This window comes from Lampetra planeri, chromosome 24 (genome assembly GCF_965212315.1).
Source record: "Lampetra planeri chromosome 24, kcLamPlan1.2.h2, whole genome shotgun sequence".
Classification (NCBI taxonomy): Eukaryota; Metazoa; Chordata; class Hyperoartia; order Petromyzontiformes; family Petromyzontidae; genus Lampetra; species Lampetra planeri.
Genome location: NC_136130.1, coordinates 12,298,431 through 12,441,047, shown reverse-complemented (window position 1 = coordinate 12,441,047; position 142,617 = coordinate 12,298,431). Strand labels below are relative to the sequence as shown.

Sequence of the window (142,617 nt, the reverse complement as noted above, 5' to 3'; positions counted from 1 at the left end):
CCCCCTGTTCCGTGCGCCAGCCTCCCGCACGGGACGAGGTCGGGACGAGGAAGCGAGGGAGGGGGGCACGGCGAGACTCACTGCCGCCGAGCTCGGCTCACAGACGCGTGCTGGGCACAGCGAGCCGTGCCAACATGCAGCTGCGAGTGGCGATTTCCCACCGAGCGTACCTTGCTGCGTGGATCCTCTCGGCTGTCGCGGGGTCCCTGGCTCCCTCTCACTCCGCACAGCGGCAGCCCTCCCGGTGCAGCGAGCGGCGTGGAGCTGCTGGAGGCGGCGTGGAGCGAGGCGCTCGCGGGCAGCGCGGGGTGCGAGGGGTGTGCGGGGTGCGACTGCGGCTCCGTGCCTCGCCTGCTGCTGCGGGAGCGAGCGAGCGAGCGGGAGCGCGCTGCCGTGGAGTGGGTGGGTGATGCCGTGGAGCGGGTGGGGTTGTCGAGATTTGTGTTTTTTTCCTCCAGGGGGAGGGGAGTGATGGAGGGGATGGGCTGGTTCGCTGGGTGGGTGTGGGTGGGTGGGAGGGGGGCGATGTTGGAATAGAGTCAAGTGGCTGATAGTGGTGTGGGTGGGAGCTGTGGGGGATGGATGGGGGGGAGGGGTGTTTCGCAATGGCTTGATTAGCTCTACTCAAGTCCAGAACACTTCCCGCTACAACAACAATGTGGGTTCCATTACCTCACTGGCTGCCCCACTGTAAGGGCGGCCCTTGCCGCCTCACGCTCGCCCCGCTGCGGCTGCCGCCCCCTGAAGCCGCTCGCGAGACATCGTCCATCACCCATCGTCCATGTGCAGGCCTCGTCACCGCGCCGCGCGTCAGCCCCGGGCGCTCGCAGCACGCAAATGTGCAAGTGGTTTTGAGAATGAAATGCCTCAACAGCAGTGTCGTGCATATCGCACCGTAGCCTAAACGTACCAACATACACAGCCACCGCATGAGAAGCGTGTTCAGAGCAATCCGACCGATACGTTTGTCGGTTGAACTTGTTTCGCACCGTCCGTAACCAACCGTTCTCATCGTCGGTGCGAGATTTCATCTACGGATTCCCATTACTACAATGCACGCACTGCCCACATTATAGATCCTTGGCTCTCCTGGGCTGTTTACACACCAGTGCAATCAATCTTCATTGGACGTGCCAATATCGGCCTCAATAAAGCAGGCACCAGTGCACATTAACCATCATCAGCAGCAGCAGCCGCCATGATCAACACACTGCTGGGTGAAGTCTTCCCCGAGTCGCCGCCACCACCACCACCACGATCCCGCGATGCAACAATCCACCCAGCACCCTGACCTGGTATGATCGCTCCATCTCCTGGGTGGGCTGCCCTCGGTCAAGTTCTATCCCTTGGCTGCCACTCCGTTATTAGTCTTGACCGTCGTAGTAGTGCAATATATACATTAATATCTTTGATGATTCTGTAACGTTATTTTATTACACATTTTTTAAGTAGTTTATTCGAGCCAACTTTTGTGACAGAATATGTATTTCATGGAATACTGTTGTGTGTGTGCTCTGTTTTCGATGTGATCTGCAAAGCGGACGTGGTATCTGGCCTGCTTCGCTTCAACGCTGCGCTTCTCTGTACGTGATGGATTTTGTCATCTTGGTGACTGGGGTCGGTCACGAGCGATGACGCCATCGCTGCCTCTGGAGTTCTCCACCTGGCTGCACCAACTCGACACCTGAGCTCGCGCGCGCCGTGCACTCAGTCCCACGCGCCGTGCGCTCAGTCCACGCGCCGTGCACTCAGTCCACGCGCCGTGCGCTCAGTCCCACGCGCCGTGCGCTCAGTCCACGCGCCGTGCACTCAGTCCACGCGCCGTGCACTCAGTCCACGCGCCGTGCACTCAGTCCACGCGCCGTGCACTCAGTCCCACGCGCGCCGCCCGACTCGACCGGCGGGCCTGCCTTCCCCAGCGAGGCCACGCGCGTGGAGGAGGCAGCGTCAGCGGAGATCTTCCCCCGGGAGCACAACAAGCACGGCCTTGGGCCGCGGCGTTGCAACCGCTCCGAGTGGAGTTCCCTCTGGGTTCGTGGAGAATGCACTGTTGAGATCTCACACGCGCCTGTAACTGAGTCCAGTGGAGGATTCGGGAGGGCGTGGGGGGGGGGTGATGTCCCCCTGGAGACCCCACAAAAATGTTTTTATTCATACTTTCCAGAGAGAATATGTTGAATGTTTTTTTTTTATGTAAGACCATACTTTCCAGATAAAATATGTTTAATGTGTGTTTTTTTTATGTAGGACCATACTTTAAAAACCCACAATCCCCCTGGGAAGATTCTAGATCCGTCTCTGACCCAGTCAGACAAAAACATCTGCTTCTTCCAACTGGTCTCTCTTCATACTACACATGATGTGTTTCTGGGGTTTTACTGGCATCTACGCCTACATCTTAGCGAGTGATGTTTTTTTCTTTGTCTAATTATGCTCGACATATTTCCGACAGCACATTCTGTGTGATGTCTTCTCATTTGCTGGAGTTTAGCTGCTGATCATGTAAAAGCACCAGCACTTTCTCCACTGTGGATCGAACCCAGCAAGATGTCTCAGTGAGCCCAGGTCTACAAGAAATGTGCGTTATACTCTAATAAAATTTACCACAATGCTAGTACCAGATCTCAGTCAGTACAACACAATTACTGCCACTCGAACACAGATACCAATTCTCAGACTGTCCAGGCCAAACCTGTACTGATGGCAATCCGAGTAGAGCCACTCAGTAGGATTGCAACGATGGATCAACGAATATTGATTATTTTGCTCCCGATACATCAATTGATGTGTGGAAGAGACGATATGTTTCGATTCGTATATGGTGTACGTAAAGGTTTCACGTGATCCCTGCAACCACTGGTGGCTACTACATTCTCTCCAGTGATACACAAATCATAATTCCTGAATTGAATCGTTAGGGGACGGAGGGATGGGGGTTGTGTGGCCACACTTGCAGCCATGCAGCAGGTGGCTTCACTTTGCTAGTGTGAGGCAACTCAACTCCAGGTCAAGCCTGCTCGCGGTTTCCTTATCAAGGGAACCCCACTCAGTCTCACGATTATTTAGCAGAGGGACCTGCATTGCGATGTTTGGTAAATTCCATGAATTACTTTTTGGCATCGAGTGAGTGTAAACCACGGTACCTTGAGATAACCCATGCATCCGAAGGGCATACCACAACAAACTTCTGCACAGATGACTTAAATCCGTTGCTATTCTGCCACGTCGTGGCCACCTCGCAGGCTGGTGGCCCAGTCTTTCCCAAGACAGCACGAGGAGTGACTTTACTGTGTTGCGTCTGTGCCTCACGGCGCGCATGTTGTGCAGGGGACATCACGCACAGTGCTTTGCCTTCGCTTTGATCGTTTGCGTGAAACTATAGGCGTGAATGTCTGAGAGTATTCGCATCGACTGTCAAAAAATGTGGACTCACGAGGTGCATCGCTTTGAGGAAGTTGCTCCTGAGTGATATTTTCATGCCCTCTAAACAGCATGAACTCGCCAATTAGCACTCCCCTTCTCTCCACCGGCGAGTGAACCAACACCACGTGTCAATGTGTGCGTGGTATGAAGTGCAAGTGAATCAGCCTCATCAAGCGCGCACTCTCCCTTACACGCATCATGTTTGTGCACGTGACATGATGAACCCTTTGACCTTTGCCAGTGTTCCTGCCACACGTGTTTGTTCTCGTATCCACCTCTCTAGCGCCTCGACTCCCCTCCCCCTCCTCCCCCAATTCCTCCTCTGCCACTTCATTCATCACCCGCTCATTCTTTGCATATTCCACATTGGTGGCCATTTTCTCAGTGCTGAAGATGGCTCCCCGCTTGGTGATGTAATCCACCCTGCAGCATTCCTGTTGACCGTGTGCCGCTCACTGTAACTCAACCAGATACGTTCGTGAGCTTTACTCTTTTCTCGTTTACTTTCTTCATTTACTCCCTGACTTTTATTTATATCGGAGAGAACATCACTTTCATCATGGTCGGATTTGACACAACATTTAAGTATTAAGGGTGCATTGATGTAATTGATTAATCAATCTTGATTTAAATCAATAGCAATATATTATAAACGCACGTGATGAATTTGTGCGTGACAATTATTTTTTATTTCATGCAATGAGGTCTCGCGACCCAGATGACCACCACAATGCCCCGCACTGCGAACAGGGATCGTGACATTTCACTGAATCGCAAATGGGGCAAATTGTTACGTGCCTAGTCATTTTAAAGATACGCTTCTGTATCTGTCAACAGTGTTGGGGAGAAACGAATTTCAATTGGTGGTACGGTACTGGAATCTGACTACCACATCTCATATTACTTTGTGTTTAGGCAGATAGTGTATTAGTGTTTGTAATAGTGTATTACATATGTATTACTTAAATTATTAAATGCAGATTTTTTTTTTATAAGTCATTAGTTAATGTGGGGACAGGAATATCTGTCTTGAGTCATAGCGAGTACGGGGCTGTTATTCTGAAGGTAAAATTAAATGAATATACACAAATTAATCACATTACAGTACTGTACAATGAAACTACCCATGACAGTATTGTGTTATGTTCCAGTACTAATAGAGCCTTGAGTAATTACCCAACAGGGGATGGGCTACTTTTGAGCAGGACGCGCGCGTGACTAGCGGTACACGCGGCACAGTCGCAGCAGCACGCCGCGCTGACCTTAGAGCGAGCGGGTGTCCTCTGACACCTTGGAGCGAGCGCGTGTCCTCTGACACGTCTTGCGGCCACGTCACGACGCGTGCCACGCGCGGGTCAGGCTCGGCAGCGCGCGCGCGCGCGCCACTCTCTCGACTCGCAAGCGCACCCGGGACCCCTCCTCCTCTCCGCGTCTCCACAGCAGATGGCACTCATGGCCAGCCACTCGCAGGGGATGGATCCCTCCGTCGGTCTTTGAGGCCGAGTAAATCATTGTATGAATACCGTCAGATTTTATTAATACCGTCAGATTTGTATTAAATACCGTCAGATTTTATTTTGAGGGCCCTTCTGAAATGTTCAACCATCCACCCCTCGGTCTGAATCCGGTCTAAATGCTCAATCGTGTATGTACTGTACGTATGTTGAACTTCTTTCGCACTGTACGCAACCAACCGTGCCAATCGGAGGTGTCGGGGAAGCACAACAAACTAAACTCAGAAAGCAAGCGGCTGAAACCGCCTTTATCCACCACTACATGCCAAAAACTGGCTTGACGGCTCAGCCGGGGAGATGGGAATCTCAGCCTCAGTCTGCGGTTTAAGCTTCGAATGTCCACAGTGTCCCGGCTGCCGAGTATTCACATTGGCATTCGAGGTATTTGTTTCTGTAATTTCAGAGTTTCCACTGAAAATTCGAGCGAAACTGGCATTTCTGGAATGTATAAAATTTGTATAAAACAACAGTTGAAGCCAAAGTATTTTAAACGCTGTTGGTTGTGTGCTTAGGTCAAGCGCTCGACTTCACATCGACTCGCGCTGAGTCGCGCTGGCGTATGCGAATTTTGTAGAAAGGCGCATTGAGTCCAACAATGCCCTCTTATTGAGGAGTGAAGGTCGCGCGGAGCAGTGTGGGGCGCTGGTCGGGTTCTGTCACATGCTCGCAACAAGCACGCACGCTGTGAAGCGACTGGTGGGGTCTTCTCGCAGGAACGTTGGGTGGCATGCGGGGAGTGCCCTTCTGTGCTCTTGTGTGAGGGATTCCTGTCGGAAGTGTAAGGAAGATGATTGAGAATGCATTCTCGTTCTGGGTAGAGTTTTCTTAAGTTTGTCAAATTCAAAGTGTGGTGCGTCAGCGCTCGCCCCACACTCCCCCGCGTCCGCGACCGGCTCGTCAGGCGTGAGTGGGGCAGCCCTCATCGACAACAGTGGGACTGGGCCAGCGGTGGGAATTCCACATTCCCCATCGAGGGGCCCAGACTTTCCAGAAGGCAACCCCATTAACAAATCAGTACAGTATATGTATGAGTGTATTTCGACCCTCTGGATATCTTTACGATTTAAAGAAATAACTTTAATGGCCACGAATTAAGGTGCGTTTGTTATGCTATGAATGTCACCATTGTCGGTTAAAATTGTTCTCTTCGCAGCTGCAAAAACACTGCGCACGTGCTCGCTACAGAGGCACCACTGCTGCATTACGAACATGAAGGGAAACACTGTTAACAACAACATATAGCGCCTAAATGCAGCAGCCTCTCAAGACTCTTTACAGGAGGGCCTGAGGTCGAGAGACAAATGAAACGAGGAGAGTGCGAGAGAGACGATAACGCCGAGGCACGGGCCAAGAAGCCCGAGTCCATGGGAGTCATTGAAGCCACTGGGTCCCGGGCCCCCAAAGCCTCCAGGGCTTCCAGGGCAGCCCACGAGGGCTAGAAGGTGGTGGGTGTGGACAATATAAGTAACAAACAATCAGACAATCAGCCTCCGCACGCTTCAGACTCTCCACACATTTTGTTTACCCAACCTATCAGCCGCACGATATTCCGGGAGTGCATAATTTCATCAGTGTTTGTTTAATATAAGCACACTCTGGACCGGTTTCGACATTCAGCGACCCGCCAAGTAAAAAAGAACCCAGCCGAAAACGCGTGCCTGTGAACGTGAACCAGACCCCACGTCTTCACCCCAGCTGGGTGCCGCACTCGTGTCAGCGATCGGCCCGGACCACCTGGCCACAGAGCGCCGCCCCGCGTGTTACGAGCCCAAGGCTGGGGACACGGAGGAGCCCTCGGCGTGCTGTTGTAAGGGCTCAGCAGCCCTCGTCTCCTGCGGGCGCGGAGCTCCTGCGGCGCGAGGTGACGGCGCTGCTGCCAGAGCAGCTGTTGCTTCTCGCTCCCCGCGTGCCCGTGCGCACTGGGGCCCCTGCAGCCTCCTCCTCCTCCCGCACGACCCCCCTGCGCCGCTCGCTCGCTCGCTCGCCGCTCACTCCCCGCCGTGTAACGACCCGGCCCGGCGGCTCGGCGGAAGAGCGAGCGGCTCCAATCAGAAGGTTGCGAGTTCACATCCTGGTTGGGGGTTGACTTCGCCCATCATCCCTCCCGGGGTCGATTAAACAGTATCCAATGATTGGGGAAGTAAATAGCGGTCGTCGTATGGGAAATACTCGCCCCTCGAATAGGAATGAGGGATTGTCACCACTGTCTCAGGGATGAGGTAAATAGGAGATGATCACTGCGTCAACGCCCAATTGGGCAGGACATCACCTTGAACGATTCTCTGCACCCATCAGGTGCAGAGATCAGAGGCGTGGGGGGGGGTCACGGGGATGACGTCGCTCTGCTGCTCTATTTAAGACCGGAAGCAGGTGGATCGCTTCACTATTCTGGCAAATCGCCCGATGCTGCTGGTTGATGCAATCACCGGCGACACGTCACGGCGCTCACATTGTCAATGTTGTGGATTTACTCTCCAACACGCCGGTGGGCTGAAGTCGTCGCTAGTTGGCGCGTTGTGTACGTGACTAACCTTACTGGCTGTGTCGGGTGGTGGAGGGTTACGACGCATTTATACTTACGCGTTCTAACCCAAAAACCTTTAATTTTAATAATATTGATCGCGAAAGCCTACGTGTTAAACGAACAGATTTAGAAAATAGGAACACTTTCCATAAGTTAACCCACCACTCTCAACTGCTCATTATTCACAGGCCATATAAACCCATCCATAGGGCCTATACACTTTTTTTAGTTGGAAATTACTCGTAATGTCATTCAGAAAAATGTGCTTGTTTTTACTTTCGTTTAGCAAACAGTGAATGGCAACCGCTCGGTGTTGCCAAGCAACAGCGCCGCTGCGTGTGTGTGAGTGTTGTGAACTCTGCCGTGGCCCAGCTGCTGGTCCCCACGCCGCACTGCGCTGCGTTAAATGCAAGCGCATTGTTTCCCTTTGCATCAGAGCACCGCCATCACCTCCCATTACCCACAACTCAGTTGCTGCTACTTTTAGATGCATTCCATTGATCCGGCGCGAAAGTGCTCCTCACCATCATCTTGGGCAGCCTTCTTCGGCTCGTAAGCTTTGACAAGAGTCACGTGCCAGCAGCCTCGCCTCCGACTCGCACGTGTGCCGAGTGCCTGAGAGGTTGCGTTATTGAAGATGCCATGTCTTATTTAGCTTGAGCCCCCATCAACACCTTAATTCACAAACTTATGTAGGCACGGGTTAAAAAAGCTCACAACTTTGACCCCGAAACCAATTGGGATTAAGTTGGAACATTTTTCCAATTTCAGCTTCGAAGCCCTATGCGCCTATTGTGTGGTCGTATTATAAGGGGGGTGTGGGTGTAAGTTTCGTGGGCCCAAACATTCCAATGACGACACCAGGCCCTGCCCATCACCTCCCGCCCGGTGCCACACGTGGGAAGAGAGGTGAGACGCTTTCCCCCCAAATATTGTCGAGTTTGATTGCTGGAATAATGAATCAGACAGCCACAATTTAAAGTGCTTTGTGGGTTTCATCGCAGATCGCAGGGATCTGCCTGAGAATGAATGATTTGTGTTTACCACACGTGTCCTTTTTGAGCGACGCTGCTGCTACCAGAGGAGGGCTGTGTCAGCAGCACATGCACCAACAGAGGCTAATTTTAAATTGCAGAATGCCAGGGGTGGCAAATGCCAACCATCTGGGTTATCAGGGAGTGCCACTCGGAGGAGATAGCCCAAGATCAGTTTTTAAATGCCGCCCAGCTTAAGTGGGAATTTGAACCTTTTGACTCAACAGTCGCCTCCTTATCATTGTTCTATCGCTGCTACCGTGGTTACTGCTCCCGCGAATTTCACTCGTTGATTCCTCCACCCATGTTGAGGACTGAGACCACCAGACGCTCTCTAACTTAATTTGGAGCTTTCGTGACTGCAGGAATTATTCTTTGGTTCTTTCGGCAAAGTCACGTATAAAGATAAAAAACATACGATGTTTCGATTGCAACACAAGCAATCATCATCAGGTATAAATTAAATTAAATAGAAACACAAATCTAGTATATTTAGCAATGTAATGTATTACAACAGACAGTCGGATAACATAACAGTCAACACCCTACCTGGTTGATTACGTTCTTCCTGAGAATGCTAAATTTGAGAGAGAGATGAAACACAGAACCAGAGACGCTCTCTGTTTCGTCCAATCCACCACGCTGTGTTCACCACACTGCAGGTCACAACACTTCTCTCTCTCACTTCACTTTGTAATTCCTTCCCATCGTTTCTCTCCCCCCACACGCTCTTACAGTCATAACCTGGCTCAATCACGTTCACTGTTGTTGCTGGACGCTTCATGCGTTGGGCCTGTGCTCAGCAATTGCATGAAAACAAAAACCAAGAGCTTCCAACTCAAGCCGTCAGCCGATGCTGGCCGCGTTAACGGTGAATTCGTTGGATATTCGCGTAGAGGCACATTTTGTTTGAAAGAGTTTCAAGGCACTGGTGGAAAAAGTTGGCGGCACGTGTTTGTTGGGAGTTTCTCCCTTGCTCCCGGTCACGCTGACCAAAGCAGTGGCTCACTTACGATTTCACACGTATCAGTGGCATAGGTATGACGGGTCGCATACAGTTCAGCAATTTGAAAAATAAAACTAAGAATGCAAGTGGGCTGAGGGTCTGGTTACGTGCTCGTGTGTGCCATGCGACTAGGTGGGACGCTGCACGAGTTATGTACTAACGCGTGGACTTCACACCCCATACTCGATGCGGTATAAATGGGTGGCACAAACATCTCGGCAACACGATCCTCACATCCTAATTCGAGGCACATTAAATAACCCAATCGTTATGTACTGACCATATACACCGCATATAAGTCTGGCTTGAAAGCTGATCGGTGATTTGGTGGCATGTCCGATTGTATCGTATTACTGCGCGTTCGCTGTTTGTGCAGAGGCTCCTGGTTCGAATCTAGCTTAACGGTGCAATGCGAATTAGCCCATTAAACACTCCGCGCCGTCTGCTTCACTCACTGTGGACGTTAAAGATCCCGTAACGTCACTGGAAACGAGTAGGACAAAGTATGCCGGCGTCATGATCCAAATTTGCCAAATAAAAAGTATGCACACCGTTCTCTTTTGGGATCTCACACAGCAGCAGCAGCAGCAGCAGCAATCATCGCCCCCTGCTGGTACACTCATGCCCACTCGCAGGTCACGTGCTGAGTCACTTTGTGACGCACAGGGACAGCCGCCACTAGCGGTGCCCTTTCATATGTGTTGATGCAAGTCGCTTATCGCGTGTAAAGCTTTATCTGACACGCCCTGGCGTAAAGGAGGGCTGCTCTGTCAAGAACACATGAGTATCATTGATAGTTATTAATGCAGGGCCTGCATAGAGACACGTCTGTGACTCAGCGCTTTGGAGGCACAGAGGGGCTGGAGGAACGCACCGATGCCACCTGCGCGTGCGTGCAGCTCGGGGTCACCCGCAGACGACAACTGAGCCCCGCCCGGCTCGTGGGGGGTCTGTAAAGAGCTGTTGCTGATTCCGGCCACGTGGCTGCGGAGTGGTCGAGCCAGACCCCTATTGGTGGAGAGTTGGTGCCGTGTGGACCCCTATTGGTGGAGAGTTGGTGCCGTGTGGACCCCTATTGGTGGAGAGTTGGTGCCGTGTAGCCCCCTATTGGTGGAGAGTTGGTGCTGTCTAGACCCCTATTGGTGGAGAGTTGGTGCCGTGTGGACCCCTATTGGTGGAAAGTTGGTGCCGTGTAGCCCCCTATTGGTGGAGAGTTGGTCCTGTCTAGACCCCTATTGGTGGAGAGTTGGTCCCGTGTAGACTCCTATTGGTGGAGAGTTGGTCCCGTGTAGACCCCTATTGGTGGAGAGTTGGTGCCGTGTGGACCCCTATTGGTGGAGAGTTGGTGCCGTGTAGCCCCCTATTGGTGGAGAGTTGGTGCTGTCTAGACCCCTATTGGTGGAGAGTTGGTCCCGTGTAGACTCCTATTGGTGGAGAGTTGGTGCTGTCTAGACCCCTATTGGTGGAGAGTTGGTGCTGTCTAGACCCCTATTGGTGGAGAGTTGGTCCCGTGTAGACCCCTATTGGTGGAGAGTTGGTGCCGTGTGGACCCCTATTGGTGGAGAGTTGGTGCTGTCTAGACCCCTATTGGTGGAGAGTTGGTGCCGTGTAGACCCCTTTTGGTGGAGAGTTGGTGCTGTCTAGCCCCCTATTGGTGGAGAGTTGGTGCCGTGTAGACTCCTATTGGTGGAGAGTTGGTCCCGTGTAGACCCCTATTGGTGGAGAGTTGGTGCTGTCTAGCCCCCTATTGGTGGAGAGTTGGTGCCGTGTAGACTCCTATTGGTGGAGAGTTGGTCCCGTGTAGACCCCTTTTGGTGGAGAGTTGGTGCTGTCTAGATCCCTATTGGTGGAGAGTTGGTGCCGTGTGGACCCCTATTGGTGGAGAGTTGGTGCCATGTAGACTCCTATTGGTGGAGAGTTGGTCCTGTCTAGACCCCTATTAGTGGAGAGTTGGTCCCGTGTAGCCCCCTATTGGTGGAGAGTTGGTGCCGTGTAGACCCCTATTGGTGGAGAGTTGGTGCCGTGTGGACCCCTATTGGTGGAGAGTTGGTGCCGTGTGGACCCCTATTGGTGGAGAGTTGGTGCCGTGTAGACCCCTTTTGGTGGAAAGTTGGTCCTGTCTAGACCCCTATTGGTGGAGAGTTGGTTCTGTCTAGACCCCTATTGGTGGAGAATTGGTTCTGTCTAGACCCCTATTGGTGGAGAGTTGGTTCTGTCTAGACCCCTATTGGTGGAGAGTTGGTTCTGTCTAGACCCCTATTGGTGGAGAGTTGGTCCTGTCTAGACCCCTATTGGTGGAGAGTTGGTTCTGTCTAGACCCCTATTGGTGGAGAGTTGGTTCTGTCTAGACCCCTATTGGTGGAGAGTTGGTTCTGTCTAGATCCCTATTGGTGGAGAGTTGGTGCCGTGTAGCCCCCTATTGGTGATTGCTCGGTACTGCAGCTGTGGGGCGGCTCCACGGGAGCCCTGAAGTGCGCGCCACCACAAGCCAACAATCGCGCTGTGGCCCACCGCTTGATCTCTAGGAAGGGAACAAGACAGTATTGCCAAGAAGCGGGTTCACATGACACTGGGTGATGTCTCGTGTGTTATCTCGAGGACACGTCGTGACATAGCTATGGGATCTTTTTGCCGGTATAAAACTGATTAAATATAATAATAGGTTTTACCCCTTCTGGCAATAAAACAGGTGTTAAGATGTTCAAGCAGCAAATAGATAAATTTTGCTTAGGCATCAAGTCTGCTTTAACCACACATAATTATGTCAAAATATGCAAACAAACATGCTCTGATAATATTTGCATTGTCTTTGAAACTGCTTGATCAAAGCTATAAGCGGTCTGATACTGACATTGTCTTTGTACTGTTCGTCTTTTGGTGTTCTCTGGTCTAACACCGGTGGTGAGACAAGGCCATAAACAAGGCTGTCTCTGGTGTAGGCCAATCCGTTTCAAAGACAATCCATACATTATCACAGAATGTTTCTTTGCATGTTTTGCAACACGTGTGGTTAATGCAGACTTCATGCCCAGCAAAAGGTATCTATTTAGTGTTTGAACATCTTAACACCCGTTTTATTGTCGGCTAGGGTAAAACCTTTTATTATTTCACGTAGTGACATGACGACACCATGAGAATAATGTTATCTGAAAATGTAACAATGGGACCTCTGTAATTGTCCATGAAATCCAAAATGTTCTAATCCGGACAGGCGTTACTCGTACGTGCACGGCACGTGTACGCCGCACGTGCACGCTGCCCATCTCTCCATGGCTCAGAGAAGCTTTGTTTTCCTGTTACCTTGTTGTGGATATCGATTGTGAAGTTATTGGGAAAACAGGGCGATGCTGCGGGATATTGTGTCATGGCGATCGTTGGTGTTGATTTGCGGTCGCGTTGAGCTGTCGCCGTGGTTTTGGATCGTTGTGCTGTTGACTTGTGGGCTTGTCGTGGGAATCTTGCATCCTGGAGGTTTGCATGGTTGAGACCGAGTCAAAGTACTGGGTCTATCACAGGGGTTGATTCCATCATCCATTTGGAGGTCGATAAAATAGGTAATACGCGCAGAAGGTCGGAAAAAACAATTGTGGCCTAATTTGTCAAATTTATTTTTGGATGCAACTTTTAGTTATCACCGACAAAACATTTATAATCGTTTTATTCAAATGTCATCGTGACAGCAAAATACAATTGTAAAAACAACACCGCAGCAATTTACACGAAGATTCCACTAAGGTTTGAAAATGGCTGCATATCTCAAGACGGACAGTTACACAATACACTGTATACGCAAAACGGCAACATGCGGCAAAGATAACCATGGCGATCAACGTGACGGCTAAAAGTTATTTTTCATACGTCAAGAAATTTCACAAAGATTTAATTCACAGTTAATAGTTACTAATATGCAGACCAAGATATGCAAAAGCGTATCCCTACAACATTATACAAACAGTACCATTACCTGAAAGGACACACACACACGGCTAGTCCAACAATAATTTATATAAAACAAATAGAACTGCTTTAAAATAAAACATTGTGCTATCATTCAGGGAACCAACGGCTGCCGTCCCATTCTAACCGACCATCGATAATAAAAGCGACGTTAGGAGCCGAGTGGCCGGGAACCCCACCAAGCCGAGCACAGCCATCATCACCGCACGTGTCAAGAGGACACCCAATGCAGATGAAATTAAAAATAGCTCCGGTATAAAATGATTATCGACCGTCACCACCGCGTTGTGCACTTCACACAGTCCTTAGTTCATCAAACTCTCCTGTCGTTACGATGCACCTCCCCGTGAAGCTGATTTCCATAACTTAGAACTTGTTTACAATAAAGTCGTCACAATGGTGTTACAGGAGAACTCTCATGTGTTCTACCCTTATTATCCGCGACTCCTATTATCCGCTAGATACATTGGGCCGGTGAATGTCCGCTAAATTGTCCCACGGCAAAGTGGAGTCAATTTGTGGATAACCCCACGGGATAAGTTCCGTGATTTCGGCCCGCATCATTATTGCAGATAAGAGCAACGCTCCTGGAGTTGCTAGAACACGTGCCACTTGAGTTTTCAAGGCTTTGTCAAAAATCCCACTATTGTCTTGTATTTCTTGATGACTTTACCAAAGCGAGAGGACTTCTTTACATGACAAAAATGTGATGTTAAAGATCTTATTATCTTCCAGGAGTCACATTTTAAAGTAACCCAGAACTTGCCGAACACAAATGTCAGCAATTTGTTTAAATTGTATAAATCACTCAAGTTTGAAATGCAAGTAGTATAGCTTCTTATGAGTAGCCAATGAGAATGTTACTAAATAACCCAGTCAATATAAACTCAATATCACTGCGAAAATAACCACTCTGGCATCAACATTTACAAATGTAACATTAATCCATACAGAATAAGTTACGGGCAGTATTCAACACAAGATACCGAGAGCTTGCATGTGAACTCCACACTGAGCGGCCTGGTCCCTCTACACCAGCCTCTGGCTTAGTTAAGGCGAAGTCACTGCCATAACAACAACACAGAGTGAGTCCAGACACCAGGCCCCCCTCTCCAGGGCCCCCCCTCACCAGGGCCACCCCTCACCAGGGCCCCCCTCACCAGGGCCCCCCTCACCAGGGCCCCCCCTCACCAGGGCCCCCGCTCACCAGGGCCCCCCTCACCAGGGCCCCCGCTCACCAGGGCCCCCCTCACCAGGGCCCCCGCTCACCAGGGCCCCCGCTCACCAGGGCCCCCCTCACCAGGGCCCCCCTCACCAGGGCCCCCCTCACCAGGGCCCCCCTCACCAGGGCCCCCCTCACCAGGGCCCCCCTCACCATGGATGTTCTCTGGTAGAAACGGCCGCTACTTTCAGAACCGTTTCTGCCGTCCACTGAAAACCCCGTTGGGAAACCACAATGTGCAGCATGGTGGCATCCGAGGGGTGGAATGGCTGTGAACTTTTCGTGACAAAGTCTCGTCACGTACAATCATTCTCATGTACAAGAGGCAGATCTAAATTAAGATATTTTAAAGAGACGATTGTGGTGTTTTCGGAGATTACGTAGTTAGTCGCAGACAGTGCAGATTAGATGAGACGTGAACAAGGGGAGGTAATCGGAGGAGATGGCTAAAGGGAAGGATTTGTAGCGGCGAGGAAAGAGGCTGCAGAAGAGGCGGCTGTGGAGCGGAGAGCGTGGCGAGCAGAGAGAATGGTGAGCGGAGAGGATCCAGCGGAGATGATGACTTCAGGGACCTGCAAATGGTAAAAACCACGCAGGATCGTGACCATGCTCAGGACAGTTTGTGAGAGGGGTTGAAGTTGAATTCGAGCGGCTTAAGGATGGTGAAGGCATGCGTGGTATGGCTCTCTGTTGGGTTCAAGCGAGAAGCTTAGAAGCAACATTATCGACGTCTGAACTTGAATGTGAGGATTCATGAGGCCATAACTAATGCAAATGTCGAGGTTATGAATGCGTCCGGTAATGAGTTGAGGTAGCGACGAATGCACGTGGAGGGAGACCGTTCAGCGTCGCGTGATTCCCGTGATCCAGGATCGTAGCACGGCCTGTGGGTTTGAATCGCGGAGGGCAAAGCGAGAGCCTCTCTCCCTCCCTCACTCCAATGGGGACTCTCCAGCAGGACTGTCGGGCGAGTCAAAGGTCACGGCGGCTCCCCACGGGGTGGTGTCGCACTGCTGCTGCCACCTGTCGGGGTTTGATTGGCATCTGTGTTCGGGTGGCAGGGACTGATTTGTACTAAGATCTCTCCCGGCATTGTGTTCAATTGAACTTCAGTAGACTGAGAAATGTCCCGGTTTGGCCTCGTGAGAGAGGTGAAAACCCTGAACTGGGCTGAGTCAACCCAGAAGGGGGACGCGAACTCCCCTGGGCGCTGTGACTGCAAGCCAGGCCACACTCCACTCAGCGTTACACTCTGCTTACTCCCTACACTGGCATGGCGCCACCATGCCATCTGCGGTTATTCACACGTTTCACACTCCACCACTGCTGGGCTACTTCCTCTAATCTGTGGGCAAGTGTGGAAAATCATTCACGCGTCTCGCGGCAAGATCAGCGACTCGATTTGTGGGCGCAAGGAAGAGCGGATAATGTGAGGGCAGATCGGAGGAGTTTGCCGCGTTTGAGGATGTCGGCACAGCCCCGCGAAGGAAGCCACGGCTCTGAGACGAGAGCTGAGAGCTTAGAGACCGAGAGGAAGGGTAGAGGCGGCAGAGATGCGGACTGGCATGCGAGGAATGACCATGGATGTTGAAGCCACAGGTGAATGTTCCGCATGGTGAAATTGCAAAATATCATCGTGATCCGGGCGTCTTTGAAGCAACCTGCACGATAGGCGTCGGATTGCATTGTCGTGCCCAGGGCATCGCAAGATGTGAAACGCGACTCATCCCTACGATTGCATAAAATAAGAATTGTCCGCAAAGTGCCAACACGTCAGCTGTCAACACAACAAACCGTGACCCCGTGGGTGAAGTGTAAAATGTCAGTCGACTTTGTACATGCGGTATTAATCACAGAGCTAAACCAGTGCCTACCAATCACGTCTCACCAACCTCCCTTTTAGTAGAATGTTGACAATATTAGATTTCATATCTATATGGCTGATGTACTTTTGAACTGGAGGAATTACGGCTTTATATACAGTACGTTTATGCGCGTGGTAAAAAAATACGTTTAAAAGCAGATAAATGCCTATTTATACGCGAATGAGGTGTTATCTTAAATAATATATTAATGCCTGCATAATCTTGAAATCTGTGAAATTATAAGTGCCATAGAGTGTAAGTAAGAAGACAGATGATAGATACTGCACATACACTGCACAAACGTCATTCCTGGAAAAATGTGCAATTGCAAGTAAACAAATGTGAAGTAAATATACATTTACTTTGAGTTTTTGTAATCGGTTAACTGCAGAGGCAAAGATTCATGATAAGCCACGTGTACAGTACACTAAATAAGCATGCGCGCCGCTGTGGAGCATGTAACACAATTGAATTTCTGCAGGACGCAGATTTGCGTCGAACACGAGGCTCCATCGGGGCCCCTTGCTGACGACGATCGGGCAGCTCACCAAAGTTGGTGAAGCCTCATTGCCGATGAGCCACTGGGCGTCGAAACCAATCCAGAGTTGTCTTGCGTGGAAGCTGTGCACCTGCAGAAGGTCGTGATGGGATGTGTGAAGCATGCCGACATTGATGACATGGAGGGACAGATGTGCGAGGCAGGCAAATCGCCTGCCTCTTCATGCGAGCACAGCACAGCCCCGAGAAGTCAAGTAATGTGGGGAAGAGCGCAATGTTCACGTTGCTAGGAACACTAAAGATAATTTAACCTCATGGCGGGACCCGGGGTCCCATAAGCCCCCGGCTCTCGCATCAACATGATATTAGAATGTAAACAAAAACTAACAGATCAGAAGTGGATCCGAGTGATGCACGTGGTTGAGACAGATCAGAAGTGGATCTGAGTGATGCACGAGGAGGCTGAGACAGATCAGAAGTGGATCCAAGTGATGCACGAGGTTGAGACAGATCAGAAGTGGATCCCAGTGATGCACGTGGCTGAGACAGATCAGAAGTGGATCCCAGTGATGCACGTGGTTGAGACAGATCAGAAGTGGATCCGAGTGATGCACGTGGTTGAGACAGATCAGAAGTGGATCCGAGTGATGCACGTGGTTGAGGCGGATCTCGACGCGTGTCTATAATCTAGCAGCACAGACGTCATTCTCGACAGGAGTCCATCCCAGACGACGGGAGAGAATTAGGAGTTGTGGATTCTGTGAAGAGTCTTGCTTATGGCTTTTACATTTGTGCTGTTGAGGTCTTGCAACTCGCCCTGCACATTTAACTGTTAATTGTTCAGAAACAATCATCAGCGGGTGATGATGACAAATCACTCGTTTCGTGTAAAGCGAACGCGAGTGCGCTGTGCTTGTGTGGGACACGAGGCACCCCCCTCAACAGCCTCACGACATGAAACATCATCCTCCCGGATTGGAGGCATGGTTTAAACACGAGGCCTTTTCATCTGCAAGGGGGCATCGCTTTCTGTTAACGTGTATTCCTTAATAACTGCCAACGTCTTGAAAATGTAGTTGCCGTTTAGAAGTTATATATAGGTTCACATCTTGAAGATACAATCATAAAAAATATATAGATAGGATGCAGCGCACTTGTGCATTAAGTACCGCGTGTGTAATCACGTAATAAAATACCCCCATCGATTACCGCCGCCTGGCTTGCTCTGTCACGCGTGAGTGCACACAGCCCAATACAGATCATCTTCACTGAAACTTAGCTCAACCACTCACTGTTAAATGGCCTGACGATAACAACTTCCTTTCTGATGAGTATGACACAGGGCCCCTGGGAGTTCTCACCTCTGCTCCGACTCTTCCCCACGACCACGCTGCCTCTCAACGCCAGCTCATCATCAGTCTCACCCACCCTCCCTTCACCACCACTCCCACCCACCCTCCCTTCACCACCACTCCCACCCACCCTCCCTTCACCACCACTCTCACCCACCCTCCCTTCACCACCAATCCCACCCACCCTCCCTTCACCACCACTCCCACCCACCCTCCCTTCACCACCACTCCCACCCACCCTCCCTTCACCACCACTCTCACCCACCCTCCCTTCACCACCACTCCCACCCACCCTCCCTTCACCACCACTCCCACCCACCCTCCCTTCACCACCACTCTCACCCACCCTCCCTTCACCACCAATCCCACCCACCCTCCCTTCACCACCACTCCCACCCACCCTCCCTTCACCACCACTCTCACCCACCCTCCCTTCACCACCACTCCCACCCACCCTCCGTTCACCACCACTTTCACCCACCCTCCCTTCACCACCACTCCCACCCACCCTCCCTTCACCACCACTCCCACCCACCCTCCATTCACCACCACTCTCACCCACCCTCCCTTCACCACCACTCTCACCCACCATGCGCCCTGCCCGGACCCACTCACCTGCTGGCTATTACAATGATTGTTGTTTTATCCTCTCAGTCACCACTGTGTGTGTGCGTGCAGTCTAAGAGCTAACGGCGAGTGGAGCGCCTGCCCGTCCACGGCTGGGCATGCTGTGGGTGAGAGAAGATTTGCAGAAGCGATGGAGCTGAGATTTTAAGTTCAAATATGGGCAGCCGCCTCTGATTAAACTGGGACGTCAAATGTCATGCATTAATGTCCCTAGTCACCAATCACTGCAGAAACAAAAGGCTCACATTAAAGTTGCTTCTACACTTAATTTGGCTAAATTGCATCTCGAAGAATGATAAATATTGGGTTGGTGGTGATGCATTGTGGATGTAAGAGCAGCGGGGCAGGGTGACGGCCGATTGGGCCTGGCGTTGTAAGACTGAGCTGGCTGCCACAACTGTCCACCTCATCTCACATTGCCAACAGACCTTGCCTTTTGAAATGGTTATGTGGAGTTTAAACTAAACAGTACGTCTTATACACGCCATATTACAAATATCACACATTCCACTTGGTTAAAAACCAAAGTACCAATACTGCATATCGTATACTGCGAGGCAGTGTTTATATCACGGTGCCAAATGGTAACTTTAAATCTGTGAAGTCGATTTAATAATAATTTCTGGGCCATGCGTTACACATTTAAGTGGCTTCGAGTGACATATTTTGTTGAGAATCTGCTGCTACTTGCAATATCCCACAAGTAGCCGCCGTGTTCGAGACAAACACGCGTCCACCGAACAGGTCCACAGACCGCGTTGCTTGTGCCGCACAAGCACAAAAAACACTCGCAACAATCATCGTTAACACTGTGCTATCGCAGCCTGACGTTTCAGACAATGGCCCTTCTTCAGTGGGAGAGGGCGGGGAGAGTGTGACTGTCCGATCGTTGGAGATTACGAGTTATACTCTGGGGGCCTGAGAATATATGAAATGATAACTGGTGAGCAGTGTTGACGAGGAGTGAAGCCTCTTGAAGACAGACTCCAGGAAGACAGAGAGGCTGCCAGACAAAACCATCGCGAAAATGACCTCAACAAGTTCGATGTGGCAATTAATCTGTGTGGAGCTCGTTCCCAGACGATTTAGGGACTCTCAGTGGCTTGATTCTTTAGGCCCCATCTTAAAACAGATTTGTTTTCACCTGCATAGCCCCTGCGTAGGTGGAGTATCTTTTTGCACTTTTATCCTTTTCAGTTCTATTCCGCTACACCTGTTCAGGGTTGTTAAGGGTTGAGCTGTGTATGTGGAGCGCTGCGGGGCCCCGGGTGTGAATGGCCTCGTGAGTAATCGAGTTGTTAGTTTAGTTAGCAATCTACAAAACTGCAAAGCATGAGACAGCAGAGAGAGAGGGAGAGCCATGGGGCTACTCCGAGTTTCTTTAAGAGAGTAACTCGTCGTTTGTTCTGTCGCGTACTGCATACAGATCCCTGGTGCTCCGTATTCACAGCTGATATGGCTGTAGGTGCCATGTACAAGTGGACAATGCTATTGGCTCTTGTGCAACTACATACATTGACATTGGCACACTGGTGCCAATGACTCGACAGCAAATTTTATAAACGGAAACTAACTTTAACTGTTTTAAGAGGGGGAGTTTGTGGATACTTTATGTCGATGTTTGCAAAAGGTGTTATGCATTTCCACTGTGACGATACAGTAACTGGCCCCCAATGGCCAATTAGACAGGACGCGGTGCTTTAGAGGGCCCTGTGTTTTTCGCATTTGTTGTAGAGTGCAGAAGAAAGTGTTTAAATTTGATCGTGCCACTGCACCATCATTTACAAGCGGACTACATTAACAAAACAATGGTAGGTTAAAAAGAGAGCCTCTTTTAACCGCAATGAGCGGATGTGACTGAGTCCGTTTAACCACAACGTGCTGACCCAGTTCTAACGCCACGTGTGATTTCGGGGACGGTGGAGGGCGATGACCGGCTGGGAGACAGCGGCTCCAACTCGCAACAGCCAACAAGTTCGTGGCCAGTCCCAGGAAACTTATCCCGTCACTTTTTGTCGATCTCATTCCCCGGCGGGATGTGAGTTTGGCTGCACGCTTACCGACGGACAGAACGGCTCACAGCGGTCGGCGACCACACAACACGACGAGGCCATCGAGAGGCAAGCGGGTCGGTGACGAGTTCACCCAGTCGTACAGTCGCATCAGCATTCTCTTCTCACATTACCTTCAGATTCAACAATTATCTTCACAAATAACAAATCACGTCCAGACTGTCCACCCCCTGCTGGATGAAGGCTTCCCCGCACCTTTCTGCTCATGGTTCTTGTTGACTTCACCAGCGCTTCCGCACCTCGTAGCAGCGATGCGAAGCGGAACACTCGCGTTGACCATTCCTTAACAACCCCCCGCGGAGTGTGCTTTGTAGTGAAACACGTTTACTGTATATATAAAACATATAAATGGCAAGGTTAAAAAATATCCCGTTCAGCCTCATGAGTGCCCGAACCTGTGCTTCTCATTAGAGTTGTGCTGTACAAATCTCACGGGACCATCCACAGTGCAGCTGTAAAGCCATCACCACATCTGAGGATGATTCTATTTTATAGTTAGTAGGGAGAGTGAGTTGAAGTTAAAAATGGTTTCACAAATGTGACTAATGGAAGGCCTGTACTAGGATTACCAACACACCACGTGCTCACGAGTTCCTGGTGAATGCCTCCTCTCTCGTCTCAAGAGACTACTCGAGCGGGCCCGGCCTTCTACATTTCTCAGGCTCCACACTGCATCTCTGACCATCAACACTGCATTTATGTCTAAGGGCGGTTAAATGCTATTTTTCAACCACACGTTGATGTGATGGAATGGAGCTTCGTCACAAGCAATGTTAGGGTTGGTGTGATGACTGGCACACGCCTTCTGTTCGACTTACGCTGCTCCTGATAACCACTGTGGGCTCCAAATGTCGATCAGTCTTTGTAGCCCCTGGAAGAAGACGTTCCTTTGTAGAATACATTCCGCGTGTTCTCCAGGTTGTTGGATCGCTCTGGCACGAGGATGGTCGAAGGCTTCCTGCGCAGAGTAGAGTCACGGCTGGAGGGAAGGGACAGAGGCTCCGGCGGCGCCAGTTCACTCAGCTCGCCGAGGGCCACCTTGGTTCCCAGCGCCGGGACCGCATTCACACCGGAGGGGCTGCTGTAGGGCACCTCGTCCAGGTCCGAGTTGCTGTGCGAATGCGGAGTGGGCATTCGTTCCTCGTCGCCGGGCTCCATGTGACGACCGAGATCATTCAGCTCGTACGATTCAGGGTCCTGCGGGGAAGGCTTCCATTTCCAGGAGCTTGTGACGCCGTCATTCGCAGAAACGTGAACGAGCGACCGGGCCCGGTCCCCCCCATCACCGACGGCAGACGTGGACGCCAAAGGCGCCGCCACCGCTCCGATAGGAAGCTGCTCGGGCAGATTCTTGTAGCGCACGGGCCCCCCCGCGCAGCCCACGGGAGCGGGGTCCGCTGCCTGCTTGGCCTTGGCCTGCAGGAGGCCCTGCTGCTTGGACATGTTGATGACTTGGATGAGACGAGGTTGGCCGCTTTGCGTGCCGCGCTTTGCGCCGCCCTTCTCTGCCATCATCAGCCACTTGGCCCGGGCCGAGCTGCCCTTGGGGGAGGTGTGTGGGCTCACCGGCGTCTCTTCGGGGATGTGTACCAGCTGCTGCTGCTGCTGCTGGGCCAAAGCGGCCGCCGCCGCGGGACCCCCGCCGCTGGCCTGCACGTTGAGGTACACGCCGGTCTTGGGCGCCACGTCCGCGACCCCCATCGTCAGGCACGGGTGCTCAGAGGAAGTCCGCACGTCGAACGCCCTCTGCGCCTCCGCCGCGCAGTCCTCCTGCTGCTGCTGCCTCGTCGGCACTTTGGAACCCTCCGCCTTGGGCCTCCAGGGGTCGACCTTCTGCTTGGCCCGGCCGGGGTCGGTGGCGGCGTGCACCACGACGTGACGCCGCGCGACGTCCTCGACGCCGGCCGCCGCGGGCGGCTGGGCGCTGGCCCTGGGCAGCGTGTTGCTGAAGGTCACCATGCTCTCCTTGCCCATGGGGTGGCGCGTGGGCAGGATCTCCATGTCCTCGCTGCTGCCGCTCGCGCGGTGGTTGAGCGCCCGCACGGAGGCGTTCTCGCTGTGGCTGCGGCTCAGCGTGACGTCCGGCTGGCGACGGGCCGCCTCCGAGTCACTGCCCAAGCCATTCATGCCCGAATCCTGGCGATGCAGGCTCATCTTGCGGCCTAGCTTTGACGAGACGTTGCGGTTTTGTGCTTCCTTCAGCCGCGCCTGGTAATGCAGTTTCCTCTCCTTCATTTCAAAGTTATCCACCGCGTGATATCCCTGGAAAAAGCAACGCAATACAAGCAAATATAACACCGAACTTTGTTATAACGCTGTTCTTAAGTGATTCAATTATTACAATGAGTGATAAAGTCCAGGCAGGTGGCTCAGTAGTAGAGTGAGTGGCTCATAATCAGAAGGTTTCGAGTTCAAATCCTGTTGGAGTCGATAAAATATCCACCACTTCGTGGGAGACATCATCATTGGTTGTGCCAGGGACAAGCTCTCCTGCTCTAGGAATGTGGAGGACGGAGGAGGAGGAGGGAGCGTGGGCGACGCACCAGGTACCAGGCGATGGCGGTGCCCAGCAGGAAGCCGGCGTAGACGTCCCCGGGGTGGCTCTTGTGCTGCACGACGCGCGTGAGGCCGCACACGCCGGCGCTCAGCTCGAATGCGAACACGAGCAGCGGCTTGAGCAGCTTGCTGGAGTTGCTCACCACCGAGTTGAAGTAGATCTGCCGTGGAGCACGTAGCGGACACCGCGACACGTTCGCACCAAACGTTTACGCTCGCGTCACGCATACCCAACGGCGGGGGAGCACGCAAACTCCGAGAGACAAAGATCCCCCGTGTAGCCTTAAGAGACTGTTGGGGCAAGCGCAGTCAGCGAGCACCTGTGAAGCCGGCATGGCACACGGGGGGGGGGGGTTGGGTCGCCAGCACCACACCCGGCCGCCTTCGTCTCCCCAATTCTGATGTGTACACACTGCACCAGGTACTCGTTCAAGGCGTAGTCAACCTAGGGAAGGCCCTGGTTTACATATTAGTTGTCACTGTTATTGGTCATGAGCGGGAATTGAACCTCAGGTGGCTGGGCACACTAAACCGTTATGCTACACGAGAAACGCCACACAGTGCAGAATAAGGGGAGAACATACAAACTCATAACAGAAAGGCACCCACGTCAGGAATCGAACCCTGCTCCTGGGATTAATTCCCTAACCCAGCTAGCTGATGCACTGGCTACCAAACGTACAGATTGCCACATGAAAGGAATTGCATTGTAGACAATATCAGCGTGAAAATAACTCAGCAATATGGATTGGTGAAGAAGAAGGTGGAATATTAAACTGGAAATTAAATCGCAAGAATATTGTTCTTGATATAATAATTACAACAGATTACATTTTGTGGCCATTTAAAGATGTTTCCTGTGTTTTCCTACCTCCATTTTCATAACAAAAAAAATATATCAAAATTTCCGCGGGTAATCTTAAAATGTATAAAAAATTCCAGGAGCGAGGTGAGAAAAGGAACTTACAGAAATGTAGATGGCGGCAAAGGCAGCGATGGTCGCGTGCTCCGATGGGAACGTCTTCCTGTGAACGACACATTCCGGGTTGGCCGTTAACAACGCGGGGTTAGGCAATCCCTCCTGGAAACATCACGAACGATCGCCTGGCATTGAACACTCGTCACCCTCCGGTGTGCGGATATCGCCCCATCACTCACCAACGAAAACTCACACCCAGAATCTGTCTTCGTGTGGCTGATGCTGATGTAGAGCAACAACTGAAATTTTACTCTGAGGTGGTTGAGCGGTGTAAATGGGTACCCGACAGTCCATCCACAGGTGGTGTGCGGTGGGGTAAAGTGTGGGTACTCCCACTTCTTCCAAGGCGTCTGCTCAGTGTGCAAGAGTCAAACAAGATACCCTGTCTAGAGCTCCCTCTCGAGGTGGCCCTTCTGCTAGTGGTGGCATTAATCGAGCCATTTCAGCGCTGCACTTTACTTATCCGCAGCGTAAGCGGCGCTCCGTTTACGGTTGATCTCCCCAGGGTTCCGCACGATCCCCAAGACGCGAGGATCAGTTTCATAGAAGTCGTGAAGCGGTCGTACGGACAGCTGGACGGGTTAAACACTGCACAGCTGCCCGATGTTTGTTCGGGTCGTTTGACACGATCTCGATGACGTTTCTCCCTTTTGGCTGCCAACGCGTGGAGCGCAACACCTTCCGCTGAAAAAGCTCCCAGCACACGTTGGTGAAATGCCGGACGACGCGCGGCAAGATCTGCAGACGCAAGGGAGGGTCACTCGCTCGCGCGTCGTGGGGCGTCGTGGGGCATCGTGGTGCGGCGTGGTGCGGCGTGGTGCGGTGTGGTGCGGCGTGGTGCAGCGTGGTGCGGCGTGGTGCGGCGTGGTGCGGCGTGGTGTGTCGTGGGGCGTCGTGGTGCGTTGTGGTGCGGCGTGGTGCGGCGTGGTGCGGCGTGGTGCGGCGTGGTGCGTCGTGGTGCGGCGTGGTGCGGTGTGGTGCGGCGTGGTGCAGCGTGGTGCGGCGTGGTGCAGCGTGGTGCAGCGTGGTGCGGCGTGGTGCAGCGTGGTGCGGCGTTGTGCAGCGTGGTGCGGCGTGGTGCGGCACGCGGGGGCGTGGACGTCACCTGCCGGCGCTGATGGCGTTGGCGTCCTGGCCCGTGCAGATGTCCTGCATGACGTAGGGGCTCTCGTCGCAGCTCGTGTTGAGCAGCGTGTAGTTGGGCTTGCACACCGTGAGGAAGTACGGCGCGTGGAACCCCGTGGACAGCTGCAGGATGTCGGCCACGAGCAGCGCCGCGCACAGCCCGAACACGTGAACTCCTGCCCGCCGGGGCCACACACAGCATCGTCGCACGGGAGCAGGGCGAGGAGTCATCGCTCATTCTTGGGTTAGGCCACGTGGAACGATCCGGCCAAATTATTGTCGGGTAACCCTCCACCATCCGACAAGAGCCACACAAATTCAATCGTCACGCACGCATTTAACAAAGCGCATATTATTACTGTCTCAGCTCGCTGCTAAGTTGAAGAATAATTATCAAAAAAAAATGTTGCGATAGATAAGATGTTTCACTTTAAACATCATAAAGCATCTTTAGGTCATACAATCAGCAGGGTGAGATGGAGCTACTGTATTGATGAATGAAATAGGCCTAATGCAACAGTAATGGCTGTCAGCCAAGAATATCTGAATGTAGTGAGCAATTCAAGAGGCTTCAAATTAACTTTTTTCCAACAGGTGTTTTCTTTACCGTTATGAATAACTCGAATACACCACAGATAACAGGTAGAGGGAGATGTGGCTCTTTGTTCGTGTTGGCATTAGGGTCTCGTTAGGTCTTCTGTTTTATATTGGCAAAGGTGCAGCCCTGCAACATTTTGCTGGTTCATAGTGAGGTCCACACTTAAACAACGCCGCACGGGTACTTCGTGCCACTGTCGTACCCACGAAGCGGACGGCACGACGCAGGTACGAGCTGAAGTTGCAGCCGATGACGGCTCCACTGGCGTCGACCGACGAACCTTGCCGCCTGCACAGGCAGCAGAAGACAATCCCCTCTCCAATCATGATCTGTAAACCACAGGGAAAGCAGAGGATCGTTTCCACAGCTGCTCTGGAGTCGGCAGGCCCCATTTACTGAGAACCAGAGCCGTGTTTCGTGGGTGCACTGTCCAAATTCTGCCTATTCTCATCAGGATAAGTACCGCCGCACGGAACCTGCCCATCGACCGACCGCGGATCGAACCCATTTATACTGCACGGTGGACGAAGGGTGGCAGATTTAATAAATGTGGCCATAGATTCAACCGCCGCGCCAGGAGATGGAGCCAGTGACCTCTGGATTGCGAGTCCGGTGTGCTGACCGTCATGCCGCCACTGCGGTGGCAGCGTCTCGCTACAACCACAAACAAATCTTCACGATTTCCCACAGAGAGAAGGAAACGCTGCCTCTTGCGAGCAGACGCGGCAGAAAATAATGAAAACTGTGCTGACGCGGTTTTTCCAATGGGCAGTTCCACGTGGGTGCAGCTGGGTGCAAGCGACGCGCATTTGCATTTTAGCCCAGGCACCTCATTTGCATTGGCACATGCGCTGGCATGCCTACCGTGTTCATTAGCCCACGCCGAAACTGCATAGTGCACATCTGTACTGCAAGCTTGTGCAGGCCAAGTGCAGACAGATTGCAACCAAGCGCTAAACGTCGTCCAACCAGGAATGGTTGCTGTATATTTTTTGCAATACTTGAAACGTACTAAGAACCATTCGTCCACCTCTGCATCGGCCCAGCGATTTGATGAGTTGTCTCAACCTGGGGGTTGCGCTGCAAGGCTCAGATCCTTTAGTCTCGACTTCATGGTCACATCGATTCCGTTTCCCATTTTTGTATAATTTGTACAGTTATATCCACCCCATTAACTTCAATACCCTCATTAGCATCCAATCTGCATTTACTATTCATCACGATCTGTTCACGATGTGACGGTGATGATTAAGGAAATATTACTATTTTACTAATTACTATTTTTTATTCACTAGGAAATAAGGACCACTGAGCTATATAGCCCAGAAGATGAACACAACATTTAGCAGTCTTTTGAAATACGTGGTTAACCAGGTTAGTGTCTAACTGTGCTGTTGGCCGAATGGTTTGCATCGCATTATATTTCTAAGGTTTGCTGAGTTCGCGTCTCCCATCGTCTTGCTGTATTTGCCTCCGTGCAGTTTGCTGTTCTCTGTGTGCTCTGTGTGTGATGTCCCTCTGTGTGTTCCCTCGCTGTGTGTTTTACCCCATTTACACCTGATGATGAGCCCTTGTGTTGCGTTCGAAACGTCGTGATCTATTAAAATTGTATTTTATTTGTGATTTATTAAAATTTTATTTTATTTCTACATACGTGACTTTACCGAAAGAACCAATGAGTATAGTAATTTCTGCAGCCATGAAAGCTTAAATTCTAGATCATATAGCTCTTGTTTAGAAGCGACCTGGCAACAAATGATAGTGGATTATCGTGTAGATATTTATATCAGATAAATACTCTAAACGCATGCTTATAAATGTGGAGGGAAAACCCGGAGAAACATCCACGTGACCACGGGGAGAGAGAGACACGCAAACTCCAAATACTCGAGTCAGGGTTGGGATCAAACCCACAACCTCCTGTATACCAGTCGAGGAAGTAAACATCTCGCTACCGTGGCGCCCCTAATAAACGTGTGCAATGCTGCTATTGTAGCAAAGGCGCGGGGGGCGCGCTCACGGCGGCGGAGGGCACGGCGAAGGCGAGGCTGAAGAGCATGAGCAGCGGCACCGTCTCCCGCGCCGGCTCCACGTAGGGCAGGCTGAGGCCGCGCTCGTGGCACTGGAACCCGACGTGTGCAGGCACGAACACGTTGGTCAGCTCCAGGAAGTAGAGCGACACCACGGCCGCGGCGATGATCGGCACCTTTGGGAGACAACGGTAAACGTTGAGGCTGTTCGGGGTAGTAATAACCATGGGAAAGGGCACCCATGGCACGAGGTGACTCAGCATGTGGCCTGCAAGCGGGGATTGTGAGCGAGGATTGTGAGCGGTGGTTCCTGCTGCTGTGTGTGTAATCCCAGTTGAGTAAATTGCAGCGACATTTGTCGACTTTGGCAAATTTGGACAAAGACGCGAACACATAATGACCGACTAGTTGTGAAGCAGGCGAATACACCCACAGCAGTATTAACCAGGGCAGCCTGCCGGATTCGAACCACGAACCTCTGCAACGAGCGGCGAACGCGCTCCCGCTGGTCCACCGCGTCACTGCCCCAGTGAGACACTTGGTCAGAGAGATGGACCTCCTTATAATCGTTTGGCACAGAGTGAATGCATCGAACCGAATGTTACGAGGTGGTCATTCCTCACCACCGTTCGTCGACTGTGTTTTTATGACCGCGAGTAAGGCATCTCAGGGTGACTTCATGTGTTAATGCTCTACTATACCCACCACCAAACCCGGACACGTTTCTCAGCCAGCCCAGGTTGATTAAAACCATGCAGTCCTCTGCGGTAAAATTCGAAAGCAATAAAACCACCAGCTCACGGGAGAAATCAATTCCTGCCACTCCAGCACAGATGCCAATTCCTGGACAGTCCGAAATAAAGATGGACAGGGGCAACCCTACGCTGTACGAAGTGAAAACAGACTGTGTTTGTAAAAGCAAAATAACCGAATGAAATTGTCACAATTAATTAAAACATCTGCAGGATACCACACGTGGGCTCGGCAAAGCGAACCAAGGCTGTTAAACACGTGGTTACTCGTCTGGGTTTCAAAATGAAATGGCTGTCTTTACAAAATCAATAACTGGGTGAGGATGTGGCTTTACTTGGTGGTTTAAAATTGAATTGGTGTAGATGTTAACCTCTGTTGGTGTGTGTACAATGCTCGGCTGATGTACAGTGCGTGCCCGTGGCTGTAATTTCGCACTCCGAAACGAGACAACGACGGTCATCACGACTCGGCCGCATGGCACAGCGTGAACGGAGCCCACCAGTTAGAGCGCAGTATAACATTATTATTATAGTTAACTCAATTGGCGCTACCTTCTCTGGCGCATGCTTAAGACACAAAGTCATTGACAAACAAATACATGGAACATGACCTGAAAAGTTTGGAAAGAAGCACGAAAGAGAGACGCATGCCGGAAACGGGAAGAGTGACGAGTGAATCGGAGAATGTGCGCAGGTCCGTAGCGGCGGCATCGTTCAATTGTTGCGAACAGTAAAAGTCCGCGTGGCCCTTCAAGCGTGGGGAAGAGAACAGCCGTGCCGGGCCGTACCAAGAGCGATCCTGGCACGGCCCTGCTCTGATTTCTAATGGTCGCGACAATGCAGCAATTCAGGGGGATGCATTGGGGATGCTTTGCAGGCCCCGTGTTGAATTATGCGGGAATCCAATGTCCCGAGAAAGAGCCATGCACACAAGGAAATCACTGACAACCTCAACAGTCACTACATATTACAGGCACCTCATGGCTCCGCTGGTGGTGATAGTCATCGTCGACGATGGCGATCTCAATGTGATCCACTAACCCCACGTCCAAGTCACTGAGTTACAGGCGCGCACATCAAACCCAGCTCATACTTCATAGAGGCCATGAATGCTCAGTGTGGCAGGAAGCCATTGGCAGAGGCACGATGTGGGACGTGTTTATTGCTGTGGGAAGGTCCAGGGCCATAAATTCGGTTCGCTGGATTTTTTTAACGCTTTGTTCTCTGTAACCCCATTTTCATTGCATCAACAGACATTATGTTAAAGTCCCATTTTTGAGAAACTCATTAAGTCATCGGCCGAGTAGAGCAGTAGAGCAGAGCAGAGCTCTGCTCTACATCACATCCTTTATAGCGCCCTGCTCGGCAATGTGGATATTCTGCGTTCATGTGTTCATGTCTCAAAACAGCACGCACTAAGCAAAACTATTTTAAATCCGATTCACCCCATGCCCCCAACACCGACTCCATGAGCTGTCATAAATTGGGGACGCGATTCCAGTCAAGAATCAACGTCTTTGTCTCGTTGAGTTCCATCTCATTTGTACAATTTAGTTTGCTCTATTGGCCTCAACATAGAAATGAGCGTTCAAATTACATAAACAAAAACGTGTTCTTACGGACACGGGTCAACGTTTTCTATTGTGGGCATTGAGTATCGAAGGTGAGCCATGAACCGATGCAATTCTCTGGTTTCCTGCTGGCTTTGCCTGTAAATGCATCAATAGCCAATCGCATTGCTGTTGTACAAATGGGTCCGCTGCCTTGCTGGTATTTTAGAAACACAGTGAGAGTAAACCCCGACGTGAGTTGAACTGTGTGCGCAATGCTAACGACGGTGGGAATCTAGCGCAGCAGTGCTGCACAAACACTGCGAGCGGTGGCGCTGCAGTTGAATACAATTTATAAGGAGGTGACATCAATCAATGTTCACAACTGCTCTTGACAGCCGATACAAACCCTGCCGCGCGCTTTCAAAGGCAATGACATCCAAGGAGTACGGACGGCATTGACGTGGCCGCCATGCGTGCCAGCTCCGTCACGCGGCGGCACCGCCCCGAGAAGTGACTGCAGAGGGGGGGGGGGGGCCCACGGCGGCGAAGAGCTCGCGAGGGCACGGAGCCGCACCGTCGCTGGGGTCGTGGGGTCAAATCTGGGCAGCCGCCCGTGACGAGTCCTCGTTCTCAAGGGCAATTAGTTGATGCAAAGGCGGAAAATCATAGGCTGCCTCTCTCCAGCGTGCGACCACGGATATGAACTCCAGACCATAGATCACGTCACCTCGTACTGATCGAAACGTACACGTGAAGGCCGTGGGTGGGTGGATGGGTGGCATAGGTGGGTGGGTTGTTCCATGGAAGCCGTACGCAAGGAAAGTGAATTGTCACCAAGGAATGTACAAAAACAACTACAATAACATTAAACGTGTAACTAAATGTTACATCTGTTCTTTAAGGTAAGAGTTGTTGCAGCAATAGTGCAATGGACACAGCATGACACAATCGTTGGTAACAGTGTTTGGTTTGAGTGTCATGCGACGGACGCTCGTCAGGGCATATGCCCTCGAGGGTGCACCCCCTGGTGGGGGTCGGAGGTCACAGAAGCGACTGCTGCTATCCTCGAGGCCTGTGGGGGTCCCCTCCTTTCTGGCCGCCTCAAGAGATGTCAGGGCATGCACCAAAAACATATTTTTCAAAATTCAAACAGCTCTGGAAGCACCGTAAACTGTCGCTGTGCAAGCCGTGGGCAGCGATAGTCTCCTTCCCGCTGCCTGGTGAACTTTAATCAATCGCTAAGTAGCGGCTCATTTCCAACTGCCTGGAAACTGGCAACGGCGATTCCCAGCCTACGTAAATGGAGACAAATTGTCAACTTCAAACTATCGACCGCTTCTGGTGCTGTCTGTCGTCTTGCAGAGTTGTGTAAATGTAAATGGCCAACAACTGGAATGACACACTCAGCGTCTACAAGGCTCTCAAGCTTCCTTGCCACATCGATGCAGCCCCATTGAGAGGAAGGGTGTGGGGCGAGCTCAGGTACACCAGAGGAGTCCTAATACCACGTGACATGATGCAATGCCTGACCTTCCTGTGGATGACATAATCAGTAAACGATCTCACAGGTTGTAAATGAAGATTACCATCTTATTATTGTAATTATTATCGTAGATATGGTTAGACAGTTAAACTCAATGTCGAGATCAACTGCACCAAAACGGGCAAAGGCCTCATTGAATGAAAATATTCCATCAAGTCTGGCATCCTGCATATTATGGCAATAGTTGTCACATCTGGGAATAATTGTGGCAGTAAGAATACAAGCGAACAATTATAGAGCTTGACTTCTTCAAGCGGTGTTAGATTACAAATCTAAAGTCAAGTCATGTTAAACTGACATTTGCAATGTTGCATTGTGGGAAGGATCACACGCGCCTGAAATTGTAATGTGTGGCGTGAATTATCCGCTTCACCGGCTTTATTTAATGAGCACAGATAATCTGTTTTTCCAAATGCGGGCAAAACAACGGTAATGATAGGGAGGTCACCGAACCCAGCGGTGGCTGTGGCGCTGCGCCAGACTCACAGCCACGATGCCTTCAGTTGACATTCAGATTGAGGGTTCCCTCTGGCTATCATCATAATTGGTTGAACCAAGTCTAGCTGCTTATGAGACACTGAAATGTCAAAACTGGTCCACAGTTTGATTGTATTCCTGATCAAATAATGCACACACAGAATTCCGTGTGGCTGATGGGAGGCACAGTTGTGAAGGCGGTGTACTGTCTGCTTGTTTATGTTATGAAGTTGCAAGGGATTGCCTGTGGGTTTAGCTCACTGCGGTGGTGAGCCGTTGGCTTGGAGTTCACCTTGTAAGCATTTACACCCAGCCAGTGCCATTATTACTGATGAGGGGAGAGGCACTGAACAGACTATGAAAGTTCACAGTAATGGACAGAGTAAAGATGATCAAGAATCAATGGAAACCCAAGTCTAAAGTGTTTAAAGTTGTAATTGGGGAAGATTAGTATTGTGCATCGCAGTAGTGATTGGCATAAAGTGGAGGCGAGGAGATGGTTAACGGGAGTCAAAGTAAAACAGACTTCGAGCTACTTACTGTGGCTTAAACAAATCAGTGGTTTCTTACTCAAATGAACATTGAGGCAGTTTTCATCTCCTGTTGCATGCCTGAGCCAGTGGTGGAAATCCTTCATTCTTATGACAGGGGTGAGTCTATCCATAGTACAACCATTGTTGACTTACCACAAAGTGATTCTTATTTTAATACTCCAGAGGGATGATGGGTTGAGTCAACACTTAGCCAGGATTTAAACTCGCAAAATTATGATTGTGAGATGCTCACTCTACTGCTGAGCCATCTGGCTGAATTTCCTGTGGCTTTATGGCTATATCAATTTAAAAAAACGCAACACATTCATTATTAATACCGCCACGTGACGGGAGCAATTAGAATCGACTGATGTTAAAGACACTCGCCTTTTGTCAGAGCAGAAGGCAACACTGGTACTCTGAGAACAGTGTGAAGATTTTAATAAACAAATAGCCACTTTTAATTGACATATTAACCGATTTCTGTCAGACATTGTGTAGCTAGATTAAATCTTATAACATCAAAATTGTAAACTCTTCTAACCTAAATTATCCATCATATATTATTCAAATGAGAAGTAACTCCTTTCAAAATGCTAAATATCAAGGCCACATGAACATATCATGTTTAATTGAGGACAACAAGTTCACAGCAGTGATATATGCCGCGACAGACATGGGTTCTGTCTTGAAGCAGGGCAAGCAGCGCCGCCGCTCGAGAGAGAAGATTAAACATCGGAGTCTATCCCCCCTGGGAGATGCAACGGTCAGCACACTGGACGCGCGACGCATAGGCCACCGATTCCATATCCTGCCGTGGCAGTTGAACCCGTGACGCGAGGTGACGCGAGGTGGCGAATCTCTCACCTCCACGAAGTAGAAGCAGGGCAGCGAGAGGTCGTTCTCCCTGCCCGGGCGGCCCCTGCCCTTGTCCTTTGCGGCCATCGCTGCCGCGCTCTTTGGCAGCTGGTGCGGGAGCCGACGGGATCTCCGGGAGTCTCCTACCCTCGGCGTGCGCTCCTCCGCATAGGCTCTTTCTCGCAAATGTTCACGCGATCGACACCCCGGCCAGACCGCGTGCACCCGTGCCGTTTGTCGAATTCAGGACGCCATTGACAAGTTCAGATCACCTGCAAGGCAAGAACGGAGCGATGGTAATGTGCATGCAAAGCACGTTCCGTGCACATCGCCAGAACACACGCGACCGGGAGTATTTTAATGGTGTGCTTCAGGTGGAAAGGAATCATGTTTCAAAGTGTATTTTTATTCTAGTTTCTCTGCATGGATTCACAATAACTGTGAAGAATGGTAACACCTGAAAGGCACGCATCTATATATTTTAATCAGTAAAAAATATCTTCCATTGTTATCGCGATCATGCAATCAGCATCGCGCCAGGAAACAAATAATGAATTCACGTGTCTCCTACAGCATTGCGACCCTTCACGTTAGAAAACGAACCACGGAAGCGGATATCCCAGAGCTACCTCTGAGATCCCTTCAAGTCACCTCTGGTCCACACACCGAAGGGGCAGTATTGTTCCCAACTGCTGCGCCCCTGAGAGGCATTTTCGTCACACGCCAGGCACACAGATATTTGACATTCTCAGAGCTGTAATGTAGCCAATTAGGGTTAGGGTTTGCCAATTAAGCGCAGAACCAAATTTAACGTGGTAGTTTTAATGGACCCATCGCAGTGATTGGTGACCAGGCTGAGACCATCGACTAAGTCACACAATGTTGCCCATCTTAAACCCTGGATGGCAGCGGTGCCAACTCAGCGTTCTGACCTCTCAGCCAACCAGCCACCTCCAAAGCAGCCCCATCCTAGAGACGTCAAAGTGGGCGACGCTCCCCGTCATCGCCCGTGGGCAGGCGTCGTCACTCGGCGTTGCGGTTTCATCACCTCGTGTTTCTCGTGCATCTCCACACAGAACACAAGGTGGCCACTGAAATGTGTGCTCTGCATAATCACAGAGCTAAGGGTTAACTGCAGCTCCTGAAGCCCTCAGGCGTTATGTTTACGGACAGATATCGCCCGTGATAAACATATGTCTCTCAGGCATCGGTGGGTATCGTGTCTCATCTCCACAGAGTCACAGCGCTAAACATAGAGTCGCGATTATAAACCAGAGCCAAGCTGGGCCATTCCAGCAACATCTGGCACGACCCTGGCTGAGAAGTGAATTCACGACCACTGAGAGGAGCAGCCCAGCACGGCTCACGTCTCGTCCCATCACTTCAAGGGCCGTGCAGCTTCCCCAGCCTCAGTCCCTGTCCTCCCCAGCTGAAGGAGAGGAGACGCGGGGAGCAAGCTCCGATGCCCACGTGTATTTCTAAACCATCGCGATTGAAAGCGATTCAAGTTAAATGTGTCGGGGCCCTCACGGTGGGTGCAAGCGGACGCAGCCTGCGGGCCCCACAGCGAGGCGAGGGTGGCTCTGCTTCTTCACCTTGCATGCCCCCAGGGCTTCAGGCCTCACGAGATCTTCTCTGGAACGCTGCCAGGCCGACTTGGAGTTGTAGACAGGGATGATGGGCATCAGGCACGACGACCAAAGTGCAAGATACTGCATAATGCGCCCATAATGGATAGTGGCCAAATTAATACGCAAACACTTTGCCTTCCCAAATCTCTCTCAGCAGAAGATCAATAATCATCGCGCATCCCATCAGCCGCACAGACATCCAGGAGCGCGTCATTTCAGCCGCATTGGTTCAACACAAGCAGAGGCACGAGCCGTCACGACATCCACTCCCTCGTCAGCGATGGGAGGCGGTGACGGCTCTGATGGACCCATTCCCTAACTCCATCACGACGAGGAGGAGTGCAGCTGTTTATTTACCACCCTCACCAGTATCCAGCCACACACACAGTCGCCGTGGCGGGTCACGCTTTCCTGAAAGCTCTCCTCGTGAACACGATGGACACCGGACCTCTGACCTGGCTGTTAAAACTCTGGTATTGTACAAGATTTACAATTCAAACACAGCCCCTAAATTCCAACCTCAGTGGCATAACTACAGACGTCTAAATAGTTGCATTCAGGTACTTTTCCAAACAGGATAAGAACACTTGGTACAGTATTAGCAACTGCACTGTCGTTTACAAGCAACTCTAGGGAGCAAATGGGATTTGGCGGTATCACATTACGAGCCATCGTCTAACCCTCGATCATTACAACAGCCACATCTCACATTACACGACCAACGTTCTCAATTCATACCGTCTGCTGTGGCACATGCATCGTCGGAAACTTGGACACCGACAAAGAAAAGTGGAACAAAAGCCGAGCAATGTGCAAAGAAGCATGCAGAGACGCGTGCTTGGAATTAAGCGGAGACGGAAAGCGGCACGTGTGGATGAGAGGGCACTCGAGTTACAGACGCCCTGATGAAAGTTTTAAACCCAAAGTGGTCGTGGGCAGGAGACGTCGCGAGGAAGGATGGTGGGGGCCACGGGACGAGCGGGGAGACGGAGTGGCAGCCGAAGGAGCGCGCAGCCTGCAGGACGACCCCGTGGAGATGGAGCAACGAGATCGACTCTCGGGCGGGAGAACGACGGATTGTTGCATCGCGCGACCATGAGGAGGGAGTGGCGATGATTTGCACTTTTAGATCGAGATTTACAACTCAATTATTGCGAGCTGCTTTTTGTGTTGAGTTCGTTGTCCTTCCCCCGCACCTCGGATTAGCACCGTTGGCTCCGTATGATGCGATATTATTTCAACATACAGTACATCTATAGGTTTCAACCTTGCACATGATCACAATGGGAATCCTACACAAATCTGCTGACAATAGAATCCCACGACCTCACCAGGCATGTGCTTCCGAGTTCATCACCCCTTCAGGGTCGATATAATTGAGTATAGTACCACTATGGATAGACTTGCTTCCGGCATAGTCATGTGGAATTACCATCACCGACTTAGGGTTGTAAAGAGTGAAAGAGCACATGTATCGACTCCTCGATTAACATCAATCCGCAAATCTCAGGGCACATGCATCAACGTTTTAATGTTTTCTTTCAACTTAAATGCAAATGACGCGCCGCTGCATTGAGGCCGATGGGAGGGGAACCAAATGGCGACGAGATGGAAGACTGAGAGACGGTGCCATGGCCCTGAATGTTAAATATTTACCGAATCATCGGGGTTGGGATTGCCACGGCTCCAGTGAATAACGAGACGACCACTCTAGCTGCTGCTGCTGCTGCGTTGTGCTTGAAGCAGAGCTATGAATATCTCCGTGGTCGACATCATCATCATCCTCCTCCTGCTCAAGAACACCGTTACCATGGGAACCCGACATTGACCCTGCACCGAGGCAAGCATCTTGCTGCTGCCGGCGTAAGCAGCCGGCAGACCCCCACGACTGCCCTGCAGGATTGCCTTCAACATATTTATTCACGTTTACCTAACATTGCAGAACGTCTTTGTTAAAATCATGACCACGACCATGCTAATCGTCACTGCTTGACACACGCGCATTTTGTGTGAAATAAAAACACATCGAGACGGAGACTTCGTCACGCGTCTTGTTTGCAATATCGGCGCGATCTGTCGCTGTACATTAAGAAAACATCCTGACGAATCCTGTTTTAAACCAGCCATCCTCGACGCTTCACGGCGCCGATCTAAACGAGTTAATTTTACCACGAAATGAAATAACCGCCACCTCAGCAGCAGCAGCGGCAGTGGCTGCTGCCTGGCTGCTGGGTGGCTGCTGGGTGGTGGGTGCGGCGTTGCGGGCTGTACAGCTGGGCGCGCGTGCCCTGGGGGGGGGGGGGGGGGCGACGGGGGGGGGGGCGACGGGGGGATGGGTCGAAACGACGGCGATGTCTGAACATTGTCAATTCACTGCCGTGGGTCGTTGGCCATACTTCATCGTGCTGGGCAACACTGGTCGCGGATTGTGGGCAATCTGGATGCGTGGGTGCATGGAAGTGCAGTGCAACAACGGATGTTGCGGCAGCGCTATGGGCAACCTGTGTGTATGTGCGGTGGTCACCCATCCAAGCACAATCCAGGCGCAGTCCTGCTTAGCTTCCCAGAGCAGACGGGATCAGGCACATTCCGGGCGGTTTGGTCACAGGCTCTTCACGTAAATATTGTATCATTAACGTCATGTTATTAATACTGCGCCGTATAAAACTGAAAATTTAACATTTCTGACATGCGCAACATGCAACGTGAGCGAAAAGTTATCTTCAGCACGAAGTTACAAAACAAGAAGAATCTTGTTACGCCTCGAAAGTCGAGATGAGACATCTCCCCTCCCCTTGCTATCTCACTGACTTGAGCCCCCACGGTGAACCCGGTCCGAACCCATTCGCCCGTGCGCGTCGCGAGCCCTGGGAGGGGTTGCGAGGAGCAGTGCGGAACGCGGCGGCCGCTGGGAGCCCTCTCAGGGTGCAGGCAGGGCCGCTGCCTTACTGGGACTGCACCCGAGTACTGTAACACTCAAATTGGCTGGAGATATCTGATTGGTCGGATCAGTAGTATCACGAGATCATGAGAAGTTGATCAAATCATGCGCTATCAAGCAATTTCACCGCATGGATTAAGAAAAGTAAATGTCAATATTTAGTATTTACGTGATTGTCTGACCGTTTGCACATAATATGCGTAAAGTGTGAATAATTCGTCATGAAGTGTGAATAATTCGTCTGCGAAGAGCACAATTCGTGGCGTGCGCGAGAAGAATCAATTTGAATCGATGACTCGACGCATCGTCACGTGACTAACGAGCAGACGCCGGTCACTTGAGGGCTCGGGCCCCTTGGGGCTCCGGCAACAATCACTGCCACCACCTCGCTCCCTCCTCACCCCCTCCCCCACGTGGAGCCCAATTACTGGACTGTACTACCAACTGCACCGCGCCCCAGGCCCTCAATGCATTTTGCTGCGTTTCCACGACCACTGGAAGCCAGACCCGGGCCGTGCTTGGCCACTGCATGAAGAGTCCAGCACGGCTCATGCCTGGTCCCAATGCCTTGAGAGCCACGCGGCTCCGTGGACTAAACGTCTCGTAAAGACGATGTATTGCAACAAGATGCAACACGTGCTTAAACAAGCTGATCGTTGGCAGCGGTGCGCAACAAAACAATAACTCAGCACATTCGTTAATAACACTCTGGCCTGAAATTGAAAACTAAATAATCGGTCACGTTTCAGGAAATGGCACTTCTTCATAGCACATAAAAACGAACTCATCAAAGGCACAAACGTAAACAGTGGTCACTTGTCACAATATCACCAGGAAAGCAAACCGGACAGTGAATCATAATAGAAGAAGTTGTGTTCAATAACTGATTAACACCGTTGCAAATCAATGTACTTTATTTCACCGTGCAGGAATCCATGATTCCAGTTGATTCTTGTCAGGGAGATCTCGGTAGCCAGAGTACAAGTCAGGGGTTGCCACCCGGCCGCTCTGGGCACGCAGACGTCACAGCTCCCCGCGCGAGACTCACGCTGCTCAGCAGGGTACCAGGCGAGGTCCTCGTTGGGATGCGCCACGTCAGCGGAGGAGAATCAATGTCTCCGACGTCTCTTTTTACGGCGGTAGCGCCCAGTGACTATTGCCAAGAATGTAGGGGAGTTAAATAATGAATACGACGATCATGAATCAGCGTTTTATGATGCCTAAGACGGGTATTATAATTCAACGTCTCTCGCGCGAGGGTTTAGGCACCGGGCATCTGACAAGAGACAAGAATAATGCGAACCCGGCCAAGACTCCGAGGAGTCGGGGCATGGCCTTGCCGCAAGAACCCTCGTGAGAAGACTCGCTACACTAATGCCACTCTCCTTGGGCTATGGAAAAGCGATAGCTATTCAAATAAGTACGAAATGTTTCCCTGTAATGTAAAACACCACTCAATAAATATTTTAAGCACATAAACCAGGGAGGCTCGTAAATTTCCAGCAGAGCTCCTTATATTTATGGCGTCGAGTTTTAACGCTCGGCGGCCGCTGATAGCGCGGTCGCCGTGAGCGAAGCGCGGGGAAGAGTCGGCGGCACTCCTCAGTGCCCGCCAACTCTGTGCGCTCAGCCCCCCCATTCGGGGTTGTGACGCCGGCCACTGGGAACTCGGCTTCAACCAGACATGTCAGCACTTACCGACAAGTTGTGATACGAAAGTAGAAAGTAATGGCGTCACTTTTATCAGCGGCACTGGCGACACGATACAATTGCATTGGACACATTTGTAAACAACAAATGTAACTCGGCCACTTTCAGAGATCGACCCAGCTGGGAACTCCATCGAGGGAGTGTCGACTGCTCCACGCGCTGCGCACACACGCACGGACAGCGAGGCCGCGAGCCGCTGTTGTCGCGAGCCCTTTTGTCCGTGAAGGGAATTTTGTTGATATTTAGACAGAACCTGACGTGGTCATTTTAATGAATCATGGAAAACAAATCACGGGGAATAAATGCTGATTTCTCCTAACTTCTCCATCACCATGCCAACCGAGCTACCACGACTGTCTACGGTCTCATAATCCCTCACCGCCAGTCTCAAGATGATCCACAGCGCCACTGTGGGACTCTTCACCCACACACAGCAATGAGACCTCATTTCCACAATACTCCGATCCATCCGCCGGCTCCATATCTCAGTCCAGGTCAACGAGAAGACTTCCATTGTTGTCTTCAAGATCCTCCATGGAAAAGCCTCTCCTACCTCTCCCCTCTCATCTCACTCTCTTGCCCGTGCTCACCCCTCAAACAATCTGACTTCTTCCAATAGATGCTCCAAGTCAACATTCACTGAGTGTGATGACTTCATAGTCTGAAACTTCCTTCCCCCAGCGCTCCGTGCCGTTGACTTCCTGCCGCTGTTTAAGTCCAGGCTCGAGACATGATCTCTTCTCTGTCTATCACTTCTCTTTTAGATAATACACACAACGTGAAGACCGTGCAGTAGATACACAACGTGTAGACCGTTTGCAGCAGCGTCTTTGCAGCGAGGTCACAATCAGGGGTGCACGTGTCTCCGTCCGGCACAGGCGAGAGAGAGAAGCACCCTCTCGCCTGTGCCGAACGAGAGAGTGGCCGGTGCGATACTAATGTGTGGTGGAGGACATCCACTGTCGGAGTGTCCGAGTCCCCTCGGTACCCATGCGTGTGTACCCACTCAGCTCGCCATGGCAACGGGCGGCCAGGGCATCAGACACACACATCACGCACACACATCACGCACATCACGCACACACACATCACACACACACATCACACACACACATCACACACACACACATCACACACACATCACGCACATCAAACACGCACGGCACATCGTACAGGCGGACAGTAATTACAACCACCACCACTACACGCGCGACGGCAGCTGCCCAGAAAAAATAAAAACATTAACAAACCTCCAATTTGCATCCCGCCAATTAGTGTAACGAGCCTAATGCAGAGAGAGCACGCCTATACACCACGGTGGGAGCTGCGGTGGATGCCGTGGATGTGGTGGTGGTTGTGGTGATGTGGTGGTGGTGTTCGTGATGGATGCAGTGGTTGTGATTGTTGGTGGTGGTGGTTGTGGTGATATGGTGGTGGTGGTTGTGATGGATGCAGTGGTTGTGATTGTTGGTGGTGGTGGTGGTGCTACGGGCATACGAAGGAGGAGCGATGCCCTCACGCGCAGCCACCGCTGCACGAGGCTCGTCTCGTTTCTCCGCCTCGCTCTGGAGCTTCCTTCGCTCGCTCCACTCGTCTGCTCGTAACGACGTCGCATCAGCATCACATTTGCATAAAATGTCCATGAATAGACGAAAACTTCCATTGCACACACGAATAAGATGCATGTGTCACAAGTCTTATGGATGAACGGGAAACGATGAATCGGCACATCGCATGCCCTCTTCACGTGCCTGGAGGGTGCCGATGGCAGCACTGGCTGCAGTCCGCACGTGGACTGTAGCCGCACGTGGACTGTAGCCAGAGGCATAGCCGCGATCATCGCGACATGCGGATGTTAAGGCCACGCAACAATGCAATGCGTGCAGAATGGATGAGCGATGCCACGAATTAATGAATTAATTAAGTAATGTATTAATGAAGAGAATAGCAGCGGTTCCTGTCCAATACCAGGGAAACTGGTGGACCCTGCAAGGGATGCATGGCTGGATGAATGGGGATGACGGGGTGTGTGAGATGGAGAGGGTGTCTAGGTGAAGGAATGGCTGGCTGAATGAATGAGGGATTTGTTTGGATGAACAGGGTGGCTGGGTGAAGGAATGTATGGAGAATGAATGAATGATGGTGGACGGAGAGGGTGGCGAAACGAATGAATAAATTATAGGTTGTGGAGGATGGAGATGGTGTCGAGATCAAGGAATACATTTATTGTTTGAAGGGATATTTGGCTGTGTGAAGGCATGACAGGATGTGTGGGAGGTAGAGGAGGGTGCCTGGATGAAGGAATACTGAATGACGGGATGTGTGTCTGTGTGGAGAGGCAAGCTGACGAAGGAATGAATAATGGGGTGTGTGGGACGGAGCGAGTCTGGGCGAAGGAATGGCTGACGACGTCGCTGTCGTGACGACTCCGCGGCCTCTGCAACACGCACGCGGGAGGGGGGGGGGGCGCTCACCTCCTCGGAGACGCTGGATGGAGGAGGCTGCCGGGCGCAGTGGCGGAAGAAGCCGCAATGGCCGCAGAGGAACGAGACTCGCCACGCGGCCAAGGGGGTGTCTCCTCCTCGCCGCTCCACACGGGACACGCCGCTCGGGTGGAGGACGCGAGTTGAGCCGACAGAGCGGGGGGGGGGGTCGCGGGGGAGGTCGGACGGACGGCGCGGGGAGTGCTGCTCCTCCTCGCGAGTCGCAGCCGCGCGGAGCTGCGCGCCCCTCGTTTATTATTCACGAGCTGTCGCGACGGGGGCGGTGCTCACGGCCAGCTACTACACCGCCACCACCACCCCCACCCAACGCCAATCACAATACCACCACCAGCAACAACACAACCACAACCAGTCACAACAATACCACCACCAGCAACAACACAACCACAACCAGTCACAACAATACCACCACCAGAACCAACAATAGCACCACCAGCAACAATAGCACCAACAACACCACGGCCAATAATACCACCACCACCACCAATAACAAAGACAAACACACGTGTACACACCACGGATATCACAGCATACCACGTGTACAAACACACCACAAATTACAAACACAGGCAATCGCCCGCGCTGACTGCAATGGGTTGTGGGCAGGATGGGGCATTGCCGCACAGTCCACTGTTGCGCTGCACTTCTTTGCTGCTCTCAGTCAAAATCTACCCGCACTTACCAGCGTGGTGAAGTATGGTCATACATTCCCACGGTCTGCAAGGCGTGCGGAGGTCCGCACGCGCCCCTGACCATGTACCATCCATGTACCATTGGCAAATAGCACCACGAACACCAGGGCCTCCCCTGAGCTTGCCACCTGTTCGGGGTTTGCCCGGACGGTCCGGGAATTGAGATCTGATTCAAGAAGGCAGGAATTGATTTGTACCGAGATGTGGTGATGTTATTGCGTTAAACTGGAAGAGGTAGCAACAATAACCACTCACCAAAGATCCCCCGTGCAGCCTTAACAGACCGTTGGGGCAAGTGCTGTAAGCGAGCACCTATGATGGCCGGCACGGCACACGAGGGCGTGGGTGGCCAGCACCACGCCCGGCCGCCTTTGTCTCTCTCGTGGCGGTAATTACACATCGTACCAGATACTCATTCTAAGCCTGGGACGAGGAAGCCCAAGACCGGGTCAAACATTCGCCAGTTATTGGTCGTGAGCAGGAATTGAACTCGGATTGCCGGCTTCGTGACGCAGCGCGCCAATCACTGCGCCACCGCTCCCCCGTCAACCAGCAGCCACAAAGGCGATGCTGACTGCTGGTGTGCGTGCGCCCCCGCCTGGCTCTCCCAGCGAGCCGGCCATGCTGGGCCCGTCACTTCCTCCACCTCGAGTCTCCTCTGCGCACTCACCACCACCACCATCAACCACCTCGCTCCGTCGCCACAGACAGCCGAGGGCACCCACCCAGTCGGGCAGCAGGCGCGCGCGGTGGGCGAGAGGCGATGTCGCGACCGCTGCTGCCATTGCCCAGGCAGAGCCGATAGCTGCTTTCGCGATGCAACTGCGTGTCTTCCACTCTCTCAGCGTTCATATTCTGTACGTACGATTGGCTATTGTCGGCTCAAATAGGAACGTTTAAACGAACGTCACTATTGTTGGTTCAAATAAGACAAGTGCTGGCCAAACAACATCAACTCAATCAATAACAGATATGGTTATATTTGGTACTCAAATTTTACCGAAAATTATATACATATAGTAACTTCAGCAATTGCAATTGTAAACATCACAAGTAGACTGGACGTGATTGAGCTCTGGCTCGGTTGCTATGACATGGCTTCATTCTCAGTCCGGATTAGTCCCAGGCTCATCACGTTGGTAATAAACACATGCTCACCATCCACACAGTGACCCTGACAACTGCGATTCTTCAAGATCAGGCTGGTGTTTAAAAACGTACAAAGGCCCCCCTTTATGCATGGCCAGGTTTATTGTGGGCCAGAGCCATAGCGCCCTGGAGACACAACGGAAACATTCCAGGTGACAAAGGCCAGCCTCTTGCATAGCCGTGATGTTATAGGTCACCACAAATTAAGCCTCTTTCACAAACACGTCTTTACAATCACTCTCAACTAATTTTATACTCTTTAAAAAACATGGTGTTTTCTCCCAATATTATCTCTATTGTGCTGTTGTATCATGTCACGAAACCAAATATCCATTGGGAAATCGTGCAGAAGAGTGGAACCCTTCGTGTTAACGAACATGGAAGGATAAATTAGAGCTACCTCGTGTCCACTGAAGTGACTAAGTCAACTGTGTAGAAGGCTGCACTCTCCCACAAGCTCTGGCAAGTGAGAGTAATATTGGCCGTATGCCAGTCAAATCAATATTTAAATGATCAGAGTTGGAATGTAGTAAACTCATGTGCAAAACTAAACCTTACGTGATAATGTTAATGGTATCAGCCCGACAGTCATTGGTGACCAGGCTGTGTGAACACATCAATTGCATGTATGTTTACAATTATTGCATACAAATACAAACACATTTCACGTCTTCTCATTCAGTCTGAAATAATGTTGTTTATCATGAACTGATGATTTTTAAATACAAACCCAGGTGAGGCGTAGTGGCCCCGGGCCAGGCCTGCCTCTTCACGCCTCCCGGAGCAAGGGGACCAGGGCCAGGATCTGGTCGGCCCAGGTCACTCTCCACCACCATCACCAGCCACGAGCTATCCAATCTGGATGAGGACCAGCACCTTGTCCCTGTTTGTCTTTGTTGCGCCATCAATGTCTCCCTCTTTCTGCATCTGTCTGTGTGATTTTGTCATCAACGTCTCTCTCTTTCTGCATCTGTCTGTGTGATTTTGTCATCAACGTCTCTCTCTTTCTGCATCTGTCTGTGTGATTTTGTCATCAACGTCTCTCTCTTTCTGCATCTGTCTGTGTGATTTTGTCATCAACGTCTCTCTCTTTCTGCATCTGTCTGTGTGATTTTGTCATCAACGTCTCTCTCTTTCTGCATCTGTCTGTGTGATTTTGTCATCAACGTCTCTCTCTTTCTGCATCTGTCTGTGTGATTTTGTCATCAACGTCTCTCTCTTTCTGCATCTGTCTGTGTGATTTTGTCATCAACGTCTCTCTCTTTCTGCATCTGTCTGTGTGATTTTGTCATCAACGTCTCTCTCTTTCTGCATCTGTCTGTGTGATTTTGTCATCAACGTCTCTCTCTTTCTGCATCTGTCTGTGTGATTTTGTCATCAACGTCTCTCTCTTTCTGCATCTGTCTGTGTGATTTTGTCATCAACGTCTCTCTCTTTCTGCATCTGTCTGTGTGATTTTGTCATCAACGTCTCTCTCTTTCTGCATCTGTCTGTGTGATTTTGTCATCAACGTCTCTCTCTTTCTGCATCTGTCTGTGTGATTTTGTCATCAACGTCTCTCTCTTTCTGCATCTGTCTGTGTGATTTTGTCATCAACGTCTCTCTCTTTCCACTGCTGCACGTCGATGAACATACTTAATTGACTTGTCCCTATTTCTGTCTCGCGATGGTCGTTGTTTAATCTGGTTGAAATTCCACATTAATCTGGTCGTGGCCATTAGATCCATATGACAACCACTGCTGAGTTATCTACGAAGTGGTACTCGTTTGATCGACCCAGGAGGGATGACATGCTGAGTCAACTCGCCAACCAATATTTGAGCTCGCAGCCTTGCGATCGCGAGTCTCTCGCTCTGCGGCCGAGTCGCGTGACCGGGTCTGGTAGCCTCTATCAAGCTGCGTCTTTCACAATCGCTGTACTGAGCACGCAAGCTCTGCTTAAACGATGCTCCATCATTTTCCTGGGCAGCGAGCGCATTCATCAAACTCCGCCCATCTCCCCAGCGACCCCATCTACACCCCATTTAGAATGATCTGAATGCACGAGACAGGGAGGCTGCCCCTCGCGGGATACACCGAGCCCCTCTGTCCACGCAGATCCCGGGCAACCGCGAGCCCCGCGTGGTGCCCGCACAGAACCCCGGGGCTCATGTCAACGGAGTGCTGCTGGCCACAGTACAACACTCCAATTCATGGTCAATTCTCGCGCAGTTGGACAACTGATGAAACAAAACCCAGTGGCCACCGGAGGTTCACAAGATGCGTGTGATCCACCAACCCTGGGTAGCCTCCACAGCGCTCACGGGCGCGCGCCACTCGGCTTCAATAGATAACATCGACTCCCGGTCGCGATTCACGAACGGATTCATGTTGTGACGTGATCCCATCACATATGGAATATATCAATGAATAAGCATTGATTCTGACACATTAGATGTGATGAACGCATTATGAGTCTATGACAGAATCACTGTGCACCGTCTCATCAGATCTCGAAGGTAACGCAGGGTTGAGGCTGGATTGAGCTTGGATGGACGATCACCAAGCGTCAATATAACGTGTTGAAGGCTGCCGAGAGGCTACGCAGTGGGCAGCAGAGGTAAGTGTTGTTGTATTGTACTATGATCTCACGCCTATGGTCCCCGATTTCACTCCCGCATTTACCGCCGTGCTGTGTGAAATGTGGTCAAATAACACCCGTGAGCCGCACTGCGTGGAAGGTCCTCGTTCAGCAGTGGATTGGCAAACGGGCCGTACATGTTCACTGTGAGCTTAACAATGGATATTAATTCATTATCTGATGCAATGTTTCACCTCCACAGCCCAAAGGCTGGCAGGCAGAACAGCAGCAGCAGCAGCCAGTCAATACAACACTTGCAGAAGCAGTTGTAGATAAATGATCAGCAATGGCAGATACACCACCACTATCACCAGCTGCCATAGCAGTCAACAGCAGAAGTATGCAACCACCCAAGACAAACACCACTGGGTACTCGATGAAGTGAAGTGTATTTATTGTGTTTAACTCACAGTCTCACTTGCAAGGTGACCCGGGCAGTGAGCAGTAAAAAAAAATATGGGTGTGCAGGTAATATGACAGCAGACTGTTACATTTGGATACAAACTAGCTTTTAAATGCGCACACCTTGGTTTGCACTCAAAAGTTGAAAATAAATAAAGGAAATTAAACATATCGATAGGAAACCACCCTCTTTTATTCAGCACATCAAATTTGATTAATTCTGGGGTCAAAATAATGTATTTTATTTTTTTGAGTGAAAATAAAAGTGTGTGCATTTAAGAACTAGTTTTTAATTTATAAAAAAAAAACTTTTAGTCTTAATATTTGCTTTCAATACTTTAACGATTTCTACCTCCCAAAATGTTTTAATTAAATACATGAAATAGGCTAAATGTGTAAAGTATGTATTAGTTGTGAAAACATATTTATGACTTTTCTGTAAATTTGAGGTTTTCTTATCCAGATCGAGCAATAGTATCAAAACAGTTTCAAAGCATTTTGAAAGGATTACTATCCTTCACGAAAGTTGAGAAATTATCTTAGTCGATCAATCTCATCCAGTGCCCTTTTTCGCATATCGATTATAAAGACGATGTAAAAACACGAAGATGCGCTGGATCGGCGGGACCTTAACCGTCTTTTAAATGAAATCTTGAATTGTCACGCGAAACGAGTCTGTGCCGAAAATGTCAGCTCGTACGGCTTCGTAGATCGGAAGCTATTAAGCGTCAAAGATTTAAAATAATATACACAGACAACAAAGCAAGTTAAAGAATTTGTCAACTTTAGACCTCACGACTCCTATACCCACGGCTCATGTGGGCACCCGCTCCGTGCTGCGCGTGGAGCCACAGCATCACGGGTCCGTGCGCTAGAGACGTGAGAGGCGCCTGTCCTCTGGAATCGACTGGACGCAGGTGCCTCCATTCGGGCTGGGTGATGGTTCAATAATAGCAAAGTTCACTTGATTGGTGGCAGCGGCAGTTGTCACCCAGGATGTGCGCTGGGTAATTGGCTCAGCTGCTGCCACATAAAGGGACCGTAGGAGCCAACGAGGAGAGGGGATGGCAGTTGGGAATCCGCGTGTATCCGCAGTTAGAAACGACAGGAAGACAGCGAAGGAACCCTGGTTGGGAATTCACGTGGCGGTGAAAATAAGAAACATTTTCAATTGATCATCTCTGTCAGGAAACTCTCTGTGGATGCATGGTTGTGTGATTATAATTCGCTCCAGAGAGTGATACAAATTACGAGCTTTTAACAGTCTTAACTCGATGACATTGGTGATTGGCGGCTGTTTTATCCGCAGATAATCAGATGATTCACGGCTCAAATGGCTCAACGACAGTCCAATTTGTGGGCAATCCAGCAGCAAAAAATTAAGAGCCTTAGCCACAGAGAAGCCAATTAAATCACAGACCACACTGTCGCAAGGATAATGTGATCTGGACGTAACTCAAAATAGCTTTCAGATGCATCAGCTTTTAATGATATACTACAGACTCCACGTGAATATTGTATCCATAGCTTTCATCTTGTCCCCCACATCTCCAATACCGACCGTATCCACCACCTCATTAACCTCACATTTCGCCTTGACCAATATAACTCTCTCTATCCTACCATCTTCCCTATCCCTCTCAAAATATTTCAAATGAGCCACAATGATGACACAATATTTCATCCTCACATCCGTTAATGAGAACCACATTAGCCCATCAATCTGAATTGATGGCATAATCATCACGATCTTCTATGGAATCGTCGCTGCATGCATTCTGCACCAGTGACTTGAGGCCTTCTCTTGACGCCGAGTCGCCCTATTCTGAGCTTTAAAATGAGTGCGGAATTGATGTAGGGTTTTTATTTTAGAAATTGCAAATGTTAAATGAGCATTGTCTCACCCTGGCAGGAGAGAATCTAATCATTGTAGGCGTCGTCACGACCGCGCACGGCGCCTGCAGTGACTGGGGCAGCTGAACTCCACGCGTCAGCAGCAGGAGCCTCCTCCTCCTCCTACCCCGGTTATTTTTTATTCGAGAATAGATCACGGATCCATGCAGAGAGCGCGCCGGGCAGCTCGCGAGCCGAGACGGGGCCAACCAGAGGCTTCGAGACGAGGAGACAAAGAGCCGGGAGAGAGGGAGCAGGATACGAGGAAGGGGACAATCTAGAAAACATTAATTGACGCGTTCGTCGGCGAGATCGGTGAGGGGCGCCCACAGATCAGCAGGGAGGAGGGGAGGCTGAGCAGAGGGGGCCATGGAAGGTTCATACGGAGAGGCGACACGACACGGGGCGGGGAGTGCATCGCTGCGATAAGGAGGACGAGAGGACAAAGCGAACTGGCAGCGCACACGGCATCACCATCACTACTCCCCCACCACCACCATCACCCCCGTCACCAGATTCACCATCACCACCATCACTACCCTCATACCCGGCGCGTCGGCGTGCGCGCTTGAGGCTGCTGTTTCAGCCGGGCAGGCTGCAGCTGCGGCTGCTGCTGTATTCGGCAGGGGGGTTGTAGGAGTAGGGCGGGCTAGAGCAGGCGTGGTGGGTGCATGAGCCTGCAGTCTCGGCTGGCGGAGTGAGCCAAGCGAGCGGCGAGGCAGCATGCTGTACGTGCAGCTGGTGCTGGGCGCCGGCACGGTGCTGCTCGCCTACCACCTCGAGTGCTCCGACACGTTCCCCGTGACGCAGCGCGGCTTCTTCTGCTGGGAGCGCGCCCTGGCGGCCCCGGACCCGGGTCCCGAGGCTCGGGGGGCCGCGCCCCCCGCCATCCTCTACCCCATCCTCGCCGCGCTGCCCTGTGCCACGGTGAGCCGGGGGGGGGGGCTGTGACGGCCTTCATCGGTGGCGCTCGCCAACAACACTCGCCCCCAGGGCGATACGGAGGATGAGTGTCGTCTTCGTGGGTATTGGGGAGCGGGAGTGCAGTGGTTAGCGCACTCGGCTACGAACCCGGCAGCCAATATTTAGTGACCAATATCTGAACCGATTCTGGGCCTCCCCTATGTCGACTGAGCATTAACAATGACTACCTGGTACGATGTGTTAATATCGGAACTGGGAAGACAAAGGCGGTCTTGTGTGGTGCAGGTCACCCCCTCGTGTGCCGTATCGGCCTCAATAGATGATCGCTAACAGCACTTGCCCCGACTGTCTGTTAAAGGATATACGGGGGTATATCGTGTGCACGGGGAGGGCAGTGTACACTGTGTGTGTGTGGGCACGTGTGTGTGTGTACACTGTGTGTGTGTGGGCACGTGTGTGTGTGAGGAGGCTCGTGAAGGACGCTACTGGGCAGTTGGAGGCAGTCGCCCTCCAACTGCACGGGGAGGGCAGTGTACACTGTGTGTGTGTGGGCACGTGTGTGTGTGTACACTGTGTGTGTGTGGGCACGTGTGTGTGTGAGGAGGCTCGTGAAGGACGCTACTGGGCAGTTGGAGGCAGTCGCCCTCCAACAACAACGGAGGGCGGAGGAGCGACGCTCACAACAACGAGCGGAGCGCCGGGTGGCTAAAGCACAGCAAGTTGGCACAGTAGGGGGCACAGGTGGTGCATCAGCCAGTCATCTCGGTCATCTCGGTCAGTCGACCCGTGGCACCTGGGTCTGCCACGTGACCTCCGGCCAGCGGGCGTTCCACACTTCACGTTGCCTCAAGGTGCACATGGCCTGGCACAAGCGTCGTGGTGACGTCACCGCCACTTAGTGGCGAATGGCGGTTGTTGTTGTTGTTGTGTGTACACGTGTGTGTGTAGACACGCGTGTGTGTGTGTAGACACGCGTGTGTGTGTGGACACGTGTGTGTAGTGTATCAGGCATTTAAACATTCACTCTCGTTTGTACGCGTCATATTTGTGTACTCCTATTAACATAAATTCCCCATTAGCGTGTCACGTCATTTGGGTACAAACCCACGCGGGCCTCATCTGACGGGCGCAGGAACGAAACTCGGCCATGAGGGTGACGTGGGGTGAGGTGAGGTGAGGTGGGGTGAGGTGAGGTGAGGTGGGGTGAGGTGAGGTGAGGTGAGGTGGGGTGAGGTGGGGTGGGGTGAGGTGAGGTGGGGTGGGGTGAGGTGAGGTGAGGTGACGTGAGGTGAGGTGAGGTGGGGTGAGGTGAGGTGAGGTGGGGTGAGGTGAGGTGAGGTGGGGTGGGGTGAGGTGGGGTGAGGTGAGGTGAGGTGGGGTGAGGTGAGGTGAGGTGGGGTGGGGTGGGGTGAGGTGGGGTGAGGTGAGGTGGGGTGAGGTGGGGTGAGGTGAGGTGGGGTGAGGTGAGGTGAGGTGGGGTGAGGTGAGGTGGGGTGAGGTGAGGTGGGGTGAGGTGAGGTGAGGTGGGGTGAGGTGGGGTGAGGTGGGGTGAGGTGAGGTGAGGTGAGGTGGGGTGAGGTGAGGTGGGGTGAGGTGAGGTGGGGTGAGGTGGGGTGGGGTGAGGTGAGGTGAGGTGAGGTGGGGTGAGGTGGGGTGGGGTGAGGTGAGGTGGGGTGGGGTGAGGTGAGGTGAGGTGACGTGAGGTGAGGTGAGGTGGGGTGAGGTGAGGTGAGGTGGGGTGAGGTGAGGTGAGGTGGGGTGGGGTGAGGTGAGGTGGGGTGAGGTGAGGTGAGGTGGGGTGAGGTGAGGTGAGGTGAGGTGGGGTGGGGTGGGGTGAGGTGGGGTGAGGTGAGGTGGGGTGAGGTGGGGTGAGGTGAGGTGGGGTGAGGTGAGGTGAGGTGGGGTGAGGTGAGGTGGGGTGAGGTGAGGTGAGGTGAGGTGGGGTGAGGTGGGGTGAGGTGGGGTGAGGTGAGGTGAGGTGGGGTGAGGTGGGGTGAGGTGAGGTGGGGTGAGGTGGGGTGGGGTGAGGTGGGGTGGGGTGGGGTGAGGTGAGGTGAGGTGGCGTCGCGGGCCCGGCGTGTAAACACCGCGCACGTGCCCACAGGTACCGTGCGGTCAGCAGCGAGGCAGGGCGCGTGAGGCACACGTGCGGAGGAGAAGGTGGCGGCAGCAGCAGCAGAGGAGTGTTGTGGACGGGATTTGGGAAAGTTGCGCGCGTGTGGGGACGACGAGGAGGGCCGGGAGCGGTCTCCACGGGCCCAACGACCAACGCGACGCGAGGGCCTCGGGCCGTGGCCGTGGAGACCGCAGGGCGGATCATGGAGGGCGCTGCTCTGCAGCAGCTGCAGGAGGCGAGGCAGTCTAGAAAGCGGTGGCGGTGCCGTGGTGGCATCGCGGCTTTGGCCAAGACCACATCCCGAGCACAAATCCTGTTACGAGGGCAGATGACGCGGTGTGTGACCTGTATGTACGTTGGACTTCTTTCGCACAGTACATAGCCAACCGCGCTTATCGACGGTGCACGCGGCGTGCCCCCCACCCCGAGCGGCGGGGTTCTCGCAACCCTGGGCCTCGCACCCCGAGCGGCGCGCTCAATCATCAGGCGCAAGCGTCGAGGTTTATGCGTCGACGTTCACGCGTCGATGTTCACGTGCGTTGTCTAACAAACCTAAGACTACCAATTTGCACGGCACACTTGTTTTCTTTTCAAGTCCGTAATTTTTCTCTTTAAATGAAAAACGATGTCTCAACATGTTTTGGCTTCAATCAAATTTGGATACCGCTCGGTGCACAATGCTCGCTGGGTGTGCAGAATAGCTCTGCGCTGTCAGCCTCGTGTCAACCCCGGGTCTCTTCAGCCACCTGTCACGCGGAGCAGGTGGGGCGGTTTGATGATCGGTGCAATGTGTTCACGCGTAGGAAATTGTGAAAGGGGACGGATTCACATCTTGCACCAATGATTTCAGCCCGGTATTAAAGCCAGCCAGGCTCGGATTGCCAACTGCCCGGGATTGGGCCAGACAGTCCGGCAATTGGCATCTGTTCTAGGGTGGCAGGAATTGATTTTTACTGAGTTCTGGTGCCGATATTGTGCAGAATTTTACGATAGGATACGGCACAGTGTGGATGCACCTAGGATGACTGAGAAATATCCGGGTTTGGTCTGTGGTGGAAAGGGTGGCGAATCTTAGTTTCTGCTTGTAAGAAAAGTACAACAATCTAAATATCATGGGAAAATATAAAAATGCGAACTGAAGATTCAACAATAAACTCTTTATTTCTCACGTGACATACTGCAGCAGAGTCAAAATCAGTCAACACAACACGAGACGATTCGACGATTTCTATCGGTTAAAAGCCCTCTGAGACCTAGAGATTTATTTATTTATTTAAATGGAGGCCTGGGAGAGAATGTAGGCTTCATAACAGCACACAGGTTTACCCACGACCAGATCCGACAGCTGCTGCACGAGGTCTGTCCTCAGTGTCCCCCAATCTGCTCTCAGCTCTTCTCTTCCCCTTGGTCGCCGGACTCATGCAGACCACTGCAATGGGTGTCTCGGCCATCCGCCCTCCCCTATCCTGCACACACTCACCTGTGTATTAATGTTGAACTTCTTTAGCACCGTACGTAGCCAACCGTGCTCATTGGCCCACACCGCACAGCCGTTTTTGCCCAATCGCATCTACAACTCTCACCTGCCACGGTCTCTTTGTGAGCAGCTTAGTCGGGCCCGGTTCTCTGATCCATTCGGCGGCACAGACAGCGGTGCGGCTTGGACATACCCTCGCCTTTCTGCTCTTCTCTTTCAAAGTGGTTTGCAAAGCCCATCACATTCCTGCTCTCCCAAACTCAGAGTGCAACATCGTCGAAGCAAACGGGTTCCAGTGCAACAAATTCAAACTCCGAGTTGAACGTCCAAACATCAAACCTCACGGGGGGCTCCGCTCTGGAAAGGACGCTGTATGAATCCGACATAGAAGAGAGTCGGGTCGGTTGGAACGGCTCAGGATGATTGCGTCGGATTCGCTGGGACTGGGGGCACGAGATGGCTCCAGACCGACTCCGTACAAGTGGACGTGGCGACTTGGCGAGTTTAAAGCGATTTTCAAAACGCCCAATCAGCAGAGCGGTGGGGGGGGGGGGCACCGCTCGGGTTGAGGCCATGCTTCCCTTGCAGAAGCTTTTAATCCCCGGCTCTATCCATGTTTAATGTGACAGACACGGCCTGTCAGAACAACTTCACCACCGCTCAGCGCTTAAGTGTTAGATACAGAAAAATGGCCATGCATAGTAAATGAAAGATATTTTGGGAAATATTGAAACATGTTGAAGAGTCGTCTGCTGCACGTTATTCTTATAAACTCGCCTCTTGCCCGTCCAAATCTGAAACTTGCAAGCGAAAATCAGACCGCGACGAGATATTCATTGCATCAATTCGTGTGCAATTTGTAAGCGCGCGGTGACACAGACCTATTTCATGTAAAGGTTATAATCCCTTGTTCATCATGACGTCCTCTTAACTTCGATGTCTCAACAGCGTTACGGAGATCGCGTGACGTCAGGGTTCTGCCTTTGTAGTGAGGGCTGTAAGTTGGCGCTGAGGAGGGGGGAGGAGGCGCCTCGGCCCCCCATGTGGAGTGACGTCACCCGCTAATTGTTATGAATGGGGTGGGGGGGTGTTCATTTGGAGGACGTCACCTTATAATGATTAAATCTTGACTTAAAGTTTTCGTGACTGCAGGAATTCATATTCTTTGGGTGTTTGGGTAAAGTCACGTAGATGGTTCAAAAGAAATGACGTCACGAGCGTTGCACACAGACATTCTTGGCTCATTCTAGTCGGTAATAATAATGGGGGGGGGGTCCATTTGGAGGACGTCACCTGCTCATGATTATTAATGAGGGGGGCTGGTCGATGTGGAGTGACGTCACGAGGTGATTATAGTAGGTATAAAATAAGTAAAGGGGCCGTCCATAAATGACGTCACGCACCTAGGGGGGGGAGGGGGTCAGACATTTGTGAATATGTGTGACGAGGGGGGGGGGGTTGAGAAATGTGATGTCACATTAAAATGCGCAACTCTAAATAAATATAGACAACACGTTCCACTTTATTAAATATGATTTTTAATAATAAAAATAATGATCCTACAACATCAGAGTGCAGCGCCACATTAAATACGCACTACAATGACAATAGTTTAAAGCGATTTGAAGCATGTTTTATTTGGGGGGGGGGCAGATTTTTGACCCCCCCCCCCCCGTCGTGACACGACGAGGGGGGGGGTCAAAAATCGTCCAAAATCGCGTGACGTCATTTATGGACAGCCCCAAAGTTGTAAAGCTGCTCTAGCAGTGGTGCACAATCGCAAATACCAACGCAGCGTGTTCGTCGATGACGACATTCCCAAAAATGCAGAAGGACATTCGCAGCAGAGAAGTCTCACGGCCCAAAGCCGCAACTGTTATCCACGTTATTGCTGCATCGCATATTACAGACACACTCCACTTCAGGGCAGTGTTATTGACCAATGTGGCTTTGTATGGATATCACAGCTCAGAGTTTAAGATGTTGACGTGACTTTGTTCAGGTTTACTGCGTAGCGATGTTCGGGCATCGCGCCACGAGGTGGCGACGATCCGCGTTTGGAACTTGGAGCGAGCAGTGGACCACACTGTGTCGTCACCTCGTGAGATGACGTCGCAGAACGGCTGACGTCACTTCGATAGCTCCCCTATCCGCACGAGCTGGCGTCCATTCGCAGGCCCTGAAATGTTTGAAATAAAAGAGGCAAAGTCCTGGACCGCCGCATTTGCGACTGTGGAGGTCGAGCCGGAGACCCTCAACGCTCTGAGCCAGTGGCCGACTGGAGTTGAGCCCAGAATCTCAGCAGCACCGGCTCCACCCTCTGGTGTTGAGTTCATTAAAGGATGTCCTCGGGAGAGATGTAATTCAATTGCGTTTAATACATTATGCAATGTACTTCAAAGACTTTTGCCAAACTTAGTAATTTTACTTTTGGGACATTTTACATAAAATATTGAATATAATCACTTTCAATCAACTCACTCGTCGACTGAACACGCAGCTGGGAAATCCCAGCGTGTGGTCGTGAAGTCTGCAAGACTTTCTTACTCAAGCCGATGGCTCGGGGGAGGCCTGACATCACACGTCCACGAGCCAGAAGAGGAATTACCCACGGAGGTGGCAAAGCTTCAGCGGCACAAATCCAAACATTCCCGCCGCAATTGATGTACCGCTGCGAAGTCTTCGTGCGTCGCTCTGCCCGCGATTCAAGAGCCAGGGCGGGGATGAGCAATGCCCAGAACATCGGGGCAGAGACCAGAACATCGGGGCAGAGACCAGAACATCGGGGCAGAGACCAGAACATCGGGGCAGAGACCAGAACATCGGGGCAGAGACCAGAACATCGGGGCAGAGACCAGAACATCGGGGCAGAGACCAGAACATCGGGGCAGAGACCAGAACATCGGGGCAGAGACCAGAACATCGGGGCAGAGACCAGAACATCGGGGCAGAGACCAGAACATCGGGGCAGAGACCCAATTCTCATTTACGACGAGCCACGTTCCGAGTCGAGTGCGAGATGGATGCGACATTTTTTAAAATCACCATCATAAAGCAACTATTGATTAATACACTGCTGGATGAAGGCCTCTCCGCGTTGCATCTATGTTGTATGTATGTTGTATGTATGTTGTATGTTTGTTGCATGTATGTTGTATGTATGTTGAACTTCTTTCGCACCTGTAGGTACAAGCCATCCGCGCTAATCGGAGGTGTGGGGGAAGGACATCAAACTAGTCAGCACTTACCTCAACGGTCTCTTAGAGGCTACATGGTGCTCTTTGTATGTCTGTGTGTGTACGGTATACTATACACGTGTGTGTGTGTGTACGGTATACTATACACGTGTGTGTGTGTGTGTACGGTATACTATACACGTGTGTGTGTGTGTGTACGGTATACTATAGACGTGTGTGTGTGTGTACGGTATACTATACACGTGTGTGTGTGTGTGTACGGTATACTATAGACGTGTGTGTGTGTGTACGGTATACTATACACGTGTGTGTGTGTGTGTGTACGGTATACTATACACGTGTGTGTGTGTGTGTACGGTATACTATACACGTGTGTGTGTGTGTGTACGGTATACTATACACGTGTGTGTGTGTGTGTACGGTATACTATACACTGTGTGTGTGTGTGTACGGTATACTATACACGTGTGTGTGTGTGTGTGCGGTATACTATACACGTGTGTGTGTGTGTGTGCGGTATACTATACACGTGTGTGTGTGTGTACGGTATACTATACACGTGTGTGTGTGTGTACGGTATACTATACACGTGTGTGTGTGTGTACGGTATACTATACACGTGTGTGTGTGTGTGTGCGGTATACTATACACGTGTGTGTGTGTGTGTACGGTATACTATACACGTGTGTGTGTGTGTGTGCGGTATACTATACACGTGTGTGTGTGTGTACGGTATACTATACACGTGTGTGTGTGTGTGTGCGGTATACTATACACGTGTGTGTGTGTGTACGGTATACTATACACGTGTGTGTGTGTGTACGGTATACTATACACGTGTGTGTGTGTGTGTACGGTATACTATACACGTGTGTGTGTGTGTGTGCGGTATACTATACACGTGTGTGTGTGTGTACGGTATACTATACACGTGTGTGTGTGTGTACGGTATACTATACACGTGTGTGTGTGTGTACGGTATACTATACACCTGTGTGTGTGTGTGTGCGGTATACTATACACGTGTGTGTGTGTGTACGGTATACTATACACGTGTGTGTGTGTGTGCGGTATACTATACACGTGTGTGTGTGTGTGTGTACGGTATACTATACACGTGTGTGTGTGTGTACGGTATACTATACACGTGTGTGTGTGTGTGTACGGTATACTATACACGTGTGTGTGTGTGTGTGTACGGTATACTATACACGTGTGTGTGTGTGTACGGTATACTATACACGTGTGTGTGTGTGTACGGTATACTATACACGTGTGTGTGTGTGTGCGGTATACTATACACGTGTGTGTGTGTGTGCGGTATACTATACACGTGTGTGTGTGTGTGTGTGCGGTATACTATACACGTGTGTGTGTGTGTGTGTACGGTATACTATACACGTGTGTGTGTGTGTACGGTATACTATACACGTGTGTGTGTGTGTGTGTACGGTATACTATACACGTGTGTGTGTGTGTACGGTATACTATACACCTGTGTGTGTGTGTGTGTGCGGTATACTATACACGTGTGTGTGTGTGTGCGGTATACTATACACCTGTGTGTGTGTGTGTGTGCGGTATACTATACACGTGTGTGTGTGTGTGTGTACGGTATACTATACACGTGTGTGTGTGTGTACGGTATACTATACACCTGTGTGTGTGTGTGTGTGCGGTATACTATACACGTGTGTGTGTGTGTGTACGGTATACTATACACGTGTGTGTGTGTGTACGGTATACTATACACGTGTGTGTGTGTGTGTGTGCGGTATACTATACACGTGTGTGTGTGTGTGTACGGTATACTATACACGTGTGTGTGTGTGTACGGTATACTATACACGTGTGTGTGTGTGTGTGGTATACTATACACGTGTGTGTGTGTGTGTGTGCGGTATACTATACACGTGTGTGTGTGTGTGTACGGTATACTATACACGTGTGTGTGTGTGTACGGTATACTATACACGTGTGTGTGTGTGTGCGGTATACTATACACGTGTGTGTGTGTGTGTGTGCGGTATACTATACACGTGTGTGTGTGTGTGTGTACGGTATACTATACACGTGTGTGTGTGTGTACGGTATACTATACACGTGTGTGTGTGTGTGTGTACGGTATACTATACACGTGTGTGTGTGTGTGCGGTATACTATACACGTGTGTGTGTGTGTACGGTATACTATACACCTGTGTGTGTGTGTGTGTGCGGTATACTATACACGTGTGTGTGTGTGTACGGTATACTATACACGTGTGTGTGTGTGTGTACGGTATACTATACACGTGTGTGTGTGTACGGTATACTATACACGTGTGTGTGTGTGTGTACGGTATACTATACACGTGTGTGTGTGTACGGTATACTATACACGTGTGTGTGTGCTCGTGTAAAGCGCACAGGGGAGCAGTGGTTAGTTTGCTGTGCTATAAATCTGGCGACCCGAGATCAATTCCCGCTAATGGCCAACACCACGGCTGATTATCTGATCCGGTCCTGGGCCTCCACTAGGTCGACTCGGCCTCAATTGAATACATGTTACGGAATGTAAAAACATCAGGACTGGGGAGACAAAGGCGGCCGCGCGTGATATTGGCCACCACTACCACGCGGCCACCCATCTCCTCGAGTGCTACGCCAGCCTCCGTAGGTGCTCGCTAACAGCGCTTGCCCCAAGAGAGTGTTCAAGGCCAATGTGGCGGGGGGGGGGTGCTTTGTCTTTTGTGTGGGTGCGTTTGCGTAATTGTCCACGAAGCGGCGAGTGGGGAGGCCGTGTCGCACGCGCGAATCGCGTCCCTGATGCGAGGAGTTTGCGAGGCAGGAAAGGGGAGCGCCTGTGATCACGGAGTCCTTCCCAGAGCAGAGTGAGCGTGCCGGCTTCAGCACCGCGGGAAGGAAACATCGTGGGCGTGATGATACAATGTTGTTCTCAACAAGATATGGGGCGATAAAAAACCCCCTCCAGATTAAAATAGATTTAGCCATATTCTCTGTCCCTTGTGAGCTCCGCAGCGTCACGTAAACTTCGAGTTCTAATTCCCCCCCTCTTATTTTAGCCGGCCTCCACGAGGAACGCTGTAAAGTGGAATTGCGTTTCGCAGTTATTTGTGGAGCGTAGGGGAAGGGTATAAAGGGACCGACTCATACGGGCAGTCCGAGCCGAGGCGTGCAGTCGTGAAATGGGATCTCTCATCGCCACCCACACACAAGTCTTGGAGTCCATGTTCTCAGCATAATGACGAAGCTGCCGAGTGTAGGAGAAGTCTGCGAACTCTTCTCAATATCCCGAGTGAGATAATGACCTCTTAGCATGTTGTGCTGTACGCCGTGCGTGTGTGTGTGGGTAATTGAGCATGTCCCAAATGTGAATCGTGATTTAGTGATTTCATTAAAAAAAATCACATGGCGATACATTTAACATCGGTGTGCTATTTGTTGGCATAAAGTTCTAATGATTGCAATGAACATCAAAGGGTTAACACCGCCACTCCAGTGAATCTCTGCGTCGTTACTACGAGGAGCGGAGGCCCTCGTATCTTTAAGACAGTGCGGGGGTTTTCACAGCCAGAATTGTGATTCATAACTCACTTTGAGGTTCGGCCACGTAATTATCGGCCCCAAATTTGTCATGCCACCTTCCACCATCCGACAGAGTCAAGCAAATTCACTTTGTGCGGGGGAGTGTTTAATGCTTCCATTGTTATTATTGTTGTTTCAGCTCACGGGTAAGCAGAAGAACAATTTTCACGGCAACATGTTGCTACTAATTGCTAGATACCTTCTCACACAATCAAGCAATTAGATCATCTAATTGCTCAATTTGACTAACATTTTTTCTTCAACTTTCTGGTGAGCTGACACACCAACTTAGTGGTGAGCTACAACAACAACTTACTGGTGAACTACAACAACAACTTACTAGTGAACTACAACAACTTACTGGTGAGCTACAACAACTTACTGGTGAGCTGACACAACAACTGGCACGTGGGATGCTTGTTCATGTGGCATTTGTTTTGGCTATATCCAGAAGTGGAGGTTTTCATGGCATAAATGTGGGCAGACCATTACGTGGCCTAATCAAAAAGTCAATCATTAATCTTGGTAACGACGCTCATTAGAACTCCGCTGCTTCCCGTAGAAATCCAGTCGGTCAAAGCCGCATCTCACTTTCCTCTCGGTCACACGAGAATAAAACCTCGATGATTTCACATTAACCTTTATTTCTGTGCAGCTCATGGCGGATGATGAATTAAACCCACTGTGAACGCTCGTTGCATCTAAATCATGGCAGATGTGAAACCGTGCTCATAGTGCTACAGTCGTGGTGCTATTTTCTGGCGGAATTTCTACCCTCCACATTCGCCAGCAGCACATTACGTTTCTGTTCACGTAGCGACTGCTTTCACACTGCGCGTAACGTGCTCAGAAATAGATTCCCATAGCAACCCCAGGGCCACACTGGCTCTCTCAATATAGAATGCTGCATTTGAGTTAAAGGGGAATTAATTGTTCGTGCTGCTATATCAGTGTAATTAGTTTAGATTAAATGGTTTTAACGCCTTGTGCTTTTTGACGCTTTATAAAAAATATAATCGTTGTTGTAGGGTTGCTGTTACGTAACGGTGCGGATGTGGCGCTGGGAGAGACGCACGCAGCGCTGGCGTTGCGTCGGAGGTGGTGGGCGACGGGGAAGAAGCTCCCCCCCCCCCCTCTCAGAATCATGCAGAGCGACAACTCCTCCTGTCGGCAGCGACGTGGGGGCCACTCCGTACTGGGCGGTAGCCGAGAGCAGCGTGGCCCAGTGAAGAGAGTTCCCATCAGAGCGCCCGACCCACTGCGCCGCGCCGTTCAGAGACACGCTCATTGACAAACGAAATTGAACAAAGAACCAACAGAGATGAAAAGGGCACAAAAAACATGGAAATATTCACGTTTGGAAGTTCATTGAGAGTCAGAAGGAGGGACGCGCAGGCTCACGGCATCTGTTAGGAAAAGGATGCGGACTTGTACATATGGCCGATGGTCGAGTGTAAAGGTGGAATGGCAGCCAAGTGATGGAACGGGTGAGAGGACAGCCACCGTGGGAGATGGATCGATTAAATTAGGTCGTGCGTAGATACTGGGTGGATTTTTACTTCGCAGAAACGTGAGAGGTGGTGGTCACTTAGGGAGGTCTTCATCCAGCAGTGGATTGATCATGGCTGATGCTGGTGATGGGGGCACTTGGGCAGTTTCTATAATACGTGTTCATCCACACAATTCACTCGTCTTATCCACGCACAGGGAAGTGCAAATAAGAGAAATGGGGAGGTGTGGATACTCGGAACGTCCACCGATGGAATAGGGTAAGAGAAGGTGGACAGGATCTTGTAGTAATTTTGAGAAATTAACATTTACAGCAATCCCTGCATTCGTATTGCTGAACAGTTTCCATGCAAAGTAATCCAGCACCGTCGGAGTAATCCAACATCGCCTCTCCATTGGTTGCCCCCGCGTGCGACCAACAGCGAGGGGAGGGCGGTGGGGGTGGGGGCCGGATCAGCCACTGAACGGCACGGAGGAGCAGAGTCCCTCCCAGCAAACAGCGAGGTTCTCTCTTCTCCGATAATTCCGCAAATACCGCGACCTCAGCTCACCTGAGACTCAGCCCCAGCACACATGAGCCTCAGCACACCTGAGACTCAGCTCACCTGAGTCTCTGCACACCTGAGACTCTGCACACCTGAGACTCAGCTCACCTGAGACTCAGCACACCTGAGACAGCCCCAGCACACCTGAGACTCTGCCTCAGCACACCTGAGACTCAGCCCCAGCTCACCTGAGACTCAGCCTCAGCACACCTGAGACTCAGCACACCTGAGACTCAGCCCCAGCTCACCTGAGACTCAGCCTCAGCACACCTGAGCCTCAGCTCACCTGAGACTCTGCACACCTGAGACTCAGCTCACCTGAGCCTCAGCACATCTGAGACTCAGCTCACCTGAGACTCTGCACACCTGAGACTCAGCCCCAGCTCACCTGAGACTCAGCCTCAGCACACATGAGCCTCAGCTCACCTGATACTCTGCACACCTGAGACTCAGCTCACCTGAGCCTCAGCACACCTGAGACTCAGCTCACCTGAGACTCTGCACACCTGAGACTCAGCTCACCTGAGACTCTACACACCTGAGACTCAGCTCACTTGAGACTCAGCTCACCTGAGACTCTGCACACCTGAGACTCAGCTCACTTGAGACTCAGCTCACCTGAGACTCTGCACACCTGAGACTCAGCTCACCTGAGACTCAGCACACCTGAGACTCAGCTCACCTGAGACTCAGCTCACCTGAGACTGATTCAGGGGACTGCTGGGGTATGGGTGGTCGTGCATGCGTTGTGTTATTTCACAATGTTGCTCCTGGTCGTCTGCAACTGACCAGAGGGGTTCCCCTAAAACTCTTGAGAGGTTTCCCCGATTAAAAATTTGCAGCAATCTGGCTTCCATACACAAGTAAGTTATAATGTTAACATTAGGAAATATCCAAAGTTTACAAATGATGATTTGTGTTAATTTCAAGCAAAATAACCTAAAAACAAATAGTCTAGATATGTTTCTAAACCTTTTAAATCACAACTAGAGTTATGTAAACGTAGATTTGGTATGTTTAATTGATGTTGAAAGTGTATGTAATACAGCCTGCCCCAATCTATCAGCACATGCAATTTCTCGATTTAAAGCGTTCGTGACTGCAGGGATTCATCTTCTTGGTTCTTTCGGTAAAGTCACGTAGAAGGGAAGTAATAAAATAAAAAAAAATATTTTATTATGTTTTTTTATTATGTTTTATTTTTATTATGTATTACTTCCCTTCTAAGCACCAGCAATGTGAGAGAGCAGAGACCTCCCGTGACATCAGCACTCCGCAGGCCAATCTGTGCGGTGCTGCTGATGTTCCCAATCCTCCTCGCGGGCCCCCGGCGCTGCTCCGCGCGGCTTTGTTCTGCCAGGAGAAGCGTGAAGTGTGAAGAGTGAAGTGTGAAGAGTGAAGTGTGAAGTGTGGCGGCTCCTCCATCAACAGCTGTGGCCCAGCGACCCGCTCGCTGCTGCTGCTGCTGCGCCTCTCACATGCGGGGGGCGTTAAAGATGACGACAACAGCCACCCACACCACACGCGGAGCACACACAGACCGCACACGGAGTACACACGAACTAAATTTCGATTTAAAGCTTTCGTGACTGCAGGGATTCATCTTCCTGGTTCTTTCGGTAAAGTCACGTAGAATGGAAATGATAAAATAATAAAAATAAAACATAATAAAATAACTACACACGAAGCAGCACATCGTGGTAAACAACCCCACCACCATTCTACTTTGCCCGCTCTCCGCTGGACCGAGCAGTATTGGTCGCGCTACTACCAAAGCCAATATCACGTGGCCCACAAACTTGAACCTGGCCGTATAATTGACACGGAACCTACCCTCGGTGGCAACCCACAGCCACCCTACATTCAAGTCCACCTTGAGTCACTGTAATTTACGGTGCAATTCATACCCTGAATAGCACACTCGCTGCACCACCAAGCATCGTTACCACTCGCTCGTACAATTACAAAGGCTTGGAGGTTCTTGAAATTGAGAATATTATGAACTTTGCAAGCATGCACATTACAGCTCTGGCAGTGTTGTGAACCATGCCTATTCGGTACATCCCACTGTAGGTCAAGCACGGAAGCGTCGTATAATGAAGTCCATTAATCTGTTGCCTAACAACCTTCCAATTGAGCTTCGATTGAGCAACTCATCAGTTTCTCCAATCTAATGACACAAATAACAAATGGCTCGTCAAAAACACAATGTGTCGCTGTGTTAATGGCCCGTTGTGTGATATCATATATTATACGTTATACTGCATTTAATGATTTGCCCTCCCGGCACTTTTCAGACTCGTAAATATTTCCTCCAACGTGCAAGATTGGACAGATGTCCCACGAGCGTAAACATCTCCGGTGGTGCTTTCGGATCGGAGCGCAAATTGTTTGGCCGGACGTCCGACGTTTCGCTCCGCGTTCTCTGAGCCTCTTCGTGTCGAACAACCACGAACACCTGCGTGGCGGTAGTGGTCGTGTCGGAAAATATTTGGATCGCTCGTGAAATATGAAAGTTCATCCTGCGTCGTCGCGTGCTCGAGAGACGCGCTCCGTCTGCGTGAGTCCCTCTCAGATTCTCGTCGTGGAGCTCGCCCAGTACGTGCTGGAGACCTCGGCCAAGCACGTCGTGTACGAGCCTCCGCCCGAGGCGCCGGGGGACCACTGCCACGTGAACGCGCTGCTGCGCCGCATCGGCAAGCTCGCCGGTGAGAGGGCCGCTCGCCGCGTTCCGCCCGTCCGCTCGCGACCGCTCGGCACTCGCCACGTGGTGTGAATTCGCTCGCCACGCGGTGTGAATTTGCTCGCCACGCGGTGTGAATTCGCTCGCCACGCGGTGTGAATTCGCTCGCCACGCGGTGTGAATTCGTTCGCCACGCGGTGTGAATTCGCTCGCCACGCGGTGTGAATTCGTTCGCCACGCGGTGTGAATTCGCTCGCCACGCGGTGTGAATTCGTTCGCCACGCGGTGTGAATTCGCTCGCCACGCGGTGTGAATTCGCTCGCCACGCGGTGTGAATTCGTTCGCCACGCGGTGTGAATTCGCTCGCCACGCGGTGTGAATTCGCTCGCCACGCGGTGTGAATTCGCCCCTTGTCGACCGCTGTCGCCCTCGCAGGACTCTTTCTCTACGGCTTGCTCGCCACGGACATTTTTGCCAACGTCGGGCAGGTGGTTAGCGGAGGGCTGACGCCCCACTTCCTGAGCGTGTGCAAGCCCAACTACACGGCGCTGCCCTGCCACGCCGCCGCCGCCGCCTCGGTGGGGGTCGGCGGCGGCGGCGGCGTCTTCATCACGGACCCGGCGGCGTGCACCGGCAGCCCCGAGCTGGTGGCGCGCGCGCGCCTCTCCTTCCCCTGCAAGGAGGCGGCCTTCAGCCTCTACTCGGCCGTCTACACCGTGGTGCGTTCCACTGTCGCCCCTCCAGCAGTTATCAGTTCAATAACAACGCTACATCTCCACTTGAAACCGCGTTTAGTTGACCTTACACCCCACTCACCATTACCCCCGATTGATGTCAAAACTTGACAGATTTTGTCTCGCCACAGGATACTTGTATACATTATAATAACAGTGTCGACGGCGTCCACTCATTATGATGACATAATCCACATCTACTCTCCAATCTAAGAAGACAACCACTCTTCTCGTTTCCATTTAGAAACATTCTGACAATTCCGCGTGTGGCTTGTGATAGTCCCAGTGCGATGAACCTCTGCCAGTGAGACTGCGCGAACGTGGTTTGTAATATGCTCACCACATGTGAGTGGGTACAGTTTTATCATTTTCGTTGAAATTACAACTCATCACACCAACGTGAATAGTATTACAAGATGCTGCACGACCACATGGTTTTATTATGCCAATGCTGACATTTGGTATGGTTTAGAATATTTCAAAGTGGCTAGAATTGTCACTGACTAGATGTTGTAGTGATGGATGTGGTCATGAACTGGAAAGTTGAGCTGATTGCTTCACATATCTCATAAGATTAGGCCAGCACTGCCTTAGGTGCTGTATTAGCTACCAGTTACAATGCTCAATATAATCCGGACCGATGGAAATTTAGCACTTGGAGGCCTAACCTTGACATATTCCTCATTCAGCGTAAATTTAAAGAAACTGGGCAGTATTCTGCTATAAAGTTCGACACAATTCCACCATACCTTGGTACAAATAAATGTCTGCCACTTGAACACAGACGCCAATTCCAAGACTGTTTGGATCAAGCCCACTTGTAGACCGCAGCCGAGCCACCTCGTGCCACACAGGCTACCGGAGGTGCCCCGTTTGAGGTGCGGCGTCAAATCCGGACCGATGGCAACCCGAACCTCAGTCCCCTGCGAGGCGGATACGCAAGATCGTACCGCACAGAATTAGTGTCCATTTGAATCGACGCGTCATTCTGCCCCCGCTGCGTTTGTCACCAACATCTGGGTGCGTGCGTTGCATGCGCGTGCCCGCTCCCTCAGCTGTACGTGACCAGCACGAGCAAGCGCTGGGGGATCCGGCTCGTGAAGCCGACCTGCTGCCTGGGCCTCATGGGCCTGGGCCTCATCGTGGGCCTTGTGCGGATCGGCGAGCACCGCAACCACTGGGCCGACGTCATCACCGGCTACACCATCGGCGCCGGCATCGCCACCTTCCTGGTGACTCCTGCCCCTCACGTCAGCAACGACTTGGGTTTGATTCCCAACTCGGGCACTTTTCTGTGTGGAGTTTGAATTCTCCCCCCCTGTTCTGCATGGGTTTCCACCGGGTTCTCTGATTTCCTACCATAGCCAAACAAAACGTTCAATGCAACTGATGTTGAGCAAACATCCCAATGCTGAAACAATTACCTGTCAATTACTCATTTGGGATTACACACAGCAGCAACGCTGTCCCCCGACGGCAAATACTTGGCAGGACCATCCTGCACAACAGCCTTCAGGCTCGGTGAGGCCCTCGAGAGTACACAAGCTGAGTAATTAGCGACAATAATTCCGATATCTACCCCTCCAATTGGAATTCACCCTGCGAGCTCACCCTGCACCATGCTTACCCACCTCTTACCCACCTCTTCCATCCGCCCTTGATCACTTCGATATTCTCGTGTCCACCCCAAACATCCTCCTTCCTCCCTTCCTTCCGAACTGTCCCTAAAATTTGTATTCTAAAGCCTCCACGGTGTTCGTCATTCGTTGCACTCGAGGGCACTGATCTGAACATGTACGTGCGTTGAACTTCTTTCGCACCGTACGTAGCCAACCGTGCTAATCGGAGGTGCGGGGGATGGGTGTGCGCTCCTGCTTGTGCAGTGCTGCTGTGTGGTGGGGAACTTCAAGCGGAAGCGCTACACCAAGCCGTGGAAGAGCAAGCCGGCTGGCTTCCACGGCGCCAAGGTGTCCAGCCGGGGGAGCCACCACGTGCACATCACACACTCGTTCCAGGTGGGCCGTGCGCTTCTCCCTCGCCACGTCACGCGGAACGATGTCAATCGTGTCGCACGCAGTCATTTATAATTATTAATGGAACCGGAGCAACTTGGAGATGGTGCAAAGTAAAGTAATAAATAGCCAGGCAACGAGTCTGTTTCTGGTGAACAATGGGATTTTGTTGAATTTTACTGAAAAGAGCAGTTCAGAAGTTCCCAGTTTCATCGCACAGTACACAAGCCACTGTACTCATGCTCATTCTGACGAATCTTAGGTGATGGTCAAACATTCTTAGCCCAACTTGGAGCGTGTATGGTGAAACCTTTACTTTTGTAGATAGCGAGAACTAAAACTAGCAAATCGGTTGCTATTCTTCTATTGCTACTTCTGTGGCGACTGTTCCCATTAACTTCGCTCGTTGATTGCTGCTCCCACGATGAGGACTCTTTAATCCACCACACTGCAGGTTGCAACAACACTCACCCACCAACTCACTCACCCACCAACCCACTCACCCATCAACTCACTCACCCACCAACCCACTCACCCACCAACTCACTCACCCACCAACTCACTCACCCACCAACTCACCCACACACCCGCTCACCCACACACCCGCTCACCCACACACCTAATCACCACACTCCAGGTCACGACACTGCTTCTTTCAGCTTCTTCACTTCGCAATGCCCTCCCCCCATCATCTCCTCTCTTTCTCCCACAAGCTCTGATTATAATCTCGCGCATTTCAAGAACTTGCGCCGCTTGCTCGTGCTGTTTGTTTCTGGCCGCGCTCCGCCACTCTGTGAAAACAAACGTTGTGTGGCTGCTCGAGGTCTGCTCATGTGTCTGTGGTTGCGCGGCCTTCTCGCTGACAGAACCACCCGGCAGGCGGCTTCCTGTCAGAAGTGCTGGAGCCGTGACCAGGGTCCTGACGGCAGCAGCGGCGGCGGCGGCGGCTCTCAAACTCTCACCATCGCACCTCCCTCCTTCATCCAGTTGTTATTTACACATTTGCTTCGAGGATACACAGGCCTCATTGTTACCTAGTCAACACCAAAATAGAACAGACTGTGTGTGTGAGGGCAAGATGTTGGGAGGTGTGAGGACTGGGAGTTGAGAGCTGTGGTGCAGCAGCATGAGATGATGCCGATGCACACAATGGTGATTTGGCTTCAATGCTCGGTGATCATCTCTTGCTGCACAGACGGCCGTGCCACCCCCCCCTGCCCCTCCGGCAGGATTATGGCCGAGCACAGGAAGAGGCACTGAAGACAACAGCAGCACTTAGCCATGAGCCGAACCCGGCACGTCTGCCTCCACGCAATCCCACCACGAGACGCCGCACCACCGGGGCTGCGTGTCAAGAGGAGAGACCACAATTGGAGTTGTTGGAGAGCCCTGGCATTGTGAACGGACACCGCTGGCGATGATCTGCAGGGGCTCTGCATGCGTTTCTACATTTCTCATCTTCACCGCATGGCGCAAGACAACAAAGAGGGGAATTTGACAAATGTCGGGCCCAGATTGTGCCATGTGCACTGAATTGGCGTGGCATTCAAAACACATCCCAGGCAAACGCGCTCGCGCTTTTCAAACGAGTCTGTTTACTTGCACATGTGCGCGTGTTATTGCGCTGCAGTGATGGTGCCATTACGAAACAATGCCCGTGTGCCAATTGACGCCACTCAAGTAAATGGGCAGTGAGCAGTGCTCTGACAGCAGCAGTGGGATACACGACTCGTTGGAAGGGGGCTGCTCCTTCACCGTGAGTCGGATCGGGTTTGGTGTGGAGGCTCTCAGCAATCCAGTCCGTCACGGCGCTCCACCACCCCACGCTCTCACGGCACGTGATGCGTTCACCCCACGTGATGCATTCACCCCGCGTGATGCCCGCCGACTTCACGTCTGTGCTGGGGTTCACCAATGTCGAGTGTGCAGGACGATTAGCCACGACGGCGGCGTCAGGCGAGAAACCCCACGTAGTCTTCTTCACTTTTCACACATTTTACGGCGATTTTTATTCCTGCAGAGACGTTGTGGGTTTCACTAACCCCGCATGCAATGTCTGATCCGTTGTTGGTAAACGACGTTTGGTTCGCAGCCAATACTCGCGACACTCGCGACTCGGCGTGATTTCAGATAGGACGCAGTCGGTGCCATCCCTGTGCGACCGTGTAAATGAATGATTCGATGGCTTCCCCGACATCTCCATGTGTTCACTGACACGGAAAGTCTCGACTGTAAGGGGAAACAAAGCACAGGGTATTGACAACGCAAGAATGTGCGGTGGCTCGGCGGGAGAGCACGGAGCCAGCACGGAGCCAGCACGGAGCCAGCAGGGAGCCAGCACGGAGCCAGCAGCACCGCGGAGACGTTAGTTCGATTCCAGGCGGTGTTAGTCCGTGATCTGTGCGGAGCGAGTCCGCGCCATGCCTGAACCGGGATGTGACCGCTCTGCGCAACGCGAAGTGGCGTCTGGCACGGGAGCGCGCCCTGCCCACGGCCCACCAGGATGGCGGTGGTGTGTGGTGCACGTGAGCTCGAGGGTTGCTCCAAGAGTCCGGAGAAATAAAAGCGCAGTTGGCGAAACTCTCGCGCGTTTGGGGTTCCTCCCGTCCGCGTTTTCGAGAGAAAGTCTCGACTTTGAGGTCGGCATCAAGGCAGCATGAACATCTCCACGTGACCCAGCTCGTGCCGAACTCGACGTTTTGAGGCAGGGTTCATTTCACAGATGCTGCTAATTCCCGGTCCCTCTGGGTTTGACCCGAGACTGATCGGGAATTGGCACCACCGGCGTTCGGGTGACAGGAATCTGTACCCAGATCTGGTACCGGTGTTGTGTGTTGAACTGTGTCGCAGTGAACTCGGGTTGTGATAGACCAAGGTTGGCTGAGGGATACGCCCCAGTTTGGTCTAAAGTGGACAGTTGGCACCCCCTCTAACTTCTATGCTCTCAAGCTCCGTGGTCCAGCAACCAATTTCATTTGCCCATTCACGTATCACTGTGCTTACAGTGTGGCCACATTCGTCAACATTTGGTCATTCTTGGTGGATCAGAAGCTGCCACACACACGCGTCTTGTATAAAAGTGCAAGCGCACACTTTATATAAGCTTGGCTGTCATGCGAGGCGTGGCCTGGACATTTATATTATTTGAACTTCTTCTCTTGGAGCTGACATTTCCTGCTATAAGTTTTTCTGATTATTTCAGTATTCCTTTGTATTTAATTTATTGTATTTATTTTTTGTGTTTAATTTATTTCAGGAGCGAGTAGGCGGTGCAGCATTAGCGACGTCTCCACGTTGACGGCATCACCTACCCCGGTCAAGGTCACGATACACTGGGGCCATAATGCCCGGCACTCACCACGCTCCCTCTCGTGGGTGGCTTGTTGGGAAATTCCAATCGGATCTTGGAGGCCGCATGACGTTCTGTGCCCAGTGGACCGATCATTGCTCCATCAATCACCTTTCAGCCCACTCTCTTGTCATTGGCTGGATACGGCTCCGGCATCGCTGCTCACAGTATACGCGCTGTCACGGACAACCACCGTTGACAATTGCCCCCAAAATACCCCCAATATATCATTGTCTATCTACTGACGTGGCACAGCCTGCACTGGCACTGAGACGTCTGCAGCTTCAGGAATGCTTGTGGGCACTGGGTCGATGGAGATCCACAGCAGAGCAAGCGGCTCAGAGGCGTCATCCCGTTGCCATTGACTCTCTACCCGGTGCGGCAACCAATCCTCTCCTCGGCGAATTAACCTGTTACCCTCACCAATGTCTTGACCCTTCGCATTCCAGCCTACGGTACGCGCGTGTGTACGTTGAAGCGTACGTAGCCAACCCCTTACCCTCCACGCCCTCTGATTGCCCTCCACCCCACACTCACCCTGCTCCCGCGACCCTGACCCCCACTCGGAGCCCCGCGTTCACCCTTCACCGCCCCCTCTGAGCCCCTACCCTGAGCGTGCCAGGGTACCGAGGCCCGGGACGCCGCTCTGCATCCAATTCCATTCTTGTCGCTGCCGCTGCCGCACAGGGAGTACAGAAGGAGTAGGAACAGAGTCGCCGTAATTAGTTCAGAGTCTTTACGAGATCTGAATTAGTTTTTATTCTTTAGCTGTTGAGTCGTACTTGAATGGTCAAAGTACACCCATGCATGTATGTGATGAGTACATCACTGAGATAAACTGAATGCAGCTCGCAGCGCGGCTGTCGCCCTGGGAGGCTGCGATCCACTGCGGCAATTTGAGGGCAAAACAACTCGCGCAGCATTTCCCGTGGTCAACAAGAACAACGCGTTCTGAATAAACCCGTGTGGGTAGTGGTGGTGTGATGGCGTGGTGGTGTGAAGGGCCACACTGGGCCATGATGGGCCTCTGGTCCATTGAACAAGATTCACATCAACCACGAATGGTTTGACGGCCTGTACAATGTAATCCCTGCATTGCTAAGCACACGCGCGTACAGGCGGCAGTTATTGACTTTGAAGAGGACTCTGTCACTCCGTTCTGTTGCCTGCCAAATTGCCGCAGTCGCTCACGGGCAACGTGTTGCCGGCAACGGTTGCCCGTGAATGTGCCCGAGGGGATGACGGCCGCGTTGGCGACGTGCCCAGGGGGAGGCGTGCGATGTTGGGCGGTCAGACTCCCCGTGTCGGCCCCCCCTCCAGCAATGACCCAGGCCCCTGCCCGCTCCGGGGGTTGTGGTGAGAGGTCGCGACTGAGTTGAAGCGTCTCTCTTCCTATTGCCGCTGATATGCGGCCTCGCTACAATTGGTTCACGTTTTTCTCTCGCGATTCGCATCAACGGTGAATAATCTGTTCTCTGTAACGCGCGGCGGATATTCGACGATGTTTCTGCTGTCGCAGACACCGTGAGTCAAGGAACATAATCGTTAAATCCATCTGTGTGGCGCGATTCCGCCGAGGCCACGCCGTGGGTGCCCGTGGGGCTCGTGGGGGCCGCGGCCGCCCCCGCTGGGACGAGCCGGCGATTTGGACTCGAAGTCTTTTTTTTTATGAACAAGGTTTTGTAAATTACATACACGAGTGTATTCGCGAATGTCTTTTAATGGCAATCAATAGCAATGTGGGGGGGGGGGGTCTTTGTGATTGAACCCGTGAGTGGAGGTGCCCCCACAAAAGCAATACAGCGCTACCGCGTGCCCCCCCCTCGAGGTTCGCGGCCGCGCCACAGAGCTGACCTCTCCCGGCTTCTTACAATCAACAGGAAGAGGGACACGTCACAGGATTGACTTGTAAAGTGGACTTTATACTCAATGTGGACGCAAATACACGATAGTTTTCATTGTCACTTATTGTCATGTGTTTACTATATTGTTTTGAAAATAAAAATGCGAAATGCCAAGTGTCGATTTGTTCACGAGCGCGAGCTCCTCGTGCCGCTGCGTCGGGGATGACCGCGACGCCCTCTGGCTGTGAGTCGCAGCGGCCGTGTCGAGGCTGCGCCTTGCTCGTGTGTGCAGCTTGCCAGAGAACACGAATATGTCAATGCACGAACAACCAAAACAAGCTTTTAAATGTACCTTTCCTCAATTACACTTGCCGACAACGCCATGTAATTTTATCACTGCGTTTAATATCAATTGGAATCGAGGCATTAAATTAAACAAATCCTTGCAGACCTATTGCATTCAAGAGACCGCGCTGCTTCGGGGACATTCCCTGAACTCCGTCTGGTGTCACGAACCCGCCTCTTCCCAGGGGTTGCAGCGAGCCTCCCAGCGCAGGATGCTCGGACTGTCACTTGCACGTTCTGCTGCTTCCTCCTCCTCCACAAGCTGGAACTCGGCAGCTGCTGGTGACTCCCTGGCCCTGTCCCCCAGTGCGGGCTGGAGACCAAACTCCTCCTCGGATCTCGACTCAATAAGCTCGCCCGCTGGGTCTGTCGGGGTCGCGAGATGATGCCGCCTTTCAGCGCTGTACTTGGATCCACGTGCGGTGTGGCTGTGTGCGGTGTGGTTGTGTGTGGTGTGGTTGTGTGTGCGGTGTGCTTGTGTGTGTGGTGTGGTTGTGTGTGCGGTGTGGCTGTGTGCGGTGTGGTTGTGTGTGGTGTGGTTGTGTGCGGTGTGGTTGTGTGCGGTGTGGTTGTGTGCGGTGTGGTTGTGTGTGGTGTGGTTGTGTGTGCGGTGTGGCTGTGTGCGGTGTGGTTGTGTGTGCGGTGTGCTTGTGTGTGTGGTGTGGTTGTGTGTGTGGTGTGGTTGTGTGTGCGGTGTGGTTGTGTGTGGTGTGGTTGTGTGTGGTGTGGTTGTGTGCGGTGTGGTTGTGTGCGGTGTGGTTGTGTGTGGTGTGGTTGTGTGTGCGGTGTGGCTGTGTGCGGTGTGGTTGTGTGTGCGGTGTGCTTGTGTGTGTGGTGTGGTTGTGTGTGCGGTGTGGTTGTGTGTGCGGTGTGGTTGTGTGTGGTGTGGTTGTGTGTGTGGTGTGGCTGTGTGCGGTGTGGTTGTGTGTGCGGTGTGGCTGTGTGCGGTGTGGTTGTGTGTGCGGTGTGCTTGTGTGTGTGGTGTGGTTGTGTGTGCGGTGTGGTTGTGTGCGGTGTGGTTGTGTGTGGTGTGGTTGTGTGTGCAGTGTGGCTGTGTGCGGTGTGGTTGTGTGTGATGTGGCTGTGTATGCGGTGTGGTTGTGTGTGGTGTGGTTGTGTGTGCGGTGTGGTTGTGTATGGAGTGGTTGTGTAACGCGGCAGCTGCGTTTGTTACGCAGCCGATGCTCTCAGAAGCACGTGGTTGTTCCACGAGCCAAGCGTTTGATTTCTGTCGATGTGATTTGCATAAATTATCCACCTCAATATAGTGAGCAGCAGTTGTGATGGCAACAGCGAGGGTCAACACAACTCGAGATGTGGCGGGGTGGCTCACAGAAGTCCTCGGAGGTTCCTCTGTTCACGAACCAAACAACGGCGCCGTCCTGGTGAAGCAACAACTCCCTGCGAAATGTGCTCACGGACTCAGAGGTGCTCAACCGATTCGCATTCTTGAAAGACACCTTTGTTCATGATATCCCCATAGCGAATTCGTGTTCGGACTTCCGCACATTTCCAACGGGTCCTCATTATACGCCCATTCACCGCCCGCTGCTGTGTGTGGCTAAAGAGGCCTTTGTGGGCGCTGAAGTGGCGTGCGGTGAAGACGTCCGCGAGGGAGACGGAGCCGCAGCAGCTTCAGAGGGCGCACGAGGAGGAGCCGCGATGATGATGCTCGCACGGCCGCCACGGGGCCTCGCGCCTCTGCTGCTGCTGCTGCTCTCTGTGTGCACGAGTGGCGTGCTCGACCTCGCCAGCGCAGGTAACCACTGGACGTGCCGTCCGGCATGGCTGTGTTGCGTCTTGCTGGTGGATGGGTACTTAATTGTGTGAAGCTAGGGGTGATTGATAAACTGGAGCTAAATACCCAATTGTTTGTTGAAATGTTACATTCCGCCATACGAGAAGATGACTCGATTGGGATTACACATGGCGACATCGGCGAAAAACTGTGTTCGAGTAGCAGGAATTGGTTTGTGCCGAGATCTGGTACCGGTGTTGTGTTGGACTTTATGAACAGCGCGCCGCGCTGATAGACCGAGGCTGACTGAGAATTATGTCCGGGTGAGGTCTACAGCGGGGAACGTGACGATGGCTCTTCGTCACGAGATGTTGGTCGACGCGAACGGCTTCTTATCCACTGTGGATGAGAGGTCGCTGCTTTCGCACTCGTCACGGTGTTTACCAAAATGTCCCAACGCAGGACCCTCCTGACAAGCGAGTCGTGAGACTCAAGTGAGGCTGGCCTCGGGTTAAACGGCGTTGCCTGTATCGTGAATAACACGGAAGGGCGCGTGCTGGTGTCGCCGCCCCTACCGACGCCAGGGGCAATCAACCAGGCGCCGCAGCTGCTGGAGGAGCTCTCGCTGCTGGTGGAGGACGCGAACTCGAGCGACACGGAGCTGCGGGTGCTGACCGCGGGGGGCGGCGCGCCTCCACGCCGCTACCCCGCCCACCGCGTGCTGCTCGCGATGCGCAGCCGCGCATTCTCCGCGCTCCTCGCCAATGGCAGCAGCAGCAGCGGCCTCCTGCACCTCACGCTCAGCCCCGACTGCGCCAGCGTGTTCAGCGCCTTCCTACGGTACGCGTCGGTGGCGCAGCCCCCCCCCCCCCGAGCCAGATTCAGATGTCTTGCTGTGGAGCCAGCGCAACACGCGTTGCTCACGGCTCGGCAAGGCGAGTCGCCAGTCGATGAATGCTGCCCCCTGATCATTTCAACAGAGACACCTCTTGGTTGATAATTCACATAAATCACATTCAAGCAGTGTACACGTTCCACTTTTACGTTGAATGAATATTGCTCATCTTTAAATGCTACTCTAGCTAAATACACGTGTCAATATCGATTTGCTTGTTTGTGTTGTTGCAGGTATTTATACACTGGGAAAATTGTAGTCAACGTTGAGCAAGTGATCCCTCTGTGCATGTTGGCATTAGAGTTCAAAGTGGATTCTCTGCGACTCGGCTTGTCAAAGTTCATGACGGAGAACCTGTGTCAGAGTCCTGTTGTGGCCTGGTACGAGTTCGCGGGGAAGGTCGGAGATCAGAGCCTCGTGGCAAAGTTCAACCAGTTCATCGCTTGGAACCTGTCCTCAGTCGTCAGCTCCCCGGAGTGGGCTGCGATGTCTGGCGAACACCTTCACGGCTTGCTTCAGCGATCGGATCTGGTGCTCGACAATGAACTCTCCCTCTTCAGTGCCGTGGCGCAGTGGATCGAGAGAAACCAGCCAAACAGTTCCACTGCTGAAGCCCTCCTCAAGTCCATTCGCTTCCCGATGATGACCCCGCTGCAAATCCTGCAGCTGAAGACAGAGTCTCCGGTTTTGAAGAAGTACGAATATTCCATCAATCACCTGCTCGACCAGTCGTTTCAATTCCACTCCGTATCTCCCGTTCAGTTTGCCAAATATTTCGATGTGAAGAAGGCCATGTTCATTCCGCGCAACTATCTCTCGCCGCCCTGGGGCACCCTTTGGGCCATTCAGAACCCCGCTCGGGACGATCGGAGCATCGTTTTCCAGACGCAAACCAGCCCCAGCAACTTTGACTACGGCAAAAAGATTTCGTGGAACGTCGTGTTTTCACCAAGGAAGCTGAAGCTCGAGCAGGGCGTGATGCAGCAGCAGCAGCAGGGGTACCGAGGCTCTCAGAGCAGCGGCGGGCACGCAGACCTCAGCCCCAGGCTCCACATCATCCCCGCCTCGCCAACCATCGGAGGGGCGGGCGTCAAGTACCAAAAGACGGTTCTGATCGGGAGCAAGAGGCAAGGCCGGATGATCGTGAGGCAGATTTCGAATTTCTATCAGAGCACGGATGAGATGGGGAACTTCTTAAAGGATGCAGACATCGTGAAGCGCTCCTCAGAGTACCTCGTGGATAACGCCCTCCACCTCCACATCATCGTCAAGCCCATGTACCAACCGATCGTTGACATGAAATGATGGCTTCACAAACAGCTGCCCTGGAGAGAGAGAGGGAGATAGCGCCTCCTGAGAGCCGTGGCGCGAGTTACTGACGCGCCATCCTGCAGGCGAGCAATGCAGGAGTAGCAGTGAATTAACAAAGTCAATGACCCGTGCACTGACCACCCACGTGACCCCTTCTCATTTCCCCAGCATGGCTTGCTGCTGAAAGTGGCCTGGAGACAATCCGCGGAGTCGCTGTTGTGGTGGTGGTCGTGGTGGTGGTTGTGGTGGTGGTTCTGGTGGTGAACGGGGTAAATGGTTGCAGGCCTCGATATCAGAGTCCAACGTCCCACAGAGGAGAAGGCCGCGCGTCTGCCTCGCCATCGTTCATTTGCGCTGCGAGCGTTTCTCAGCAGCACAAGATTAAGTGTCACAGTGAGAGCGCTCTCGATGACGCTTCGCAACTGTGACTCACGACTGAGACTCACAGCTGTGGCTCACGACTGTGGCTCACGACTGTGGCTCTTCACAATTGTGGCTCACAACTGTGGCTCATGACTGTGACTCACAGCCGTGGCTCTTCACGACTGTGGCTCACGGCTGCCTTTCACCACACGGCACCACGCAGGCGTTCGCGTGTCCCCGGAACGCGTCTCGCGAGCTTCCCCCCCACTCCGTGCATCCATCCATTGGTGGATGAATGTTGACTCTCAGTGCTCACCATACTCGCATCTAATCGCGTGCTTACTCAACAATAATCGATTCATTGTAACAATCGTGGCGATTCTGCAAGTCGTTGCGGTTCGCTTGGAGAAGCTCTCCTGTTGTTATTCTCGTGGCTCTGACACAGTGGAAGCTGGATACAAGCACACGTTGCAGGAGCCACAGTTACAACATCAGCAACGCATGCTTACAGGACACTCGTGGAGGGAAGTTAACACAACTTCTAAAATAAGCAAATACTTCGGATATAAGCACAGCTGGCCTTGCTCCCAATGGGCCTGCTCATCCGGGCGGCCGCGTTTCCACTGTCGACTAAACCCGGACAGATTCCTCGGCCAGCCTGGGTCTGTCAACGCCGAGCGGTCTCCTGGAAGAGAGTTGCACCGAGACCGGTACCAGGTCCACAGATGCCGAATCCCAGAGCGTCCGGGTCAGAGCGGGACAGGTGGCAGCCCCCGTGCTTGCATCCAGCTGCGACTCGGACCAAGTCAGCGCTTCACGTCCCGTCTCTCCGTATTAACCGCGCACTAACCCAGTCAATAAAGACACGTGTTGCTACATGGACTCTATGAGTCGAGTCGCTCCTTGGCTTTGTTTACATTGCAAATAAACACAGACAGAACACGGCGACTGCCATTGCAATCACCACCGAGTCTAATCTTGGTGGATACAATGTTGCTGCTGCTGCCGCCTGGACTTACGAATTGTATCCTCATGGTTTGTGCTCTCTGGGCATCTACTCGGCCAATGGGAGGTCGCTCATCGTCAGCGGCTGCCCGCCCCGTCTGGGATGACCTCCACCAGTCGCCCGTGCTGTCGATTCCCTGTCCCCGTTGGAGCCCAGGCGCGAGAGCTCCTCGTCTGCCTTGCGAAGGAGTTCAAAGAGGCTCCACGCTGTGCCTCACCACCACCACCATCACACTGCAGCTCACAACAGCACAATCTCATCCACTCACCCACTCACTAATCCACCCACTTACTCACCCACCCACTCACACACTCACCCACCCACTCACCCACCCACTCACTCACCACACTGCAGCTCACAACAGCACAATCTCATCCACTTACTCACCCACTCACACACCCACCCACCCACTCACACACCCACTCACTCATCCACCCACTTACTCACTCACCCACTCACCCATCCACCCACTCACCACACTGCAGCTCACAACAGCACAATCTCATCCACTCACTCACCCACTTACTCACCCATCCACTCACTCACCCACTCACTCACCCATCCACCCACTCACCATCCACCCACTCACCACACTGCAGCTCACAACGCTTCGTTCTCTGCCTTTATGCTTCTTCTCTCGCATAGCTCCACTGTGGAGTCCCCCTCCCCCCCATCGTCTCGTCTGTTGCAACTTTAACAGTGCTGCTTGTCGCTGTCCGCTTAACGTTTTGAGCTGTGCTCAGAAACTGTTTAAATAACATATTTGCTTGCTCACAGACGCTGATCACAGTTTATAAGACTAAAACTAAACGTGTGATCGTTGTATTCATTATTACACGCCCCCCAATGTGGTACCCTTTTTTAAAATCCTTTATATTAAGTTCACTTGCTTGCTTGCTTACGACCGTGCAAATCTTTCGGTCGTTTTTTAACCCACTTCCCGTGATCAAATCGACATTTTGCACACAGACTCGTTGTGCGTGACAATTAATTTCCGTGAAAATTTTTTTCAAAAATTTTACACTGTTTAGGGAAAAAATATTTAAATATTTATTTACCAATTGCTTAATGGTGGCAGACAATCATCTGACCCATAGGTGGCAGCCATCTCAAGCCAGAGGACGAGAGGACTCTAGCCGCCACGCATATAAAGGATTTATAGTGAAAAACGTTGTTTTTACGGGTTAATTTTTTACCACATCGTATTGATGATGGGCTGAGTTAACCACCAGTCGTACCAGGATTGGAACTCACAACCTTCCAGTTGCGAGTCGGTCGCCCTCTATGCGCCACGCAGAGATCGCGATTAGTGAGATGAGAGGTCATCGAGAGACAATGATGCAGACATGCACACGAGTGAGATGGGAAGGAGATGGACATCGCGATCGTCGCCACAGCAAGCAGCTTGAGAGCGGCCACCGCAGCGCTGCGTGGAGAGAGGCGCCGCCGCAGCGGCTCGGAGCCGCAGCGCCCGAGTGGTGCACGCGGCTCGGGCACTGCGTGAGCGGCATGACGTGGCCGTGCTCATGGCGCTCCCCTTCTGTGGTGGTGAGATGGGCCACCAGCGCACGTGGACTTCGGGTGCTGGGGGACGCCACGGGCGCTGCAGGACGATGACCTGCACGGCAGAGGGCAGTGCAACAACGTCCACCTCCGATTAGCACGGTTGGCTACGTACGGCGCGAAAGAAGTTCAACATGCACACATACATTTTCACGTTTTCTGTCTCAACCAACTCCCACTGACCAATTTCGATTTAAAGCTTTCGTGACTGCAGGGATTCATCTTCTTGGTTCTTTCGGTAAAGTCACGTAGAAGGGAAATAATAAAATAATAAAATAAAACAATAAAAAAAAATTCTCACGACGTTTCGGACGCTGTCTTTCCGACAGCCCTGTTCTTCACCTGAGGACGGCTGCTTGCGTTGTGGCCGACACGTCGTGAGAATTGTATTTTATTATGTTTTATTTGTATTCTTTTATTTTTCCCCTTCCATGTGCTGTGTCGAAGGGCCGTAGCCCGAAACGTCGCCTATTATGTGATTGTCATTTCAAGGCCACGCGGTGCTGACGAGCGTGTTGAGTTGCATGTTGAATCCCCACTGGCACCACGAGGAGTTGCTGCAATCAAATCTCTGTGAAGGTAAAGGCGCGTCCCTGCACGTGCTGGCGGAAGGGCCTGCACGAGGAGCAGCTTGCTCTGCACAGCTCTGCCAGAGTGTATGTGGCCTACTCATCCATGCCGGTCACACGTATTAGAAGAAGAGCTGGGAGTACCCACACTTTACCCCATCACACGCACGCGGCCGATTAACCTGTTTCTGAAACCCATCACGTACAAGGCGATTTGTGATTCGTCCGCTGTGGTTAATTTGCCACCAGGCTCACGTGGTCACTAATCATCGACAGCGAGCGATTGCTGCGTGCGGGGTAATCGGAAATCACAATGCGCGATCTCGTGCTTCCATACGCCGATTGGAAGCCTACCGAATAGATGCGATGAATGTTTTGTATTGATGCGTACAACGACTAATGAGTGCCACCACGTGCGGGATCACTGCTGCTGCTGCGGTGCGAGTCGCGGCACGTGGCCTGCAGCAGCACAGGCGCGGAGTGGTGATGGGGCCCAACTCATTCCATCAGCCACACCTCCTCCACTGGGGGAGCTTTCTCGAGCGAACCACGGAGAGGATTTCTGGCCGACTCGTCCACGATGGCCAGACGTATCGGAAGCGTGACCACCTTTTCATCCACTGAAATCTGCGCAACGAGTAATTGCACGAATTGCACGGCGTGTCAGAGTTGTTAGATTCCATCTCATGATCTCATGACGTGTGTTGTAACTGACAGCATCTGCGCTATGAGCGGTGCTGAATACAAAGTTGCAATGACTCGCCGTCGTCTGGCAGGCTCGTGTTGAGTGAACAATATGCCACGTGGATTACTCCTTGGGATGGATAATCTCGTGTCTCAGTGTCCGGAGTATCAATTGACACATGCATAGCAAACACGTAATGACACGTTTACACAGACAAAGATCCCCAGACTTTTGGGGCAAGTGCTGTTAGCGAGCACCTATGGAGCCCGGCACGGCACACGAAGGGGTGGGTGGCAAACACAACGCCCGGTCGCCTTTGTCTCACCAGTGGCGATGTTTTACACATCTCACCAGGTACTCATTTAAGGATTCGTAGCAAAATGCGCTAACCACTGCGCCACCACTCTCACACATGTACACTTGACACACAGGAAACACGTGATATCACATACACACAAATTGTAAATCTTATAATTATGCAGTGAATATTACACCTGGGCATACACACACGCCATGTAACGCACGCACGTGCATTCAGTTACACAAAATAATGAAATAAAATGAACTAACTGCGAAAGTGATGACTTCATGTAATCACCATCACGCCAATCACTCGGGATCGCATGCAGCACAGCACATGGGTAGCAGCTGTTTATTATCGAGAGATGTGATTGTGAGTCTGTTCATTTTGGATGTTTCGGACGTAAAATATGAAGACAAAATATACTCAATCCATGATAATTAGCAAGCATTAAAAAAATAACCGGACGAAGCGATTGTCGTGGACTTTATATCGCCATATCGTAGCATCGCCATATCGTTGCATACCTCCTCCTCCATCACACCTGGACCCGCCCACACCTACGCAGGGAGACGAACCCAGGCCTCTTTCCTCTCTGGCTGCGTGAGCGTCAACCACAGCGCACCGCACGCGGACAGCACTCGGCATGGCGGACGGCTCCGTCCGGTTCCACCCCGTGGTCAGTCCCCCCCCCCCGCTCTGTCCGGCGGCTCGCCGCGAGCCCCGCGCGGGAGTCGCGAGGCGCGTGAGCAGCGAGGCGCCTCTGCTCGGGGCTCTGAGAGCCGGGACGGTAACGTCCACACAACGTCCGTGAGGGCAAGAGCTCGAACAGAACGCGCACGGCAGCGGCAAGCCGGTGGCATCGTTACCCATTCCGCTCAGGTTTCGCACTCGCTGGGAGCTCGTGTAACACGGATCGTGCAGAGTTCGTTGTTTCGCTACAGCTGGGCTGATTCACAATACGTGTTGCGTATTCACGAGTTCAGACTCGGCCTGAAATCCCCGGGCAGATGGGGGCTGCGCGCTGCACGTGGCACGGTGTTCATCTTCTCCTCCCAGAGGGGGCAGGGCGGACCAACACGAACACCACTTCTTGGATTGTGCTCTATTATTTTTGCACCGAAAACGTAATATCACTCCGTGTGCTCGAGATGATTAGAACCATGCTCCACCTTGGTTTAATTGTCGACTTTCCTCCTGATGATGGCCAGGAAAACGAAGCGCGGAGTTCAGTTTATCTTCATGGCGAGCCATGTAGAGACCGTGGGCTATTGTCTACTTTCAAAAACAATTCGTGGAAATTATAGCTGGGTTTCTAAAACATAAAACAATTTTGCTGTGATTTTATACTGATATTTTAGGTTCTGTGATTTTTCTTTTAATTGCAGGTTTTGTAAAAGCATCCATCCCTATCGTCACGGTGGGTGGTCGAGCGGCTTTGGTGGTGATTGGTTTGCTAGAGACGCCTATTGACAGGTGGCTAAATTGCAACGGTAACTGTGAAAGTTGTTTTCATCACCATCATTACGGTGCTGCCGATGCATTGAACGCTGCCTCTCATTTCGTGGTTTAACTCTGTAATCGTAACGGCTGCCATGGCGACTTCCCGCTGCGACCTTCCCGAGCCCACAGCTGCGGCGGCGAATCGGTGCCAAATGTCCCGCCAGAGAAGGGGCTTTAAACCGCGCCCTGGGCCATCTGTCTGGGAATTGGCATCTGCGGTCGTTTCGTTAATATTTTATTCATTACACGGATGATCCCGTTTCGCCAGCCTCCCGGCTATCTTACAAGGGAGATCCGTGGTCAGGTGGCAGGCATTGATATTTGCCGCGATCTGCTGGTTGGATTCTGCTGGGACTTTATTCGATAGACCTAGATCAGGGGTGGGCAACCGAAATAGCAATATGTATATATTTTTTCGAATTCCGTAAAACAACTCTCAATTTCAAGAGCCGCAATGCACGTCACGTGAATACGAGACGGTCCTGAATAAATTACCGTCACGAAGCGGTTCTTAGAGAATTTAGTTGTTTTAATTTCTTTTATTTTTACCTACGTGACTTTACCGAAAAAACCAAAGAGTATAGTTCTTAGAGAGCCGCATGCGGCTCTGGAGCCCGACCCCTGGCCTCGACTTGCCGAGGAATGTGTCTGGGTTTGGTCTGCAGTGGAACAGTTGGCGATCCTCGTTGGATCCGATATTTAACTCTGTGCCTATGAACGTGCTGAATGTGTTGTGGTGAATCCAGGTGAGGTTGTACAGGACCATAATTGAGGATGTGATTGAAAACTCCATTGAGTTTTTTTTGGAAGAAGGAGTCGAAAAGACTGTCTTGAGAGATCTAAAAAAGGTAAGTCGAATTGCTCCCATTGCCACAATATCGTGATGCGAGTACTTTGAATAATGGTGCATGAGTAGTCGCCCCAACAGTCTGATGCAGGCTATACGGGAGATCGGTCTTTGCCTTATAAAGGGTCGCGCACACCTAGCAGCATGCCCTGCCCACATCAAGATTCATCACGCACGCCATATTCATCACAAAGCCAAGAGGAAAACGCAGATGTCAAAGACAAAATGAAACGAAGTAAACCAAAAGAGAAAATGAATGCCTTTAGTCTGATCTTAAAATCACCGACTGTGACACTGCGGAGTCGGAGGGTGTGCCAGACCACGGGGCTGCAGACGGACCGCTCCGTTCTGCTGCCGCAAGCCGAGTGGAGCTCCCTTCTCTGTCGCGGGATGAGCAGGAGAAGCCTTGAGAGGAAAGATCTTGAAGGAGCCCGAGGCACGTCTCCTGCTCCTCTGAGCGCGTCCCCAGCGTGCTGCTGGTTTCCTGTCGGCCTGCGTCCGAAACAGCCGTGGCGGGACACGTCGCAGCGCTGTGCTCGGCGGCTGTGTGGCAGTGTCAGCGTTGGGTATTGGATAAACCCACGGCACGCCAAGCTTGTCTTGGATACATCGAGATAAACATCGGACTTTGGCTATACCGTACTTGTGTACAGTTGACAAACTGTGCTGAAACAAACTTTACACTTAATAATTTATTTTTAGGGTCAAATCGCTAAAGTAAAATGTGTCATATACCCTCCTCCACCCGACACACCCAATAAATAAAGGTGTCACGGGGCCACACGTGCCACGCTATTACGGCTTCAGCAGCACCACGACCACCGGTGTGACGCGATCCACACGGTGAACAGGCGGGTCGCGACGTTTTGCCGGTAGTCAAAACCAGCATCGTCAGGCGCCCGCCACAATTATGACATCTCCTCCAGCCTTGGGCCTTCAGTGGGTTGGGTGTGATGCCATCTTTGTCATACTTAAAGGTTCGTGGGTTTGCATAAATTATAACGCCATGATAGCAATCTGATCCACAAATCAATAATGAATCTCACATTGGTTATGAAAGTCTCCGTGCTCGAGTTAAACTTGACACTGTGTGCTGCACGACATCGTTTCGGATCTCTGATTTACACTCTGGACTCTAGCAAAGCTCCCTCGGTGCTCCTACGAGAGAGCAGCATCGCCTCTGAACGCCCCGTGTGCGTTTGTCTCCTCCCCTACAGACACGCCACGGATGCAGTCACGTGTGTTGTTAACCTGGCGCGTGACTATTGCTTTACAGCTCTGGGAGCTTAAGCTCCTGCAGTCGAATGCAGTTGGCAGCTTTCCCGTCGACAGTCAACTTCTCCTGCTCAAGGCTCACGTGCACTTCCTGCAGATCCCCTGTTCAAGTGAGGCTGCTGCTCCCACGCGTCGCGTTTCCAGCCGATTCCATTCCCCTCCACGCGGTGCGGTCACTTGCCGCGTTGGGCCCAGACAGTCCGGGGAGTGGCATCGGAGTTTGGGCGGCGGAGTTGATTTGTACCGAGGTCTGTTCCGGTATTGTTTGGAACTTTATTTAGTCTCCAGTAGATGGCAAAAATAACAATAATTGTACATCATATGGTAGTGGTTGAGATAATAATGAGTGGGGTGTTATTAAAAGTGGTGCTGTAGATATGGTGACAGGACAGGTGGGGGGGGGGGGGGTTGAGGGGTTTGGAGTGGGCTTCTCTTCTCTCTGCCAGTGATGACACTCCAAAGACATAGCAGACGATCAATACACCGTCATATAAAAAACAAAAAAAGTTTTTTATGCATTCCGTCAGCCGCATGGCATTCTGAGAGTGTAATTCCATAAACAATTGGTTACAAATACTATAAGCATTCTGGGAGTGTAATTCCATAAACATTTGGTTACAAATACTACAAGCTGCCCATGAGCTAGTTTTGACAATCGGTGTCTCGCCAGCAGTCAGGTTTGCTTGAACCAATGCTGCTGAACTCCCCAGATGTCGATAGGCAAGATGTGTATCGATTATTATTTTGTACTTCGTCTGAGATCAACGCAGGATATTTGATAACGCTCCAGATGGTAACATTGAAACCTCGGTCTCATTGTCGTCACATTGGAACCCATTGGATGTTTTAAATGAGTACAGCGGTGTATGAATAATGTTCGTTTACAAGCACATTGTGTGCACATCAAAGTTACGTCTACGATGTGAGACATTAAGATGAGACATTGTATGGTAAATGAGATGACACTCTATATTGCACTGTATTATGCTATGATCATAAGATATTATCTTGGTGGAAGTATTTAATTAGACCTGGTGCCCTGACCATTTTCAAACGCATAGAACATTGCAATCCTTACATCCCAGCTCGGTTGATTGCAGTTTGTGCCAAACACAAACCGGCCAGGAAGAATTCGGCCTGAGCAGGGGCAATGTTGGTCTGGTACATCACAAGCTCCATCACCAGAGTTACTCCTCTGCCCAGTTGCAGGACTTGGCTCCCAGGGTCCTCCGTCTGACCTTGAGATGACCTCATTTCAATGCGTGAATTCCTCTTGGAGTTGTATAGTACCTAGCGATGTTTGTAAAGAATAAACTACTTTTAAAAGGCAAAAGTGGTTTAATGAATGTCCTCTGCAACAATTTCAAAGCCGTTAACATTGAGAGAGCTAGGCACGGAGTTTGTGAGCCACCAGTGCTCAGGGTGCTCGACTTGCGCGCGTGTGTGTGCTGCGTGCTCGCGCTGCAGCAAACATCGTGGCCCAGAATGGCAGGAACTTCCACCAGCTGCACACGACCAACTCGGTGAGTGGCACGTGGTTCTAGCGGCGCATCCACTCCGATGGCGCTTGGTGAGATGCGCAGAAGCGGCGCGGAACCTGCGACTGCAGCTACGAACTCTAAACCACGGACCACATAAGTTGACACTGCCCACAATCTACACGCGGAGGCGGTGGGTGGGTGCGTCTGCAATCCACAAACTCCCCGACGAAGAAATTGATTTGGCTAAATCGCTTACAACGGAGTCTCATAGATACTCTTCATTTTCCATACAAACGAAGAATCACCACAGACTGCTAGACGAACACTCATTCGCAGGCCAGTGCCGCATACACCACATGCCACATGGAGATAGCTGCCACTGGGGTCACCTTGGATAGACTGCAGTAGGGCATTGGGATGGTTTAGTTGGGATGCGAGTTGCTGAGGCCTTTACAGGCGTTGTCAAAGCAAATTTGTATCCTTATTTTGAGGGAAGGGAATTGGTACAAGCCTACTAAACATATGTCGCAATATCTGTTTGGGATGTTGGCATAACCCTTACAATGGGGACCATTGCCATTTAAATTGTTTGTAAACTAGCGCTATTAGCAGGTTGTAGTGAGCTACACACCATCTGTTCACTACAAACATATTCTACGTGCATTCCTCAATGATCATCTTACCTAGATTGTGGTTAGTATTGTATTTGGGGCTCTGAAGAGTTGCAGCTGAGCTCCTGTGAGTCTAGCTGAGGTCGTAATGGAGGTTTGGCCAGCAATGCTGGACTCGAAGTTGCTTCTGGGCTGACTCCATGCGCTGTGTTCCACAGGCAGAGTCAACCGTGACCTGGCCATGCACCACTGTGCGTACTGCGATGTCAAGACCAGCGCCTCCCAATGCAGGTAGGAATCGCCGGAGTGGGTTTACACTTCTCAAGTCCCTTTCACAAATCGGGCCCTGCACGAATGCTGCGTTTTCACGAAAATGGCAGAGCGTGGCTCATTTTCCTGTTCCATGACTTCAAGAGATGTGCTTCTCCGTGGGCTTGAGTCGGGAATCGAACCCAGGCTCTTCTTGCTGTGAGGCACAAGTGGACCGATCCCTGTACCACCCTGCCACCCAGGTGTGTAACACGGACAACCTTTCTTTCGACTCCACAGAGCAGATGCCAGGTCCAAACCACAACTACAAGAAGGTGGTTGTCATCCAGTCAGATGGCAGACTCGCCATGTATGGGCGCAACCAGCAGGTGATCCAGCTGGGCCACCTCACCATCTCCTCGGCTGGGTCCGCGCTGGGCCTGCCTGCGAGCACTGGCGGCACGGCGCTCCACGCGCCGGCGCCTCGCACGTCGCAGGCCCCGGACCGTGCGGAGGACAATTCCACGGAACCTCCGCCGCTAGACCGGGAACCCGGCCTACGTGCCGCACCCCACCGTGCGGCGCCAGCGGCTGAAGACGCCGCACATCTCCAGCAGCCGGTGGAAAAGATCCAGCAGCGATGGCACGCCGAGGACCGATCTGCTATCGACAAGGTGAGATGGAGTGAAGTGTTGTCGTAAAGGGGTTGGTCATCTCGTTCATTCGGATTTGGACAAAAAAAAAGCCCCATGTCTGATCCGCAGCAGTGCCAGGCGTTGTGGGTTGCTGCCACACGCCGAGTGGAGTGACGCGGCGCTGAAGTCGCGGCACCACCGCAGCCTCCACGCGCCGGTGTTTCACGACATAATCGACACCATCCATGCTTTTTCCAGTTCACGAATGCCGAATTTGCCTCGTTGAGCGTTCATTTATCAGCATCGACGGCGAATGGTCAAGCATCTCCAGTGACTTGGGATAAAGGTTTTTATTTAACAATCGCCGGTTCAGATACTACTAATGTTGGACTTGATAACATTTCTATGGAGCCTCTTGTGTGGCTCTTGCAGGACACTCGTGCTCCTTGTGACAATCTTTACACCGCTGCATTTTAGATCAAGAGCCATCGGCTGCATTTTTGACTGGATAACGATTCTCCACTTATTCTATCTTGCAGTTTAACTTTGCAAATCTTTTTGGAAACTTAAACAATTGGGAACCATAGCTGCAAGAAGACAGCGTGGGTCCAGTTGAAGGCTGGAGGAGAACACGACACTTATGAACGTAGAAGTCCAGCAGAAATGTCGATGGGAGGACAGGAAAACTCCTCGCTTGTGAGCGGAAATCTGGAGTTAAAGCCTCAAACTTGTGTTGTATGCATGAACAGTTTAATGATTATCCTACAGTGCCATTTACATGATCCTACTTGTGTGCTGGTTATTCTAAAATAATTCCTGGAGGGGGCGATTTCTATCCATGGAACAGCCTCTGGCGACTTCTCCATCCAAGTTATTGACTCGTCAGGTGACGGGTCTGAGTCAAACCCCCACCACCCTCCCCCAGCCAGGATTAGAACTCAACCTTCTGATTGGTGCAAGCCGTGCCTGCCTACCGCTGGACCACCTGGCCTGGTTCATGCACAAATGATAACATGTAATTTATCTAAACCTGGACCCGAAACCGAGGACTACATTGGTAGTGATTTAATCATGTGACCGTCTACAAAGTGATGCCGCCCGTTCCAGCGAATTATCCAACGATCGCAATTTTCCTGTTAGCGGGGGGGAGGGGGGGGGGGTAACCATCATTGCGCGCATTCGGGTTGGACCGGACCCGTGAGTGTGCACAAAAACAAATGTTCAGACTTGCTGGAGCCTCACGCGTAGCCTCCTGTTCCACCCAACTGCCAGGTGCGCTGAGTGCAGCGTCTCACCGTAGCTCCTGGATGCATCTCAAACTCTCCTGACAAAGGGCTTGAGCGCGAGCGGTGTAATTTCGCGAGCGGCGTCTCGCCGTGCCTGTGCGTGCCCCCCTAGCGCGAGCTGGCATCCCTGCAGAGGAGCGCCAGCCAACTGGCCGTGCTGGAGGAGCTGGAGCTGGCCGTCACCGGCTGTGTGAGCGCGCATAAGGTAAGCCGGCGGCTCGCAGGGCCTCGCCCGGGAGCTGCAAGCCACGAGCATGGATCGGACGGCGTCAGCAATTCGTGGAGACGATTTAAACGGCGGCGTGCGTGGGGATGGAGAGAGGTCCAATGTCACGCAGCCCAGAGTGCGCCGTGACGACTGTTGACGTCACAGAATATGGAATTGCCCCCTACTCCGATGTGTTTTCTTTCGGGTCATGCGGCGTGATGTGCGACATTTCGCTCCACTTGTTGGAAGTCTTCTCAGGAACTAAATCGTAACCGAATCGGTTCTTGAATCAGAACTGGATCGGTTTCTGAAGAAGTTCGCCACGCCCTCGGCATGACGTCCCAACGTAGCGGACATTGGCCCCTGTAAGATGGGGGGGGGGGAGAGGGGTCCCCACCGCAGCTCGTGAGTCTGGAACGTCTCCGACCCCCGGGGCAGCGCGGGGACAGAGACGCCACCGGCGCCGTGGTTTGGTTTCCGTCGCAGGAAGGACGAGGAGCGCTGGACGTGTCGGCGATGTCGGATCCCGATTACCTCGACTCGCTGCTGGAGCCGCAGCTGCTGCTGGAGCTCGACGGGAGCGCGCCACCACAGGAGGGAGCAGCAGCAGCGGCGGCAGCAGGAGGAGTGGGGTCAGAGGTGGCGCCCAGAGTACAAGAGTCTGAGCCCAGCCTGGAGCCGTGGGGCGAGGGGGAGCCGTTCTCCAATGTCACGGACGGCAGCGCTGCTGCTGCTGCTCTGGGAGACGATCGCCTCTATTTTCTCAACAGGTGCCCTGCAGCTGTTGACTGACAAAGCTGCTGCTTGTTCTGTAGAACAGTATAAAGCATGTCAGCAGTGTTGAGTTCATTTAGAATATCGGATTGATGAGCAAACTACAACACACTCGTTTCAAACATGTGAAAACCGTCATGTTAGTCAGAAGTAGTTCTGCGATGTCCACTTTAGTGGGACATTCCCTGAGAAAACTCTTGCTAAACTTCTTTAACATTTCACGATAAATCACATACAGCCCAGGTTCCTCCCATTAACTCGGTCTTGCAGGTCAAAGATTCCCCAGAAGCAGCCTCCAAACGGTGCCTGGTTTTTCTGCACCCTCGTCTCCTGGCTAAACTGGTGGGCTGAAGCTGAAATGCCCCCCCACACCTCTGGCTGTGCTCGCAGAGAGAGCCACGTGTTCCCTGTGTAGGAGAGCGCACACCATCCGCCTTAGGCCTAAGGATTGAAAGGATTGAGAGAGTTGGGAAAACACCTTTGCAAGTATCGCTTCCAATGGTCCCGGCACACCAATATCAACCGGCACGCACGCAGCAGAAACATTTCCATTCCAGCCCATCTTGGAGTATGGCAGTTATCATTCCCCTTATCAAGGCAGTGTTACGAAATGCACGAACGGTGTAATGTACAATGCAGTACTATGTCACGTATCCACCCTGATGAAGTAGCTGCCGGCGCCCAGTGCTGTGTTTGTGCTTGATGGTGTAAATGTACATTTCCTCTAACTTTTGGATTCGCCTATATCTGGTCGGATTTGTGATGTGCCGTACATCATTTGTTGTTATGTCTTGATCCTGTACTCGAGGGACATTGAAAACAACGCTGACTTTACATTCCAGCGATGCGGAGAACCTGCTGGAAGACCTGCAATTCGAAACCTCACCGCAGTTGATCGATCCCGACAGCTTCACTACGCACCCCGGAGTCGGCCTGGAATCTCTGGTGGCTCTGTCGCACCACGCTCAAGGCGACTTCCAGATGGACCAGATGGACTTTGACTTTGACGGTGTGCTCAATGTCAAGGAGGAGCCAAAAGTCTGTGGCCTGAAACCCTGCGGCGACATCAGCTTCGGCTCCGAGGAGGCGCGGCACGATGCGGACGAGCTGCCCATCCTGCTGCAGCTCGACGGCGCTGCAGACAGCTCCGAGGGGCACGACCTGAGCAGCGCCACCACCACGAGCGGCGAGGACGACGACAGCGACGGGGTGGACGACATGGACGCCAAGTTCCTGGAAGAGGAGCTCGTTGTGGAGGAGGTATTTGACCTCGAGGCGTCGTGTAGCCGATGCGGTTCGTGGTTCTGTCACGCGCCGTGTGAACATTCCGCTTGGAAAAAGGTGCAGCCCTGCAACTGCTTGCTCGCACCGCCGCTAGCAGGAGGGCCTCCGCTACGTACAGCTCCAGGGAGTCCCGCTAGAGGGTATTTGGCCTACTCTTTCACGCTGGTGAGGTTTTAGAAGGTGGGAATACCTGCACATTCTGTCTGCTTGTTTCTCATTGTCTTGTCAACATTCTTAGCACCGTGCATGACGTGTCCATACACATCGGTGCAAGTGAACCACATCTTTTGGTACAAGTGCAGTGGCTTACCAATATATTCACTGCGCAGTAAGCATGTACACACACACACGTCCTTTCAGTCAGGTGGGAGCCGTCGAGGATAACCTGCTTCAAAGGGACACCTGGGTAACGAAGCAATATGCACTTGTACGGCCGTTCTGTCAATCGACTGTTTGGGAGTTGACCATACTTCGCCGTGCTGGTCAGTGCGGGGATGATGATTGTGAGGGGAGTGCAGAGCAACAGTGGGGGGGGGGGGGGGGGGGGGGGTTGGCCTCTGAGGCCTCGCGGGATTGGGTGGGTTCCGGGTGATTTGGCCATGACGGGCAAAGCAGCAAAACCAATGTCCACGTGCCTGTGAGCAGTCGCCATCTCGGAACGCCTCGAATCCACGACAAAGCATCGAACAATGACCAGTACGTCACGTCAGGATGGAAGTGAAAGACTAGGCCGTCGTCAAGTTATTCAAAAGCACCTCAAGTTTCAGGTTTATGCTTAACCACGTGAGCTCACGAGCAACCGGGATCGTGTTTGTAGTTTTGGTCACCAAAATGACAAAAGCCAAACAAATAAAACCGCGAGGTCGAGCAATGATGAAGCACAACTGGAGCGTCCACGACCAACGACCCGAGGCCATTGCCCATCGAGCGCAGCTCGTGACCCCCCCCCCCCCGTCTCCCCCTGTGCCCACTCCTCCCGGCAGGACCCCCTCAACTCCGGGGACGATGTGAGCGAGCAGGACATGTCCGAGATGTTTGATGTCGATAACGTGGTGGTGTGTCAGTACGACAAGGTATGGCGACACTGCATTCACCACAACCACCACCATGGCACTGCAGGTCTCACCCCACTTGGCACTCTGATTTTTCCCTCGCACTCTCTCAGTCTGGGATGCCCTCCTCCCATCGCTGTCTCTCTTCTCCAGCTCTCGTAACAATAAGACTGCCCAAATAGAAAACCCGTGTTACGTTCCGACCTAATATGACTTTGACGATGCTGTTTGTTGCTGGTCATTGACGTTTTGGGGCCCTTGCAATCCTGGCTTTGTAATTTACATCCGTGAGTCCTTTATCAACTGCAATGCTCTTGGCTTCATGGACTGCAGTTAAGACTGTAGCGGGAGATGAGTTGATTTTTTTTTACTCTGCTGACTTCAGATCCATCGAAGCAAGAACAAATGGAAGTTCCATTTTAAGGACGGCATCATGAACCTCGATGGACTGGACTATTTCTTCTCCAAACTGGCCGGCGACGCCGAGTGGTAGCTCCGAGCCTCGCTCCACGCACGTGTGTACGTGCCCACGTGCCCACGTGTGTGTGCACACCCACGTGCCCACGTGTGTGCACACCCACGTGCACGTGCTGCTACGAGTGACGCAGCAGCCCTTGCTTACTTGTGTTCCTGAGTTTAGGCAGAGTTGTGATGCTCACAACTTAAAATTGAGTTAACAACTACAAAGAATCTCATTTGTAATAGTTCAGTGCCATTTACAGAGGGGGGCACATTGGTGATATTTCTTCCATAATCTCTTTAAATGGTAGTTATTAAAGAGTTGACTTCACATGAACACTGGGTTATTATATTGCAATGAAAAACTATTATTCACATTTGCCTTGGCGATTTGCCCAATATTCGGTAATGGAAACATTGGCTTGTGTGGTCTTTGTTGTTGACAAAAATGAGATGAGAATTATAATTTTCCAGTCTGAGGAACGGGGGCCCCTGATGCACGGAGCATGACCTGGAGAGCGACCCACCGCCTCCCCGCTGCGGGTCCGGGTGATGCGGTGTTTGGCACGATGTCCGATGTTCCGCTCCACCTGCTTGGAGCTTCTCTCCGCAGCACAACCGCGAAAACTCGTATTGTGTTTGTTCATTTGAAGGTGCTTTAAAGTGCATGGTTTTGTAATGTGTATCATTTATCACATTCATACTTGTACTCGTGCACATTTTGGAAGAATATTATATTTTTGTGATTTTTCAGCTTCATTGAAAAGTGGTTTCAAGTACTGTATATATATTTTTTTACAAAGCAGTGAACACACATTGGCTGTTTGCTGATAATAAATTGCTTTGTAAATTGTCTAGAAAATTCTGTGTTTGTAACTCGGTGAGACATTGCACATCTCATTTATACATGGCCTCTCTACACGAAGTAATACTTTTTATTTTTACACCACCCTCCTGTGAGTGAATTTTCTCAAAGCATTGGTTCAACACAGGGATGTTGAATGATCACCAGAATCCGGTCCCGTAAGTCGGGAAGCGGTCACAGACTCCAGTGGAATGCCACGTCATGAACACACCGATTGTCAAGGCGCAGCCCAGCAATATCCTGCTCGCGCCATTGCTGCTGGCTGGGCCTCCACTAGAGGGCGATAGACGTCCTCGAGTTTAGAGACCTCTTCCCCGCATGGACGTAGACAAGGTGGGTGTACCCACACTCTACCCCACCATGTACGTCGTGCCGTGCCAGGGGATGGACCTCCTGGACTGCAAGTCCAGTTCGCTCACCATTACCCCACGGCAGCAGCTCCCTCTGTCTCAGTTAAAAGCCAAAACGTGTCTGCCTATATTTCCGTCAAACCGGTAACGAGAAGTTTCACCGGTTTTTCATGCGGATACTGGAAATGCTAAAATTAACTTTTAACAACCCGAGTTCAATACAAGCAGAATGGACCGGTTTCAATACCCAGCATCTCGTCGGCAGAATCCGGATTTATTCAGCCAATGCTGGTGAACTGCCAGATGTGTACCGGCAAGAACCGTCGATATGGGGGCCCGAGTTTGACGCGAAGCTCGCACAGCGCGCGGAGAACGAAACGAGACGATCCGCCTCCTTCCCATATCCTGTTTCTCCACGTGAAACCACATCTCTACACTCTAACATGCACGGTCCTCCATCCCCTCTAGCAGTATCGCGATGTCTCCGTCCCATGACGTGTCCGCGTTGTTCCGTTCGTCGCGGGCGGCCCTCCGCGCCATCGGTGGCCGCGTGGGTCGCCACGAGGAGGCGAGAGAGCGGCGGGGGGGGGGGGCATTGCCCCGGCGTGGCCGGGCGGCAAGGGGTGACGGAACCTCGCTGGGCATTCGTGACTCAGTTGCCGCTCTATGCCGGGGCCGCCGCATGCGCCCTGCCTCTCACGGTTTATAATTAGAGCAGCGCTCGTGCAGCAAGGGGACACCTTGATCTGCTTCCCGCACTGGGGTCCGTGGCACGGGCCGAGACGCTCCGCTTCGCTCGACGCGCGGCCGAACCGCCGCTCCTCGTGTCCCAGCTGCTGCTGCTCGCGCCGGTGAGTGTCACGTGGTGGGTGTCACGGTGAGTGAGCGTCTCGGTGAGTGAGCGGTCTCGGTGGGTGTCTCGGTGAGTGTCACGTGGCGAGTGTCTCGGCGAGTGTCACGTGATGAGATTCTCAAGCCCCCCCCTCCCCCCACGGTGTGCTGCGTGTTAAAGCGCAGCTGCACTCGCGTCTCAAGTGAGACTGAACCAGCAGCGTGGGTTCAAGTCTGACTGCCGACGAGATACTGAACATCAAAACCGGGCCAGAGTTTGCAGCTTGCATTAAACTAATGTTGAGATGAACTCCCAGAAGAAAAAAGGCCGTGGTTTATGGGAAGGCACAGACGTGTCAGGAACGGGCGTTTTGTCTTCTGTTTCTGCACAGCGCGGCGAGCGATGCGTTATCTGCGCTGTGTGCGAGCGAGTCGCTCGTGGCATCAGACACAAGAACGCGCGCGTAGCATTAACCCTGACCCCGCCGCCACATTGGCACTGTGCACGGTTGCGTATTTATAGCCGAGTTGTCACGCTCGTGAAGATGCGATTTGTTTTGACGGAGGGCGACGTGGGCATTGCGTGGGGCTGCTGTGCCCCTTAGCCGAAGGCGGAATGGCGAAACGCCACCACCGACTCGCTTCCTTTGAAGCCCTCTCGTCCTGGTCCTCCACGTTGGCGTTTAGCTCCTGAACCTATTCTTGCTGCCATCATACTCAAAAATAGAACAATGGAAGGATACAGTGTGTTTCAAAATACTCCTGTGGTACACACTACGCTTGTTCAAACATCTATTGATTTAAATTATTTAACTGATTATAGAATTCAGTATAGAAAGAAAAAACACCGTACGAGAGGTGAGAACGTGATGCTGAGCGATGCCAACAATGGCAGAGGCCGCGCCATGTTCGTCTTTTCGTGTTGTCGTTTTTTTAAGCCTCCTTTAGCCTCGATGTAATATTTTACCATATCACAATTTTGCATTCAACTGGCACGTATCATATGTAAAGATAATTACAAATAATTGTAACAAATGAGTGCGTAATTAAAATTCCGGATATGTAATGTACCTGATGATATGTATTGATGTAACCGCGTGAAACGGGACGATTACCGCTCAATGGAGGTGGCTCAGCGGTGGAGTAATCCGAAGGGCTCACATGACATTGACTCCTCCAAGACGGAGGTTCTCTGCAAGCCATCTGGCTATCATGAGAGATTCGTTCATGAGGCGATCCACATATACAAACACAGAGACAATTTTAACCGAGAAGATGGATTCTGGCTTAGCAATCATTGGAAGGACGTAATAAACCATTTCTATACACATTAGGGTGGGTAGAATAATACATAGTGTTATATTAAAATGTATAAGGTATAGGGTGGTTTATAGCAATACAGTATATAATTTAATGTTGGGTTTATCTATGGCAGTATATAGTACGGTATATGCTCGTGTGATGTAAGAGAATAAAGTTTAGATGGAAGCATATTATATAATTTTTACGACGTAGAATTGTAATGTATTACTTGCTGTTAGTAACTCAGCTTATTGTAGAGTATAGTAAATATACTGATGGTGCTATGCAGTTTATACTTTAGTTTTTTATGTAGTTTATACTTTAGTTTTCTACGTGGTTGTTTAGTAACTGCAGCTACATATCATTAACATTCCTTTCCTTTGTTAATGCTACTCCCTGCACCCCCCCTTGGTGCTGCTGATCCTGCATAATGCATGGGCATAATATGACTTTGAAACCCCCCCACCCACCTCCTACGCATTTCCCATGAATATGCTAAATTCCTCTTCATATGCACATTCTTTTTGTTAAGGCGCTCTTCCACCTCCAACCCAACTTATATATAAGCTCCTAGCTTGGTAGTGTCTCATTCTTCACCTGAAGACGGCTGCTTGCGTTGTAGCCGAAACGTCGTGAGAAGTATTTTATTATGTTTTATTTTTATTATTGTATTACTTCCCTTCTACGTGACTTTACCGAAAGAACCAAGAAGAGTAATCAGAAGGTTGAGAGTTCAACTCGCTGGGGGTTGACTCGGCCCATCACCCCCCTGGAATAGATAAAATTAGAACCACTTCGTCCTTGTCCTTGGGATAGACTCGCCCCAGTAATCGCCATGGGAAATTTCCACCCCTGGCTCGGGAGGAGCTGAGCACCGCTGCAAAGGTGCTCGCTAACAGCGCTTGCCCCCAAACAGTCTGTTAAGGCGATATGGGGGAACGTTGTATCTGTAATGTGGGAGACTGCCAGGTTTTCAATGCATGTGTCATGGTATAATTGTGTACTATATATAAATGCACATTTTAAGAGTGCAAAATGCATCGTAAAAAAACACATTGGATTTCTGATATATTTTGTAATATTTTGTGTGCGAGTCTTATGTATTAAAAAGTTTGAAATGTCAATAGGCGACCAGGTTGGTGGCGCAGTGGTCACGCTCCTGCCTCGCAGCCAGAAGGGCCTGGGTTCGATTCCCGACTTGGGCGCCTTTCTGCGTGGAGGTCGTGTTCTCTCCCTCTGTTCTGCGGTTTCCTCCCATCGCTAAAATAAACATCCCTGGTGTGAGCAAACGTCCCAATGCTGAAACAATACCAGCAAATGACTCATTGGGTATTACACGCAGCAGCAGCAGCAGCATTGCCCCTCCTGCAAACAACTTTGCAGGACCCTCTGATAACACGAACGAGTTGAGACTCGGGGACACGTTCCTGAGTCAACACGCGCAGTAGAGAACACATCTCATACTCTGGTTATTTCGATAGTCGCGTAGGTATAAAACAAATTAAATCACGACGTTTCGGGCGCAACACAAGTGCCCCTCATCAGGTGGGACAACCACAGCAAAAAACAATTGTGCTGAAGTGGGCTATTGTTTCTTGCTGTGGTTGTCCCACGTGATGACGCGGACGCTGGTGTAGTGCCCGAAACGTCGTGATTTAATTAGTTTTCTACCTACGCAACTTTACCGAAAGAACCAATGAGTTTGGATCCCTGCTGTCACGAAAACTTCAACTCTAGATTGAACACCTCATCTTGCAGGATTACTCTCTCCATGGTGAACATGGCGAAGGTGATGTACACGGGAGTGTCGCAGATCCGCTCCATGTGGGAGACCCGCATCACCAAGCAGAAGGTTCGACAGCAGCGGGAGCAGGAGCGCAAGGCCAAGAGCGCCATTGAGAGGTGGGGACTGCCACTCCACACACTCCGACACAGTCCGCACACTCCGCACACTCCGACAGACTCCGACACACTCCGACAGCAGCAAGCCCGAGAGGAGTCGCACGCGCCGCGGGCTTCAACGCCACATCAACCCCCTCGCGTCTCGTCTCAACCAGTCCAATCCTTGGCCGCAGTCTATGAGAGGCCGTTTGACCCCAGTGCCACCTGTGCCCGTGCAGCGCCCGCCTGCAACTCCGGCTGTCGTCTGCCAACACAGGCGATGGTGACATCTGGTTTATGAAGTCGGCGATGCCGAGAGCTCAAACTCGCATTGAGGCGGTGCTCAGTCCCCGTTTTACAGCCCTGTAAAAGTTCCACATTACTTTGGGTTGTGTTGTGCTGTCTATCCATAGGACAGCCACTGGTGAGTGTCGAGGTCTGTTGGCCACGAGCGGGCTTCAGTAGAGAGAGGGGTCGCCTCGTTTCGCTGTTGAAGGAGTGCGGACTCGTGGTTTATTGTTCGCTCCAAAGTTCCGAGTTGCATGGCCACAATAGCAGTCCTGTGGCTTGTCTTTCATCTTCCATTTCATGAAGGAGAAGTACGCATCGGCCTGTTGTTGATGTTCCGATGCGCTTGATGGCACCCCAAGTGATGGTGAGGCTGTGTGCGTGGTGACTGCGCCAGGTTACGGGCAGAGTGGCACACGCACGTGGATGTCGCCGCCGTGAAGGAGAAAGTGACGCGGGACGAGAGCCGCGTGGCGCTCCGTGTGGAGGGGGAGGACTGGAGGGTGAGCGCCGCCGCCACACAGGCCACGCCGTTTGGATCAAGGTCTTCCCGCACCGTGTCGATCGTGGGGGGTTTTTGACCATACTTCACCATTTCGTGTAGGTTGGTAAAGGGAGGACAGGAATTGAACTCTGGTCGCCTGCTCCGGAGGGCAGTGCCACCGCCGCGCTGGTTTTGTCCCCGTGCTCCGCTCCAGGCGCGCGCCGACCGTCGACTCGCAGCGGCGGTGCCCCCAGTGACGCCGCCGCCGGGTGGACACGGGCTCGTGGGGCCAACCCTGGGACTGTCGCTGGGACCCGCGATGCGCCGCGTGGGTGCCGCGTGGGTGCCACGTGGGTGCCGTGTGGGTACCGTGTGGGTACCGTGTGGGTGCCGCGTGGGTGCCGCGTGGGTGTCTGCGCTGAACGACGCTTCTCTCTGGCCCAGGCTCTGCCGCAGGCCTTGCAGGACATGGTCGACCTCAACGAGCTCCGCGTCCTCAACAGCCGCCTCCACGTTCTTCCGCGTTTCGTGGCGAACTTCAAAAGGCTACAAACCCTGGACCTGTCCAAAAACTGCCTTCAGGAGCTTCCCAAAGAAATAGGTGAACATTTCGCATTACCCGAACCACGTAGGGTTTCAATGGCGCCTTGTGTTTGTGCCTTTTAAACACAAGTCGTGTTATGACCGTGTGAAGAATATGCCGTCATTCTCACAGTCAGAATTATCTTCACTGGCGATTGTCGGATTAGTCCCGCAACACTCGGCGGACACGCGGAGGCAGTCAGAAATAACTTGTAGGTCAGCCGACCCACATCGGCAGTGGCCTGCGGCTCACCAACTGTAACACAACTTTCCCTTGCTGTGCCATTCGTGCGTTGAGTGATATTCTGAAATCGTCTGTGTTGCAACGACCCCAACGCTGATAATCGGCTTGGAGGGCAAGAGCAGTGAACCCGGCTGCATCATAACTCGGGGAAGGGTGTAAGTCGTAGTGTATCGGATCTCGACACGTGCCTGCATGTTTATGCCATGAGGCCGGGGAAGTCAGCTGAGGATGGAAATAGATTTGTGTCTATCACTGAAATAGACATCGAATGCTGCAAAGAGATTACGCTTGAGTAATTTACTCTTTGGTAAGAGAGTACTCTTTAGTAAGCGATCACTATTTAAGAGATTACTGTTTAGTAATAGATCACTCAAGAGTAATCTGTCACTAAATAGTAATCTCTGAAAGAATGATCGCTTACTAAAGAGTAATCTCCTTACTCAAAAATAATCTCTACTGTCTTGAGTAAAGAGATTACTATTTTAATAATAGATGACTGTTTAGTCAACCACGCTAGACCCGATCTTAGGAACGCGTCTCCAGCGAGTCTCCCTCCAGCTCGCCACCAACCACCACCATCAGCTGGCTGTGCTCATCTCTGCTCGTCAAAACCTCACGTTAATAGGACATAGTCTAGCATTCTTACATTTCACAGTTTTTGCTGACGTGTCAAGCTTTGGTTCTTAACTCGTACAGCCCTTTGTCGTCCCGCTGCTGGCTAGAGACCTCCCCACGCCGTGACGGTCATGTCAGTCCCCGTGACCATGCTTCGGGCTGCTGGTGGGGTGACGGGCTGTGGCAGAGGGCTTAGTGTCGTCGCCTCCGCACGCGTCTCGGTGCCAAGGCAGGAGGAGCCTCCTCCACAAAGAGGAGTCTTGCGACTCAAGTGAGGCTCTCCTCGGTCAAATAATCGGCAAAAGTAAAAAAAACTCAATGATTATTCCCAGCAATACGCTTTATGTGTATGGCGTTAATAAGTGTGGTTTCGCAAGAGGAGGAGAAGTCGTCTTCACTCGTAGCAGCGTGGCCAGCCGGAGAGACCCAGCAGAGGAGAGAGGCGTCCATCGCCAGCTGCGCGGCAGAGACCTCGGGCGGCGCCAACAGCGCGGCCGTGCCTCGCTCACGAGGGAGCCAGCCAGGCCTGATCCTCGTTCTATCACTGGGCTATTGGCAGCGGTAGTGATAGTGTGGTTACTGGGCTAGTGGTAGTGAATGTGGTGGTTACTGGGCTATTGGTAGCGGCGAGTGTGGTGGTTAGCGCGCTGCACTACGAATCCGTTGACTGAAGTTCGATACCCGCTCACGGCCAACACAGGTGACGAGTATCTGAACCGGTCCTGGGTCGCCCCTAGATCAACTTGGCCTCAAAAGAGTACCTGATGTAATGTGTAAACAAGGCCACGATGGAGATATAGGCGGCCTGGTGTGGTGCTGGCCACCCATCCCCTCGTGTGCTGCTCTGACCTGAATAGCACTTGCCTCAGCAGTAATAGTCTATACGAGGGGGGTCTTTGTTATTCGACCACACATGGAGGGGAACGACATCACTTGTGTGACGAGTCACGAGGAAGAACTGCTGCTTCAGGGTGTGGCCGACCCCTGCAGCATCTGACTCACATCGACCCGACGGGCTTCTCCTCGGGGACCTCGTGCCGAGCCTCCTGGAGTCTCTCTGGGGACCAATGGGGCACGAGTCGTCGTGCCTGCGTCGTTATCTCTGTGGCTCCTGGTCATCCACGACTCACCAGATTCCATATTCCCCTGAAACTGTTGAGAGGTTTCCCCGATTAAAACTTCACCGTCATCTGGCTTCTCTACCCAGGGAATGGAAAGTTATCACATCAGGAAATATCCACAACTTACTCATGATGACGTTGCTTCGGATATTAATCTAAACCAAATAGTGTGAAAACATACCCTAGATATGTTTTATGAAGCTCTTAATTAGTTATATTGTATTAATGTTTAATGTTTCCCGTATATTTAATAATTCAAAGCATTATTAACATTAACATGTGCAGAGATCACTCCCCACTGACACAATCTGTGGCCTGGATTCAAACTCCAATGCTGAAAAAATACCTCAATTGGGAACACATCATCGCTCACTACTGAGAAATTGGCAGGACTCTCTTGAAAACTAATCTCGAGACTCGAGAGAAGCTTTGCTGGGTAAACGAGCTCTCTAATAATAGTAATAATCTCCTCGTCACGGCGCCTGCACGCACGACGTGGCCCGCAGGCCTCCTGACAGGGCTGCAGCAGCTGCTGCTGAGCTACAACCAGCTGCGCCGCGTGCCCGGGGAGCTGGGCGACTGCGAGAGCCTGCAGAGGCTCGACCTCTCCTCCAACAACTCCCTGCACGAGCTGCCCTACCAGGTGCCCACGCGCCCCGTTTCACAAACATGCGCGCGTTCCCTGACGCTGCATTGGTCGGGGGCTTTGACTTGGCGATTCGATGCCGTTTGATTTGCAGTGGCTAAATGACACCGGCGATGAACCGCCCACATCCAGTGCAAGGATTGCGCACCCTGTACAGTTCACCAAACTGACAATTCCACACACCTCGCTGCCCTGCGAATCTGAACCGTCTGTTCTTCCTGTGGCCCCAGCTGAGCTCTCTGAAGAAGCTGGTGCTGCTCGATCTGTCGGTGAACAAGTTTTCGTCCGTGCCGATCGCCGTGTTACGCATGAGTGGCCTCCAGTGGCTGGACATGAGCAAGAACCAGCTGCATGAACTGCCCCAGGACATCGACAGGTCAGGCCCCGGTGGTAGTCGCATGTTCTTGCTGTGATGTAACTATTCACATTGGTACCATATTGTATATCACATTTCACGTGTTTAAAATAATTAAAAGACGAAAATGGTGACGTGATATTTTTTTCTACATAATCGACGATCGCCGATGATAATCTGAGCGTGGATCTCGTGCGGAATATGGCAGCAAACACAACCGGGCGACCGTAGACGGGACCAGCCCCGCACCGTGGACGTCACTAGGCGACGTTGAAGACCACTCGTGCCCCAGAACGCAAGTTGGCTCCGACAAATAACTTTATAAAACGTTCGCAGTGCAGTGAGGTTACAGCAATAATATCCCGCAGAGAGAGCGTGACCATTGCACAAATACAGAGGTGGATGTCGACACCCAAGGGGGTTGTGGTTTTAAAACGTGACGCTTTTCAAAGAGGGCCCTACATTAATAATAATGAAGACAATCAATGTATTTCATGACATATCAATAAAATGTTGAATTTAAGGCTCTCAAGGGGGTGTTGGAGTGGGATCTATTGCGTAAGGTGATGCACCAAACGTGGGAGCGAGCGAGCACGTGGTTTTCAGCCTCGCAAGACGACACCAGGCTGGTGGCACCGCTGTGGGTGGTGGAGTGGCACCGCTGTCCCTTGCCCGCAGGCTCGAGCGAGTGGAGACCATGCTGCTGCACCACAACAGCATCCGCTACCTGCCCCTGGCGCTCGGCGACATGGGTGAGCTGCGCACGCTCGTGGTGAGCGCCGACCATCTGGTGCAGGTGCCCACGCTGCTCTACAAGCTGCCCCACCTCAAGTGAGCGAGCGGTGTCCAGCCAGGGGGCTTCACCAGCACCACCATCTCGTGAACACCACACACACAGAAGCTGAACTCCGTCATCGCCTGGTCATCACATTTACGTTTAATCTTGGATTTGTGCCTGGCACGCGATGATTTAAGCTTAATTCTTCACGTTTTTATCCAGACCCTTCCAGTGTCAATAGTTTTGTTCATAACATCACGGTGGTTGTCAGCTTGTACCTTCCCGCTGCTGGACGAAGGCCTCCCCAATTCCCTCCCCTCCCCAGCACCGCTCCCATCCAGCAGTGGCCTCCACTCTGTGGCGCCGTCTCTCCCGCCGTGTCTCAATCTCCACTCCAGTGAATTTTATGGACAGATAACCGTCGCCTCTTTCAGCCAAATACACGCGGCGCATCGAGTTGTGTGTGACGTGGCGCTTGGGACCCGTGTTTGGCCAGGATCCTGGACATGCGAGAGAACCGGCTGCAGGAGATGAGCACCGCGGAGCGGACGTCCCCCCCACCGCCCAACAGGCGGCTGCAGGCCGTCGACGCGGAGCAAGAGGACATGGGGAAGGAGTTCATGACGTCGTACTTCCAGGACCTGCAGAAGAGAGGTACGTGTCCTGGGCCCGCACGTTGCCTTGGTTACGGCAAAACGACGCAGGGTGCTTGCACCACAACTTGGATTTACATTTCATTACCCGTGTTATGCAATACATCTCCACATATGTCCCTCCATTTCAAAAATGTGTTTTACACAACGCATCAGCCACCCAGCATTCTGGGAGGGCATAATTCTAGCAGGATTAGATTCAACACAAGCAAACTCAGGGCCGGTTTTGAGTCTCATCAGCAGTCAGCCTTGCTCAAACTGTGGAATGTTCATAGGCAAGGACCCTCTCTGTAAGATTTGGGTTCTAGTTCAATCAGAAACCAATAAAACAACCACGTCCTTGCGTTTCTTAAATGCACCACCAGGCCATGTGGTCGTGTAAACAATACTTTTATTTTTCGTGGAAGGGCAGATGCAAATTATTAGCTTGTTATATGTTGGACAATGTAACATAGTTAATGACAGCCATTGAATGCGTATGTAATACTCGATGTCCACAGTAAGCATATGCTGTGCATTGTGGGAACTGTAAAGGGGATACTCCCACTTCTTCCAAGGCATCTTGCCAGCATGGAAGAGTAGGCCAACCACCCTCGAGTAGAGGCCCATCTGCCAAGTGGTGAGTGATGGAGGCCAATTGCATTCTTGGAACTTCCCCTTTAGCACTGCCACCTGAATCGTGTCCGCAGCACCAACGTAAGGCAGATGTACGTAGTAGTAGTTATGCTGAAGCAAAGTGGCGATGAGGCAGTGTTGTCCTGTAAGTGTTCATTAACTTTGATGGCAGCTTTGACCTCTCTCTCCGTTGTGGCTGTTAGATACGGGCCCAGAGTACACCACCGTGGTCTCCCTGAGTCTGCAGCTCGGCTAACGTCGTCGTCAGCACTGGCCCAGCGGCTGCGTCACACCTTCAGTCTCGCGTTCAGCCCGAAGTGCCTCCGCCCCTTCCCTGGGATCACACCATTCCATTGATGGGCGCACTCAATCCAACTGCTTACACCACAACATGGACAATGAAAGTATTCCCGTTTTCTTGTGCCACCTTCACGGAATAAAAGCTCATTGATTTGGTGAAGACAAAGCTGCTGAGAATGAAGTAGAGGGGTAATGATCCGTTGCTTCACAAGCATGCGTCAAACAGCACTTGTAAGTAGCAATTTGTTTTATTCCATGTTGTATGTGATGGGTTTGTACAAACCCTGCAGCAAACACTGGTCATTACATTCACCACAATGTAAAAATGTACAAAACATTATTTTGATCTTTTGGGAAAGTCACGTAGATAGGCTGAAAGAAAATAACAAATTACATTTCGATCACAACACAAGCTACCGTCATCAGGAGAAAAAAAAAAGTAGTTATTTTCTTTCAACCTATGTACACGACTTTACCAAAAGACCCAAAGAATATGAATTCCTGCAGTCACGATGTACAATACATGTTAACTTGTGACTGAAGCACAACGCATTGCAGATTCACTAATTCAAGTGGAAGGTTCCCTGGCTGTGCTCTGCCAAGCCAAAGGAAGCACTTTTTAGATTAACATCGACTAATGGTGGCCGAGCTGGATCACGAATCCCCTGCAGGAGGAGACTTGGCTTCGTGTCTTGACGCCGCACCAGATGCTGTGGTGTTTGAGCCGGAACGAGGCCACAGTTGCAGACACTTTACCTCGACTTCAAATGTGTTTCTATAGGTGACACACAAGACCAGGCGCTGCTTTCACAAGTAGAAATAATAATGTAGTGTGGCATATCAGCTGAGCTGCGCTGGTGTCAACATGGTGATAGTGTTTGGTCTAACACAACACATCCTGCTCGCTAGTGTGTGAAAATGTAGACACCATGTGACTTTTGCAGTAAAACACCAGTTTCATTTGACTATGTAGAACTGTAAAGGATACCTTTTGCATTGTATGCTGTATGAACAACATGGTGTTCACAAGTGAAAATGTTAAATAAAACATTTTTTATACTTCTGGAAGCATGCTTGGTGAATGTTCCTTGCCAGCTGTGGGTAAATATGCAGATGTTGCCAACTCCAAGAAAGGGACATCCAGGCTGAGGGGTGATGGCTTTTGAGCATTATATAATCACATCCATAATAAATCCATTTAAAAGTCTATTGTTGGGCTCCCATGCGTATCTCCATGTCTAATAATAGAGGCAGCAAAGCCAGGCTGAGGATAAACAAGCAAAATCAAAGGTCACATACGAGTTTGCTCAACAGCTGGAGACTGAACTGGGAAGAAAACCAATCTCTTACCCAACCATTTCTGCTCTTCCTCCATCCTCTGCCTTCATGAACATTTCAATTAATCTTTTTCATGGATGGCTCCTTAAGACTTTTCTATTTACATCACCATTTAATTCACCTTTCGAGGTAGCCAACATATCCATTCTCTTCATGTGTCCATAACATTTGAAAATTGCCTGTACCAGCACTGTACACTCAGGCTCTTCTTCGTTTTCCCTACAGTTAAAATCAACATACGTACATATACATACTTCTGGGCATGGTGGTGATTCCATGGTAGACAAGGAGGATGTCTTCCTACTGATGCCGCCAAGGCACGTTCTCTTGGCGCCCTTGACGCCAGGCATCAGCTCGGCACACGCTTGGCGCAAGTCTCTCCAGACAGCACAGCCCGGTGGCTTCAGGAGGCTTCAGGAGGCAGAGCGGGCAGTGAGGAGCACGTTCTCCACGGTGGTGGCGGCCTCCACGTAGCGCTGCAGCCGGGCCGCGAGGCCCCACTCGCGCAGGTAGCGCACTCGGCCCTCGTCCAGCAGCCGCTTGCACAGGCGGCCCAGCTGCTCCCGCTCCGCTCGGCTCCGGCCGTCGCTAAACACACGGCGACGCAGCACACGCTCTTAGGGGTCCCCTTCCCCACACGCTCCGATTCGCACGGTTGGCTCCGTAAGGTACAAACGCAGTTTTCCATACACAAATGTGCGTCTCGACTCACACAGTCGCTCCCTTGAAAGGAGTTGCCTGGCCAATGTATTTCAGTATAGAGGTAAATGTGGGGCCCTGCCATAGCTCGCTCAAGCCACTGCTGTCGGAAGGGCCTCCATGAGGGGGAACTCTGGAGGGTACATGGTCTACTCTTCTACGTTGACCAGACGTCTTGTGAGAGGTGGGCGTACCCACGTTTTACCCCGCTCCATGCGACTTGCGGATCGAAGCTGGTGAAGCCATGTCTACTGCTGGATGGATAGAGGCAAGTTAACACACCCAGCTCTTCGCTGTTGTGCCATGCGTGGAGCAAAACGTCGGCCATGCCTCAAACAGCACAGCCGTCAAAACCTCGGCACAAACACACAGCGACTTATCAACATTTGCACATCTTTTCTATGAAACTGACGCCTCCAGCAAGGCAATAAAGTGACTGACGCAGCACACGTATCGCGTGTGCTGAACGACACGAGGCCAGGGAGCACGAGCCACTCTGCTATGACTCTGACCGACATTCATCATCGACTTACATAACTTGTTATTTTCACTGCACCCAATGTTGGTGCCAAACCCACGACGAGAGATGATGCGCAGCACTTCGGTCCGGTAAAAGCCGCATCTCATTTTCAATTCAGCAAATTTCTCGTAATTTCCCATGTGCCCCTTGAAAGAAAAACTCGTGGTCCCATCGGAGCTCTCTAACCTGATTATTACGACGGATGTCTGTATGTCTGGCATCTTCCACAGCGCAACAGAAAATAATCTAATTTGAAACTGCGTGCAACTCCAACTCATCCTGGCGTGCAGTCGGTGAAAATATCATTTGGTTTTGTTAGACACCAGTAAGTCTGTTGGCAAGCTACGGATGGCGGGGTAAAGTGTGGGTACACCCACTTCTTCCAACACGTTATATTATAGCTTTTTTCTTCCACACCACATCCCATTACATGTTTTCCGTTCGCTCTCAAGAGAAAGGGAGTAAAACTCGGAGGTGCGAAGACGACCGGGAAGGGCAATAAGCCACGCGGTGAGCCCGTGCCAAAGTCCACCTCCAAGCTCTGCGATCCCCTATATGAAGGTATTATATCTGCCAATTAATGGGAGGAAACTGAAGCACCCAGAGAAAAGCCCTCGCTTACTCCAGAGCTGGACTACAGGCACCCATAGCCACCAGCACCCAGCTAATAACTCGCAACTTAAATGAAAAAACTACAATGCAACACCGCCCCTTACTGTCACAGGCTTTGTTCATTTGCAGCCAGTGCTGTGTCGTCCACCTCTTGTGCCGCATAAAGACAGCTACCACTGTGGGTCCCCATGTCTAGACTGTAGTAGGGCGCTGGAATGGTTGGGATGTGATGCAAGTTGATTGGAGTTGCCAAGGCATTAAGATGCCTGAATAATGCAAAACCTGAGCCTAGAATCACCTGATTTGATCTTCTGCCTGACAAGGTGCAGCATGATCCATGGCCTCCATCTCCTCCTCCGCATGCCACTCCACTCCGTCTTGTCTGCTCGCGCTCCCTTCTCTTGTGGCGTTTTCATTTCCACGTCCGTTGTCCGGCACTTGGTCCGTCGGTCTCCTCCAGCCACAGGTCGCCCAGCTTGACATCCTCTGGATGAGGTCAAACTCCTTTGGGCCCAGGCCCTGCTCAGACAAAGACAGCAATGTACACACTGGAGCATTACCGACGGCTGTGTGGAAGCACCAACACAATGCTCGCGAATACAATTCACAGTTTAACCGCTAAAACAACACTGGAACACATTAGTCTGGGAATTCCATACATAGGCTGCTGCACAAAATTACTTCCTGTCTGTTTTTAAAATTTCAAAACGAACTTTGTTTTTATTATAATCTTTGCTTCCCATCTTTCACCAAGGAAGTATTTTTCTTTTATTTGAAGTTTCATGAAAAGGAGTTTATTCCGGCCCAGGGATAACTAGCGCAGCACCAAGTCCCAGGGCAGCCCCCTTTCACCAGTCCCAGGGACAAGCCCTTGTGGCAGGAGAGGCCCGGTGGAGGCAGTGCAGAGCGAGGAGGTCTGGAAAAGGGCAGGAGGCAGCATGGGATGGCAGATGGGACGAGCAGAGAGCGTTCATGTGCTCAGGGGATGAGCAGGGAGAGAGTTTGTGCACTCAGACTGTGGTCCCACTCCGACGCAGCGTCGCCCACAGCAGGGCGGGCTGCTTTAAAATGGGACGTTTGCTCTGGCTGTGACCTATGACCCCGAGCCACCCACGTGTAACGAGGCGCCGGGCTAATCAAGTTTGGTCCAGCCAACATAGATATGCTTCAGACAGATTCAATTCACTGAAATACCTGTGGGCCTAACTCATTGGTTCACCAACACCTCATGGATACCGTACAGGAAGGCTCCTATTTTCTACAGTGGGACGTATGCCTTTTGAACTTCTTTCACACCGTACATAGCCCACCGTGCTAACTGGAGGTGCGGGATCATAAAACAGGGTCGATCAGGTGGCCACTTTCCTTTTCTTCAGATCTAATTATGCAGGGATCTACGACACGTTTTAGAATGCCACCCCTGTAAATGCACTGGTGGACTCCAACCCAAGCCATTCACAACCGTGCGTAGCTTACGAGAACTGATGAGATCTGGTGCTTTCGGGGTCATTTTGTCACAGGCCAAATTGTGTTGAACTACTGCAGGAATTGCCAACTAAAGTACCTGTAAATATTAACATCAGCATGAGACACGTAGTATAATGGGTGAAAGATCAGGTTACACTTGTGCTTAAAACAGCACTGCAGAAAAGGCAAAACATTCTCCATTCCTTTCATGTGGTATTCTTCTAAATACAAAACCCATCGGTAAGAAAATAAATCAGCAGACACTAACACCTCCTTGATGTACATCTGTCCACGTAAAAAAGTGTTTTTTACACATACTATCAGCCTCGTGGCCTTACAGAAATGTACAATTTCAGCAGCATTTGTTCATCACAAGCAAACTCGGGATCCATTCGGATCAGCTCAAAGCATCCAGTCATCACCTGAGAGCAAAAATACTTCTTCCCGACATAGGCCGGCCAGCTGCAGCGGTGGTGGCAGCACAGCGCGATGGCGATGCCCAGCACGGGGGGGCCCGCGCCGGTCTCGCAGGGGGCCGCCTCCTCCCCACACGCGGAGAGCCCTGGCGCGGAGGAGAGCCCTGGCGCGGAGGAGAGCCCTGGCGCGGAAGAGAGCCCTGGCGCGGAGGAGAGCCCTGGCGCTGCGCCCCGGGTGCCGTGCCGCGGTAGCGTCTCCACGAGGCAGCGCAGGGCCAGGTCTGGGGCACGCAGTCGGCGACACCGTGGACATGGGGGGGGGGGGGGGGGGGGGAGATGATTGCTCTGCGTTGGCCAATTAAGAAATGTGCCGTGTCATTTGCGGTGTGACCATCGCCATGCTGAGTTTCTTCATTTTCTGAAGCTCGCAGAGGACGTGCAGCGAAACATCGGACATCACGGCGACTCGTCGGAGAGATCTCTCGATCGTTCGGGCTGTGGTCCCACTCCGACGCAGCGTCGCCCACGGCAGGGCGGGCTGCTTTAAAATGGGACATTTGCTCTGGCTGTGACCTGTGACCCCGAGTCGCCCCCATTGAACGAGGAGCCGGGCTGATTAAGTTTGGTCCAGCCAAAATAAGTCGCTCCACAGACAGATCCAACGCACCGATTCACCTGTGGACTGTACTTATTGGTTCACCGCCATCTCCTGGCCCACCGCCCAGTAGCCGACTGGCACAGCGGGGTGGCGAGTGCATGCTGGGTTGGATGTAATCGCTTTACTGAAATAGGCATAGAGAGAGCGACGACACCCGACTTGCATCTGAACGCATATTGTTCCTACATAAGTACATTAGGGTTACAAATTGCATTCGCTCGATGTGAAAACGTACAGATCCCCGTGAATAATGTGAATAACGTAGCGTGGTATTAGCCGCCGTGTCAGCTCAATATGCTGGGAGGTATAAGCGAGACACCGGCTAATTAGAACCGCAGGAGTGAGAGCCATGGGCATTGTGCATGCTCAAGCATCACGCACATCTGAAATAAACCCGATTTATCACTTTCACCCATTACAGTGTAGCGGACACATTTGTGTGTCATACTTTGACATATTTACTTTCGTCTGTAGTTATCACATTAATAAATGCATTAAGAAGCATTAAGTGTCCCCTGAAGATGAAGCGCAGGCGCCATTCGGCATTTATTTTAGTGACAGCATGAAAACGCGACACACCCGTCACGTTTCAGACAGAAATACTTCCAATTGGGCGGGAGAAACAAAGATTCTACTCGGAGTAGATTTTCTAAATCTCGGATGTGCCAACGGCAGTCATTTGAACCAAGTGAACGTAAACACGAGAAATCGGCACAAATCTTCTCAAAGGAGGCTGTGAAATTGAAACCGAGAACATCTGCGAGTCAAACAAGTCATGGAGGATGTTTGCCAGACGAATGAAGGCATCGCAGGGATGGGGTCATGGGGGTTGTTTGACCGGACTTCGCTGCGGTGGTCGATGCCGGTTGTTATGGCGGGCAGCGTAGATGTGGGGTATAGAAGTGCAATACAAATGTGGCTCTTGCCGTACTACCCTCTGCTGACCACCGCATAGCCACGCAGAAGAGGTGTTCTAGGCAGGATGATCGCCTGTCCAAGCCCTGCTTAGCTTGCGAGCACTGATGAGATTTGGAGCATTCCAGATAAATTGGTCACAGGTGTAGTACTCCGAATTGAGAACTGAAAATTGCTGAGAAAATAATTCCAATGCTCACGATTACTCAGGACCATAGCTTATGGCCGCAATTTCTATACCCCTGAGCCACGGGTCTGGACTTAACACGTTGGGGATGTGCAGCGAGAGATGAACACAGGCTCGGAGGCAATCCATGTGCAGAATGGATGCGACAACGCATCCATTGCACAGGTTCAGGGCCCAGGGGCAGCCCTGATTAATACTGCGGGTGCATGAACCATTAATATATGCCATCTGCTTCACAGTAGGCATTATAGACCCCTGGCATTATTCTAAAAAGAGTAGGGCGTGTGTGCTGGGGTCAAGGTCCAGGTTTGCCAATTACCCACAAATGAAATGGATAACCACGTGGCAACCTCGCCCCCTCCTCATGGAAGACTGCGCTTGTCTGTGAGACATGGCACCGCGCCCCCTCCTCATGGAAGACTGCGCTTGTCTGTGAGACATGGCACCTTGGTGTTGGCCTTGCTCTACAAGCACGGCACAAATCCCGGCCGTGTTACCGACGGGGTGTGCCGCAGTGCGGACTGCAGTGCCCCGCTGGAGACAAGCGGCACTCTCGGCTCACTCGCGCACACCGACCTGTTGCCGCTCCACACAGATGCTTCCCGATGGCCACCACGGACGTCCCCTTATCCTGGAGCTGTGGCACCTTCCCTGCGCACATCAAGTTCACGGTCAGCGTGTGGTGGGGTACAGTGTGGGTAATCCCACCCATTCCATAGAGGGGCTCGCTAGAGCTCCCTCTAGTGGAGGCCCTTAATATATTTTTCTTTGCCCAGTTAGAAAAGAAATGCTCACAAGTGAAGGTGCTGACATAACAAGTAGAACTACTTAGGCTGGTAACAACCATTAGCTTCCTCAACTTCCATGCATTGCAATAATTTGTGATCACAATTCAACAAACTACTGAATATCTGTAGTAAATATAGCATCTGTAGTAACTGTAGGCATTTGAAACAATTGGAGACAACGGATTCCTAAACACACAACCTGATAGGTGTATCTTGAGAGTAAGAATGTATTTTAACCCATTAATCAATGCATCGCTTCATGCACAGACTCAAACATATAAAATAGAACGTCGCATATCCAACCACCACGTATCTCCCTGACCAATTAGTCGCCCACAGAGCAGTATTTGTACGTCGTATAAAGATCACTCGAGAGACGTTCATATAGGAGACGTTTTCTCATGTCCGCCGACACCTCAGTCCCCAGCGAGTTGGATGTGCGACGATGTACTGTATGTCCGTGTGTGGCCTAAACGTAGTCCATCTGAAAGCAATCCTTTCGGTCACCTGAAGAGACTGGCTCTATTACCAAGGTGGAGGTGCTGAATGTCTATCAGCAGGCGGCGGAAATCCACGTCCCCTTCCTGGTGCTTCCCGTCCACCTGCAAAGCAGTCGTTGTACGTGTTTCAGTGACTTGAATAAAATATGTACAGACAAACCAAACAATGAAATTAGTTAATCAATTTCGTTTGTCTCTTTTAAATGGGGAAACATTTATAGGAATAAAGAGTAACCGACTGTTTTCACTATTTTGCCAAAAAGCTCTCAGGTTTGCACGTGCAGCGAAACGTCGGACACTATGTCGGAGATGTCTCTCGAACACTCGGGCTGTGGTCCCACTCCGACGCAGCGTCACCCACGGCAGGGCGGGCTGCTTTAAAATGGGACGTTTGCTCTGGCTGTGACCTATGACCCCGAGCCACATCCATTGAACGAGGGGCCGGGCTGATTAAGTTTGGTCCAGCCATAAAAAAAAACGCTCCACAGACAGATCTAACGCACCGAATCACCTGTGGACTGCACTCATTGCTTCACCACCATCTCCTGGGCAGCGCTCAGTATCCGAATGGCCGTGTGATCGCGTATTGACAAGTGCACGTTTGCTAAGATTGTCTTCACTGTTGTTGCATAATTTCACATTTGTTGTTCGAGCTGAAGCAGCTCCCAGCACATGGGAGAAAAATGTCAGACTTCATTCAATGACCAAAAACACGCACCACGACAGAGCTGTGATTTAACAACGCACGACCCGAGCGGGCAGTGGTTGCCACTGTGTGGTCCATGTCTGGGTCGTGGGGATGGCAGTCTCACCGGGGAAACCCAGGGGCACGCCGACGCCTTTGACGCGGCACCTGTGTCAACTCGCGCTCTTGCGCTACTCGTCACCACAGATGTTGTAAAAAGGCCTCCTGATCCCTCGGTGCGATCAGCGACTTGGCACTCTGGTTTCCTCCCGCATGTATCAACACTCATTAAGGAGTTGGCCAAACATCCAATGAAAGGGCCACAGAGTTTTGGAAATAGTTGGCGCCGGTTCTGGCTGCCTTAACGCTTGTCTGTGGTTTCTCACGCTGTAAAACCAAACAAAAACTGTGCTAAATGTTTATTTTTGACGTTGTTTGCATCGGTGCCGCACCTTGAAGCGCGTGCTGCACCTCTCCACGAGCAGGAAGGAGACGCCGCGCGTGGCGTCCGGCAGGGCGCGCCGCACCCAGTGGGAGAGCTTCCCCCGCCCGGCGCCAAACTCCACGTAGCAGCGGTCGGCTCCCAGCAGGCCCAGGCTCGACAGGTGTCCCACTATGGATGCCTAGCGAGGAATAACACACAGACAGGAGACGGAGAGATCCCACGTGGAGCCCACACAGGCCGTTGGGAGTGGATGCTGTTAGCAAGCAGCACCTGTGAAGGCTGACAGGGAGCACGAGGGGCCAAAACCACATCTAGCTACGGTCACCCCGGTGCTGATGATCCCATCAGGCACTCATGGAAGCCGAGTCGACCTCGGGGAGGGGCCCAGTGCAAGTACTGAGAATCACCACCGATGTTCGCCGTAGGCGGGTTTCAAACTCAGGCTGTTGATATCGTCGCAGTGCAATGCGTTGACCGCTATGTTTACAGCTCTGCACACTACGCCACGGAAAATAAACACGCACAAACACACAAATCAAACGTATTTTGTATATGAACTTAGAGGTGTGTTTGCCTGTTTTGAACGTCATCAGCATCCTATAGCAGAGTTATGGCACAATACATACCGAGGCGTGCGTACTAAGTTTTCAGATGACTATTAAAACAAAAAAGAGTGACCCTTTCATATTTTACTCCACTTAAAAAAAAAACATGTAACTTGCTGACCCGCCCATATTGGGCATTTGTGAAAAAGAGCTTCATAGCTCATCGGATTCCTCCTGCAGTCTAAATAAAGATTCCAATACCGATTCCTTCTAGTGTCATCTTCTGGAGCTGGTCTCTGCCAGGCGGGGTTTAGTTTCCCCCAGAGAGACGAGGCTATACTCAGCTGCAGGTAAATGTACATTATTCTCTCCAACGCAATACGATTATACATCTAAAGAAACACCACTGCGCTCTCAAATAAAAGCTATGCACTTATTTCCAGAACTAACAACCATTGTTACAATTTTATTTTTACTTTATTTTAAGAAAACTATTCGTGTCCCGAGGCTCAAATATGAAACATTACGCTTGGCACAAGAAATAATGAGATGTGCTTTTGCTTGGGCCTCCATCAGAGGTCTAGGGGTTGAAGTGCCTGACAGTGCCGATTTCGCCGAGCGTGATCGTTGCGCAGATTGCATCGTGAATATCAATGACATTGCTCAATCGCAATTCCCTACTTCCTATCAGGCTCTGATGGGGGAGTTCAGGCTCATCGAGCCAATATAAGATACAATTGAAGGGATAATTGTCCCACGCTGCAGGTAGGATTTGGAGGTCATCATCAACATCAGCAGCCATTGTCTACTGGCTGATGGACAAAGACCAGCCACACCATTGCTATCCCTCGAGGTCCCGCAGTGTCACGACTCGTCTCGGTGCGACACGCACACCAGATCTCGCTGGCTCATCTCCGCAGTGCTCATCCTCTCTCTGCTGAGTTCTCTCCATTGGCTGCCATTCTGTTTAAAGTCTCATCCATTGAAATAATTTCTGATAGCGATTCCCAAGCACGCCCACTTTCCTCAATGGTGAAGATGACATCTCTAAAATACGCATGAGAATGTAAGACAAGGGGACACGCTTTCTCCAAAGTTAATTACAGCGACATGAGAATACAGTATATTTTCCCAAAGTTGGAGGGGAAAAATGCATAAATATTAATGGCCACAACATTCACAATCTCTTACTTTCTGACGGCAGCCATTATAGCATCCAATGAGAATGAATTGCAGGGAACGCTAAAATAACTTTACAACGGTGGCCCCACAGTTGGGCGCAGGACAGAGGAGAGGTGGATGCGCCGCCACGCCGCCCTGCACATTCATCGTCCGTTGCGCAATACTCGTCCTATGTCATGACGATGTCGTACGACACAAGAGATGGTGGTAGCAAAGCTCTCCTCACCTGCTGCTGGAGATGTTTGAGGGCTGACTTTCCATTGCTTGGATCTGTCAGCTCCTGCTGCAGGGCTGGGTGGGACAGGACACGAAGCTCCAGCACCGCCTCTGCGCCTGCCAGAGAGACGCGTGTCCTGCGTTAGCCACGTCCACTCTCGCGACGGTTGTCGCCACGTGTCATGGATTCAGATTTTAGAGAGTATGTGGCACATTCTGGTCAAACACCGGGTAGGCTGCCACAGCACTTTTGTCAATTCCACTTTTGTCAACATTATTGTTAAGCAAGGAAGCCTATGGGGTATATTTTATTCATTTATGTAGCTGCTTGTTTACATAATTTTAGGCCATTTCGATTTAATTAAACATGTTATATTACCATACACTGAAGCTTTTATTATGAGTTAAGATTGATGGCAAGTTAAGTTTTTATTTAAAATCTAAAATATGTTTTAGATAAAATTATTTCCACTTTTTTGGAAAGTTAAGTGGTGAGCCTATGGGTAAATTTGTTCCCCACCATAGTAATGTGGAATTTCGACCGCTGGGTCAAGGCTGTAAACAACAGATCATCAACGTCTTAATGCTCAATTAAGCAGGAAATCTGACTTTTTGACTTTTAATAAATATGACATGTAAATAGATGACTTCCATTTAACTTTGTATGCATGTATTTACCATGGGGCTTATTTTATTAATCTTGTTGTCATGGAGGTAAGTGGAGGAGAAATTATCTCGGTTACCCACAGACCGTGCAGATTCCAGAACATTTTGAAGAGATAAAAAAATTATCAAATCTAGAAATAAAAAAATGAAGTGATTACATCATGGTGAACGTGCTGTAGTGGTCATCCCTGATCTAACGTGGGCATGTCACTGCGACCCTGTGAGAAAATGGACCCCACGGTTCCATTGCAGCAAGTGGTATGACATCTCAGGGGGCTTTCACAGATATAAGGATAATGAACACCTTGTTTGAAATTGGTCACATCCAGTTTAAAAAGTGCAAAGGTGCAGCCCTGAAATTACTTCCCACTGCCGGCAGGACATCTACTAAAGGATGTCTTGAAGTTGATAGGAGTACCCACATTTTACTCCACCACACACAACCTACTGCGGTGTAATTATTTGCACCACTGGGTGAACAGAGGCAGAGGGATTAAGGAAATGCTTGTAGCGGTTCATATGTACAGCGACCTCCGGATTGCAAGTGTAGCGTGCGAATCATCACACCTCGGCTCGGATCCAGTCCATCAGACTTAACTTACAAAGAAAGTGATGCTTACCTTGAAATACACCTTGTACTTTGCTTATTAGCGCTGACACTTCTTCTGCTGAGAGCGAGGATAACGCAACCTGCACCACAACACAGCAGCAACACGTCCTTACATACCACGTACTCCGTGGTACTCTGCTTCAATATACAAGGCTGAATTAAAAAAAAGAGTCTAAAAGTGTTTATTTACTTTACAACATATTATAAAAAATAACTTCAATGTGGAAAAGTAAAAACCAAAATGGTAAAAACATATTACAAGTTCAAAGCCCTGAGAAAGTCAAACTTGACCCCACCAACCCCACAGCTCGTTAGTTGTGTGTCGAACACGAGTGGCGTTTAATCCAAGGTGTAAGCCTCTAATCGAGATTCATACAATTATTTTCAAGACTAAATCCATGGCCACCAGTGTCCCTTGCTGTCATTAATCTATACACTTGAGCCTGCAACTTGACAACACGTTGAGAAGTCATACCCACGTAATCTTATTTTATCCCATCACTGAGCCAATGGACAGATGGCCAGACAACACAATTAGTGTTTGTTGTGATTTATTTTTGGTCGTTGCTATATTTACAGTGGCTCCGGGGTCCGAGCACCGAGCCAGCACGCCGATACGTATGCACGTGTGTGCTTAACTTCTTTCGTACGGTACGTAGCCAACCGTGCTAAATCGGAGGTGCGGATTGAATTAAATCTGGATATCCGCACATGGCAAGGCCAGGTTCTCCAGCCTAGTGAGCTGATGGTCTCAGCCTGGTAATCAATAACTGCACAAAAACAATATCATACATGAGATTTTATAATTTAATTTAGCTTATTTCAGTAGCTTATTTCAACTCTGTAAATAAAACATTTAGGACTGATTGATATGTATGTTGAACTTTCTTTGCACCGTACATGCTAATCGAAGATACGGATCTTTGCGGGGCATACAAGAGGTGCATCTCAATAAAGTGACTTCAAGAGTAGCTCTGTGAAATATTCTATGGCCATTTTCTCACAGGGTGGTGCACGGCTCTCCTCAAGAGCTCCGATTTGACGTATATTTGTCTCATGTCATGACGCCAATAACAAGTTAATTATATAATTGGGCAATATATTTAATAGCGTTCATCAAGGAGTCAACACTAATTAATGAATTCCAACAACGTACCTGTTCTTTTGAAGGCAGTTCATCGTTTTCTCCACAGTTGATATCTCGCACGTAGTACGCCTGCAAGAAAACAAATTACTTAACCTCTAAAGTTAAATAAACTGCTGAATAGAAGTTAAATTACCACACGTCTCCCTGTGATACTTTTATTCTAAACCTATGCTCTATTACAAAACAATTATGGTTAACCAGCTCTCTTTTGTAGATTATAATTTGTTTCCTTTGCCTGCAGTTTTATTTATTTATTTACTTCATGAACCAAGTTTACGGATTATTCACCTCCCAGCCACGTTCATGCAATTTCCCATCTTGTCTCATCTTTTTGACGCTCATCTTGAATGAGTCGTACGGCCTCCGCATATTAATGTTAACACCCATCCACTCGCATGGTCATAACCCTTCACTGTCATATTGAACACTTAATCCCATCTCATGAAATACTTAGCAGCATCCCGATATTTATTATTCTGCTTCCTTAAGTCCATAACCCTTAATGTCCATTAAGACGTTATTAAACGCATTGGACACTACATCTGACAGCGAAACCCATTTGATGTGCCTATTATGTGTTCCCAAATCAATACGTGGACCTTCCATTTATCTGCTCCTCTGTTCAATTTCCCACATTTTTAGTGCAGATGATATACATAACATGGCAGTTGTGCCAAAATACTTGTCATTTTGACGATAAAGTTGGCCTAAAAAATTATACTACGTGGCCCAACCCCAAAATAGGTTAAATGTGAAAGTTGCGGCAAATATATTATTTTAACCGAAGCATGATCATACATTTTACAAATTTGATTATACATTTTCTGAGCTGCATCGAGAGCGGGGCAATTGGGATGCACCAAGCGACACACACACATGCTCCTATAGCAGCAACTTCAAGATCAGCTCAATCTAAAACAATCACATGGTCGGGACAAATTAACACGAATCAAATGTAAACTCACACTAGAAAGGTAGGAAAACTGTCAATCGATGTAATACAGCCAACTGTGAAAGTCTGCGCTGATTCACATCTGCGCCTGTAAAAGAGAATTATGTCATACGCATAATGCACACAAGAGCTCTTAGACTCACCGGCTTGGGTTTTTCCCTTGCGTTACATTTCTTCAGGTGTTTTCCCAAAACATCTTCATAAACTGTACTGAAAGATTTTCCAATTTTGGAAGGGGCAAATATGCATTATATGTTAACAAGAACAAACACAACAGGACCTTGACTTTAAGATGCTGCTGCTCCATCTGGGCCGGGGTCGTGGAGACGGTGAAACAAGGGGGGGTCTGGCTGGGCTCGGCTGAGCGGGGCCCGTGGGATAGAGGCAGCGAGAGTTAGACAAGACTTTCATTGATATTGCTAATGATGTATCACTAATGCCATGCACACCGGAACGGTGCAGTCCTGAGGTACCAACACTTTACATCACACGCGGTGAACCCATTTCTCCTGCTGGCTGGACAGAGCTGGGGGGGGGGGGGTTGAAGCAACTTGGCCATAGCGAGAGCGTTAACTTTAATACTCTCGTCGACGTCAATTGTGCCAATAAGAGCAAGTAAAGTTTGATTTATTGATCGTTTGAGGGAAACTTTCGCCATTGTTTAGGTGAAGTGGGGAGTTCGCTCAAACACATATCCCTTGTGATCATCATAGTTATAGCATCGCTAATTATAGTTTCATATAAAAAATGCGTGTCAGATCTGTATGTGCAGCGTATGTAAATGCAATGTGCAAAGTATGATACTTACTGCTTTGAATCAAGTGGACAGACGATCCGTCTCCTCTCATTAGCCACCTGCAATACACACGTCCCGTGATTTAGACTGGATAATTACACACATTACTGTGGAAACTCGGTGTAAATGTATTTAGTGCACCGGCAAAACTGAACACAAGGTGCGGGAAGAAGTTGGACCACAGAATGAATGCGACGTTATAGCCTTTCATCAGCCACGTTCAATCCATTGCTGGATGAAGGCCTCCCCAAGCCCTCGGCCTCACTCGTGCCGTGTAACAATCCATCGAGCGAATTCGCTCATTTGATCGCTCCTTCTCCTCGCCGCACTTCCATTCGGACCCGCTCCACTCACTCCTTGGTGGGCGCGCTCCCGTGGATATTCAAGACCGTCGGTCATCATCCCCCCCCCTTCTAGCCATGACGTGTCTTGCCAACTTTCACTTCACTTTCATTAAATTTGCATCGTCTTTCCCTGCGTATGTCCTTCTGTCTCTCCGTGTAACTGCGGCATGTATCTGTTTGGTATCCCTCTTTAGGCACCTCGCTCAGCCACCCTCCCGATACCGCGGGCCACGTGCGAGCCACGTGGAGGGTCGGCCTTGACTAGGCCTCACTCACCGGCGCGCTCGTGCCCGAGCAGGCGGCGTGCTCCCCGCACAACGCCCTGCCCGCAGCCACGCTCATCTTGCAGTAGCGTCGCTTCCTCTCCACAAAGAACGCGCAGCACCCGGGCGCGGGGCTCGGGAGCCCTGCGTCTCCGCCATCCGCGGCCGCCACCGCCACCTCCATCGCAGCCGCCCCAGTGACCGAGGGGGGAGAAGGGAGGAGCCGCGACCACGTGGCCGCCACCACCGTCACCCCCCCCCCCCCGCTCGACGCCGTGAAGTCACCGCCGCCATCTTACTCGGGGCCAGAGCGCGCGTGGCCTCGCCCCTGCGGCGCGCATTCTGATGACGTCACCACGGCTGACCCGCGGCGTTGTTGCCCTGAGCAAGATGGCCGCGGCGGCGCGTCTGGGCGAGCGTGGCTGCCTGAGGTTTGTCAGGCGGCAAGTCCAGAGGACGACTCCCCCCCCCCATCGCCCGCTCGCATCAGCGGCGAGCAGGCGAGGTCTGCACTCGAGACGTGTCACGCAACTGATCAGCACGGTTGGCTACGTACGGTGCGAAAGAAGTTCAACATACTGCACATACAAGACAAAGATCCCCCGTGTAGCCGTAACAGACTGTTGGGGCAAGTGCTGTTAGCGAGCACCTATGAAGGCGGTGGGTGACCGGTACCACGCTCAGCCGCCTTTGTCTCCCTCGTGGCGATGTTTTTAGGCACCGCACCAGGTCCTCACATGAGGATGAGTCGATCTGAGTCGACTGCACAAACAACTGAGCACACGCATTGTCACCGTGACCACTGTCAGCCCGGACGCTAGGGGGCGGAACTGCCACGACTTCTCTCCAAGCCCGTGCACGGCACGAAGCCCGCACGCCTTCACGGACTGCTGCCGCTGGTGGTGGTGGTGCTGGTGGTGGTGCTGGTGGTGGTGCTGGTGGTGGTGCTGGTGGTGGTGCTGGTGGTGGTGCTGGTGGTGGTGCTGGTGGTGGTGCTGGTGGTGGTGCTGGTGGTGGTGCTCGCAGCACGCACAGAGGCCGCGTGCTGTTTGTTTGATGCCCCCCCCCACCAAGTCGTGTAAAGTCTGGCGTGCCGCCCTATTGTCGAATACGATTCTCGATTCGTTCGTTTTCACAAATACTATGATGGCTTAATTTGTCTGAAATATGTTTATGGAATGACAGTGAAAGAAATTCGCAAGTACTGTATAATTAAAGTACTAAATACATAGCTACTTTATTACCGATTGAAGTATCGCTTTGCTAAATGTCTCCCAGATTAGTGGATGGCATGGTGATTGTGTGACATCTCCACGCGTTTGAGAGATTCGTGGTGGTTATTGTGTTCATCTTTAATGTGTTCACCTTGAGTGTTCATCTTTAGTGTTAGGATCTGCAGTTTGAAGCAATGTGCTATTAGGTTGGATGTGCGTAGCAATATTGCAGTCATTAAATATTATATCATAAAATAGTTGTATTGTCTAAGTGCGTGTTAATTTCCCGTGCGGGAGAAAGGGAAGTATGCTGGGATATTCCGATTATTGTTCTTCATCTTTGGCACCTGCAGATGTGGCCCGTGCCGGGGCTCTTTAGTCGCGTGCGTCACGAGCACAAACACCCAAGCCGCCTTCACCGACGTGATCACACAAGCGTAGAGTGGGTTGATGAAGAGTTGTTAATTGACAGTTATTGTAAATACTTGATAACTTGTCAATTAACAACTTGTCATCAAGTTTTACATCGTCTACTTGAATAACATTCCACGTGGGCAAAAAAAAGTTACTTGTCAAGTAAAACATATTTTTAACAGTTTCCATTCACCTATCCACGCGTTTCCAGTCTAGACGCACAGATACTCCCAAACGAGCGTGTCTCAATGGTCATTATGGCTGTTTTTAGTGTATCTCAGGAGAGAGGAAACTTATGCTATTGGTGGAGTTTAAACAACACTACAATGTTTTCATCAACACCTCCAAGGCAAGTGTTGCAGCAATTATTGCAAGTGGCTCTGTGGCATATAAAAAAAATATATTAAAACGTTACCTTTATGAGCGCTCAAAATCCTCCGTGAAAAAAAAAACAATCGAGTGACTTCACAACATTGGCTGCATGTGCATGTGTTGGCATTAATCAGGGAGCATGCAGCGAGCGTGCGCCACTGTGTTAATTACACACGATCACACTTGCACGATCTCCCCGCTTTTGCACCAACGAGTAACAACCACCGCATTGAGGCAGGGGGTTGCATGTTCACGAGCTGTGGGCCCTTATGTTATTAGCATATAATAACGCGGCACACTCGAGTCACTCCACCATGGGGATGCTGCCGCGGTCCAATGGTTTAGCGAGCTGGATTCGCAATCCAATCCAGAGTTAGGCCGGTTCTATTCCTGGTTCTATCCCTGGTTCTATTCCTGGTTCTATCCATGGTTAAATCCCTGGTTCGATTCCTGGTTATATCCCTGGTTCTATTCCTGGTTCTATCCCTGGTTCTATTCCTGGTTCTATCCATGGTTAAATCCCTGGTTCTATTCCTGGTTCTATTCCTGGTTCTATCCCTGGTTCTATTCCTGGTTCGATTCCTGGTTATATCCCTGGTTCTATTCCTGGTTCTATCCCTGGTTCTATTCCTGGTTCTATTCCTGGTTATATCCCTGGTTCTATTCCTGGATATATCCCTGGTTCTATCCCTGGTTCTATTCCTGGTTCTATTCCTGGTTATATCCCTGGTTCTATTCCTGGTTATATCCCTGGTTCTATTCCTGGTTCTATTCCTGGTTCTATCCCTGGTTCTATTCCTGGTTCTATTCCTGGTTCTATCCCTGGTTCTATCCCTGGTTCTATTCCTGGTTAAATCCCTCCGTCTCTGTGCACCCAGCACAGTATAAATGGGTAACACCACAGTCGATTGTCAGGTCGCGTATGGTGGAGTCAGGTGTGGCTACTCTCACCTCTTCAAAAACGTCTTGCCAGTGTGGAAGCGTAGGCCAAAAGCCGTATGAATGGCTCTCTTAATCTCCTTCTAGCGGAGAGCTTTTTTGCAGCAGCAGCTTGAGCAAGCAATTGCAGGGCAGCACCTTTACCGCTTACATGAGCCCACGAAACCATCATCTGAGCCTCTCCTGATCCAGCAGGATAGAATGTAGCTGGTTGTGTGGCCCCTTACAGACATATCAACTGTCCATGTACCACCATGTACAGTATGGCAAATCATAAATGTTGATACAATATGCAATTACATTTACACAATTAACACCCAAGACATTTAGTTAATAACTCATGATACTTAATAACTAACAATGTAATAGTCACACTTTTATATCGTTTAAAAAAATACCACTGCCCAGTTTAATCCGAGTCACTTTCACCATGTAATAAAATAAAATCCAGTGACCATATTGGAGAAAAAGACTTGTCACGTTGTAGATTAAGAAACCAGCATGAGATTATGCATGTGAAAGTAACCACTGTTTAAATGCCTGTCTCACTTCCATTACCTTCTGACCACACTGAAGTTTTGGAACGTGACCAGACTGTGCAGGCCTTGACTGATGCATCAGGGAAGTGGTAGATACATAAACTCGCAATCCTAGTTTCCCACTTGCTTTCAAGTCGCAAAAACGCGGTGGCCCTTAATGGCATCCAATGTCTATTATTTTGCCATACAGTATCTTCCTACAGAAATATAGGGTTTGACCAGAATGTGTGATGGCAAACATGGGAGATGCAATGTCCTTGCCACTAAATGATGTATTACCAACACATTATTGTGAAACAAGACAGATACATTTGGGATATATGTTTTGAACCTGAAATTGAAAAAATAATGTGTCGCCCTTCATGGCAAACACCTCTTTGAGAGCCAACAATTTTGACAGTAGATTTATTTTGATTTGTCAACATCACCGAATCACGAGTGAAACATATGGCATTTTATTAAAACTAAATAAAGATGAAATATTATAAAAAGCTCTCCCAGTGTGCAATGGGTTTATTGTTGGTGTATCCTCATGATGCATATTATATAAACTTTTCATTCAATATTGTTTATACTTTGTTATGTTATAAAACCATGACTCAATACTCAGGTTTTCCAGAGGTTTCAGTACAAAAATATATCTTTTGTAAAACACTACATTCAATTTTGGCACATCAATTAAGTTGAGATCACATACCTTATATTGTCATTGTTTCGATTGTATGCAATCGACTATGCTTCATATAGCATTGAAGGCAAAAATGTATAATCTGATTATTTTTAAATCACACGTCCAATAACCACAATGTCGCTTTTAAATAATAATATAATTTTATAAAGTAAGTGTTATGAGCTTCGAATTTCGTAAAAAAACCCGAGAATTATTATGCCAGGGCTTTAACGTGCCTCAATATATTACGGTACTGTACATACAAGAACAAGAGTCTGGGACATTGAATTTAAGCATGGCCATCATTGACCATGTTTTCTTTTTATCCGAACAAATTGCTTCTAGCTTGTTACAGAACAACATTATGGGCATGCCCACACTTAAAACAATTTAAGCACAAATTGTTCTCCTAATAACAATATCGCTGTAATGGTGCATTCATTCCGAGACTTGTAGGGATTTTAAACTAATCCAAAGACATAAAACTGTTCTACTGGAACTTAGAAAATTAACAATGCAATTGCATTAACAAAATTAGCCTTTTGTAATTGGATATAACAAAACATCACACAATATAATGAGTGTGGTAACCTAAACAAGGTTTATGAATCGAACAAGTACCCATTGATAATGCTCACAAGTAACGCGTATGGTTAAAATCCTTAGTTGTCCACAGTTTAGGGGAAAACAGTCCCACCACTTGGTAAACTATAATTGATACTGTTTGTGTTTAGTACTTGAGTCTATTTTACTGGTCCCATGTGGTGACCCATAACTTCAGGAGGGTAGTTTATTGATCACAGTTCACAGATGCCTGTTCTTTAACTTTCCACTGTGCGTGGTTTGCAATACGCTGAGCCACACACTCGTCTGCAAGGGTAATAATAATAATAATTTACAATTGTAAGGCATATTTCATCTGTAGATCTCAATGCGCCTTACAAATGTCATATCTAGCAGAATCAACAATATGCTTTTCTTATGAGGACCCAATGACGCGCCCAAAGTCGTTCTGCTTGTCTGAAGTTTTGGAGGAAACCCCATCGCCTCCAACTGCAGCTCTGTTATAGTCCGTACAAAAACAGACTATGGTCAAGGTGTCATCTTCATATTGAAAAATAAAACCATGTAGACTACAGACAGGGGAAGACGGGCAGGAAATCAAAGGAGGCGAGAGGAGATAGCAGCACAAAAGGAGAAACTTGTGAAAAGAATAATGGAAAAAGTGGACAGGAGCCACCCATGTTGGTCAACTGTGTGCGTTGGCAGAGTGAGGATCTTGACGGCGGTGCTACTCATGGGATTCTCCACGGCACTCCTCCCGCGGCCCCTGACGTGGCTGCGGGTTTGTACTGGAATGTGACTCGATCCATTCCACACGCCGAATCGTGCCAAACACCACCTCGTGAATTAGCAAATAGCATATCGCCAGGATTTAGCAAATGTGCGGAAGCAGACTCGACGTGAATTATGCCTTAACGCAGCTAATTAAGCTTTCAGACAGCGCACAGATAAGCACACAGTTTACTGTGCAGTATAGTTTATTCTCCAATTTGTGATTTTTGTTGTTGTTGCTTGTAGCAAAGAAATTATCTCAGAAATCAAGTGAAATGGATGTACGGGTAGTTTTTGATACTATACAGTATTGCTGAAATATATTCCCTTTGGTAACACATCTATATTAGTTTTAAAACACGTTGTGATAGGGATTTCAAAATGCACACTTCTTTACCCAGGGCAATACGTGCAGGAATATGCTGTTAACGAAATGGGGGAAAGCGTCAGGTTTTTCCTCTGTGACTATTATACGTGCATTATTCACTTTACCTAAGTTTTGATGAAATTCACTTCTTTGTAAATACCACTGGACAGTACTCTTTTGTTTTTTTTTTCGGTAAAGTCACATCGGTAAAAAATCAAGTGAAAGAAAACTAAATTAAATCACGACGTTAATTTAGTTTTCATTTATGTATTTAAACTCCTGTACTTCGCCCTTGAGTTGATACTGAATCCTGTAATGTCACCCATGGATACTTCTGTAAACACTTTGAACTATTGTTGTGACATAGAATTGATAAGATAAACTTGGAATTACAATTCTGTATTCATGAAAATTGAGAGGCACCTTGGTTCATTGGAAATCATGACATCATTATCACAACATTGCAATTCCGTGTAACTGCAGTACTGTAGTCATGAGACAAAGATGATGTATGTTTTCTCCCAATATGCCTTACCATTACAGAACACCGTAATTCAATTTAATCAGACTCACGCTGCTCCCAAACAGCCTGTGTACACACGGTGTAATTCAGTAATTAACTACACAGTTCAGGATTCCATTAATTACACTAATTTAATTACACACGTGCCATTTCCTATAAAATAATAAGCCTAATCATGCAAAATAACAAAACAAATGTAGTAACTCGAGTGACATTTAATCATGTTTGCCATATTTTTGGTTAATTTGCAAAGCATAATTTAGTACTGTAATATACTTTAAAAATCTTAACTCTAAAACGCAACCTAAATTGAGTGCACTGTTTTACGAGTACAGCTATGTTGTAAATCCACAGCTGGATCAGGACCGCTCCACGCCGTGCAGGCGGTGGCGGGTCCTTATTTGACTATACTTCACCACGCTGGTCAGTATGGATTGGTGAATGTGGGGAGCATCGGCGTGAGAACACAGGGGAGTGCAGAGCAATGAATGTTGCTGCTGCACTGCCCACTGCTGCATTGCCCACTGCTGCATTGCCCACTGCTGCATTGCCCACTGCTGCACTGCCCACTGCTGCACTTACCACTGCTGCACTGCCCACTGCTGCACAACACCCATCCGACCAGTTTCAGATGATGCCGCCTGCTTTATGGTGGAGGGTCGACTATCACAAGCACCATCTAGGCTCAACCCAGCTTAGCTTTCGAGATCTGACGAAATCAGATCATAAGCGGATCTATTGAATTAAAACTGTATTATGCTCATTTACCCAAAACAGCGTCACTGAGTCTCAAGTCTATATCCAGGAGGGATGCTTGCCCAATACCATTTACATTGTACGTGTACGATTTCCAGATACAGGACACCAGAGAGCCAAGAGGAAATCTACGTAGAATAGCGGGAGGACATACAAACTCCGCACACAAAGGTGCCCGTTGGGAATCGAAGAGGCCCCTCTTGCTGGAAGGCACAAACTTGTTTTACCACCTCACCACCCTGCCACCACATACACATGCATTCCTCTTTTTTCATAGGTGGTAGTTTCTCACGTAAATGTTTGTATGTACAGTATATTACCATGTGTTTATTGCCGTTGCTCAATAAAGTGTGTGTTTAAAATTTCGAGTACAACTTTAGGAGGCCGGGCACTGGGAGATGGAGAGCGGGGTTGGTGCGCTGGGCTCCACGCAGCCGGACAAGGGCCTCATATCCCGGGGAAGGATCTAGGAAAACAGGCTTCTTGGGCTGGGCTGGGCCTAAATTACTAGCGAGACTGAATATAAAATTTCCCATACGAATCTTTCAAAGCTAAACATTTTTATTTTCCAAAATAAATCCAGTGAAGTAATAACTGAGGCGTGCTGTGTATTGTTAACCCGCTCGCATTTCACCACCGATCACGCAAACTCTGGCACGACAAAGATGGCTTCCACGGCACTTTTCCTCATGCCGGTTATGTTGTGACGTCACCACGTTGCTAGGAAACCGCGAGGCGCGCTCCGCCAATCAACTCCCTCGGAATACTCGGAGCGCCACACAGTGGGGGGCAGCCCCCCCTCCCCAAGGGTGGAGCCCGCCCCAGCCCCCCCAGGTGGGTCTCACTCGCCCCCCCCCCCCCGCCCGTGGTGGTGGCTGTGTGCGTGGCGCGGCGTGGCGCCACAGCTCCACGCACGGGAGATGTTTCACCGTGGGACGGACTGATGCCGACTTGGATTGCAAACAACATCCGCACACATGGGAGCACTCATTCCGCGTTGTGCGGACACACGTCGCCCATGCGTGTTCTCCCTTCTCCGATGACCTCTCTACGCGCGAATGTTTAAATTTATTAATTAAAATGTTAAATACAGCACGGTATCATATAGCCATTAAGTGCTCTGCCCTCTTGTCATCTACAGCGAATGAGCGCACAGCTCGTTAAGGGGCTGGCTCATATTTCTACCCCCCCCCCAAAAAAAAAAAATTCCTCGTCGCCACGTTCCAAGATTTATGGGACAATTGTCCATTAGGAGACAATTTGGCGTCGCGAACAGAGCGATTCCCCGGAACGACCGCTCTCGCCGAGCCACAATGGCCATGGGGCCATTGTTAAATATCGTGATGGTGGTGATGTCCCTCCCGCTGAGGGTCCCGCGGCTCGGCGCAGCATCGGTCACGCCCAGCGGTGGCAGTTGCTGCTGCTACGAGGCTTAGTTATAGACGTTACAGAGAGGAGAGAGCAAACACAACATTAATAAAATATGAGCGGGCTATAAAATAACGTAATAAATGCCAGGCAGCAAGTGCAGAAGAAAAATCCCTCTCTTCGTCTTAACGATATGTCGCTCTGTTAAGGAATCGATAGTGACGCGATGTTCGCTTCTAAGTGCAGATGTAGCAGCAGATGTAAGAGGAGGAGGAGGCAGTGGAGGGTGGGGCGCTGATAGGGGCCGCGCTTCTCTCCTCTCGCCGTCTCCTCCATCACCACAGCCGCTGCCGCACGCCGCTCGCTCGGCCAGTGCGCCTCTCCCTCTAAACGTTTCCTGTGTTTTATGTAATCGCCCATTAAGCTCGTTTACCGGTAGCGCACTGATGGCAATCAGCGCTTCGTCTTCGTCCCCGCGGCGTCACGCGGGGTTCCCCGGGGGCCCGAGGCGGCGGCGGCGGCGATAAAAGCGGCGGCGGCGGCGCAGATGGCTCCTGGACGCGCCGCGTCCTGGAGGGGGCTCCGCGCCGCCCTCGCGGGGTTCCCCGCCGCCGCCGCCGCCTGCTGCTGCTGCCGGGGCCCGCGGGCTACGGACGGCGTCGGTGGAAGCCGCGACCAGGGCCGGCCAACCCACCCGGGCCTGCGACGCTCATCCGCCCCTGCCTCCAAGAGGGAACGGGGCTGCAGCAAAAAGCGCTTCAGATTCGCCGCGACCACCACCCCCCTTTCCATTCTGCCTCTATCCCTGTCTCCCCCCTCCGCCCACTAACTCGCCCTCCTCCTCGTTCGCCTCCCTCCATAGGCTAACAACGTAGGCGCAGCGCACTCGTCTCCAATAGCCGTCATACCGATAGAGGCGCGTGCACGAGGCCGGCTGTGGGGCGAGCGGGAGCCGCCGGGTGCTGAGCGACGCTCCGCGGCCGACCGGGGGCCCCGAGCCCCGCGGGCGCTGTCCAGCTGCTGAATCGGAGCCGCGTGGCAGGCGGGCGAGGTAAGAGGCCAATTCCGCTCAGCCTGCACGCAGCCTGCACACGACGGACGCAGGGCGGAACACTTTGAGCCGGGAATGTGTCGAGGCGTCTACGTGGACCCAAGCGCACTCGAAGCCGAGGCGAATCGCGCCGCCGCCGCCGCTGCTCGAGTTTGCTGATCCGCGCCGCGCATCTGGCTGCTAATGTTCTAACAACGGCAACGACAAAGGGTCGATCCCCGTGTTTATTGCGGAGATGTTCTCTCTTTAAGCGCGATACGATCAAATCACGTTCATATCTGCTCACGTCGCATCTTGTACGCAACGCCAATTTGTCATCGTCTGATTATCCTGACAGCCCCATGGTAGCAAGGTAGCGGTGGGGGAATGATATCTACCTGTTACGCCTTTATTACATGCGTGTGACATGTGACATGTGTAAGCCGTACGCGATGCATACCCAGTGCCTGCTAGCAGTGCTGGGCTATCAACCGCGCCGCTCGCCTTTGTGTGAGACCGCTAATGCCCGTGTATAATATCCCTCTGAGCATCCGTCTTGAATATTTAATATTGCCATCGTACAAAAAGGCGACTTGTAAAATGCCGTGTTTCTTCTGTTCGGTATCGATATCAAATGCGATGTGAATTCCCGAGAATCAATATTAACATCAGTGCACAGAACGTATAACCATCCGCACACGGGAAATTTTGCATAAAATGTAACGGGCACTGGGCTGATGTGAATAATTCCGAGTCAGCACTCACCGTACCTTATTGTATGGCGCCTTGTCAAATGTACACACACACTAACCGTGCGCTATATGATCGCGTTTAATTTAATAATCTACTCTACTAAATGTATAATCATCTGTATTGATAATGCAGTGCATGTTTCATATATTGCAACGGTTCTAATATTACTGTCACTCATCATTGCCTGTGATAGCGTGTGGACTTGGAATGTGTATACATATGTGTGTGTGTGTTTGTGATTGTCCTCCGGTGTAACCCTCTGCTTCAACAGGCAAAGTGAGACGTTGAGCCGCAATGGGGAAAGCTCACGACCGTCAATAGCTCCTCGCGGCGACGCGTATTCTTGGGTAAATAATACGTTTCCCGCTGTTATTGCTTAAGAATACACGTAGCCGGGGGGAGTGCGAGCAGCCACGGCGGCCCGACAGCAGCGAGCCGCGCGCTAATGGAATATTGGGATCGGATGAGTCAGCGACGTGAAGGCCGGGGAAATGTCACGAGCGCAGGGCTCAGCCTAAGGAGCTCCTGCCAAGACGCGATGTCGCGAGAGACATCGCGTCTTGGCAGGAGCTCCTGCCAAGACGCGATGTCGCGAGAGACATCGCGTCGCCCCTTCATATCATACTCTCGCACACACACGCGTACACCCTTTCTGCATTGATGCATGTGTTTACCTTTAATTGTCGCCGACGATTCTCTCTCTGTGTTTGTCCTACTGCTGTGAGCTGGCTGTGTGTGTCGCGGCCAATGGGACAGTGAGGCGCACGTGCTCTCAACGGCCGGTGGTCGGCGTGCCGGCTCTGTCTGTCATGTGCCAAATGAGTGTGTGTGAGTGTGTGATTGTGTATGGGTGTGTGTGTATGAGTGTGTGTGTGTGTATGAGTGTGTGTGTATGTGACGATTATCTGAACCGGTACTGGGTCTCCCCTAGGTCGACTCAGCTTTAAACGAGTACCCGGTGTAGTGTGTAAACATTGTCACTGGAGAGACAAAGGCGGCCAGGCGTGGTGTTGGCCACCCACTCCCTCGTGTGCCGTGCCAGCCTTCACAGGTGTTCGCTAACAGCACTTGCCCCAACAGTCTGTTAAGGCTATACGGGGGATCTTTGTCTTTTTTATGTATATGCGTGTGGGGAGCGGTCGTGTAGTGGTTGGCGCGCTGCGCTAGGAACCCGGCGACCCGAGTTCGATTCCCGCTCACGGCCAACACCCAGTGACGATTATCTGAACCGGGCATGGGCCTTTCCTAGGTCGGCTCAGCCTAAAATGAGTACCTGGGGTGGTGTGCCAACATCGCCACTGGGGAGACAAAGGCGGCCGGGCGTGGTGCTGGCCACCCACCCCCTCGTGTGCCGTGCCGGCCTTCATAGGTGCTCGCTAATAGCACTTGCCCCAACAGTCTGTTAAGGCTATACGGGGGATCTTTGTCTTTGTGTGCGTGTGTGTGCGGAATGCGGTGAGTCACACAGGACTGTGGGGCAGGGCACGCTCGCTATCGTGATTTGTAATTTACGTTAAAATAGGGAGGAGAACACATTTTAACGTTTGTCACTTGCCTAATTGTATTGCATAGCTGTTACGTCTGCGTGTATTTGAACAGGCATAAATGCAGTCACCTGTTTTAGCTGCTACCCGAAACCTTCAGGTGGTGTCATGTCACTGTCTAGTTAAGAGCTAATCTCGCCGTATTTTACCATCACACCAATGCGCATGCGCACACGTGATGTTTGACACGCTTGTAGACATATATCTATTATTTCTGATAGCATGAGCGTCAGGTGATAACCCAAACACTGGAGTATTTTCAAAGAAATGTTTTATAATCAATAAATTCTGCAAGAACAACAACAACAACGGTATCGATTGGGTGAGCCAAGCTGCATGGGAACCCGCGTGGCGCCGTGATGTGTGGACGGCCCGTGGTGGTGTAACAAGCCAAGCAGCAGCAGCGGCACGTGTTGCGCCTGTTGCACCTGTTGCGCGCTGTCTCCAGAGCGCTGCACTCCTCACCGCAGTTTGTCGTCAAACTCCACAAATGCGCGGCGGTGCCGTGCATGCCCCGTCGCCGTTTTCCGTCTCCTTCGCGTGATCGCGGCTTCCTTCATTAACCTCACAGGGCTGCATCGTATGATTGTGTTATTAGTTTAATGTATCAAAGTGAAAATCGATGGCACTGTAGCCGTTGCCATAAATGTATCGCGCACGTCTCCTGGCTTGACAAATGAATCAATAGGTTTCAACTCCCTACTCCTTATGCCTAAAGCCGTCATCCGGCACGGGATTACACGCGGCTCGCGGGAGCCACGTTGCCAATCAACGGGCTGCGACCCCCCCTCCTCCCTCCTACCCCCTCCTCCTCCCCCATCCTCCTCCCCCCCTCCTCCCCCCTCTTCCTCCCCCCTCCTCCTCCCCCTCCTCCCCCCTCCTCCTCCTCCCCCTCCGCTCCCCCCTCCTCCTCCCCCTCCTCCCCCCCCTCCTCCTCCCCCTCCGCTCCCCCCTCCTCCTCCCCCTCCTCCCCCCCCTCCTCCTCCCCCTCCGCTCCCCCCTCCTCCTCCCCCTCCTCCCCCTCCGTTCCGGGCCTGGAGGCTCGCCCGAGTCGGCCCGGCGCGCCCTCCCACCGCCGCCTCCCCACCCCATCACGTGCAGCCTGTGCAGCCTGTGCTGCACGTGCAGCCTGTGCAGCCTGTGCTGCACGTGCAGCCTGTGCAGCCTGTGCAGCACGACGTGGGAGCGGCGTTCTTCACTGCAACACCCGCGGGCCACTGGCGGCGCCTGGCGGCCTTGAGTGCGGCCCCCGACAGGACACAAATAGCGACGAACCCCCCCAATGGTTTCAAATGTGTGGCGGCCCTCACACTGATAATGTCTTGTCGGGGAAAGTGGCCCCCCTCTGAAAATTAACGAAGAGCACTGCTTTAGAGCGTCCTATATACAGTTTATTGAAACAATTCATGACACGCTGGTGTGGAGACATGGCCCTTGTCGCGTCGAGGAGCAAGGGCTGTCACCAATGACATCTGGTAAACCAGCAGCAGTATTTCATCACACGCGCGTGCAGTGATTATACTGCGTTGGGAGTGTTGCACAGGTACAAATAGCTAAAACTGAACACAACCATTACGGCCACTGCCCTAAAGAGGAAACATAGGGTAGGCGGCTCTTCTGCACAGCAGTTTTATTGACTTGCAGGCATGACTGCAGATGAGACACAGAAGGTCGAAATGGGTCGAGAATTTTCGAGCTTGAACAATTGTTGCTGATTAATGTCTAGAAGGGCGATAGGTCGATACAATAATAAAATATATATTTGTATGTGCAGATAGAGAACGGAGATGGATTTATTTGAGCAACTCCTGGTCGATGTTGGTGATGTGTGGTGTGTGTGTGTAGGTGAAAGCAAGGCAGGTAGGGACATGCACCAGAGTCCATCCACGTTACTGTCACTGTGTTCTTGCAGCACACTGCGAGGCAGTGGTCACCTTTTCAAATGTCACGACACCAGGCAATGAAATGCAGCATCCTCGTTCTCTTAAAGTGTCATCTACACGAGCGGCAAAAAGCACATGAAAGCTGTCCGCAGTTTAATCTGGCGTGATCCCAAATCAAAACCAATTCAGTAGAATGGCTGAGTTCAAGCAAGCTGCCTCGTTTGGATGTTGTGTACCCGTTTTTTTAATGTTTTTGTTTCGCCAACATTATTTTGGATTGTTACTGTTTTTTTTCCTGAGACGAACGATACACTCGAATCTCTCATAGGTCAGTGCAACCCTTCTTGGCAGAGAACGGCCCGGGGAAGCGGATTTCACAGAGCTACCTCTGAGATCCCTTCAAGTAACCTCTGGTCCACACAGCAGAGGGCAGCAGCACGGTGTAACCGTCTCGGAACGCGAAGCACGGCGATGCACAGGGACATCCTGGGCGCGCAGTGGGATCTGCACGACGCGCACGGCATGGCATGCCACACGGCAGCCGGTGACACGTCGCACGTGGGAGAGACCCGTGCCTCTCAAACAGAATGATGTCTCCCAGTGGCACTGAATCACAGAGCAGCCGGCTAAACGTGTTGCGTGACAGGAGCACCGCAAACAAAGTTGCTGATTCATTGACTGCAGTCAACAGCCCCTTTTGCTCTCGTCATCAAGAATGGCAGAACACTCCACACACCAACCAATATTGGTCATCTTCGTAGACATTTGCTTTTTAAGAGATAAGAAAAGTTCATCAATTACATTGAGTGTGGAGTGCGTCGCGCTCTGAATCCGCGGCCCGAGTTTGAGTCCCGCTAAAAACAGGCGCCCATCATCGGTGAGAGATTTCAGAGCTGGTCCTGCTCTCCTCCACTTCACCAACCCGCACTCACCAGCGCGGCGAAGTACGTTCAAGCAAATTAAACACGACTGGCCATGGTGTGGAGAGTTCTTCCTTCATCTGTATGTTGAGAATCACTGGAATGCATTGTTCTAGTTATTATAACTGTATTTGACGTTGCGGCCCAAGGCCCCATTCAAAGGGAGACTTTTAGTCTCAATTGGCTCTCGCCTGGTTGAACAATAAACGATCTGCTGGTGAACTGCGGTGGCCTTCTCGGTCCATTTCACTCATTGGCGCGGGGTGGCCGTCTGGGCCGTGGTGCAGGCAGCAGCGAGGCCCGTCCCTCTCCCTCCATCGCCCACTGCTCGAGCCTCGTGGCAGTTGCACCGCCTGCGCACGCCCCTGACTCCACGACGACAACTATATGCGGAGAGCCCTGCAATAGTCAACAACCATATACATCAACGCGCATTGTCCACATTGTCTACGTTATTAGCAACAAGTGTAAGTGCAGTAATGCACATTCGGAACGCACTCTGTCCACTGCACTTCATGCACAGTCGTTGTAGAGAATCTAAGTAACACGATACGTAAGCAGACAATACGCCTTCCCACAGCTGTCCCACCAAATAATAAATAAATATCGTTTCTACACATCCCATCAGCCACACGGCCTTATGGGAGTGAACCGTTGAAGCGGCGGGTTGCTTCAGTGAAAGCAAACGCTGAGCCGGTTTCGACGTCCAGTGTCTCATCAGCAGAGTCGGGCTCGCTTCAACCAATGCGAGTGGACTGGCCAATTGTTTAGAGGCAAGGACTCTCCCCTTCCCATCAGCACTGCGGCTGATGGGATGTCTAAAGAATTTCTATTTTTTAATGTGGAGGGAGAGCGATGGGAAGGAGGTGATTTGTGTGCTGTTATTTCCATCCCTTGTACTCAATGCCGTGACCTCGAACCGGTTCCCAAAGGGGGAGCACGACCTATGTGGCAGAGCGGAGCACCCTGACACCTCCCTACATAGCAGGGGTGCAGCACGCAGAGCCATCCGCTCATACCGGGCTCTCAGCTCACTCATCATGTGCCAGAGTCCACGCGTGTTTGATTAGCACGTCTTTAATTGCTTCACGTCACCGCCCTTGTCAAGAGAGGTCACCGCAACTCACCGCGGCGTTTTTATTCGGCGATTGAATCGACGCGCGTCGCCTAAAACGCCGACGTCTGAGGGCGCAACTCGTCACGCCTCGTGGCCTTTGTGACGCAGCGAGAGACGTGCGCGCCATCTTGTGCGGCGTGCGCGCCATCTTGAGAGGCATGCGCGCCATCTTGCGCGGCGTGTGGCTCAGCGACGCGGTCGTTGACAAAGAACAAGGGACGAGATCTAAAAAGTGCGCAAAGAAGCACACTTGAGAGACGATGCACGCTTGAGAGTATGTCGCGATATGGATGTGGAGGAGAGCGACGTGATCCACACCGCTGAGCAGAGTGAGTGAGGGGGGTGGGCGGGAGACGTCGCGAGAAGACGGTGGACAATGGCCACGGTGGTGGCGGCCTGGCAGCCAAGGAAGAAATCCGGGAAGGAAGTCCATCGAGGAGATGGAACGAAAGAATCAGCTTGAGTGCAGCAGGTGTTGAGTGAATTAAGACCTCGCAGAAATAAGAAAGAAGGCGACGGCTTGGAGAGGCCTTAATTCGGCAGTGGATTGTCCATGGCTGATGATGATGATGATGACGGCACTGCGGAGAATTTGCAAGGCACGGGACAGGCTTTCCTAACACCACGAGCGGCCATTTTTTTTCGCACAGGTATTGAGGACACTCTCGATTACCTCTGATGCGCATCACATGAGATTTGAGACCTTCAAAGGCATCGCTTTTTTACAGATGACCATCTATTGAATTTAACAGATCCACTGTGTGTAGCTTTTAAATCTAGGTGATTAGCGAGTGCCATTTACAAAAAATGAAATAGTCCTATTGCCAATCATCGCTCTCGGGTGGATAAAGTATTTGCTACTTCGTGGTTAAGTCAACAGTGATTGTCCTATGGACAGACGCGTCCCCGACATAGTAATGTGGAATTTACACCGCTGGCTCAGAGCTGTGAAGAGATGAGCACGACATTATTCAAGCGTAGCATCTTTGTATCTATGTATATAGCGTAGCACCTATACATATACTTCGTGTGGTGGGTACGAGCAGTTTTAATTTAATTCCTTTAAATAATGTTCAATTTACTGCTTTGCCAATCCACTACTGTGTGAAGGCCGTGTCTGTCGTAGGAGTTGTTTGACCAAACCTCGCCACGTTGGTCACTGCGGATCGTTAATAGTCTGATGCCATCCCCAAGCCAATCATTGTTTATTTGATCTCATAAATGAGACAACTCAGGTTTGCAGAATATGTCTTAGTACTCAATCTTGCACGCATAAACTATTCACAGAAAATATAAGGGCATCAAATAAAAATGGTATTCTACGCCAACAAACTACTTAGACAATGTTCATGGATAAATATTTCTAAGAGCCAGGATCTATAAGCGGCAGTAAATTATTTTTTATTGACTCTGAAAATACTTTTGATTTGCCTGCAATAAATCAGCCAGCAAATGTTCAAGAGCCAAGTTATGAACTAGAAAAAAGAATCCCGTATAAAGAATGTATTAAAATATCTACAAAAAGGGAATGCTACATTGGTTATGCATGAACAACACAGTCATTCAGATCAAAAGACAAACCAGAGCCCCAACACTTCTACAGCAAGCTTTTAAAGTATTCAAATATTTGAAAAACAATCGCATGATCATGAACGTAGCTGATGTTTAAATATGTTTAACAGTGTGACATGCAAGTCTACAGTGGCCTTGTCCTCGTCTCAGCTGTCAAAGACTTAAGCATCGAGTGTACGTTGAATCAGACATGCTCACTCAACCCTCACATCGTTTCGCCTTGTTAACATTGAGTGGATTACAAACACAATAAAGGTTGCATTTCCCACTGTTAACCCGAAGAGGAATCTCTCCACTCTCTCTCTCTCTCATTGGGTGGAGGGCGCCCGTTGAAGAACCGCACAGTGGGCGGCACCGGTCAACGGAGTGTCTGACTTCCCAGGCGAGCACTCGTGTGGTGTCTATTGGCAGCCCCTAGGCCAGTGCTATACATTCCACATTGCCATGCCAGGGACACATCTCCCCGAATGTGTAGATTGTTTTCGTGATTTGGACTGATTGCAAGGACGGTGACGACCTTAGCCGGTGTGTGTATTCTCATATCCTGGTTTGAATTAAGCAAATTAGCCAATTGTTGCCAACACAATATTATAATAATAGTGTACGGTGCAACTGTGTGGGTGTGGATACCGGACACATAGCGAGCAAACTCAGCGGGGTGCTGCCAATGCAGGGATATACATTCGATTGGCCAAATTGAATATGAAATCACAATTACATCTGAATTTTTTTTTTTTACAAATTGAAACTGCAAGAATGGATGTTTGTTCATGCTGAATATACTATCGACAGGTTAACTCCACGGCTCAGAATTCGTCCTGCTTTCTGTATAAACAACTCTGCACCACTCTGCAGGGCAACTGCATTCTGGATGAACATGTTGAGTCAGTTTCTCAATGTGACGGTATCAGAGGAACGCGTAACGCCACTGGTACAACTTGTTCTCCCACCAACTCTTTACACCTAGAAATTGTTGGAAATGAGCCACAACCAAGACAATTTGAATTCAGCGTAAAGTGTTGTTTTTACGAAGTCACTTTAAATGCTTTTCGTACTTTTGGAATCCACGTCTTTTCTGCAAAAATATAATATTGCACACAACACATTTTCTGAAAACGTTCGTGTTAATAGCTCGTCAAAGTGATTATAATGACGTTCGTTTAATATTCAAAGTGATTATAATTACTTTGACTATTAAGCGAACGTTTTTATATGATGCACTGCTTCAGCAAACTGTGCGTAAAGTAAACCTATGATGCGGTAGTTTTCCCATTTATAATTTGTAGGTTAGTGTTAAGCATAATTTGTGTTACCTATAGTTTTAATTACAACAAGCAATAGGGATGATTGATAGCTGATGAAGTGAATAAAGGGCTCCGGGGAAATTGGAGCAACACAAAAGTCGCGTGCAACAAGTTTACCAAACAACGAATTACGGCGGTCGTAGGGACGGAGGAGGCTACGTGCAGAAGCGGGAGGGAAAGTTTCTGTCACGGCAAGACCACGAGGGATGGTGATGGCGTGGGGTGGCATTCGTTCAGCAGTGGATAAATCACGGCTGGTGGCGGTGATGATGACGACAAACAATATGTAGAAGAGGGCATTGCTATTAAACCAATCCAGGGTTTCTACTAGACACATTTATGTTCAGTGGCTTCAATGTTATTCACTTTGGCGGTAAAATAAATCCCATGATGTACACTATACTTTGTTTTCACACATTGTTGGCTGAGGATCAGTGGTAAATGCCGAGTAGCATTTTTTTGTCAGGCAATGCAATACGCGATGAATTTCAAATCCTGAAACCCTTGCAGCATGCGTGCGCCACTCTCTACACGGTCCGTACATTTTCTTGCTGACCGCAGATAACAACAAGGAGACGATACATACACGTCGTCGTTCTCCTGCCGTGGCCACGCCTGCGCGCCACGCCACGTCCCCATCTCCACGAAATCCATCGTTCTCCAAATCGCACCCGGCGCGTCTCGCTCCTCGCCCGTCGCACATAGCAACCCGAATGATCTTACATCTTCATAACCTGGTTCATGTATCTCCACATTCTTCATGGCCTGTCACAAGATCATCTGCCCCAAATATATTCTCATCAATTCTGGACAACCCTCCACCACCACCCTCTCTCTTGCTAAACAGTCGCACACTGCCCGCACGCATGACGCCCTGCCCGGCACTGTCTGCTCACGCAACCCCATCCATGACATCCCTGAGTTGGTTTCGAAGGCATTTACTCTCAAATTATCAACGGGTCTATCTGCTTTATCAGTTTCAAACTCTAATCCTCGCAGTTTCACAAACACTACAGAATCCTCATGTTATGTGCCAAGATTAACTTCCGTATTTGAAACTATTACATTGACCCTATCGCAACACTTGTAGCTTTCACAATGATTCCCTCTGTATTTGTTTTCAATGCTTCTGCACGATTTGAACAACCATGGCTCCTGTCTCTATTTAATTTACATTTCGGCTGATAGTTTATGCCCAGTTCCTGTATTCGTATTCGTAAATTCCCCTGCTGCTTAACGTTAACCTGTGTGTTACTAAGGACATATCTGTAGATTGAGTCTCAACGTATTTCTTGACAAATATGCTCTGGGGGTTGGCGCAGGCGGAAGGAGAGTGGGGATGGCGCTTCCAGGATGCGCGGCCGAGTTGTTGGAAACAAGGCAGCAGCGGCGGTGGTAGCGGTGGTGGTGGCAGTGGCGGCGGTGGCGGTGGTGGCGGCGATGGTGGTGGCGGTGGCGGTGGTGGCGGTGGCGGTGGTGGTGGTGGTGGTGGCGGTGGCGGTGGCGGCGGTGGCGGTGGTAGCGGTGGTGGTGGCAGTGGCGGTGGTGGCGGTGGCGGTGGTGGCGGCGATGGTGGTGGCGGTGGCGGCGATGGTGGTGGCGGTGGCGGTGGTGGTGGTGGTGGCGGCGATGGTGGTGGCGGTGGTGGCAGTGGCGATGGTGGCGGTGGCGGTGGTGGCGGCGATGGTGGTGGCGGCGGCGGTGGTGGCGGTGGCGGTGGTGGCGGCGGCGGTGGTGGTGGCTGTGTGCCTCAAAATGCCGGTGGGGCCGTAACGGCGCCTCAGCCAGGGGGGAGGGGAGGGCGTAGCGGGAGGATGACCCTGCACCCTGCACCTTGCGCTGGGTACGAACGGGTCCAGGCTACGGCTCTGCATCAGCCAGGCACGCTCCATCGTCGTCATCATTACCGGTGCCCCTGCGTCCACTGTGAAGAGAAGACCGAGAGCTTTATGACCTCGCCAATGGCCTGTGTGGTGCGCGCTGAAGAAGAGAGGTGATAAAGCGAAGCCCCGTGGGGCTACGTAAGGGAGGTTCGTAGAGGGTCACGAGTGATGGGTGATCGCTCAGCATCCTCCCTGT

At 51.0% G+C, this 142,617-nt stretch overlaps 7 protein-coding genes and 1 long non-coding RNA gene across 16 annotated transcripts in view; 5 read left to right on the top strand and 3 right to left on the bottom strand.

Annotated features, from left to right (window-relative positions):
- LOC144726819 (paralemmin-1-like) overlaps positions 1-454 on the bottom strand; it is a 23,458-nt gene extending 23,004 nt beyond the window's left edge. Inside the window, exon 1 of the mRNA XM_078605753.1 lies at positions 171-454. The gene's annotated coding sequence lies outside the window, so the exon portion shown is untranslated. The remainder of the gene's footprint in view (positions 1-170) is intronic.
- A 159-nt stretch (positions 455-613) lies between these two features.
- LOC144726818 (uncharacterized) lies at positions 614-2,609 on the top strand. The gene is made up of 2 exons (XR_013587344.1): positions 614-1,295; positions 1,539-2,609. It is a non-coding gene; the product is annotated as an uncharacterized LOC144726818 (long non-coding RNA).
- A 16,961-nt stretch (positions 2,610-19,570) lies between these two features.
- On the bottom strand, positions 19,571-42,990 carry PLPPR4 (phospholipid phosphatase related 4). The gene is made up of 8 exons (XM_078605752.1): positions 42,855-42,990; positions 34,108-34,370; positions 28,373-28,558; positions 26,555-26,681; positions 25,735-25,930; positions 24,618-24,675; positions 23,638-23,811; positions 19,571-23,356 (listed from the first exon to the last, which is right to left on the bottom strand). The coding sequence occupies exons 2-8, from the start codon at positions 34,183-34,185 to the stop codon at positions 21,950-21,952; spliced, it is 2,226 nt and encodes a 741-aa protein (XP_078461878.1). The 5' UTR covers positions 34,186-34,370; positions 42,855-42,990; the 3' UTR covers positions 19,571-21,949.
- A 7,373-nt stretch (positions 42,991-50,363) lies between these two features.
- LOC144726858 (phospholipid phosphatase-related protein type 5-like) lies at positions 50,364-69,551 on the top strand. Its single transcript, XM_078605813.1, has 6 exons — positions 50,364-50,567; positions 65,571-65,703; positions 66,114-66,397; positions 67,468-67,644; positions 68,296-68,427; positions 69,291-69,551. The coding sequence occupies exons 1-6, from the start codon at positions 50,364-50,366 to the stop codon at positions 69,333-69,335; spliced, it is 975 nt and encodes a 324-aa protein (XP_078461939.1). The 3' UTR covers positions 69,336-69,551.
- A 6,076-nt stretch (positions 69,552-75,627) lies between these two features.
- On the top strand, positions 75,628-78,135 carry LOC144726857 (BTB/POZ domain-containing protein 17-like). The gene is made up of 3 exons (XM_078605811.1): positions 75,628-75,721; positions 76,249-76,540; positions 76,829-78,135. The coding sequence occupies exons 1-3, from the start codon at positions 75,628-75,630 to the stop codon at positions 77,898-77,900; spliced, it is 1,458 nt and encodes a 485-aa protein (XP_078461937.1). The 3' UTR covers positions 77,901-78,135.
- A 4,570-nt stretch (positions 78,136-82,705) lies between these two features.
- Positions 82,706-94,910, top strand: LOC144726816 (TFIIA-alpha and beta-like factor). 2 transcript variants are annotated; one of them, XM_078605751.1, is made up of 11 exons: positions 82,706-83,072; positions 84,643-84,744; positions 86,020-86,128; positions 87,486-87,541; positions 88,329-88,401; positions 88,660-89,033; positions 90,393-90,485; positions 90,975-91,258; positions 92,105-92,522; positions 93,530-93,619; positions 93,984-94,910. In XM_078605751.1, exons 1-11 carry the CDS (start codon positions 83,040-83,042, stop codon positions 94,089-94,091), a joined length of 1,740 nt encoding a protein of 579 aa, XP_078461877.1. In that variant the 5' UTR covers positions 82,706-83,039; the 3' UTR covers positions 94,092-94,910. The 2 variants fall into 2 exon arrangements, with proteins under 2 accessions (XP_078461877.1, XP_078461876.1); XM_078605750.1 differs by lacking the exon at positions 82,706-83,072 and adding an exon at positions 83,370-83,520.
- Positions 94,911-95,693: 783 nt separating this feature from the next.
- Positions 95,694-107,031, top strand: LOC144726815 (leucine-rich repeat-containing protein 2-like). Its single transcript, XM_078605749.1, has 9 exons — positions 95,694-96,123; positions 99,164-99,307; positions 99,972-100,077; positions 100,503-100,659; positions 103,127-103,263; positions 103,497-103,642; positions 104,300-104,452; positions 104,896-105,053; positions 105,871-107,031. Exons 1-9 carry the CDS (start codon positions 95,939-95,941, stop codon positions 105,921-105,923), a joined length of 1,239 nt encoding a protein of 412 aa, XP_078461875.1. The 5' UTR covers positions 95,694-95,938; the 3' UTR covers positions 105,924-107,031.
- Positions 103,922-122,154, bottom strand: TRMT13 (tRNA methyltransferase 13). 8 transcript variants are annotated; one of them, XR_013587341.1, is made up of 14 exons: positions 121,932-122,154; positions 121,324-121,370; positions 120,659-120,725; positions 119,573-119,632; positions 118,427-118,496; positions 117,151-117,257; positions 115,205-115,375; positions 114,075-114,169; positions 113,356-113,425; positions 111,026-111,300; positions 109,435-109,655; positions 107,560-107,893; positions 105,847-106,001; positions 103,922-105,040 (listed from the first exon to the last, which is right to left on the bottom strand). XR_013587341.1 is itself a non-coding variant. In XM_078605745.1 (12 exons), exons 1-12 carry the CDS (start codon positions 122,100-122,102, stop codon positions 107,709-107,711), a joined length of 1,539 nt encoding a protein of 512 aa, XP_078461871.1. In that variant the 5' UTR covers positions 122,103-122,154; the 3' UTR covers positions 106,197-107,708. The 8 variants fall into 8 exon arrangements, 3 of the variants coding, with proteins under 3 accessions (XP_078461871.1, XP_078461872.1, XP_078461874.1); XR_013587340.1 differs by having other exon boundaries at positions 103,922-106,001; XR_013587343.1 differs by having other exon boundaries at positions 103,922-106,001; positions 113,356-113,430; positions 114,097-114,169; positions 121,932-122,152.
- Between the last annotated feature and the right edge of the window lie 20,463 nt (positions 122,155-142,617).

Excerpts from the sequence above, each read along its gene's own strand:
- PLPPR4 (XM_078605752.1), bottom strand. The coding sequence starts at position 34,185 with ATGGCCGCAAAGGACAAGGGCAGGGGCCGCCCGGGCAGGGAGAACGAC. Across the intron at positions 26,682-28,372 it reads TCGCCGTGCCCTCCGCCGCC|ATCATGATTGGAGAGGGGAT; the intron begins GTGAGCGCGCCC and ends TGTGGTTTACAG. Across the intron at positions 24,676-25,734 it reads AACGCCATCAGCGCCGGCAG|GAAGACGTTCCCATCGGAGC; the intron begins GTGACGTCCACG and ends TGTCGTTCACAG.
- LOC144726858 (XM_078605813.1), top strand. The coding sequence starts at position 50,364 with ATGCTGTACGTGCAGCTGGTGCTGGGCGCCGGCACGGTGCTGCTCGCC. Across the intron at positions 50,568-65,570 it reads CCGCGCTGCCCTGTGCCACG|ATTCTCGTCGTGGAGCTCGC; the intron begins GTGAGCCGGGGG and ends AGTCCCTCTCAG. Across the intron at positions 65,704-66,113 it reads CCGCATCGGCAAGCTCGCCG|GACTCTTTCTCTACGGCTTG; the intron begins GTGAGAGGGCCG and ends TCGCCCTCGCAG.
- LOC144726857 (XM_078605811.1), top strand. The coding sequence starts at position 75,628 with ATGATGCTCGCACGGCCGCCACGGGGCCTCGCGCCTCTGCTGCTGCTG. Across the intron at positions 75,722-76,248 it reads GCTCGACCTCGCCAGCGCAG|GGCGCGTGCTGGTGTCGCCG; the intron begins GTAACCACTGGA and ends ATAACACGGAAG. Across the intron at positions 76,541-76,828 it reads GTGTTCAGCGCCTTCCTACG|GTATTTATACACTGGGAAAA; the intron begins GTACGCGTCGGT and ends GTGTTGTTGCAG.
- LOC144726816 (XM_078605750.1), top strand. The coding sequence starts at position 83,404 with ATGGGGGCTGCGCGCTGCACGTGGCACGGTGTTCATCTTCTCCTCCCA. Across the intron at positions 83,521-84,642 it reads ATTATTTTTGCACCGAAAAC|GTGAGGTTGTACAGGACCAT; the intron begins GTAATATCACTC and ends TGGTGAATCCAG. Across the intron at positions 92,523-93,529 it reads AGGAGCTCGTTGTGGAGGAG|GACCCCCTCAACTCCGGGGA; the intron begins GTATTTGACCTC and ends TCCTCCCGGCAG.
- LOC144726815 (XM_078605749.1), top strand. The coding sequence starts at position 95,939 with ATGCCGGGGCCGCCGCATGCGCCCTGCCTCTCACGGTTTATAATTAGA. Across the intron at positions 103,264-103,496 it reads TGCACGAGCTGCCCTACCAG|CTGAGCTCTCTGAAGAAGCT; the intron begins GTGCCCACGCGC and ends CTGTGGCCCCAG. Across the intron at positions 104,453-104,895 it reads TACAAGCTGCCCCACCTCAA|GATCCTGGACATGCGAGAGA; the intron begins GTGAGCGAGCGG and ends GTGTTTGGCCAG.
- TRMT13 (XM_078605745.1), bottom strand. The coding sequence starts at position 122,102 with ATGGAGGTGGCGGTGGCGGCCGCGGATGGCGGAGACGCAGGGCTCCCG. Across the intron at positions 120,726-121,323 it reads TGTCCACTTGATTCAAAGCA|TACAGTTTATGAAGATGTTT; the intron begins GTAAGTATCATA and ends AAAATCTTTCAG. Across the intron at positions 109,656-111,025 it reads AGAAGTATTTTTGCTCTCAG|GGCCTGGGCCCAAAGGAGTT; the intron begins GTGATGACTGGA and ends TTGTCTGAGCAG.